The sequence below is a fragment of the Pelophylax lessonae genome (genome assembly GCF_965119305.1).
Source record: "Pelophylax lessonae genome assembly, chromosome: 1".
NCBI lineage: Eukaryota > Metazoa > Chordata > Amphibia > Anura > Ranidae > Pelophylax > Pelophylax lessonae.
The window spans coordinates 605,695,402-605,839,580 of record NC_138768.1 but is presented as its reverse complement, the minus strand read 5'-3'; the positions used below and the strand labels follow the sequence as shown (position 1 = coordinate 605,839,580).

The 144,179-nt window shown below is 44.6% G+C and overlaps 1 protein-coding gene across 1 annotated transcript; it reads left to right on the top strand.

The window, feature by feature from the left end:
• The first annotated feature begins 46,277 nt into the window (after positions 1-46,277).
• Positions 46,278-116,305, top strand: PPA2 (inorganic pyrophosphatase 2). The gene is made up of 12 exons (XM_082243335.1): positions 46,278-46,606; positions 67,887-67,951; positions 75,353-75,397; positions 75,575-75,628; positions 75,734-75,853; positions 85,106-85,192; positions 89,736-89,862; positions 93,150-93,277; positions 101,474-101,559; positions 113,008-113,077; positions 114,761-114,800; positions 116,153-116,305. Exons 1-12 carry the CDS (start codon positions 46,447-46,449, stop codon positions 116,179-116,181), a joined length of 1,011 nt encoding a protein of 336 aa, XP_082099461.1. The 5' UTR covers positions 46,278-46,446; the 3' UTR covers positions 116,182-116,305.
• The last annotated feature ends 27,874 nt before the right edge of the window (positions 116,306-144,179 follow it).

Here is a 144,179-nt window from a genome sequence, read left to right as displayed (position 1 = left end):
TGTTGTGCCCCCACCTATGCCAACCTGTATCTGGGGGAGTGGGAGCGGGCGGTCTTCTCAGACGAGGCCTTGTCTATGTACACCTGCCACATACTCATGTGGCAGAGGTACATAGACGACGTCTTTCTTGTCTGGGATGACTCCCTGGACCTCTTGAAGACGTTTTTGGATTTTTGAACCAGAATGCTTTCAATCTGTTTTTCACTATGGTGGCCAGCGAGAGACGGATTGATTTCCTGGATGTTACAATCTTCAAGGGGGAGGATGGTCTTTTGCATAGTAAGCTTTTTCGGAAAAAGACAGCTGGCAATGGCGTTCTGCATGCTGCCAGCTTCCACCCGGAGTCGCTCAAGAGGTCGATTCCCTACAGCCAATTCCTGAGGGCCCGACGGAATTGTTCGACCCTTGACGACTTCCGGGTGGAGGCTGATGGCCTGACCAAGCGTTTTTTAGCGAGAGGTTATAGTAAGTCGTGCTTGCGAAAATCCTTCGATAAGGTCAAGGACCTGGAACGCAAGGATTTAATTTTTAAATCCAAAAAGCAACAAGAAGATCACATAGTTCGCGTAATTACACGCTATTCGAAAGAACACGAGACCATACTCAAAGTTCTCGGTAGACATTGGGACATCTTAACAGATGATTCCTCATTGTCCAAATTTGTCTCCAGTAAACCGTCTGTCACATACAGTAGAGCTGGGTCCATTGGTCAAAAACTGGTCCAGAGCGAATACAAGGGGGATCGCAGACGTGACCCCTGTCGCATATGGGGCACCTTCCCCTGTGGCTCCTGCTCCTTCTGCCCCTTCGTGCAGAGGAGACGTTCCTTTACCCTCCCCAATGGTGACAGGTTCCACCTGCGCCATTTTGCGAATTGTAAGACCAAGGGGGTCGTCTACTTGGTGGAGTGTGGATGCGGTTCATTTTATGTTGGTAAGACCAAGCAGGAGTTTCAGGCTCGCTGCACCAAACACCTAGCGGGCATGCGTATTGGTGACCTATATCTGCCCTTGGGCAGACATGTGGCATGGGATCACCAGTATCGCATGCCTCAAGTCAACTTTACCATCTTGGACCGCGTCCACATTCCACCAAGGGGCGGCGATTGGAACAAACAGCTGCTCCAGAGGGAGGCACGCTGGATCCAGACTTTAAATGCTACTGTGCGTCCGGGTCTAAATGAGATAGAGAGCTACAGACCGTTTTTACAGGGGTTCAGTTCAGGTAAGACCGATTGAACCTCCTTCAGTTCATTTTAATTTTATTTATATTTATTTATTTATTTATTTTTTCTCCCTCTTCCCCCTTTTTCCCCCTTTTCACTATTTGATATGCTTCTTTAAACAACAGAGCGATAACTTTTATAGTTTGTATATTTTTGTGGTGCTTTAACAATTTTCTTGATGTTGTCAATAATTGTTATTTGCACGAGTATAATTGTAATATTTTGTTCTTTATGTATTGACACATTGCGGCATGCAAATTGTTGCGTGACCACCGGCATTTGGACACCATGATCTAGTGATGTTCATTATGGCGATGTGCGTGTTGATAGCCTGTCATGAAGGGATATTCACCTCCCCCTTTTCTCCTAGGGGGGGGGGGGTCTTTATCCCTCTTGCTTCCTCTTTATATCCTCCTTTTTGGTGGGATCCAAGCTTTATATGTATTTGCTTTATATTTTTATATTTTCTTTAAATATACTTTTTTGCCCTCTATATACTGTTATGCCTTCTTAGGATGTACAGTATAACAAAAAGGGTCTGGCTTCCCTTCTTTTGCTCCTCTGGTCCGGCACATGTGGGCCCCCATACTTGGATTGATTCCAGTAGGGGGCCTGAGTACGCTGCCTGGTGAGGTTGAGGTTTCCTCTGCCACCTTTAGCGGCGCTCTAACCTGTGTCGGTGGTGATTGAGTCCTTTGTTTTCTTGTTTCCATCTTCCTCTGGAACCGGATATTGACGATCGCGTCACTTCCGGTGCGCCGGATGCGTCATTTCCGGTCCAGGCGCGGGAACGCAGTTACTTCCGGGTAGCGCGAACCCGCGGGAATGCAAGGAGGGCGTGACCACGCCTCTCCTTCAAATAAAGGACGCCAAGGCTCACCACGGTGCCTTACCTCCCTGCTCCTCCATGCCGTAGGAGGTAGCGAGGGATCTGGGAGCTGCTCCATACTCATCACTTGTTGGCCTGTTTGGGACCTGTCCAGGGTGAACCTATATCCGTTTAGGATTGTTATTCCTGGATGCCTGTAAGTAATAATTTGGTGACCTCTATTGGGGCATCTGCTTGATTTCAGGCCAGATAGCATGATTTATCGGCTTAACTTATAGGCATATGTCCCCAGCTGTGTTCTTGCCCTCTTCCCCTTCTCTCCCCCATTTGCCTTTTACTGTAAGCTTCTCATTTGGGCTAATTGGGCTTTAGGCACTACTCCATTTTTTACCATCATTTTTGGTCCATTTTTTGGTTTGTTTTCGCTCCCAATAATATATATACTTTTTTGGTTTCAGGCACCATATGTTAAGGGGTATCTCTTTTTTGTTATATACCCCGTGAGTCTACCGGAGGGGCAGGTGAGGGGTGCCAGACCCTATATCCAGGACAATTTGTGAGCCACTTTGGTCTTTCTGTGGATCAACAGTGATATATTTATTTGCTGAAGCTCGGATCATCATTTTTAGCAACTATTAAATTCGTTGCCATGAGGAGGCAATGGTGGGTATTTATATCCATATATGCACATTGTTATATCTCTGTCCATCTATTACATCCGTGATCTTGGATTTCAGGTGTTGGGTGGGTAACGTATTCATGCCTCAAATGTAGTCTTACATTGTTTTCTTGTTTGTGTTTGTTGATATTTCTTCTCTAGGTAAGAAAATAAAGGGACTAGTATATATATCCCTGACGAAGACTGGAACTAAAAGTTAATTTAATCATTCGAAACGCGTTGGATTAATGCTCTCCTTCACCTAGGGTCGCACCCTGGTGCGGGAGGGGTACTACATCCCTTGCTTTCTTACATGTCTTCATAATTTCGATTTCCATTTCTGTACAACAAGATATATGTCACATGTTTTTGTGATCCATGGCCTGCTGTGGTTTTCCACATTTGGCCAGGGAATCTGTATATTTATGTATTCATGACATGATATGTCGTTTTTAATCAATAAATTTCATACATTTTATTTATTTTGTTTTTTTTTTATGTATTATTGCCTTAAAAATCCCCCCTTTTCTCTTAGAGGAGTTTAACACTTTTTAGTGTTAGTTCTATGTATCCTTTCGACTGAATAGCTTTTTTTCTATGCTGAGATCACCATTGAGATATTTATAAATTGCTATCATGTCCCCTCTCAGACGTCTCTTCTCCAGGGAGAATAAATCAACCTCATAATTAAGGTCCTCCAATCCCCTAGTTAGTTTAGTTGCCCTTCTCTGGACTCTATCCAGCTCCAACACATCCCTCCTGAGGACTGGCGACCAGAACTGGACAGAAAACTCCAGATGCGGTCGGACCAGAGTTTTATAAAGTGGAAGGATTATAGTTATTTCTCTGGAATACATCCCTTTTTTTTATGCACGCTAATATTCTGCCGGCTTTGGCAGCTGCCGCTTGACATTGCATGCTATTGCCTAGTCTATCATCAACCAAGACTCCCAGATCTTTCTCCATTTTTGATTCCCCCAAAGGTTCCCCCCCAACGTGTATTGTGCTTTTATGTTTTTAGTCCCCAAGTGCAAAGCCTTACACTTCTCCACATTAAACCCCATTTGCCATGTCGTTGCCCGCTCTGTTATTTGTCCAGGTCATTCTGTAGGATATCTGCTTCATGCTGTGCAGTTATTGCCCTGCCCAATTTTGTGTCATCTGTAAAAATTGATATAGAACTACTGATCCCGTCCTCAATGCTGTTTATGAATAAATTGAACAAGTTCTTATTCACATGTTCTTCCCTGCTCCTCCTTACTTGTCTGTGTTCTTCCCCGTCACCCTATAGGGAAACCAGGGAGAAAATAACTTGTTGTATACTCTGTTTTTATCGCCTAAACTACAGGCTACCCTTCCTTTTTTTAGCACTAGAGACGACTCTCTTTTACCTTAGCCTACGGTTAATGTTAACATCTTTATAAGTGACAATATTTCTGAGGCAGAAGTCCGATTGGCCCTAACAGACTAAGAAGTCCCCGGGACACAGATCACAGATTGAGCCCAAAAGGGGTGGTGGGGGGATGTGGACAAAACCATGCCTTGACATTCGTTTCGGACAGGCCAGGACTCCGCTATGTGTACATCTTTCAAACTTATTTAGTTTTTGTTTCTTGTTTTTTTTTTTCTCTTCCTCTATATATCTGTAACTGTAACAGTGACTGCTTAATATCTTTTTGGTATGTTGTATTTCTATTAATGAAAATCAATAAAAATGTTTGAACAAACAAAATACTGTGTCTTACTGTATGATTAAAAAGCTGTTGAGTTCTATGAGGTGGTTGTTGCAGAGAACAGGAAAAGATGATGTTTGGGGGGAAAATATTTATTGAGATAAAATGCTAATTTATAGGATATATAAGCTATCAATCGTTAAATGTCCATTTCATGTAGAAAAGGTATTCCCATTCCCACCAACGTGATATTTTTGTGAATTGAACATTTTGATGCAATAATTACCAGGATATAATATAACTCACGCTGCTTTGTTAATTGACACTTATGCATACAAATTACAGAGGTAAAGCTTTGTTAGTGATATTATACTACAAATGCTAATAATTTTTACAAAAATACTATTCTAGCAACTGAAGTCTCATATGAAGAAGCAAGTGGTTGGTTGACTAATAGTGTAGATTGTGGAAAAATGACAGAATTTTACAATATGTCAAATAGTGGAAAAATGGTATATAGGAGATACTGTAACTCTAAGCGCCCATTTAACCACTTCAATACTGGGCACTTTTCCCCCTTCCCGCCCAGGCCAATTTATCGCTTTTAACGCTGTTGCATTTTGAACGACAATTGCGCGGTCATGCAACACTGTACCTAAACCAAATCTATGTCATTTTTTCCCCACAAATAGAGCTTTCTTTTGGTGGTATTTGATCACCGCAAGGTTTTTTCTTTTTTGCTAAACAAATAAAAAAAGACCGAAAAGTTTGAAAAAAAAAAAAAGTTTTATGGTTTATGTTACTGCTGCACTGATGAGCACTGATGAGGCCGCACTGACAGGCACTGATGAGGAGGCACTGATGGGATGGCACTGATGGGGTGGCACTAATATGCGGCACTGATAGGCAGCACTGATATGCAGCACTGATAGGTAGCACTGATATGCAGAATTGGTGGGCACTGATAGGCGGCATTGATGGGCACTGATAGGCAGCACTGATGGGCACTGATAGGCGGCACTGATGGACTCTGATAGGCGGCACTGGTGGGCACTGATGGGTGGCACTGATGGGCACTGATAGGCGGCACTGGTGGGCAATAATGGGCACTGGTGGGCGGCACTGATAGATGGCAATGATGGAGCTGCTGATTTCATTTTCCAGCAGGACTTGTCCACACTGCCAAAAGTACCAATACCTGGTTTATTGATCATGGAATCACTGTGCTTGATTGGCCAGCAAACTTGCCTGACCTAAATCCCATAGAGCAGCTATGTCCAAACTATGGCCCGCCAGCTGTTCAGGAACAACAATTCCCACCATGTCTAGTTATGTCTGTGAATGTCAGAGATTTACAATGCCTCATGGGAATTGTAGTTCCTGAAGAACTGGAGGGCCGTAGTTTGGACACACATGCATGGCATAGAGAATCAGTGGGGTATTGTCAAGAGGAAGATTAGAGACACCAGACCTAGCTGCAGATAAGCTGAAAGCCACTATCAAAGCAATCTGGGATTCCATAACACCTCAGCAGTGCCACAGGCTGATCGCCTCCATGCCGAGCCGCAATGATGCAGTAATTCATGCAAAAGGAGCCCCGACCAAGTATTGAGTGCATACTGTACTGTACATGGACATACTTTTCAGTAAGCCAACATATCTGTATTAAAAATCATTTTTTTTATGGATCTTATGTAATATTCTAATTTTCTGAGATATTGAATTTTCGGTTTTCACTAGCTGTAAGCCATAATCATCAAAATTAAAAGAAAGAAATGTTTGAAATATATCATTCTGTGTGTAATACATTTATATAAAACATATGAGTTTCACTTTTTGAAATTAATTACTGAAATAAATTAACTTTTTGATGATACTCTTATTTTATGAGATGCACCTGTATGTCCCTAAATGAAAAGTATAGTGTATGCTAATGATAAAGTGATAGTGGAAAAAAATCAGGTCTATTTGTAGAGTTAAACGAACCAGTGAAAAATCTGAGAAAGTTTCATTGAAGCTAGAGAATACCCATTACATGATCATGATAAAGAAAAATAACAAATGTAAAAATGTGAAGCAAACATGTGGCAGAGAGAATAGATATCAAAGAGAAAAATCATTTTGCTGCTTTGGCTTCTTGATAAGGCAAAACTGTATAGCATGAAACAAAAGTAAGAGAAGCTGCCAGAGAAAGAGATCTTTTTATTCACTAAATGCAGAGGTCAAGTTAAAAAAAAAAAGGAACCAAAACTGAAGATGTTGCCAATAGCAGCCAATCATCTCTCTTTTACAGTGGGTACGGAAAGTATTCAGACCCCCTTAAATTTTTCACTCTTTGTTATATTGCAGCCATTTGCTAAAATCATTTACGTTCATTCTCCTTCCTCATGAATGTACACATAGCACCCCATACTGACAGAAAAACACAGAATTGTTGACATTGTTGCAGATTTATTAAAAAAGAAAAACTGAAATATCACATGGTCCTAAGTATTCAGACCCTTTGCTCAGTATTTAGTAGAAGCCCCCTTTTGATCTAATACAGCCAGGAGTCTTTTTGGGAAAGATGCAACAAGTCTTTCACACCTGGATTTGGGGATCCTCTGCCATTCCTCCTTGCAGATCCTCTCCAGTTTTGTCAGGTTGGATGGTAAATGTTAGTGGACAGCCATTTTTAGGTCTCTCCAGAGATGCTCAATTGGGTTTAAGTCAGGGCGTTGTTGTGAAGCCACTCCTTCGTTATTTTAGCTGTGTGCTTAGGGTCATTGTCTTGTTGAAAGGTAAACCTTCGGCCCAGTCTGAGGTCCAGAGCACTCTGGAGAAGGTGTTTGTCCAGGATATCCCTGAACTTGGCCACATTCATCTTTCCCTCGATTGCAAGTCGTCCTGTCCCTGCAGCTGAAAAACACCCCCACAGCATGATGCTGCCACCACCATGCTTCACTGTTGGGACTGTATTGGACAGGTGATGAGCAGTGCCTGGTTTTCTCCACACATACCGCTTAGAATTAAGGCCAAAAAGTTCTATTTTGGTCTCATCAGACCAGAGAATCTTATTTCTCACCATCTTGGAGTCCTTCAGGTGTTTTTTTAGCAAACTCCATGCGGGCTTTCATGTGTCTTACACTGAGGAGAGGCTTCCGTCGGGCCACTCTGCCATAAAGCCCCGACTGGTGGAGGGCTGCAGTGATGGTTGACTTTCTACAACTTTCTCCCATCTCCTGACTGCATCTCTGGAGCTCAGCCACAGTGATCGTTGGGTTCTTCTTTACCTCTCTCACCAAGGCTCTTCTCCCCCGATAGCTCAGTTTGGCCGGACGGCCAGCTCTAGGAAGGGTTCTGGTCATCCCAAACGTCTTCCATTTGAGGATTATGGAGGCCACTGTGCTCTTAGGAACCTTAAGTGCAGCAGAAATCTTTTTGTAACCTTGGCTAGATCTGTGCCTTGCCACAATTCTGTCTCTGAGCTCTTCAGGCAGTTCCTTTGACCTCATGATTCTCATTTGCTCTGACATGCATTGTGATCTGGAAGGTCTTATATAGACAGGTGTGTGGCTTTCCTAATCAAGTCCAATCAGTATAATCAAACACAGCTGGACTCAAATGAAGGTGTAGAACCATCTCAAGGATGATCAGAAGAAATGGAAAGCACCTGAGTTAAATATATGAGTGTCACAGCAAAGGGTCTGAATACTTAGGACCATGTGATATTTCAGTTTTTCTTTTTTAATAAATCTGCAACAATGTCAACAATTCTGTGTTTTTCTGTCAGTATGGGGTGCTATGTGTACATTCATGAGGAAGAAGAATGAACTTAAATGATTTTAGCAAATGGCTGCAATATAACAAAGAGTGAAAAATTTAAGGGGGTCTGAATACTTTCCGTACCCACTGTAGCTCCGGTTCACACTGCGACGACTTGCTGCGGAAATGGAACTGTTCTAATCGTTGCGAATCAAGTCACTCTGACTTAGAAAAATGTCCCTGCACTACTTTGGGGCGATTTCAACACGATTTGCATTGACTTCTGTTAAAGAAGTCGAATGCAAGCCATGATGTCGGCATTAAAGCCGCGCTAGTGTGAACGAAGCCTTATGGAGAAATTAACAAGAATTTTGATTGGTTGTTCTGTGCAACAACCTAATTTTCTCCTATTTTTTATTTTCTCCATTTTAAAAGAATCAACCCCTTTTGTCACAGTTAGCTATAATTATTGAGATTTAAAGAGCTATTCTTAAACCCGCTGTTATGTAAGCAATGGAGACCTGGGTATTAAAAAAGCAAAAGTACACAGACGAAACAAATAGGAAAGCATGATTTTAACTAGGATATTTTTAATAGAAGAAATTAAAAATGGAGTTAAATACAAAATGTATTAATCGAAGAATTACAAATACTCTAGTACAGTAGCAAATGTAAGAAGCAGCATCAGATGGCACGTCTATAGAATGGGGCTAGGAGAAATATTAGTAAAAATTCAAGAGGAAAGGCCAAGGAAAAGATTATCTGAGAAGTTGAGAATCTTCATATAATGATTGTGAATATTCGCCTTAATAATCATGTAAAAAGCAAATGATCTTCACGTAACTGGATAATTAAAGTGAATATTCACACAGTTTTCTTTGCGAAAATTCTCATTTCCTTTGGTAAATTAGCTCAAGTGCTTTGAAGATCAATATATGGTTTACCTATTTACAGTAATTTGTATGTTTATGAATGTACCCTATTATTAGATACATCCAATTTCCAAACAATGTGGTAATTCTAAAATGATTACAAATATTCAGATCTGTTTTATATAGGAGTAAGGACACATTCACACCATATTATAGTGCCAGCCATTGCAAGAATACAGAGGATTCCAGTGGCTGGATTAACAGGTGGATGCTTATAGTTGCAGACACTTAGCCTGCACAAGGCTTAAATTGGATGTAAACCCTCGCATATACCCAGTGAAATGAACAGCCTCAGATGATACACAGAGATTAAACCAATCTCCCTACATAACTTTTATTTGTAAATCCGCTGTCTTCAACTTTCTACACTGTTTAGAAAGTGCACATTGTGTAAGAATTTTTTCTTCCTGTTCCAGCACTGGGCGTTAAGTCTTGGCATACACAGTGTGACAGGTGATTGGAGGAAAGGCACCCCCCGCTCCACATAGGCAGAGGAATGAAGAAACATGCAGGGCTGTGCTGTGAATAGACCAGCTCTCCGCTAATCTATCTCTCTGCACCCACCCTGACACAAATTTCCAGCTGCTTTTATCTCCTGTGTCTGAAAACTTTTTAAAAGTTATCATGCAATTAACAGAGGAATGGAGCAGCAGAAAGACACAGGACTTTGGGCTTTGGGGAGATCAAATTTCATGAATGGGGTTTACATCCACTGTAGGCCTGGTACACAATAACTGACAGTGAACGATCTGACATTAGTAAGAGCAATCTCCCCTGCTGAGCTGTTGTGTTCTGAAAGGGGCCCCGCCCCCTCAGGAGGCCCCGTCCCCGCCAGAACACTCCGATCAGCGCCCCTCAGCCATTGGCTGAGAGCGATAATCAGGAGCCGGTCATCTACTGGTGTTTCAGCATGCTAGTTCGACAGAAGCTGGTCAAATGGCTGGCTTGAGGCAGACCAGCTGACATACATGCAACCGAATGTCAGCCTGATTTTATTGAACCGGTCTATGTCTTTTGACATTCGGCCCATGTGTACTAAGCATTACAGTGCCTGTAGCCGTCCACTGGTGTTGAGATGTAATCACACATGGAGTAGTTATCTGTGTTTAGGACCAGATGATCTCCCCTGGACATGAAGCCATTGCAGGGGCTATCATCTGTCCTTATATGTAGATAATCACTGTGCCATTACCTCCAAACATGGCAGACAGCTGCGACCGCTGTCAGCCTGTCATTGTACAGGATGAAGGGCTGTCATTCACATCCACCTATGATTCCAAATGAAAGAATCCACTGAATTTTTGCCACAGTTTGCAATAAATTACCCTGTGAATGAGGCCTTACTTTTTGCTAAAACATTAAGTTGGGGCAAATATATATTCAAGTCTGCTCATTACCATGTACTTATTGCCACCTTCCTTTATGTGAGATGCTATTCATACTAACTGAACTATTTTTTTGTTCTGAATTAAAGAGTATGTAATCCAATCACCAAAAGCTCATACCTGCTTTGACAAGTTACCTTAATTTTAAAAGTATTTCATTTTTATATCTGAATTTTTATATTACGTGGTGTAGACAATACTCTGTGTCTGTCTTCCAATTGTTCTCCTGTGTTATCATCTTGTCACATGAACTGCCAGTAAGCAAAATCTTTGTTTTTTTTTTTTAAATGCACTGGTATTTTGTTTATTAGGGTACCTATTAAATGATAACCGAATATCACGGAAACCTTTATGTTTGCTAAGCACAGCTGAAACATGTTATTCTGTTTTTAAAAATGCATGCAAATAGTTGTTTCCTTGGATTTCAAGGTATTGGAATTTCTAATTTAATTATTACATTCTAACATGGGCAAGCTAAATATGCCAGTCTATTTATGCTTTGTGAAATTAAAGTAAGTAAGTAAGTAAAAAGTAAGTCCAGGCAAAAACCTAACTAATGCAAAACCTGCTCTCTGCCACATTCCAAACCTAATCTATCTAACCCTGTAAAGCAAAAATTGTTGTACTTACCTATCCTGCAGCCAATCCGGTCCGGTCTCCAGCAGGGGAAGCTGTGTGCTGGAGAGGTCCGACAACGGCTGCGAAATGGCTGGGAAGTGACATCACCCATAGAGTTACTATGGGGCTTCCGTTGTAGGCTGCCTCTCCTGCATCCGCCCCCACAGTGAAGCCGCAGCTGACAGCTGATGCTGGGACCGGACCGAATCGGCTGCAAAATAGGTAAGTATAGCGATTTTTGCTTTACAGGGCTAGATAGATTAGGTTTAGAATTTGGCAGTAGATTTAGCGTTAGTTAGGTTTTGCCTGAACTTCTACTTTAGGGTTTTTCCTCATCAACAGATTTACAAGATATTTAAGATCTCATAAAAGGTGTGAACTACTGTCTTGAGAGAACAAGGCTTCAGATGCACAAGAAGAGAATTACATCACATTTTGCAGTTTGATAAATAGACATTTTACAATTCCTCAGCTGTTTTCTTAAAGCGGAACTCTTACCAGATTTTCAACTTTGCCTCTTTTCATTTCACTTTTTTTATTTTTTTCCCACCATTTTTTTGCTTCTAGTAAGATCTTGCCTCAATGCTGCTTGCCAGTGCAAGAGTGATGTAGCTTGTGTCCTCCCTCAGCCTCTTGGGATATTACATGTAGCCCTACCCCTGCTGGGGCTGCTGATTATTACTGGTTCTCCCCCAAACAGCACAGAGGTTACCTGTCACACAAGCAGTTCATTCACTCTGGCTATGGGTTGTCTTTTTGTGGTTTATTGCTGGTAAACTTGAGAACAGGATAGGGATTAGGACATGGGATACTCCAAAATGCTCCACAATGGTTGGTGAACCGAGGACAGACTTTCTGAGTAATAGTAGTAGTAGTTATTAGTGAACAGTCCAAGGCCCTACAGCTGAAGAACCTGAAGCAAGTTTTTGGGCCTCTGGTTACCCTGCACTAAGTCGGTAACCAGTGCAGCGTCCAGCATACAGTCCCAGGGATCAACTTAGGGTCTGTACTTACACATCCCCAGAACCTCCTTCAGCTTCCTCCAGACCCAAACCATTGAGTGAGGGAAGGAACCCTGCTTTCCAGTGTCTCAGACTATCTATCCACACTCCAGCCCCTACTGGACATCCAGGGATAGGCTGCTGCCCAATAAATATTCAAGCTGGTTGATTTGAATCTCCTGCCCTAAACTCAGGAAGTTTCTTTCAGATGCAGGGGGAAGCAATCATACTCCCAACCCGTGAGACCTTGAACAGGACAGAACAAACAACTACTGCTCCCTTGGTTACAGAAGGAGCCAACACTAAATTTGCCTAACAACCTATGCTTGGAAGGTGCTACATACACATCCTAAAATGCTGCAGGGCCATAAACGCCAAATTCTTGCAAGATTTCATGCCTGTGTAGATGAGAGCTGTTACATCATTAATGCAGGCACAAGATTCAAGTTTTATTACAGTGACAGCCTGCAATGAGGAAGTAGCAATTGGTGGAAAGTGGCAGGACAGATTCAATCAGTGAAGAACCATCTAGAAAAGAGATCTGTGGCAGACAGGGAGCCAAAATCTAGCTGAATTTCACAAGGTAGCCAGCTATGAAAACCAGAAAGTGACAACCAGCTCTTGAATCCAAGATGGCGGTGTGGAATAGCAATAATCCCTCTTATATTGTAAGCTCTAACGAGCAGGCCCCTTTGATTCCTACTGTATTAAATTGTTTTTTAATTGTAAGGTCTGCCTTTATGTTGTAAAGCACTGCGTAAACTGTTGGCGCTATATAAATCCTGTATAATAATACTAACCACATTAAGACCGCACATTTACTGCAACAAGCTGCTTCTCCTGTGTGAACCAACGTAGCCCTACGTCGGTCGTGCGCATGGTGCTGGAGGCGAGCGCGCACTGGCACGCTCCTGCCCCCACTAGGCAGCGGTGATGCCGATGCACGGGGCCGATGGCTGCAATTGCCACCGGGCACCCGTGATCGCTCCCCGATGAGAGAGGATGGTCCACTGTTGTAAACACAGCGAACCGTTCTTCTCTCTGAAATGATCACAGAGCGCTTGTGATCCTTCTATATAGGATCACAGGTCTCTGGGGTCATTTCACAAGGCCATCCCCCATACAGTTAGTAAACACTCTCCTAGGCTCATACTTAACCCTTTGATCACCCCTAGGTTAACCCTTTCCCTGCCAATGTCATTATTACAGTAACAGTGCATACTGTTCAGGATATACCTGATGTTCTTGCTCTAAAGGCTCCGACAGAAATAAAACCCCATGATTTGCAAAAATTCAAAAGCAGTAGTGTAGAAAAACGATGCAGACTCACTCGTTTGGTTGATCAGGACCAAACGATCAGCCGCTCCAGTAGACGTCCTTCTGACGAAACGCGTAGAGCGGAGTCTGAACGTCACTTCCGGGTACGGAGTTGAGGGCCGTGGAACGAGGAAGCTTCCCGACGTGAGGTATTCTAATCCTGATCAACCAAACGAGTGAGTCTGCATCGTTTTTCTACACTACTGCTTTGGAATTTTTGCAAATCATGGGGTTTTATTTCTGTTGGAGCCTTTAGAACAAGAACATCAGTTCTCAGTCCCTCAGAAGTGGAATATTAACCCCGAAGCTGTAAAATCCTAGTGGACCATATACAGGTCGTATTGCAAGTGTGCCACCTAGTGGTTACACGGAAGCACACAAGCATTTTTCTTTTTTTGGATTCACTTTATATTTATATTTCCATTGAAAACTGAGGTTTTGGTTTTTACTGACCCAGTTTTTGATATTTATGAGTTGATAAAGACACCGCTTATCACCTAAAGGCACTGTCATCACCATTTAGGCCTTTTTCGCTCATTTGCGGGAGGATATATCACGATCCTTTTTGGATTTGCCTTAAGGTTTCTCACAATATATGTACTTCTATTGTTTTCAATTTGCACTTTTCAATAAAACAAATTTTATTATTGCCCTTGGCATTTTTATTTCACCCACAATATTACACTTTTATTTTATTAATTTGGGTGGCACTGTGAGAAACACTCTTTAATTGCACTGTATACCAACTTTTGATTTATGAGTCACATTTATAGGTATCAACCCTCACACACTTTCACTTTATTCTCACCCTTGTACCCCAGGGGTCGGTTGGTGGCAGCTTACACCTATTTTTATGGTATCTAATATCGTCTATTTTACAGTAACTTCATAGCGCTGGTCACTTCTCTTTGTTATATGGATGAGCACTGATGTGACACGGATGAGACATGGATGAGCACTGATGTGGCATGGATGAGTACTGATGTGACACGAATGAAGCATGGATGAGCACTGATGTGGCACGGATGAGCACTGGTATGGCATGGATGAGCACTGGTGTGGCAGTAATGTAGTATGGATGAGCACTGATGTGGCGTGAATGAGACACGGATGAACACTGATGTGCCATGGAAGTGGCACGGATGAGTACTGATGTGGCATGGATGAGGCACAGATGAACACTATGGCACAGATTAGCACTGATGTGGCATGGATGAGCACTGATGTGGCATGGATGAGGTACAGATGAGCACTGATGTGGCATGGATGGGCATGGATGAGGCACAGATGAGCACTGATGTGGCATGGATGAGCATGAATTAGGCATTGATGAGTATGAATGAGGCATCAATGGGTACGGATATGACATAAATGAGGCATGGATGAGCAATGCTGAGAAGCAGATCTATTTCTTCTGTATTTGTGACATCTAGTTCACTGATTGTGGCTTGGAAAGTGGATATCCATCCTTCGCCGTTTTCAGGTTTGTCATCAAATGTAGTGAGACCTATCTTAGTGAGCTCTTTTTGAGGGATATATTTAACAAACTGTGACATGTGTAAGTTTTTAGACTTTGGATGCACAGCTGCATGTGACTAGGTGCGTATGTGCTGCAAGGCAAACAAGGCATTTGCCTTGGGCTGCATTTCTCAGGAGGGCGGCGCCCCTCCCTCCAGGGGCAGACTGTATCGGGCAGTCTCAGCTAGGCTGGGCTCGGGTGGGCGGGCGGTCGGCCTCGGCTGAGAATGACTGGCCTGCGTAGTCTCAGATGGGCTTGGGCAGGGGGGTGGTCTCAGGCTGGGCTGGGAACAGCTGGGCTGTGCAGTGGGGGCAGTCCTGGCTTGGCTGGGCTGCGCTCGGGCAGGGTGGATGATATTACTGTGACAAGTGAGCTGTATTTGTTGGTGCCTACATATGGTACAGTCCCATGTTAGTGCATGTTTTATACACGTTTTTCTCTAAATATTGAATAAAATCTTTTACACTATATACCAGATTCTGCTTCTCTCTGGCTTTTATCTATCTGGGGTATGAGAGGAATTGGTAAATATTAGGAAGAAGATTGCTCCAAGGGTCACCTTGGCTTGGATCTAACTGTTTGAGCGTTGTTTGGCTGCTTTGTTGGCAAAAGCTTTCTGGTGAGTGCGGTGAAATTTGTACATGGTGGAGCACTTGTTTGTGGAATTTGATGAAGATACAAATCACCTTATATTTTATAGACACCTGCTTTTGGGATACTATTGTTACTTAGATCACTGGACTGTATTGTTTGATTTCACTTTACATTTATTTCACATTCGTGTTGGTATGCATTGGTACACATTCTTTTACAGTATTTATGTTTAAAGGGCTAGCGCTTCCTTTTATATTTTCATATCTGTTGTATCATATCCGCAGTCTCTGACCTTCTCCTTTTATAATGTCCGCAGTCTCTGACCTGCTCTTGTATCATATCCGCACAGTCTCTGACCATTTCCTGTAGCATGTCTGCACAGTCTCTGAGCATCTCCTGTACCATGTCCGCAGTCTCTGACTATATCCTGTAGCATGTCTGCACACTCTCTGACCATCTCCTGTATCATGTCCGCACAGTCTCTGGCCATCTCCTGTATCATGTCCGCACAGTCTCTGGCCATCTCCTGTATCATGTCTGCACAGTGTCTGGCCGTCTTCTGTATCATGTCCGCACAGTCTCTGACCATCTCTTGTATCCTGTGCACAGTCTCTGACCATCTCCTGTATCCTGTCTGCAGTCTATGACCATCTCCTGTATCCTGTCCGCAGTCTCTGACCATCTCCTGTATCCTGTCCGCAGTCTCTGACCATTCCTTGTATCATGTCCGCAGTCTCTGACCATCTCCTGTATTATGTCTGCAGTCTCTGACCATCTCCTCCATCATGTCCGCACAGTCTCGGGCCATCTCATGTATCATGTCCGCACAGTCTCTGGCCGTCTCCTGAATCATGTCTGCACAGTCTCTGGCCATCTCCTGTATCATGTCTGCACAGTCTCTGGCCATCTCCTGTATCATGTCCGCACAGTCTCTGGCCGTCTTCTGTATCCTGACCGCAGTCTCTGACCATCTCCTGTATCCTGTCTGCAGTCTCTGACCATCTTCTGTATCATGTCCACAGTCTCTGGCCATCTCCTGTATCATGTCTGCACAGTCTCTGGCCATCTCCTGTATCATGCCCGCACAGTCTCTGGCCGTCTTCTGTATCATGTCCGCACAGTCTCTGACCATCTCTTGTATCCTGTCCGCAGTCTCTGACCATCTCCTGTATGCTGTCAGCAGTCTATGACAATCTCCTGCATCCTGTCCGCAGTCTCTGACCATCTCCTGTATCCTGTCCGCAGTCTATGACCATCTCCTGTATCCTGTTCGCAGTCTCTGGCCATCTCCTGTATCATGCCCGCAGTCTCTGACCATCTCCTGTATTATGTCTGCAGTCTCTGACCATCTCCTGCATCATGTCCACACAGTCTCTGGCCATCTCCTGCATCATGTCCGCACAGTCTCTGGCCATCTACTGTATCATGTCTGCACAGTCTCTGGCCGTCTCCTGTATCATGTCCCCACAGTCTCTGGCCATCTCCTGTATCCTGTCCGCAGTCTCTGACCATATCCTGTCCGCAGTCTCTGACCATCTTTTATATCATGTCCACAGTCTCTGACCATCTCCTGTATCGTGTCCGCAGTCTCTGACCATCTCCTGTATCATGTCCGCAGTCTCTGACCAAGTCCTGAGGTGGAGCTCTAATAGGAAGAGGCGAGGCCTAAAGAGCAAGGGGTGAAGTTTACAAATAAAGGGGTGGGGCAAATTTAGATGGGGTGCCACATTTGAATCTTGCCTAGGGCAGCACAAACCAAAATACACCACTGCATGTGACACATATTTAATTACACTGGCTGGTGTTCTGGAATTGGATGACACTGGCTTAGAGTTGATTGTCTTGTTGAATTGCAGCTGTGGAGCAGTATACTTGGTAGGAGGTAAGATAAAAAACCTTCTGACTTTACAATCCCTTTAAGAGCTATAAATGATCTTATGACTAGTCTGTCTCCCCAGATAAGCATTGACAGTGTGATCTCTTTAACATAAGTTGTGGCAAGATAGCAATAACTCATGATCTTAGCAGCGTTAGCAGACAACGACTTGTTCCAAATTACATCTTGCAGATTGTAGAGAAGTTTAAACCAAAACAGATGAATATCAGATAGGTCAATGTCAAAGTGTGACCAGCTACGGCAGTGTGCGTGTACATGAGGCCAGAATGGAAAATAAAGCATACCGAAGGAGGGTGAAGCTAGCTATACAGAGCAGTTCCTAACTATGGAATGAGGTAGGAACACAATTATTTAACCTTTTCCCAACTGCGCTATAGCTGAATGACGGCTACAGTGTGGTTGCACATTTCCGAGAGGGTATCTATTGAACTCCTCCCGTGATCGCACTTCTTGCACACCCCCTGCGGCACGCATCAGGAGTGCTCTTTGGACACAGCTAATCACAGATCAGGGTAAAGAGCCAACCATGGCGGCTCTTTACCATCTGACCAGCTGTGTCAAATAGCTGATCACACTGTAAACAGGATTATCGGCAGTCCTCTCCTCATGCGCGTGAGGAAAGGAGAGCCGGTAAACGACCAGTGTTAGAGGGGATATATACACTGATACTCAGGGTACTGATCATGTGTCCTGATTATCAGTGCAGCCCCACCAGTCTTGCCAATCAGTGCCCATCATTGTTGCCTATCAGGTCCCATCATTGCCACCTATCAGTGCCGTCTTGTCAGTGCAGCCTCACCAGGGCACATCAGTGAAGGAAAAAAAATACTTTTTACAAAATGTTATTACAGAAACTGAAATTTTTTTTTTTTTTTTAATTTTTCGGCTTTTTTTCGTTTGTTTAGAAAACAATAAAAAACCCAGTGGTGATTAAATATTACCAAAAAAAAGCTCTATTTAAAAAAAAAAAAACAATAAAAAATGTTGTTTGGGTGCAGTGTTGCATGACCGTGCTATTGTCATTTAAAGTGTGACAGCGCTGAAAGCTGAAAATTGGCCTGGGCAGGCAGGGGGTACAAGGGCCCACAAGGCAAGTGGTTAAAGGCAAAGAAACACACAATGCATGTGTAACATGATTGTGCTCCATTAGCTTCTTCCCCAGCCACAGCAGTCGGAAAAGGTGACAGCCACAACCAGAGGAGCTGTAATACACTCAGGGCCGGTTTTAGACAAAGTGTGGCCCTGGGCAAACCTAAAAGTGGGGCCCCAAATTTTTTTATATTCTACCAAAAATATAGGCGCATTTAATCAATTTAGCCAAATAAAACATACAACTACATGAAAATATGCTTTAATTAAATAACATTAAATAGAATAAATAAAATATAACAAAATCAATGCAACTATGAATTTTTCATCGAGAAAAAATCCAGTGTAGACAAGGCTTTAAGGCCACAGGCAGCACAGCGCTGCGCAGCACATTGTATCCGCCCGCCGGCACATAGCGCAGCATGGCAGCGTGACACTGACAGGGGGCGGCTGGGGGCCCTTTGGAAGATGAAGCCGGCTCCTGACAGTGATGGGGCCCCTTTGTAAAATGGAGCCCGCTGCTGACAGTGACACGGGGCCAGGGCCGGACTGGGTATGAAAACCAGCCCTGGAAAAAATTACATACCAGCCCCATAGCATTGCGTCATCATACCAGCACAACGTTAATTTCTTGTTCATAAAAGGTAAAATCATGCAGTGCATGCCCCTTTCAATGCAGACTGACCACAGCGTGCCCCCTTTCAATGCAGAGTGACCACAGCGTGCCCCCTTTCAATGCAGAGTGACCACAGCGTGCCCCATTTTAATGCAGACTGACCACAGCGTGCCCCCTTTCAATGCAGACTGACCACAGCGTGCCCCCTTTCAATGCAGACTGACCACAGCGTGCCCCCTTTCAATGCAGACTGACCACAGCGTGCCCCCTTTCAATGCAGACTGACCACAGCGTGCCCCCTTTCAATGCAGACTGACCACAGCGTGCCCCCTTTCAATTCAGAGAGACCACAGCATGCCCCCTTTCAATTCAGAGAGACCACAGCGTGCCTCCTTTCAATGCAGAGTGACCACAGCGTGCCCCATTTCAATGCAGAGTGACCACAGCGTGCCCCCTTTTAATGCAGAGAGACCACAGCATGCCCCCTTTCAATGCAGAGAGATCACAGCGTGCCCCTTTTTAATGCAGACTGACCACAGCGTGCCCCCTTTTAATGCAGAAAGCCAGTGCACTTATCTGCAGCGGTTCTCCTCGAGTCCTTCCGCCTCCTCCTCGACCAATGGCATGAGTTCGCCTTTCGGCCAATCAGGGAGCGGGTCTCGGACCCGCTTCCTGATTGGCCAGGAGGAGGATCCGTGTGACAATAGCGCCCCGTGGGCCGCAGGGAGAGAGGTCAGGAGTAGAGGAAAGGAGATGAGAACAGGGGGGTCAGGAGGAGAGGAGAGAACAGAGGAGCAGAGAGGAGAACATGGGGTCAGGAGGAGAGGAGAGAACAGAGGAGCAGAGAGGAGAACAGGGGGTCAGGAGGAGAGGAGAACAGGGGGTCAGGAGGAGAGGAGAACGGAGAGGACAGAACAGAGGAGAGGAGAACAGGGGGTCAGGAGGAGAGGAGAACAGGGGGTCAGGAGGAGAGGAGAACGGAGAGGAGAGAACAGAGGAGAGGAGAACAGGGGGTTAGGAGGAGAGGAGAGAGAGAACAGAGGAGAGGTGAGGTCAGACATGGGGTGGTACACCAATGAAGCACAGACCCTCCCAGTTTGACCCATAAAAGCAAAAAGGGGCTTGATAAAAAAAAGTAGTAAAAGAAATAAGTGTAAAAAAGGATAACCGCGCTATGTGAAAGAAAATGAAGCAGCAGCTTCAAGTGTGACAACACCAAACAATAAATAAAATAAACCAAGCTACGCTAAACGATATAACAGTGCTATGACCACACGTGTGTATGTGATGAAAAAAATATTTTTTTCATCACATACACACGTGTGGTCATAGCACTGTTATATCGTTTAGCGTAGCTTGGTTTATTTAAAGTAAAAGAAATAAGTAGAAGGGTGGGACCTGTCTTGGGGGGATCTGATTGGTCAGTAGAGAAGGAGGCTTCGTTCCTGAACTCCGTTATGTAAGCGCCTGACAGGAGAAGGGAGAGAGTGTGGTGAGGTCACAAGATGCAGGACGAAGAACCACCTCACAGGCTGAGGATATGAGATTGGTCCCACCCCCTGCCAGCTTCCTTCCTGACCAGAGGCTGTGACCCCCCATATATACAGCTAGAGACCCCCACCCCTCCATATACAGCCAGAGACACCCCCCCATATACAGACATATCCCCCCCCATATACAGACATATCCCCCCATATACAGACAGAGACACCCCCTCCCATTTACAGACATATCCCCCCATATACAGACAGAGACATCCCCCCCATATACAGACAGAGACACCCCCCTCCCATTTACAGACATATCCCCCCATATACAGACAGAGCCACCCCCCATATACAAACAGAGACACCCCCATTTACAGACATATCCCCCCCCATATACAGACAGAGCCACCCCCCATATACAGACAGAGACACCCCCCTCCCATTTACAGACATATCCCCCCATATATAGACAGAGCCACCCCCATATACAGACAGAGCCATCCCCCCCATATACAGACAGAGCCATCCCCCCCATATACAGACAGAGCCACCCCCCCCATATACAGACAGAGCCACCCCCCATATACAGACATATCCCCCCATATACAGAGCCCCCCCATATACAGACATATCCCCCCATATACAGACAGAGCCACCCCCCCCATATACAGAGACACCCCCCTATATACAGACAGAGACACCCCCCTATATACAGACAGAGACACCCCCCCATATACAGACAGAGACACCCCCCCATATACAGAGACACCCCCCATATACAGACAGAGACATCCCCCCATATACAGACAGAGACACCCCCCATATACAGACAGAGACACCCCCCCCATATACAGACAGAGACACCCCCCCTATATACAGACAGAGACACCCCCCATATACAGACAGAGACATCCCCCTATATACAGACAGAGACATCCCCCCCATATACAGACAGAGACACCCCCCTATATACAGACAGAGACACCCCCCTATATACAGAGACACCCCCCATATACAGACAGACACCCCCCCCCATATACAGACAGACACCCCCCCTCATATACAGAGACACCCCCCATATACAGAGACACCCCCCTATATACAGACAGAGACACCCCCCTATATACAGACAGAGACACCCCCCTATATACAGACAGAGACACCCCCCCATATACAGAGACACCCCCCATATACAGACAGAGACACCCCCCCCCATATACAACAGAGACACCCCCCTATATACAGACAGAGACATCCCCCCCATATACAGACAGAGACATCCCCCTATATACAGACAATGACATCCCCCCCATATACAGACAGAGACACACCCCCCCCCATATACAGACAGAGACACCCCCCTATATACAGACAGAGACATCCCCCCCATATACAGACAGAGACACCCCCCCCCCATATACAGACAGAGACACCCCCCTATATACAGACAGAGACACCCCCCTATATACAGACAGAGACACCCCCCCATATAAAGACAGAGACACCCCCCTATATACAGACAGAGCCACTACCCCCTATATACAGACAGAGCCACTACCCCCCATATACAGACAGAGCCACCCCTTGAGACAGTCCTAATCAGAGATTCCAAACCTTTAAGCAGATAAAAGCCAAGAACACACCTGTCTTGCAGAGCAGCTACATGGGATGTGACCACTTCCTGTCTACTTCCTGTACTTCTCTGTACGATGTGACTAAAGAGTCACATGGTCTGCTGACATCACCAGGGTCCTTCTACTGGGCAGTAACTAGCTGCTACCTCGGTCTATAAGGTAAATGGAAAAGGGGGCGGAGCCCCACATATCGGCCCCGCCCACCCCGACATCAGTTCTCCATTTTGACAGCTCCACTCTCTTACTTTGCAGCCGCCCCAACTAATCACTGTCGCTCTCCACCCACCTCCCTCCGCAGCTCTCCTACAGTGATCCCCTGTGATTCCTCCACTGCCATGCACCGGCCCAGGATCGGGGTGGCAACAGGGCAACCCTCTGGCTCCGCTACTGCTCCATCTGAAAGCGGCCCCAGGCATCCCGATTGGCCAGTCCAGCCCTGCACGGGGCCCGGGGCCCCTGGACATTCGGGGCCCTGGGCAGTTGCCCAGGTTGCCCCCCCCTAACGCCGGCCCTGAATACACACACTTCATTCCTGGGTTCTTACTAGGTAGTGGAAATCAGCAAATGGAAATTTGCTGGTCTTCCCCTCTACCCAGCAACACCCACTGTGAAAGCAATTAAGCCAGTGTACAGCTGTCGAATGCTCCATCTGAAAGCTAATAGTGGGCTTCTGAAATTTAACCTTCTTAGTGGTATTCCCAAGCGTGGCTCGGGGTTGAATTTCAGAGCCAAAAGCGGTAACCCCAAGCCACACTCGGGTACTGCCAGAAGATTCGCTGGATCCTGTAAGCAGGGTTACTTACCTTGTCACCGGGAACCAGCGATGTGTCCCGGCAATGTTTAGCGGCGGTTCTTCCTCCCGATCGTCTCCGTGCCCCGGCTTCCGTCTCCTGCGACGTGACGTTCGCAAGGGGGGTGGAACCGGCGGCAAATTCAAATGTAAAACACACTGATACAATTAAAAAAAAAAAAAAAAATCACATTAGTTTTCCCCTCAGTGCCCTTTTCTGCAGTTTTACTGTACTTTTTATGTGTATATATATATATATATAGATATATATATCTATATATATAGATATATATATAGATATAGATATATATATATATATATATACACATCAGGGCTGGCCCAAGACATTGTGCTGCCTGGGTCCAAAAATGAAATGATGCCCCCCCAAAAAAAAATTACGCCCACACAATTTTATTTTATATCATGATGGTTTAAAACTAAAATTAAATTTATCAGGAAGTCAGATTTATGTGCAACAGCACCTTGTCTACGTGCACAATTATATGACGTACAATTATATCCAATTCCAAAGCACAAACTCTGGTATTTTTTGTTTGTCCGAATGTCTGACATCATTACGCACACCCTCCGCCTCCTCATACTCATCAGTTTGCACTACGGTGGCAGTATGAGATGGGGAAATGCCGTCCGTAATGCGCTGCAAACTGATGACACACAAAACTGCTGAAAAAAAAATCTTGGTCATCAATTTGCTGCCCCTCTTAAAGTGCTGCCTGGGTCCAATGGACCCAGTGGGACCGGCCCTGATATACATATACATAAAAAGTACAGTAAAACTGCAGGAAAGGGCACTGGGGGGGGGGGGGGAACTATGTGTATATATATATATATATATATATATATATATATATATATATATATATATACACTGTATATATATATATATATATATATATATATACACACACATATATATATATGTATATATACGTATATATATATATTAATATATATTTATAATATATGTATACATATATATATATATAATAAATGTATACACTTGGTTTGGGCTGCTCATTCACAAGAGTTACATGCAAAATAATGGTACCGCTTTCAGCACCTAAAAGCCGAAAGAATCATACCGCCAGGGAGGTTAAGAGCTACATAGTGTGTGTGAAACCCCTCCACTGCTGTCGATATATTCAATAATGCAGTGATAGTAAAAGGGTTACAGTCCTAGGGCCCGTACACACCATAAGAAAATCTTAAGGGAAATTTGCAGATTTTCGGATTGTTAGTATGGTGTTTTCGACAGCCGACTCCGACTTTTCGGCTGACAAAATCCTGATGTGCAGGCTATAAAATTTTTGTTGTCCGTAATACAACGTCCGATTTTCGTCTCATTAGTACAGATTTCGACGGAAAAAAATCTTAAGAGCAAGACTAGGCATGCACAGAGACGAAAGAACACATACAAAGCAATCCAACACATGACATCACTTCTGAAGTACAATCAGTGGCGGAGCCAGAGGGCTAGCTGGGGTGGCAATTGACACCCCAGACGACATCCTTGCCACCCCTGTTGCCACCCCGCTCGTGTTCGCTTTTGCCCATAACATTAGCTGAACGAGAGGGAACCTGTGCAGCAAGTTCTCTGTGACTGTGTGCAGGGGCGGACTGACCATTCGTGCGGTGCGGCGTCAGAGGGGGGGCCCCATAAGAGGCTCAGCAGTCTGTCCCTGGAGGTGCCCACACAGCTCGCACTGCAGAATGGAGGACATCTGTGCTCCAATAATGCAGTGAAGAATGGATCCTTGCCGGCGGTGGATGCGGCTATAGGAGAGGAGTTAGGTGCTGGCCGGGATCATAGTGCTTTATTGGAGCTGTGGGGATGATGATAGTGACAGGCGCTCCGGCCACCTCTCCTCCCTGAAGAATTCAGCCGAGGGGCGGGGCCACACATCCCTGCCGTGGGGGACAGCCAGGAGATCGTCGGATGCTGCAGACTGAGGCAGAGTGCAGAGTGAAGAGAATGGAAGAGGACAAGAGGTCTCGGAGGAGCCAGCCAGCCACCCACCCATCCCCCAACCACCCTGACCTGTGTGCAGAGCCAGAGCAGCAGCAGGTCAGGCAGTGTAAAACATTTTTGTCACTGGCAGGAATTGTGGTGTTCGAAATTAATTTCTTGACTGAAAACAGAGATGTAAATGCATTTCTAATGCTTCCATGACTTCAACTTTTTTTTTTTACAGACACTTAGATTTACACTGGTGCAATGGAAGACATTGCATGTGATTCGCACCACACTGCTGTGCAAATCACATGCAATGTCTTTGCAATGCAAATTCAGCCATACAGATTGTACAGATTGCATGGCTAAATTTGCATTGCATTTGGACCAAAGTCATTCAAGACCCTTTTTTGGTCTGCCCCAGAATCCGATCGCGTGGGTGTTCACACCTATGCGATTCCATTCCTGCCTGAACTGACAGTTTGCACTGCAATATGTGAATTAATCTGGGGGTATCGTTACCTTTGTATTGACACTCCCAGCGATTCGCATATGGCAGTGTGAACTGCCTGCGAGTCGGGTGCAATGCGGGAACCCGCAGTGGATTTGCAGGGTTACCGCATCACACCAATGTGCAATGTGAACCGACACTTGGAAAGGAAACCATAACTCCTCCTGAAAATCCACTGCGGGTTCCCACATTCCACCCGACTCGCAGGCAGTTCACACTGCCATATGCGAATCGCTGGGAGTGTCAATACAAAGGTAACGATACCCCCAGATTAGTTTGCATATCGCAGTGTGAACTGTCAATTCTGACAGGAATCGGATCGCATTAGGTGTGAACACCCATGCAATCTGATGTTGGTGCAGACCAAAAAAAGGGTCCTGCATGACTTTGGTCCAAATGCCATGCAAATTCAGCCATACAGATTGTGTTGCAAGACATTGCATGTGATTTGCATAGCAGTGCACCCCGAATCACATGCAATGTCTTCCATCGCACCAGTGTGAACCAGCACTAAATGTTTCATTAACATGTACATAGCTGAGGTAATAAAGTCATTTTGTACAAAGTGCACTTACCCCCCTACAAAAACATAATCAATTAGTCTCGGTCCACACATATGCGATGCGGGAACCCTGCAAATCCACTGCGGGTTCCCACATCACATTCAACTCTAAGACAGTTCACACTGCCATATGCGAAACACTGGGGCTGTCAATACAAAGTTAATGACCCCCCAGATCAGTTGGCATATCGCAGTGCGAACTGTCAGTTTGGACATGAATCGGATCGCATAGGTGTGAACACCCATGAGATCTGATTCTGCTGCGGGCCCAAAAAAGGTTCCTGTGTGAGTTGTGTCCGAATGCGATGCGAATTCACTACATTGATGGGTTGGGATGCTGGTTACTACATCGTCAATTGATGGGGGGGGCATGCTGGTCCCTACATTGATGGGGGGCAATATTGTGCAGCCCTACTCATAGGCGTGCGCACGGGGTGTGCCGGGTGTGCCTAGGCACACCCTAATCACCCTCGTGCAGTGCTTCTGCCATGGCCGCCGCCGCTGTGTCTGCTGCTTTCTGCCCCTGGCTGCTCAGCTCCCGAACCCAATCCTGTCGGTGCGGAGACTGAGAGGGACTGTCTGGGGGAGGACCCTGGCCTGCTGTAAGGGGGGGATCTATATAGGGGACCTCACCTCACCCTGACCTGCTGTAAAGGAGGATCTATGGGCGACCTGCCCTAGCCTGCTGTGAAGGGGGATATATGCCATAGATCCCCCTTTAGAGCAGAGCCCTGTGATCGGTGTGCGGCCTTAAAAGAATAATGTTTACTTTGATAATTGTTTATTTAATTAAAAATGTTTTAATACCGCTTAGAATGTTTGTTTACATTTATTTATAAAAGTGTGTGTATATGTATATGTGTGTGTTTATGTATATATATATATATATATATATATATATATATATATATATATATATATACATATACACACACGCATGTATATTAACCCCCAAAATAATACCTTGCCACCCCTGTTTTAAAAGTCTAGCTCCGCCACTGAGTACAATTCTGTCGTACGGGAAAATTCGTATGAAAAAACCTCTTCACTTTCCACATCAGACTAGCATGCCACAAAAAACGGACGACAGATCTTTCGATAATCTGATTGTGTGTACGGGGCTTTAGGGTGTATCAGGTGCGCTAATCAATAAGGTGATGATTGAAATAAATCTTTTGCAAGGTGCAAACAAGGGAAATATTTTAAACAAACCAACTGTGGTACTGAAAACATCAAAAATAAAGGTACAACAAAATGTGCTAATGACATTAGAAGGGTTGCATAAAACACAAACATTAAACCACAGCAATCACAGTGAAAACATCAATGTGTGTCTCAGGTGTGCATGGTGATGTATAAAGTCCCAAGTGATATATAAAAATAGTCCAGTTAAATTTGTTGTGATGAAGCCTTAAACAGAAGAGGTGAAGATCACGTGACTAAATTCAATGTCCCACCACCAGCGTAGCTTCTTACCAAAAAGATGAGAATTTAGGGCATATATATAAGTGATTCCGCTCCAGAGATCAAACACCAAAAAGGTTGGGAAGATGTGACCCCCTAACACCATCCAAGAGGAGTGGGGATGTTGAGCCTCTTACCAAATCAATGAATGGGTAGAGCTGTAAATCAACAGACACTTCTCCCTTCCAACACGGTAGGTGATGGGTCGGTCTCTGGTGGGTATTCGCTGTTCTTAACCTCAATATAAGTGGGGAAAGAAAGGAACCGCCAATGGTGCATTATCTTTTAACATTTTATTAAATGTAAAGAATCACACTTACATTTAGATGAGAAAATGCTCGCATTGAAATCACCCTATGCGGAACACAGATGACGGCGGATGCCTGCAGTGCAAACCGCCGTGTGACGTTGTGTGTGATGACGCGGCGCCTCCTCTCTGACGCGTTTCCTCCCGATTGGGCATCAACTGAGATAGGAGGGGAGTTCGCGTCATCACTGCCGCCATTTTTATAGCCTGATGGGAAAGTGTTTCCGGTGTCTGCAAAGGAGGTACCTGTCATTACTGGTCGATGTGCCATCGCTCTCAAACCATTATAATGCCAGGAGATTCTTGCATATTATTAAAAGAAATGGAGCAATAAAGAAAAGTTTCTTATTAAAAGTTCCACGATCTTTATTTTGATGAAAACAAATTATGTGGGGCGTGTCCGGCCGGCGAGCGTGATGGCCGCATGAAGTGAGAGCTCCGGCATCCACCAGACCAAAGCAACTCACAGCGGCTGACGACTTCCACTACGGGCACAGTAAGTGACTGAGGAGTCTCCCTACATCACCGGGCAACGATGTCCAAGCGGAGGAAGGAGACGAAACCACCCCAACGGCTGACCGACTTCTTCCCAGCGGCGCCGGCTCGGGGTAAGCAAAATGGCGAAGGACCCGGCGCGGCTCCCGGCCCTCAGCGCTATAGCGGTGGAGGCGATCCCCTTATGGAGGACATAGCAGACATGGGGACGCTGGAAGAAAGCTCTCCTTCCTCCTCTCCCACAATGTCCAGCCCTGCTAAGTCAAAGCAACGCCGCAATAGTGGGGACACTTCCCCCTTCACACAGCGTGCCTCAGACAAGGCCCAGAGGCCTCACAGATCCTCAGACCTCTCCATTGATCTGTTCCCTGCCTCAGACCAGCCTATATCCGAAGCGACCATGAAGCGGATGCTTCTATCCTTCAGGAGCACACTCTATGCAGACTTTGACGACATGTTTAATGAAATTAAAGGCAAAGTAAAGACCAATGACCATAGAATTCATCATTTGGAGACTAAGATGGCGGATCTCTATAATGCACACAACGACCTTGTGGAAGCATACACTGACCAGGAGACAGAGTTACAGCGACTCCAAACTAAACTAGCCGAAGATCGCTCACGTCGGAATAACATTAAGTTTAGGGGGATCCCCGAAAAATGTTCCTCACAGTGAGCTGACCCGCTATGTACAACGCCTGATGAAGGCCCTCCTCCCAGCCTTGAGCGACATTGAGCTATGCGTGGACAGGGCCCACCGTATTCCAAAGCCTAAGTTCCTGCCTGACACAACTCCCAGAGACACCCTAGCTCGCATTCATTATTACCATGTGAAAGAGCGAGTTATGCTGGCGGCGAAACAGAGTCCAGCGGTACCTGAGGAATTCATGGGCATCTCCCTCTATACGGATATCTCGCAGCAAACTGCACTTAACCGCAAGAAGCTGGCACCCCTCACTAAGATGCTCCGCAATAATAAAGTGATCTACAAGTGGGGTTTCCCCACAAAGCTTCTGGTCACCTGGAATGGCAAGACCTACCCTATCTACAGTGTGGAGAAAGGAATACAGCTTTTCAAGCAGTGGCATCTTATACCTGATGAGACCCCTTTACCCACTGTCCCCCCGTTGGAACGCCTGCAGTCTAAATGGACATGATTCTCTACAATCCTCTTCTTCCTGCATAAGTCAGATTCTTCAACTATCTGGAGGAATGCCGTGAGCTCCACTGTTTGCTATTTTTGCTGTTTTATTTTTCCTATTATTTTTTTCCCCACTGCTTTCACACCAGGCTATTTTTTCTCCCTGGTGCGCTCTACAAATACTCTGTGACAGCTCAGCATGTTGCTGAGCGTTTGTAGACCCCCCTTGGTCGCAGTGGCCTTTTTGGCTGCCCATCAAGCCTACTTTTTTAGCCAGGCCTTTCTTATTTCTGTGTTGTCTGTCTTGTCGTCTCCCCTTTTTCTTACAGCCTCTTCAAACCCACCCACCACCAGCCTGAATCCGCATCATCCCTTTCGACATGTACAAATGTTCGGCCTAATGCCACAGGTATCTGCTGGATCCAAATATCCCTTCTGCACCTCATCCATCCTGCTGCACATCATCCCGATGCCTTCCTGGTTACAAAATCTTTCAGTAAGGTACTATGCACTACACACAGTGAGATCTACCCTTGGTAGGACCCTCACCACTCGTACATATCCTACCATGTCATCATGCCATTGAAAGTACTCTCGTTGAACACGAAAGGGCTCAATAGCCCTTATAAGAGATCAGCACTGATTAGAGAAGCCAAACTTCACAAAGCTGACGTTCTTTTTGTCCAGGAATCCCACTTTGCTGCCCACAAGTGTCCTATAGTGACTCTTCCCCATTTCCCCCATGTCTATATGGCCAACGCTCCGAAAAAAGCGTGTGGTGTTTTTTAGCGCTATCAGAGACTCAGTAACATTCAAGTATATTGACTCTATAGCCAATCCTGAAGGAAGGTTTATTGTGCTGGTATGCCAACTGAACAACACTGTCTTTACCCTACTTAACCTCTATGCCCCAAATACACGACAAAGGAAGTTCTTGACCCCATTGCTATCTGTGACGATGAAAATGTTGCAAGGCACCCTCCTGATTGGGGGTGAATTCAATACTGTCCTGGACCCTGCCATGGACTCCACCTCACAAACCAGAAGGCCAACACAATCTATTGTGTCTTTACTGCATTCTCATGATTTATATGATGTCTGGCGTTGTTTTAACGGTTCTGAAAGGGACTATACATTTATGTCTGCACCTCATTCCTCATACTCCCGCATAGACCTCTTTCTCACTACGAAGGGATCCTTGCAGAGTGTGACTAATGCTCGCATTGGCACAATTTCTTGTCTGATCACGCACCGATAGTTCTGGAGTTTGATGACAAGCTGCGCAACTCCCCTCCCCCAGTGTGGAGACTGAACTCTGCGTTGCTGGCGGATGAGAAGCTGCGCCAATCGATACTGCAGGAACATAACAATTTCTTTGAATGGAATGATGGCCCTGATGTTAACAGGTTCACCTTATGGAGCACATATAAGGCATACATGCGAGGAGTGCTGATCAAAATGTCTTCATATTTACGGAAGCAGAGGAGGAAACAGGTTGAGGACCTGTTGAAGTCCATTGATATTAAAGAGCAGGAAAACAAAATTAACCCCTTCCCTGGCCTCACACAACTTATCGTTTCTGAAAGACAGACCCTAAGGTCTCTCCTCTTATATAAATATGAAAATCACCTTAAGTACATGAAGGCTCAATTCTATGCACTTAATAACAGGGCGGGTGCTTGGCTGGCTCGGAAGGTCAAATCTAAGCGACTTAAACAGAAAACTCTATCCTTGACCTATCCGACCGCAGCTGATCTCCTGACCAACCCCAAAAACATAGCAGATGCATTCGCGTCTTACTACCAGAAACTGTATGACCTCCACACTGACAACTCTACACCTCAAACTACTCCTGAGGGTATTGCCAACTTTCTCTCCAAAACAAAATTGCCTACCCTCTCTCTGGAGCTGCTCCAATCTATCTCACAACCCATTACCTCACACGAAATCTGCTCTGTTATTTCTAAACTCCCTAACAATAAATCACCTGGGGAAGACGGCTTCTCCAAAGATTATTATAAATGCTTTGCTCCAGAAATTGCCCCTCGATTGCAGGACGTCTTCTCTTTTGCCTCCTCCACTGCTTCCTTCCCTCCTGATATGTTGCGTGCTGTTATAGTTACCATTCCGAAACCGAATAAGGACCCTTCCCTACCTGCGAATTATAGACCTATATCACTGCTAAATGTTGATATTAAAATATATGCCAAGATATAAGCTCTAAGGTTACAGAAGGTACTTCCTCTCCTGATACACCCGGACCAGGTGGGATTTGTCACTGGTCGCCAGGCCCCTGATGCCACCAGACGTCTTATTGACCTAATCTCCCACCTTGGGACCCCTCAAACGCCTTCTCTGCTCCTGTCCCTGGATGCGGAGAAGGCGTTTGACAGGGTCCATTGGGGCTATCTACAACAAGTCCTCGACAAGTTTGGCATTCAGGATTGGATGCAATCTGCCATTTTATCTCTCTATTCTAACCCTTCTGCGGTAGTCCTTACCTCGGGAATCAAATCCAAACCCCTGTATATTACCAATGGAACTAGGCAAGGATGCCCCCTTTCGCCCATCATATTTACACTACTTATGGAACCCCTAGCTCAAAGAATCCGTGACTCCCCTTTTATCACAGGCCCTAGGGTCGCTCACTCTGAGCACAAGATCAGTCTGTTCGCGGACGATGTTTTGCTCATTTTGACCAATCCAGCCAAATCTCTACCTGCAGTTTATGATCTATTACACAAATTTAGTGCAGTCTCCTATTATAAACTGAACGCTAGAAAATCCCAAATACTTGCTATACACATACCCCCTGCCCTTCGTGAGTCACTTTCGCACAATCTCCCCTTCACTTGGGTCACAGACTCCTTAGGTTTCCTAGGTATTCAACTCACCCCGAACCCCTCCAGACTTTATGCCCACAATTTTAAACCCTTACTGGACTCTTTACCACACACTTTGGCGTCCCTTAAAACACAGGAACTATCCGTCATGGGTAGAATAGCCACATTTAAAATGATAGTCCTACCTAAGCTCCTGTACTTCCTCCGCACATTAATAATCCCCCTCCCATGCTCTTTCTTTACAGCCCTTAAAAGTATAATTACCAAATTTATCTGGGACCGAAAACCCTCGAGATGCTCGCTGGCTATTATGTCCAGACACAGGTCCCTAGGGGGGATGGGAGTCCCCAACCTTTATTCATATTACAAAGCCTGTGTGCTTGACCAACTTAAGTACTGGTGGACACCCTCCTCCAATAAATCTTGGTCGCAGATGGAAGCTGCCTTAATACCACAGAAGAGCCTCCAACTGCTATTACTTGCTACTCAAATAGGAGCCAAACCCCCACCATCCACGATTCCTTCAGTCCTCTGTTCGTACCGCATTTGGAAAGAACTTCCTCTTACCCTATCGTCAACAGACTGCGGCCAAAAAATTATGCTCCCGCTGCAGGCTCTATCCTATCTCATTCCCAACCTGGATCTCAAATTGTGGCTGCCTAAGGGTGCCCCACCGAGATACATTAGGGACCTTTACCAAGGCACCTCACTTTCCTCATACACGGACTTGGTGAAAAAATTTAACCTCCCGCCGAAGGCTTTTCACACATATCTCCAAATAAGGTCCTTTTTACGCTCCGAGGTCATTCCACACTTTGTCACACTGCCTACCCCCATCCACGAATATCTTCAGGATCTCCCTGGCTCCTCCAAGGGCATAACCCTTTTCTACAAAACGCTCAACTAGGTCGCTTCTCCAAAACACACACCATGATTAAATGGGAACAGACTCTACAAAAAACATTTCCTTCCTCTCACTGGTTAAAGGCCTTCTCGTCCACGTACTCGGCCACTAAATGCGTTACACACTGGGAACAACATGTTAAACTGACACACCACTGGTACCTAACGCCATATCGGCTTTCCAAGATCTACCCTTCCCACCTGCCCTCGTGCTGGAGGGAATGTGGGGAGTGTGGCACCCTGTTTCACACTATGTGGGCCTGCCTATCTCTTAGGTCATTCTGGAATAAAATTTTCTGCCTAATATCTGAATTGTGTAACCAGCAGGTATCCCCTGAACCGGAGCTGGCCCTCTTACACATCCATATCCAGGAATTCCGGCTAGCCCTCAGGCCGGTGATAATTCACCTTCTCTTAGCAGCCAAACTCACCATCACTAGACTGTGGAAGTCCACCACAGCCCCTTTGATAGGGGACACCATTGACACCTTGAACCAACAGTGTGACATGGAACGCATCCTTTCCCGCATTTCCTTGAACACTAAAGCATTTCACAGGAAATGGGATGTTTGGCTCCAGCACCCTAAATGCACAGTTATCATCTAATGTAGTATTGATTGATTGTTGTTGTATACGGTGGATTCGTTGACCTTCTCCCCTCCACCACCCCCCTAACTTCTTAACCCGCTTTATGTTCACCCTTACCCTCCTTATGTGTCCTCCCCCTCCTCCCCCACATTCACCAACACCTTGCCCCTCACCATTGGCAGTTATTTCAGCGAGTTCATTGAAGCCCGCAGGTTGTTTACTATTGGTATGTACATCATGGTGGACATCCCCCCCTGTGTCACAGTTTGTTCCCATGGGGGTGCCAGGGGTGGGGAAGTCCTCCGTTATTCTAGGCAACTGTTACAATACCTTTCACATAAGTTTCTTGTGAATCATATACTGACAGCTGTATGTTATGCTTTCATATATGGATTATTGAAATTGTTCTGTACATCTTCTCTAGCATGAAGGAAATGTTTGTTAACTGCTTTTTTTTTTGAACGCTTATGTACTTGTTAAAACCAATAAAAATCTATTGAAACTGAAAACAAATTATGTACAGACCGGACCGAGTAAGTACTTCCGCCGGAAGTACTACCTCTGATCTGTTGTGTGTACTGGAGTAGGTGAACACTTCCACCGGAAGCACCACCTCTGATTGGATGTGTGACCCAGGTTAGGTGAACACTTTGGACACCGATTGGCTGATTGCAGTCCAACTCCGATTGGATGATACACTTATGGAGACCTGACAGTTCCGGTGTCTGTAAAGGAAGTCCATAGCCTTAAGTGTTAGAATATTGTCTTTCTTAGGCATTTGTTGTGTGACCTATCCCCAATGGTACGGTATTAAAATTTTAATATAAAATGAATTCTATTTTATTAAAAATTTAAAAACTAGGTGAAGTAAAATTGGGGAGTTTTAAACATATTGGACTAGGTGGGACTTTAGATGAGACCCAAGCTGGTGTTGCCCGGCGTCTCCATCCCTATAACAAGAAAAAAAGAGGTTGAAGGATTGTAAGAGGTGCATGAAAGTCAGCCAGCCCCCCAGTCTGATGTACTCACCCTCCAGTCTGTCACCAACCAAATAAAACCTGTCTCTTAGTACAAAGAACAGGGGTTTAGTTGACACACATTTGCAAACGCATGTGAAAGCTGCAGAGCCACTTCACGGCACCCTGTTTAAATCTGCAGTCCTACACTCTTAATTTAGTGTCCTCACACTGGAGGCACATGGCTGCTAATGGGTGGATGGGGGAACAGGTGAGAGGGAGACAGCCCAACCTCTCCCAACCCATCCCCAACCACGTGGTTGGGGATGGGTTGGGGGAGGTTGGGCTGTCTCCCTCTCACCTGTTCCCCCATCCACCCATTAGCAGCCATGTGCCTCCAGTGTGAGGACACTAAATTAAGAGTGTAGGACTGCAGATTTAAACAGGGTGCCGTGAAGTGGCTCTGCAGCTTTCACATGCGTTTGCAAATGTGTGTCAACTAAACCCCTGTTCTTTGTACCAAGAGACAGGTTTTATTTGGTTGGTGACAGACTGGAGGGTGAGTACATCAGACTGGGGGCTGGCTGACTTTCATGCACCTCTTACAATCCTTCAACCTCTTTTTTTCTTGTAATTGGGGAGTTTTAGGACCGGGACAAATGCAAATTTACCACTGGAAAAACTTTCTTACATCACATTAAATTAATACAATTCATCTTATAAAACAACATTAAAAACAGTAAATATATAATAAAAATATAATAAAAATAAATATATACTAAAAATATCATAAAAATGGATAGATAAGAATTAAGTTGAGAAATTTCATAATGATGGGGTGACAAGGAGGAAGGTATATTTCTTCAAGGAAATGGGGGAATGAAAGGGAAAATCAGCTGTTATTAATAAACGAGTTTATATCCCATTCAATGTTGTGTCCTGACGGTCGGAAACTCTTCTGTTCATAAATCCAGAAAGTTTCCCTTCTGGAAATGGACCTTTTCAAATTGCTTCCACGCCAATGAGGATTATATTTTTATATGGCAATTATTTCTAAATGTTTTGGATTTTTTTGGTGGCGTGTGGCAAAATGTTTAGATAGACTATGGCCTACAAATCCTTTCCTAATGTTGGCCAGATGTTCGCCTACCCTAATGTTGGCAGTTCTGATCGTCCTACCGACATATTGTTTTCCACAATTACAAGTGGCCAGATAGACTACGCCTTTCGTGTGGCAAGTGATAAAATCCTTGATGGCGTATTCTTTTCCTGTGGCGATTGACTTGAATTTGTTGGTTTTAATCGTGGTGGCGCCACAGATATTGCAGTTCCTACACGGAAAAAAACCTTTCAAATTGGGAAAAAAGGTGGAAGTAGGGGGTTTTTCCACTGGGTTGCGAGCTATGATTTCTTTTACATTTTTGGCTTTGCGATATATAATCTGAGGCTTCGAGGGGAGAAATGGACCTAGTAGCTGGTCTTGTTGCAGAATACTCCAATGCTTACGAAATATATAATTGAGCCATCTGTAATGGTTAGAAAATTGAGTAGTAAAGGCAAATTCTAATTTCCCTTTATCTACTTTTGGTTCAATTTTCTGAAGGATTAGCTCTTCTTGTTTCAATAGTTCAGCCTCTTGAATTTCTTTTTCCAAGGTTTCCTGATCATAACCTTTTTCTATGAAACGCTGTTTTAAAGTGTGAGCTTGTGTTTTAAAATCTCCATTATCAGTGCAATTACGTCTCACTCTTCTAAACTGTCCCTTATGCCCCATTTTACCAATTCCCGAATTCTTTCAGCAAAAATTTTCCTGTCTTCCCAGAGTGACATGAAGAGGTTGGCGAGGCTGGGGGCAAATTTGGCCCCCATAGCCACGCCAGTACGCTGCAGATAAAATTCTTTATCATTATAAAAATAGTTATGCTACATTCCAAACTTCAATAGGTGCAATATGAATCTTTTCTGTATGTATGGAATGTCATAATTTTGATCTAGATATGTACTCACAGCTTCATAGCCCAATTCATGGGGAATCACAGTATATAGTGAGGTTACGTCCGCTGTAACTATTAAAACGTCTCCACTGACTTTTAGTTCCATAATTTCTTTGATGCATTGGGTAGTGTCTTTCAGATAGGCGGGTGTTTCTTGAACTAGTGGCTGTAAGAAGTGGTCCACATACTTGCCTATTCTTGAGGTGACGGAGTCTATGCCGCTCACTATCGGCCTCCCAGGTGGCTTAATTAGACTCTTATGTACTTTAGGTAAATAATATATTGTTGGTATTCTGGGGGCCAGTGGTACCAAAAATTCTCTCTCCTTTTTATTGAGGATGCCATCTTCATAACCTTTTTTGACAATTCGCTCCAATTGTTTCTTGTAGGAGTACGTGGGATATTTCTTTAAAATCTCATAGGTTTCCCTATCTGATAAAAGGTTTTGCATTTCTTCCATGTAATCATCTTTCTTCAGTATTACCGTACCACCCCCCTTATCTGCTGGGCGTATAATAAGATCCTTTTTATCACACAAGGATTTAATTCCTTTCCAGAGATCTCTTTGGGGTTTAATGGAAATGTCTTTTTCTTCTAGCTCTTTGAGAACAACGTCTCTAAACACTTTTATATGGTGGCTAGATTTTCCCGGTGGGTTGAAGAGAGAGGCATTCCTCAAGTTTGCGGGGATACAGGTTGATTAGTTATAGGATACATAGTTCCTCTCATTAGCCTTATCCAAGAAATGTCTTTTTATATTTAGTTTCCTAATGTACTTGTGTACATTCAGAAATGTCTCGAATTTATTTAGTGTTTTTTTGGGGGCATATTTAAGTCCTTTGTTCAGTGTTTGTTTTTCAGAGTTAGTCAAGGGCACTCCACTCAGGTTAAAAATGCCTGGGTTATCTATTTTTTCTTTTTTCTTTGCACTTCCTCCCCTGCAGCCCCTGGCTGTTTTTTTCTTTTTCCTTTTGCTGGACCCCGGCCTAAAAAACCACGCGGATGGAGCTAATGGGTGTTTGTGGTTGTTCTATATAATTTCTATTCCATTCTTCCTCATCTTCTTGCTCGTCATAATAAAGAGGTTCATGTCTGTTCTCAACAGGTGGGTAGAAATTTCTCGGTGTACGAGAAGGTTCAGAATAATAACCTGAATAATCACCAGGCCCCCTCCTAGGTGATCTGGATCTTCTGTAGTCCCTCTCATAATCGGATTCTCGTCTATAATAATCTCCCCTGGGGGGTTGATAACCCCAATTATCGTTTTTATTTCTTGTTTCTTCATGTCTAGGTTTCCCTCTGGGTTGCTGATTAGTTTGTTGTTCTTTGAGAGGTTTATACTTCTTTTTGGCGGTGTTAGTTTTACTAGAGGTTGAAGGTTCAGTTTTCCTATTGGGGGGAACCGCTGGAGCAGAGTACTTTGTAGGAACCTCTCTAGGTTCAATGAAACGTATTTGCCTGGCAGCCTCTTCAGTTGTCGCAACTTCTGGGGGGCTATTAGTGTCCATATCAGATGGAGCTTCTTTGATCAGATTGAGTTCCCATTTGAAGACTTTAGATATTTTATAGTCTTCTAAATCTCGGAAATATTTTTTCCTCTTTTTTACTTTTTGCTCCTCTTCCTCCATTGCCATTATTTCTCTTAATTCTTGATTATACACTTTATATGCTTCCTCCTGCATTAAAGGGGTTCATTTTTCTTTTATCTCCAAAATTTCTTTGTTCAGTCTGATGACTTTTCTTCTTTTTTTATCAAAAATTGAGAAGACTCATCCCGGCTCCATTGAAAAATTGGAACCACTCAAGGAGCTCAGGGTCTCCCTGATCGGGGTTAACGTTCCACCTTAAGCTTCTGGGGACCATTTTCTCCTGGACATATTTCTCCAGGAAAACAATTTCCCAAGAAACGTGGAGTTCCGCCACCATTACATTTTTTAGGCGCATAAAGATGCCTCTTAAATCTGTATAATCAGAAATGGTCTTAACAAAGACATCTTCTACAGCTAGTTTTCTTGAACTATGGTATTCAAAAATATCCATCTTAAGTAATCTGCTGCACTTTGAGAATATAACGTGAAATGAGTGAAAAAATTAAAGTGCGCTGATTAGGTATTGAGAAGCTGCTACCTTAGAGCTTAATAGTGAACTTGATAGGGATGGGTGTATCAGGTGCGCTAATCAATAAGGTGATGATTGAAATAAATCTTTTGCAAGGTGCAAACAAGGGAAGGAATTTAAACAAACCAACCGTGTACTGAAAACATCAAAAATAAAGGTGTACAACAAAATATGCTAATGACATTAGAAGAGTTGCATAAAACACAAACATTAAACCACAGCAATCACAGTGAAAACATCAATGTGTGTCTCAGGTGTGCATGGTGATGTATAAAGTCCCAAGTGATATATAAAAATAGTCCAGTTAAATTTGTTGTGATGAAGTCTTAAACAGAAGAGGTGAAGATCACGTGACTAAATTCAATGTCCCACCACCAGCGTAGCTTCTTACCAAAAAGATGAGAATTTAGGGCATATATATAAGTGATTCCGCTCCAGAGATCAAACACCAAAAAGGTTGGGAAGATGTGACCCCTAACACCATCCAAGAGGAGTGGGGATGTTGAGCCTCTTACCAAATCAATGAATGGGTAGAGCTGTAAATCAACAGACACTTTTCCCTTCCAACACGGTAGGTGATGGGTCGGTCTCTGGTGGGTATTCGCTGTTCTTAACATCAATATAAGTGGGGAAAGAAAGGAACCGCCAATGGTGCATTATCTTTTAACATTTTATTAAATGTAAAGAATCACACTTACATTTAGATGAGAAAATGCTCGCATTGAAATCACCCTATGCGGAACACAGATGACGGCGGCTGCCTGCAGTGCAAACCGCCGTGTGACGTTGTGTGTGATGACGCGGCGCCTCCTCTCTGACGCATTTCCTCCCGATTGGGCATCAACTGAGATAGGAGGGGAGCCCGCGTCATCACTGCCGCCATTTTTATAGCCTGATGGGAAAGTGTTTCCGGTGTCTGCAAAGGAGGTACCTGTCATTACTGGTCGATGGGGCTTTAGTCCACCTTTTTGCAAAAATGACTAAGTGCAGCAACATCACTCAAGCACCATGCACACTTGTGTTTTTTTTTCTGCTCCTAGAAGCTATTAACATTTTTTTTTCTGCTCCTAGAAGTGTAATAGTGTTATCCTATGTGTCCATGCACACTACTTTAGGCTTTTAGCGTTTTTTGAGCTTCAGCATCTAGAATCAGAAAAGTATATATATATTTTTCCAGCAGAAAAAAAACGCTCATGAACGCTTCTAATGGGGTTTCTTTTTAAGGAACTGCAAAAAAATGATAACGCTCCTAAAAACAATTTTTTTCTACTCCTTACCACTGAAGCACAAACACTGCTAAAAGCCTAAAGTAGTGTGCAACTGTGCATGGACACATAGTAGGAGCAGAAAACAAATGCTAATGGCTTATATTAGCTTAAAAAAATGCTAGTGTACATGGAGCCTAATAGCATTTTTTTGTGGAGTTTTTTGGAGCGTTTTGCCAGCAAAAAAAAAAAAAAAAAGAAGCTAACCGCTACTAAACTGCTTTTTTTGAACAAACCCTAATGCTCCTAAAAGCTTCTAAAACTACTATTGCAAAAAAAAAAAAAAAAGCTATTATCAGCACATTTCTTCCAGCGTTTTTTGAGCTTATAAAAAAATGCTAGTGTGCACGGAGCCTTACCAGCGTTTTTTTCTTTTTTTTCGTAAAAAAAAAAACCCTTGTGTGTATTCACTAGTTTTTACGTCTGCAGAGAATTAGTGGGCTCGTTTTTGCGAAGCCTCAGGTCCATACAGAGGTACTGTACCTTCTGTTATGTGGCTTTTAGGATGTGCAGCTTGTCTTTGGAGAGTTGCACTGTATTGAAGGATCGCTGGTATACTCTGCACAGTCCCTCTGCTATGGTGGTGGATTAGACATGTAGGAATTTATTGTGAACAATCCCAGGCCCAAATGATGCAGTTTTCCTGCCACATATACGTTAAATTCAAATTATTATTCTGGCAGAGGAAACACCCCAGGATTCAGGTAAGGTGGGTAGTTTATGTTTTGCGGAATGTGTATGTAACAGGGCTCGACAAACCCCAGGTGCCAGGTCGCATTGGCGATTAGGATTAGCAGCCTGGCGCCTGGGCTACACTGCAGCAGGTGTTTTGTCCCAGACATCCCAAGTCTCCTGCGAGAGTCTCCCGCATGCGTGCTGCGGCTCCCTGACACCCGCAAGTGCCGCATGATATTCCGGCTGTCTGTGTCAGCTGTCATAACGGAGCGGATGCTTCCTGTATAGTTCCGGATCCGTCCTGTCACAGGCAGAATGACATCAAACGCACTCCGCCTGTGAGGAGACCGAGAGATACAGGAAGCATCGGCTCTGCATGCTTTCTCTAACGCCGCTCCTCTAACTCTCCACCAGCATTTCCTGCCAGCAGTAACCACCAGCAGTACTCGTCAGCAGTAACCACCAGCAGTACGTCACATGTGCTAGGGGTGCAACTAGCCCCCAGCACATAATTGTAAATATCTCAGCATGTGCAGTGTTTCTGACTTCTACCACCATGACCACTTCAAATCACTGAAGTGGTCATGGTGGTTAGAGTGTTCCTTTAATATCTCTCAGAAGTAAACCTCTGTATACTGATTGCATTTTATTTTATCATACTCAAGTTGTGTTAAATTGGTGGGGGGAGGGTGCGGAGTTCCACCTCCCTGAAATTCGTTTTTGCAGGTTGGGATGTCGGTTGCCCCATGCGGCCGGCGGGTGCGCAGACTAAGATGCTGCGCCCGCCAGTAATTGAGGCTGCGGCTTTGCGGCCTGCTGTACGGAGACGCTTACATCGGGAAACCGGCGCCCTCTTGTGGTGTCCGGGGCTGCAACAAGCAGTCACTGGCAGCGCTGAGGGTTTCCCCTGCCTCTTCTCACTGCTCGGAGAAGAGGTTGAGGGCTTGATCTGCTTCCAGGAATTGTGTACAGATCCTTGCAACATCAACATAGGGCTGTGCATTATCATGCTGCAACATGAGGTGATGGTCGTGGATGAATGGCACAACAATGGGCCTCAGGATCTTGTCACGGTATCTCTGTGTATTCAAAATGCCACCAATAAAATGCACCTGTGTTTATTGTCCATAACATACGCCTACCCATACCATAGCCCCACCACAAAGATCCACAATGTTGACATCAGCAAACCGCACACCCACATGATGCCATACATGCTGTCTGCCATCTGCCCTGCACAGTGAAAAACGGGATTCATCTGTAAAGAGAACACTTCTCCAAAGTGCCAGATGCCATTGAATGTGAGCATTTGCCCACTCAAGTCGGTTACAATGATGAACTGCAGTCGGGTCAAGAACCTGATGAGGACGACGTGCATGCAGATGAGCTTCTCTGAGACGGTTTCTGACAGTCTGTGCAGAAATTCTTTGGTTATGCAAACCGATTGTTGCAGCAGCTGTCCGGGTGGCTGGTCTCAGACGATCTTGGAGGTGAAGATGCTAGATGTGGAGGTCCTGGGCTGGTGTGGTTACATGTGGTCTGCAGTTGTAAGGCCAGTTGGATGTACTACCCAATTCTCTGAAATGCCCTTGGAGACGGCTTATGGTGGAGAAGTGAACATTCAATTAATGGGCAACAGCTCTGGTGGACATTCCTGCAGTCAGCATGCCAATTGCACGCTCCCTCAAAACTTGTGACATCTGTGATAAAATTGCACAATTTTGGGTCCTTTCACATGGGCTTTCCGCCCAGCGTACTCAGTTTTGCTCCGCTGAGCAGGCGGATGACAGGTCTGTCTTCGCTCTGTGTGCAGAGACAGACCGTCAGATCCCTGCTCTCCTCTATGGGGAGATCGGATGATAACGGACTGCCTGTCCGTTTTCATCTGATCCTATCCTCCAGACGGATGGAAAATAGGGTTTTCATCCATCTGGATTTCACAAACAGGATTGGATGGAATAGCAGCGGGTGTCAGCGGAGAGCTCACCGCTGACATCCACCCCTCCATAGGGAATGCATGGAGCATCCGATCAGGTCCGCCTGAAAAAACTGACAGGTGGACCTGATCGGAAAGCCCGTGTGAAAGGTTCCTAATGGGCCATACACACTATACAATTGTCTTTAGATTTTTTTCCCTTAGATTTACCTAAACCATATAATATGAGGTCAAATTATTATTATACAGTATTTATATAGTGCCAACAGTTTGCGCAGTGCTTCACAATGTGGGGTCAAATCTAAACACTTTCAATTTGTATGCAATCGGGCAGGTCCTTGCACTACATAGTTGAATGTAAATCTAGCCACAAAAGTTTTATAGTGTGTATGAAGCTTAAGTGCAAAAAAAAGTGAAAGTGTTTAGGTTTGACCTCATATTATATGGTTTTGGTAAATCTAAAGGAAAAAATCTAAAGCATGGGTGTCCAACCTTTTGGCTTCTCTGGGCCACATTGAGTGTAGAGAAATCTTCTCGGGCCGCATATAAAATATATACTATAGTTAAGGTATATAAGTAATAAAACGCTGCTGCGCCCTTCCCGCGCCCCCCAGCACTAATTTAACACAACTAGTGGATGATCCCCTCCGAAGCAGCCACTGCCTATAGTTAGTTGGAAACCTCTGTGGCCGTGCCCCTGACTCGACTTCCTTCCTCCCCAGCAAAAAAAATAAAACATTGTCAGGGGGCAGTGGGTCGCATTGCCTGTGGTTCTGGGCCGCATGCGGCCCCCGGGCCGCAGGTTGGACATGCCTGATCTAAAGAAAATTGTATAGTGTGTATCCAGCTTTAAGGGCCATACACACTATACAATTTTCTTTAGATTTTTTCCTTCAGACTTACCAAAACCATATAATAGGAGGTCAAACCTAAACACTTTCAATTTGTATGCAATCAGGCAGGCCCTTGCACTACATAGAAAAGGTAAATTTAAAGGAGATCTGACAACAAAAGTTGTATAGGGGGTATCCAGCTTTAGAGTGACCTTTATTGTGGCCAGCCTAAAGCCTCGTACACACGCGTCGAAATTCGGCCAGAAATTTTCGCCCGACGACCAATCTGCCGATTTTGACGGACGACCGGTCGGCGGAAATTCGTTGCGTGTGTACTAGGCTTAAGGCACACTTGTGCAGTAATTATGCTTGTCTAATCAGCATCTTGATATGCCACACCTCTGAGGTGGATGGATTATCTCCAGATTTAGACAGATTTTTGAACAATAGGCCTTTTGTGCACATAGAAAAAGGGTCCTTTCACACCTGTCCGTTCTGCCGATGGACTCCGTTCTTCTCAGCGGGGGTATCGATCCGTCAATCTGTGTGCGGAGATGGAGCGGTCAGATCCCTGTTGTTCTCTATGGGTGAATCGAATGTGAACGGACCGCCTGTCCGTTCTCATCCGATCCGATCCACCAGACGGTTGGAAAATAGGGTTTCCATCAGTCCAGATCTGACGGACAGGATCAAATCGGATAGCAGCGGGTGTCAGCGGAGATGTCTCCGCTGACATCCGCTGCCCCATAGGGATGCATGGGCATCCGATCAGGTCCGCCTGAAAAACTGACAGGCCGATCTGATCGGGCTGTATGTGTAAAAGGGGCCAAAGTCTTAGATCTGAGTTCAGCTCATGAAAAATGGGGGCAAAAACAAAAGTGTTGCGTTTATAATTTTGTTTAGTGTATATAGCAGAATACATATTGACCTAAATTGAAGAAATTCGATTTTTTTTACATTTTTTTTTTGGCTGTGTTTTATAGCAGAAAGTAAAAAATACAGTTTTTTTGCCACTCTTTTTGTTTATAGCGCAAAAAAAATAAAAACCGCACAGGTGATCAAATACCACTAAAAGAAAGCTCTATTTATGGGAAAAAAGGACATCAATTTAATTTGTGTACAGCATAGCATGACCGCACAATTATCAGTTAAAGTAACACAATGCCGTATCACAAAAAATGGCTTGATCGTTAAACGGTTGCCGACCGCCGCACGATTATATGCCCCGGCCAGGCAAAGTGACGTCACTTCCTTGTGAGCCAATAGCGGGCGAGCGTGCACCCGCGGAGGCGCGTGCCCGCCGCGGCTCATTCACAGGGAAGACAGTGCGTGTGACCGGCGCACCTGATGTCCGCCGGTCACTTGCCGATCGTCGGTGCAGAGGGAGAAAGTCAGGCGGCTGATGTAAACAAGCCGCCTGTCATTCTCCCCTGTGTAGAAACAGTGATCATATGGTTCTACTATGTAGGACCGTTGATCACTGTTCCTACAGTAGTAGCCACAGCCAATCACAGTAAAAAGCACGCCCCTAGGGACACACTTAACCCCTCCTTCCCCAATAAAGTTAACCCCTTCCCTGCCAGTGTCATTTTGCAGTAACAGTGCATATGTATAGCACTGATTACTGCAGTAATGTCACTGGTAACCCCAAAAGTGTCAAAAATGTCAGTCAAGGGTCCGATCTGTCCGCCGCAATGTCGCAGTACTGGAAAAAAAAAAAAATAAATAAATAAATAAAAATCGCAGATAGCCACCATTACACATTAAGAAAAAAAACACCAAAAATGACAGAAATCTTTAAATCTTTCCCTTAGTTAGTAAACGCAATAACTTTTGAGCAAACCAATCAAAATACGCTTTTTGCAATTTTTTTTTTTACCAAACATATGTAGCAGAAAACAAATTGGCCAAAAATGTTAAAAAATTTTGATTTTTACATTTTTTTTGGGGAATTTCATATAAAATAAAATGTGAAAAATATTATTTTTGCAAAATTGACGCTCTTTTTTTGTTTATAGCGCATGATCAAAAAAATCGCACAGGTGATCAAATACCACCAAAAGAAAGCTCTGTTTGTGGGAAAAAAAGGACGTCAAATTCGTTTATGTACAGCGTCGCACGACCGCGCAATTGTCCGTTAAAGTCACACAGTAAAAAAATTGCAAAAAAAACCCTGGTCAGGAAGGGGGTAACATCTTCCGGAGCTTAAGTGGTTAAAGGGGTAAAACCTTCCATGTACGTGTATTTTGCCTTGTGACAACCATGGCACTGCTTTTGTGGTGCCATTAAGAATAAGGGCGCCCAAAACATGCGTTGGGTGTTTTACCACAAGTTGGAATTGCAGTGATTCCAAATTGTGTAATGTGAATAGCACCTGACTAGATATATATATATATATATATATATATATATATATATATATATATATATACACACATATATATAATTGTCAACATTGATTCAGTTATGCCAATTTGAATACTAATAAAAACTTTTTGATGAATAAAATAAAAATAAATGTGGACTGTAAACTTTTGAACAGAAATATGTACATATCTATCGTTATCTACAGACAGAAGCAGGCCAATTCCTGTGTTGCTCTGTAGGGATATAGCGGTGTAGACGAGCAGAGGAAGGTAAAAGCTCCTCACATCGTCAGCTCTTGTCAGAGGTAGAAGAAAAGGCCGCCGGCTAATCAGCGACGAGCGGCCGGTCAGCCATTTTCTGTGGCTTGGCTTTTGTTTTCCCAGCGGCCATGTTCTGGACGCCTCAGCAGCAGCGTGCCGTGCCCTTGTCAGGCGTGTAGATGGCAGTGTCGGCTTGTCCTCCGGTGTCTGTAGGGGCCGCGCCTGACTGCCAGAGGAGGGGATAAAACATGAGCGCGCTATGGCGATACGGCTCGCTTAGGCTGTGCTCAACTGCCTGGATTCAGTGCCTTGGAAGGCCCGTGGCTCTCCTCCGCCGCCTCAGCATGCAACGTTATACCATTGAAGAGAGAGGGCGGCCCAACACCACAGAGTACCGGCTCTACTTCAGTAAGTAGACGCTGCCGCCTCCACACGGAGAGGGGCGTTAGGTTGTGGCACGGTCGCGCTGCGCTATGTATGAGCAGTACTCCTCACAGAATCCCCCCCTCCCCTCTTCTGTGCCCCACGTGGACTGTGCTGCAGCTACGGGTTAGTGTGTCGCTGTGTGCCAGTCTGACAAGCCTGCTATGGTCTCCTGTGCTCCCTTCACTGACCTCACTCACTGCAAGGACAGCAGGGACGTGACCTTCACTCCCAATTAGAAGGATGGCTACACAAGATAAATGGGACTTTCCCATTGCTGGTATACTCTCCATAGACATTGTCTTCTAAATGACAACCTAAACATGTGCTTTATCACCACAAGCTCCAGCTTTATCCCCTTTCTCTGATGTTGCAGTTGGTGAGCATGAGCTCTCTGCTAGCTGACAACTAGTGACTAGCTTCGTTTTGGTTCAAACCTGGAAGTTGCCAATAATTCTGGGCCAATGAGCTTGCAGGAGGGGAATTACGCGCCCTGCCGCCCATGTACACAAAGTGGCAATGACCTCCGATGGACACCTAGCCATGATAGGTCATTGGCTGTATGCAGGGTGTTCTATCAGATCAGCGAATGGAAGTGACCTTCCGTCCGCTGTGTATGTGTTCCACGGGTTCGCTAATCTGACAGAACGGCAACAGCTTACTACACCCAGCTATGTCTTGAATTTCAGAGTAATTTTAGCAATAAAGTGAGCAGATATAAATGAATATAGTCAGGGCCGGACTGGAAATAAAATTCAGCACTGGAAATAATTTCATACCAGCCCAACAGCATAACGTCATTATTTTCTTGTTCATAATTGGGAAAACCATGCATTTTAAAGCAAATTTGAAGAATATTATAGATAAGACAGATCTGAATACACATAGGGTTTTATAGATAAGCAAATTCCGATTAAAGGTGCAGATATGGTACAGGAGAGGTGGTCATAGGCTGTGTGGGCCTGGTACGAGAGATGTCAGAGGCTGCGGGCATGGTACAGGAGGACATGTCAGTGGCTGTGGGCATGGTACAGGATATGCAGGGGCTGTGGGCATGGTGCAGGGGCTGTGGGCATGGTGCAGGGGCTGCGGGGCTTCAGAAGAGTCCTACCCATCCGTGAGGCGCCTTGCATTTAAAAATGGCGCCATCACGTCACTGCGCATGGGCCGTCTGCCCGAGAATGGCCGAGCGCGTAGGGGCTTTCCAGAGCGGCGGCGCATGCGCAGTGTACATGTCGGGCCGGCTGCAGCCATTTTTTTTACAGGTGTCGTTCAGGCAGCCTCAGGACAGGGGGACTTGTCGGCCTACCGAGAAATTTCACGGTATCCTGGTATGCCAGTCCAGCCCTGAATATAGTATACAGACATTTTAAAAGAAGCTGGTCGCCAGTAGTGGGAAGGTGGCGGAGGCCATGTTGGTACAAACCCCGCATTACTCTGCCCTTAGGCTTTCAAAATTGAACATCGAACAGCATCACAGATGTCAATATACTAGATTTTATATGCGCTCACTTTATTTCTAAAATTACGTAGTAGTAAGATGTCCGATGCCGCAGTTCTGTTAGATAAGCGAACCCATGGAACTCATGCGCAGCTGACAGAAGGTCACTTCTATTCTCTAATATGATGGGTTAGCTAATCTGATAGAACACAGCCCCCCCCCCCCCTTGTTTCCACCCCCTACCCTCTGAACACCGTCCCTTGGTTGTACCCTCTACCCACTTCCCAGAAACGCCCCTTTTGGAGAATACAGAGCCGAGCGCACACACACACACACACACACACACACACTATCCCAACAAGCATAGACCCCACTCCAACTCCCACACAGCAACAATGGACTACCCTCAACAAAAGATCCCCCAGCAGCAACAACAGATCTCCCAGTAGCCAGCACCAATAGACCTTCCAGCAGCCAACAACAATAGACCTCCACCTAAACAGTAAATCGCTACCAGCAGCCTAAGCCCCCCCCCCCCACACAAAAACAGATCCCTGCCAGTAACCATCCAGCATCAGTAGACTCTCCAGCACACCCCTTGTCATTACAGAAATTCAGTGCTGGAGGTTCCTGGGACTGCCTTCCCGTCAAAAATAAGCCCTGGCTGTATGTCGCAAGCATTCCGACCCCCTTTGTCTACGTGTGGGGCAGGAAATATACTGCCTGCAACTCATTGGTCCAATAATGACAGCAAACTTCCAGGTTTGGACCACACACTGGCGCAATGGAAGCTGGTGGGTGATGTCGCTGCACTATGGGATTTACAATGTTGTTGGCTGGCAGTGACACATGGACCAGCAAGAGTTTGTAGTCACATGATGACATAGAAAAATGTTAAATATATACGTTTAGATGGCTATTTAGTAGAAAATGTCTGCAGGGAGTATAAAAGCAATAGAGACGCAGCATTTACTAGGTATGTTGTGTAGCCATTCCTTAAACTTAAACTGCTACCCGCCAGGCCTATAGTCAAATGATGGCTGAGCAGGAGCTCTCCCATCCTGGGTGGACATAATACAACCTTTCAGTCATGCGTGCCCTAGGGACCATACTGTAGCACGATCTGTCACCTGCTGTGTCCACCAGACAGTGGATGACCGATCATTGTACCAGGCTGGCCCCTCTCTGTGACCAATTGCAGTGATCACAAGACAAGTTGTACACAATGAATGGCTTTCATTCTTGGCCATTCATTGTGTATTGTGTTGATCTCTGATTGGTTACAGTGATCACTTGGTACAGACAGGCAAGTGTTTCTGTACCATGTGATGGCTGCGACCAATCACATATTTCACAAGAGTGCAAACGGAGTGAATGGATGCCATTTAAGTGAGAACACCCCTCGCACTTTTGTAAATATTTCCCTTATCGTCTTTCAGGACAGGCACTTCTGAGAGAACCCGGCTCCTCCCTCCTTAGGAAACACCGCCCCAATTTATTGGATTTAAGCCTCCCTCCAGCTGGCTGCCTCAGTTCTGGTGTTTCCTCCAGCGGGGAGACACCGTCCAAGAGGAGCCTTAGCTGAAGCCAGGAGGCTGAAGTTAGAGGGAGTCAGGTACTCTCAGAAGGCGGCCAAGAAAGACAGCACCGGGGGGGACCCGCTTACCTGTCGGCCGCAGAAAATTTTTTATCACCACAGCCTCGCTCAGCGGAGTTTCTTGGCTGGGGGGCCCGCTCACCACGCTCGGGGAGAGCGTCCGCCATGGTGCATTCCGCCCCCCGCTTGCGGCGGTGTGGAGCAGCCGGGCCGGATGACGGGGGACGTCACTTCCGGTAGGGGCGGGCACTTCCGGCGGCAAACTGCGACTTCCGGTTCCGGGTCGCGGCGGTGAGCACGCCAGATATGAAAGGCTGGTGCGTCCTGCAAGCTGGGGGACAGCTGCCAGGTTAAGAAGAGCCACTCCAGGAAGCATGTCGGAGGCACATACCTCAGTTACCGCTCCGGGAGATAACAGCACCAGCCACCATAAGGTAAGGAGGCCTGGGGTGGTTCTCCCTTACTTCTCCCACTAGCTCCATTTTCTGTTCCCTTAGAGTTAAGGGGAGTAGGGAGGCTGAGGGTCACACTGTGGGATCTTCTTGGTGATGGTCGTCCCTAGCAACACCCTCTGGTGGGGCAAGCTGTGCAGGCTGGGGAGCATTAGGTAGTGGATTTTAAACTATGCCTTTTATATTTGAAATTACAGAAAGCCTCAGAGAAAAAGCCAGCCCATGTTTCCAAGAAGAGATGCCCTTCCTGCAAAGAGAATATGGGGGAAACTTGGACTAAACCCTTATGCAAAGAATGTCTGGAGAGTTTAGTGAAGGAACACACGGAAAGTCAAATGCAGATTTAGCCACCTCTGTCAAGGAGCTTGCTAGCACTTTCCAATCCTTTAAGGAATTGTTTGCTAACACCCAGCTTCCACAGAGTTCCCCCCAGTCGGCACGGCAGGAAAATGCTCCAACACCGCAATTACTACCCTCTACAAGTGGGGAGGCACCTGCGGGTTCTGTACATCAAGGGGAAGAGTGCAATAGCACACCCCCCAATTCCCCAGGGGAATCTGAGGCAGAGGGGTCGGATGGGGAATCCAAAAGAACCTCTAGATACAAGCTGTCTCTGGAAGAGGTGGAAGGCCTGATAGCGGCTATCCACACCACTCTAGGAATCCAGGAAGAGAAGAAAACATTATCTTTGCATGATCAAATGTGCGCGAGTCTGGGCAAACCAAAGAAAAAGGTTTTTCCAGTACACAAAGTCCTAGTAGACACTATAAAAAGCGAGTGGCAGGATCCAGAAAGGAAACCCTTCTTTTCAGGAGCTCTGAAAAGAAGATTTCCTTTTTCTGAGGATGATTCGGCGGTCTGGAACAAATCACCTAAACTGGACGCAGCCTTTTTGCGAGTCTCCAGGCATACGGACTTGGCTTTCAAGGATATGGGGTCACTCCCTGATCCCATGGATAAGCGAGCAGACTCCCTCCTGAAGAAAGCCTGGGACTCAGCTCTAGGAAATCTTAAGCCTGCCATGGCAATTACGGTAGTAGCCAGAAACATGGAGTATTGGCTAACTCAGATAAAGGCACATATTGAGGCTGAGACTGGTAAGGAGACCATATTATCCTCATTTCCCATGTTACTACGGGGAGTAGCATACATAGCGGATGCCTCTGCGGAGTCGGTGCGCATGACGGCCAGGTCATCGGCCTTAACCAATTCGGCTAGGAGAGCCCTCTGGTTAAAAACTTGGCAAGGGGACGGGGGCTCTAAAGCCAAATTGTGTGGGATCCCATTTACAGGGGACCGCTTATTTGGTCCAGGATTAGAAACCGTCCTGGATCACACGGCAGACCGAAAGAAATCCTTCCCAATTAAACAGGGGAAAAAGACGGGATTCAATAGAAAGTCCTATCCCCAGAAAAATTTTTCGGCTCCAAAGAAATCTGAAGGACAGAAAAGATCCTGGAGTCAAAGAGGGAAGGGCCGCGGGGGGGCTATTTTTCGCCCTCCTGAACAGCCCAAGAAGTCTCAATGACAACCTCACCACTGTGGGAGGAAGACTGGGGACCTTTCTCCCTCGGTGGGAAGAGATCACCTCCAGCCCCTTTATCCTGCAGATAATAAGACAGGGTTATCAGCTGGAGTTCTCAAGCCCCCCTCCTGCCAGAATGTTAATCACCCATCTGCCAAAATGCGAACAGAAGTCCAGGGCCATACTCTCCTCTCTCAAGGAACTAAAAATACAAAACGTCATTCGGAGAGTTTCAGCAAGGGAAGTGGGAGAAGGTTTTTACTCCCACATCTTTGTGGTGATAAAGCCCTCAGGCAGTTACAGGTTAATCTTAAACTTAAAACCCCTGAATCGTTCAATCAGATACAGGAAGTTCAGGATGGACTCTATCTATTCGATAAGAACCATCCTTCCCCCACAGTGCTATATGGCCTCGATAGATCTCAAGGATGCATACCTGCACATTCCCATTGCAGAGAAAAGCCAAAAGTTCCTGAGGTTAGCCGTAAAAACAGGGGAGGACATTCAGCACTGGCAATTTCAGGCCCTCCCTTTTAGCCTCTCCTCGTCCCCCGAATATTCACGAAGGTAATGGCAGAGACCTTGGCATTTATGCGACTACAGGGTTTGTCAGTAATCGCATACCTAGACGACCTGCTGTTGTTCGCCCACTCCCAAGAACAATTGTCCAGGGATCTCCGGGATGCAACACGGATTCTGGAAGACCTGGGTTGGCTACTAAATTTAGAAAAATCCTCCTTAGTACCAACACAAAGGATATTGTTCTTGGGGTACGAGATAGACTCCAGGGTCCAAAAAATCTTCTTACCCCCGGACAAAAAGCAGAAAATAAACAAGGCAGTAGGACAGTTGCAAGCAAACCAAGCGATCTCAGTCAGACAATCCATGTCTATACTGGGGTTACTAACAGCAGCCATCCCAGCAGTTCAGTGGGCAGGCCTGCACTTTCGTCCCCTGCAACTATTCATCCTGGAAGCTTGGGACCGCAGCCAGGATTCCCTGGATACCTTCATACAGATCCCAACCGCAGTGAAAAGATCTCTGTGGTGGTGGAGAAAAGCCGAAAATCTATCACAAGGCCTCTGTTGGGTTCAGATAGCCTCCACCATCATCACCACAGATGCAAGCGGCATAGGCTGGGGGGCCCATCTGGGATCCAAGCTAGCCCAGGGGACCTGGGGACTGGAGGAAGCAAAACAATCCTCCAATTGGAGGGAATTGAGGGCGGTAGAGTTAGCCCTCAGAGCCTTCCAGGAGGACTTGCAGGGACACCGAATTCAGGTACGGTCAGACAATGCCACAGTGGTAGCATATCTAAACCGACAGGGGGGAACCAGAAGCAATCTCCTATGGGGTCTGGCAAAGAAGATCTTGCAATGGGCCGAGGTCCAAGTTCTCTCTCTTTCGGCAGTTCATCTCAAGGGAGAGTTAAATCAACTAGCTGACTTTCTCAGCAGAAAGACGGTAAGAGAAGGAGACTGGACGTTAAATCAGGAGGTGTTCAATGGAATTACCCAGAGATGGGGAATGCCAAACATCGACCTGTTTGCCTCACGGCAGAACACAAAGACACCTCAATATTTTTCCCTGAGCAGATGGGACGGAGCTCTAGGGGTGGATGCTCTAGCTCAACCCTGGGTGTTCCCCAAATCCTATGCCTTCCCCCCACCAGTGCTAATACCAGCGGTCTTGAGGAAGTTTCAGGAGGAAAGTACGACGCTAATACTTATAGCACCACATTGGCCGAGGAGACTGTGGTTCTCGACCCTAAATCGCTTAGCGGTAGAGCCCCCCTGGTTGCTACCAGTGAGAGAAGATCTCCTCTCCCAGGGCCCAGTACTCTGTCCTCAGACACAACATTGGAACCTTGCAGCTTGGCTACTGAAGAAGAACTGTTAAAGAGCAAGGGTTTCTCGGGCCAACTGGTGCAGACTCTGCTAGGAAGCAGGAAGAAAGAGACACAGAGCATCTACCTAAAAAACTTGGAAGTTTTTTAGAAACTGGTGCAAAGCAAGCTCTTTAGACGTAGGAAGTACAGTATCAGTACTCGAGTTCCTACAAGAGGGGGCTAACAAAGGGTTAGCCATCAGCACCCTAAAAGGCCAAATTTCAGCCATTAGCGTATTCCTCGAAATACCTTTAGCAAAAGATCCCTGGGTGATCCGTTTTTTCAAAGCCCTGAATAGGCAAAGACCAACAGGAAATCTCCCATTTCCAATGTGGGATTTGTCTTTAGTTTTGCAGGCTCTCATTAAAGAGCCATTTGAGCCATTGGAGTCTTGTTCGGTGAGAAATTTAACCCTCAAGACAGTTTTTTTAGTGGCAATCACGACCGCCAGGCGGGTTAGTGAGCTAGAGGCCCTTTCGGTTAAAGCACCTTTTTTACAAATTTTTGCAGATCGGGTTATCTTTAAAACCGATCCAGCGTTTCTACCCAAGGTAGTCTCAAGGTTCCATAGAGACCAGGAGATAGTGCTACCGACATTTTGTTCAGAGCCTGTGAGGGAACAGGAAATTCGTTTTCATAGTTTAGATGTCAGAAGATGCAATCTGCAATACCTAAACATCACGAAGGAGTTCAGGAAGTCAGACTCTTTTTTTGTTTTATTTAATAGTTCAAAGAAGGGTACTAAAGCGTCCAGGCGTTCAATAGCCAGATGGCTTAGATTAATCATCAGTGATGCTTATAGGCTTTCCGGTAAGGAGGTCCCTATGGGTATTAAGGCGCACTCCACAAGAGCAATGGCGGCCTCTCAGGCGGAAAGAGCTGGTGCTACCCCGGAGCAGATCTGTCGGGCAGCAACTTGGTCCAGCTACACAACTTTTTCCAAACACTATAGACTGGACCTGCTATCCGCTAAAGATCAGGCTTTTGGGCGAAAAGTCCTGCAAGCGGTAGTCCCACCCTGAAAGTAAGTACTCTCTTATCCTCTCAGAAGTGCCTGTCCTGAAAGACGATAAGGGAAAATTAAAGTTACTTACTGGTAACGTCTTTTCCAGTGGTCTTTCAGGACAGCACTAATACCCACCCGAAGAAGGTCTGAATATAAGATGATCAGAGGATGGAGGTTAGTATGATATATCTTTGTGTCTCCCCAGTGGCCGGAGGTACTCGTAAAGAACTGAGGCAGCCAGCTGGAGGGAGGCTTAAATCCAATAAATTGGGGCGGTGTTTCCTAAGAAGGGAGGAGCCAGGTTCTCTCAGAAGTGCCTGTCCTGAAAGACTACTGGAAAAGACGTTACCAGTAAGTAACTTTAATTTTTTTTATATCTTTTCATGTGACAACACTGAAGTAACAAACCTTTGCTACAATGTAAAGTAGGGAGTGTACAGCTTGTATAACAGTGTAAACCGCTGGCAACAAAAATGAGTACACCCCTAAGTGAAAATGTCCAAATTAGCCCTCTTCCATCCCCGGTGTCATGTGACTCGTTAGTGTTAAAAGGTCTCAGGTGTGAATGGGGAGCAGGTGTGTTAAATTTGGGGTTTTCGCTCTCACTCTAACTGGTCACTGGAAGTTCAACATGGCACCTCATGGCAAAGAACTCTGAGGATCTGAAAAAAAAATTGTTGCTGTATGTAAAGATGGCAAAGGCCAGTGATGAAGAACCTTGGAACTACACTTCCCATGATGCTCAACTACACTGCAAAGTGCATGAAAATCATGGGAAATGTAGTTCCATCCTGGGATTTCAAGGTTTGCCATCACTGGCCTAGGCTATAAGAAGATTGCCAAGACCCTGAAACTGAGTTGCAGCATGGTGGTCTACAGCGGTTTAACAGGACAGGTTCCACTCAGGACAGGCCTCGCCATGGTTGACCAAAGAAGTTGAGTGCAACTGCTTATCGTCGTATTCCAGAGGTTGTCTTTGGGAAATGGGCGTATGAGTGCTGCCAGCATTGCTGCAGAGGTTGAAGGGATGGGGGGTCAGCCTGTCAGTGCTCAGGCCATACGCCGCACACTGCATCAAATTGGTCTGCATGGCTGTCGTCCCAGAAGGAAGCCTCTTCTAAAGATGATGCACAAGAGAGCCTGCAAACAGTTTGCTGAAGACCAGCAGACTAAAGGCCCGTACACACGTGCAGATTGTCGGCCGAAAAGATTTGGCCGACGACCGATCGTCCGATTTTCGGCTTGTTAGTATGATGCTGCCGACAGCGCACTTTCGGCCGAACAGAATCTGTCGTGCAAGCATTAAAATTTTTGTATGCCGACACCAGAACGGCCGATTGTTCGCCAGTCAGTACAGAATTCGGCTGACAGACAGCAGATTTGCAAGACTGGGCATGCTCAGAAAAGAAAAAAACACAGGGAAAGTTAACCATCACATGACATCACTTCTGCAGTCGGCGGACAAAATTCGTGTGCAGTCTTTTGCACTTTTCAGCGGACACGACAGCCCGGGTACAAAAGACGGCCGATCGGTACGTGTGTACGGGGCTTTAGGACATGGATTACTGGAACCATGCCCTGTGGTCTGATGAGACCAATATAAACTTATTTAGTTCAGATGGTGTCAAGCGTGTGTGGCGGCAACCAGGTAAGGAGTAGAAAGACAAGTGTGCCTTGCTAAAGAAGCTAACGTTCACATTTGAATCAGGCTTGTAGCAGAGCTGTAAATAGGAGATCATCATTTAGGAATTACCAGGACCACCCGAACGCGAACGGATGGGACCCCGCTGGACATCTACTGCCAAGCTCTACTGATCCACTTGCCGTAAGGTATTGGGGGTCTACACCTTCTGGTGAGTTGGAATTACCTACACTATATTGCACCAGCACGGAGGGTGACGCCACCATTGCACCATTTGAATATTCCCTATCTGACCGTTTTTTGGACACTTTACCGCAGTTATTGCTTTAGACTAGTTGGACACATATCGCCATTTTCCACCAGATTTTTTCCCTGCCTTTATCTATGAACTTTAAGGAAATTTAGTAGTCTATCTTTCTATATTTTCCACAGTTGGTTTTAAATAATTTATTATACAACTAAATGTGTTATTGGTTGCACAGTTATGCATGCACTGTTTAAGCACTTTATATGTGTATATGCTGTAATGGTATATACAATCTAGGTAACAGGGATAGGTAGCTGAGAGGCTATCCAGCACGGATTTATGAGTTATTGTTTTTTTGCAACACATTATAGCATTAATCACTTTGCCTTTAATAAATCACTTACTACAGGGCATGCGCTGTGGGTAATATTAGTATTACATTCTCTTTCAAAGAAGCTAAGGGTAAGTGGACTGACCAAGCATGTCTCCAGACCTAAACCCTATTGAGCATCTGAGGGGCATCCTCAAACAGAAGGTGGAGGAGCGCAAGGTCTCTGACATCCACCAGCTCTGTGATGTTGTCACGGAGGAGTGGAAAAGGACTCCAGTGGCAACCTGTGAAGCTCTGGTGAACTCCATGCCCAAGAGGGTTAAGGCAGTGCTGAAAAATAATGTAGTCACACAAAATATTGACACTTTCCCTATCGTCTTTCAGGAGACCCTGGCTCCTCCTTTCTCAGGAAACACTGCCCTATTTACAGATTGAACACTGGACTGTGTTTCCTGAGGGAGCGAGCGCTAAGGCTCTCAAGGGCGGCTGAGAGCTGGGTAGTGACTCGGGTTACCTTAGCCGCCTGTCGCCACCAGCTCCTCTCAGTGGAGATCCAGGCTCCGCTCTCCATGCTTGGGGAGAGCAGGGCGGAAGTGCAGCCAGCCTCCCGCACTTGCAGCCAGCCTCCCGCACTTGCAGCCAGCCTCCCGCACTTGCAGCCAGCTTGGAGCTGCCGGGCCGGATGACGGGCAACATCCTATCCGGTAGAGGTGGGCACTTCTGCCGACAGCCACGGCTTCCGGTTCTGGCCACAGTATGGAAAGCGGGCCAGACAATCGGCTGGTGCATGTCAGCAAGCTGGGGGACAGCTACAGACACTCAGGCGAGATTACTTCAGGGATTTGTCGGAGGCACAGGCCTCAGGGACTGCTCTTACTGAAGCCGTACCAGCCAGCTTAAGTTAAGGAACTTTTGGGGTGGTGTTCCCTTACTTTTCCCACTTAGTCCACTGTGCTATTCCCCCTTAGTGGTCTAAAGGGGGGAAGAGGGAGGATTTGTGGGGTAACTGTGGGATCTTGGTGGCGGCGGCCCCAAGTATCACTCCCTATGGGGCATGCTGTGCTGTGGCCGGGGGGGGGGCCCTTTAGGTCCTTAGTCAGTATATGTTTCTTTTGTATTCCAGAATAAGGCCTCAGAAATCCAAATTGCCACATAGCTCTAAGAGAAAATGCCCATCATGCAAGGCTACTAGGGGAAATCCTGGACCAATACGCTTTGTAAAGACTGTTTGGATAGCCTAGTCAGGGTATGTGCGGTGGAACAAAGTACGGATCTGGCTGCATCTGTCAAGGAGCTTTCTAGCACCTTTCAGTCATTTTAAGGATTTATTTTCTAATTTACAGTTTCCTCAGCCCCAGAGCTCCCCTCAGCTGGTACAGCAAGAGAATGCTCCGCCCCTATCGGTGGTATCCTCTACAAGTGGGAAAACACCGGGGGGTACTGAAAAACAGGGTGAGGAATGTGATGGTACACTTTCAAGCTCCCAAGGGGAGTCAGAAGCAGAAGGGGTGGACGGTGAGTCCACCAAAGCTTCTAGATACAAATTAACCCTTGGAAGAGGTGGAAAATCTGTTGGGAGCCATCCACCCCACCATAGGATTTCAGGCGGAGAAGGCTTTCTCTTCATGACCAAATATAGTTTAAGCGAGCAAAGGATGGTCTGGCTGGCTGGCTGGCTGCTGTCTCCCAGGCTGCTCTGGCTGGCTGGCTGGCTGGCTGCTGTCTCCCAGGCTGCTCTGGCTGGCTGGCTGGCTGCTGTCTCCCAGGCTGCTCTGGCTGGCTGGCTGGCTGCTGTCTCCCAGGCTGCTCTGGCTGGCTGGCTGGCTGCTGTCTCCCAGGCTGCTCTGGCTGGCTGGCTGGCTGCTGTCTCCCAGGCTGCTCTGGCTGGCTGGCTGGCTGCTGTCTCCCAGGCTGCTCTGGCTGGCTGGCTGGCTGCTGTCTCCCAGGCTGCTCTGGCTGGCTGGCTGGCTGCTGTCTCCCAGGCTGCTCTGGCTGGCTGGCTGGCTGCTGTCTCCCAGGCTGCTCTGGCTGGCTGGCTGGCTGCTGTCTCCCAGGCTGCTCTGGCTGGCTGGCTGGCTGCTGTCTCCCAGGCTGCTCTGGCTGGCTGGCTGGCTGCTGTCTCCCAGGCTGCTCTGGCTGGCTGGCTGGCTGCTGTCTCCCAGGCTGCTCTGGCTGGCTGGCTGCTGCTGTCTCCCAGGCTGCTCTGGCTGGCTGGCTGCTGCTGTCTCCCAGGCTTCTCTGGCTGGCTGGCTGGCTGCTGCTGTCTCCCAGGCTTCTCTGGCTGGCTGGCTGGCTGCTGCTGTCTCCCAGGCTGCTCTGGCTGGCTGGCTGGCTGCTGCTGTCTCCCAGGCTGCTCTGGCTGGCTGCTGTCGTCTCCCAGGCTGCTCTGGCTGGCTGGCTGCTGCTGTCTCCCAGGCTGCTCTGGCTGGCTGCTGCTGTCTCCCAGGAGGGTATGTCTGGCTAAAGAATGGAAAGAGGACACCCTGACTTTGTGCATTACTCAAATGGAGTTTATTAAAAAGGAATGAGAAGAAATATACTCAAACATAAAATAAATTTGTTAAAAGCGTATCGATTCGCAATGGACCCAAAGCAACCAGGTCATCAGGACAGTGTCCAGCATTCCGGAGGACCTTCCAAATGGCTGACACATTTCGATCTTCAGAGCCAGTCTATCGTGATGCACTGACACATATAAAGGAAGGGGCTTGTCACATGGTCTCAAAGCCCCTCCCAAAAGTGGGTGAACATGTGAGTGGTGTCAAAGCAACACCACCTAAAATATATTGAAATGATACAAATCATCATAATACTTTTAACAGCAGCAAGAGTTAAAAGCAAATAATACCCCGATTTCATAATTGACAATTACACAGATGTAGGTACCTCTGCGAAAAAAAAAAAAAGAAATCCTTAAAAATTGGCTGGCTGGTACACGGGCTGTGGGTGGCTGGCTGGCAGGTGCAGGGGCTGTGGGTGGCTGGCTCGCTGGTACAGGGACTGTGGATGGCTGGCTGGCACCTTCCTCATTACTATACTACCTACTTCTTCCCTTTTTAAATGACTGTACACATTACAATTTGATTATATAATCTCCCTTCGATCTAGCATCACATGGTTTTCATATTCTATAGTTTTGGTAAATTTTAGTTAATCTAAATGAAATTTTGTAGCAGAGAATGTACAGATAGCCTAGTCTATGGGCATCTTTAAACAAGTACATGGGAGGGAGTGGTCAGTCCCCGTTCACATCTCTGTGTAGCAGAAACTCTAGTTCCTGAACGGTGTGTTTTTTTTTTTTTTTGGGAGCGTTTTCAATCGTCATGCATAGGGCACCCTATTTACTTAAGTGGACTGCCCTGCGTGCAGCAAACATACCAAAGAAGCTCCAGAACTTTCTTAGAGTGGAGCGTGGTGCATTTTTTTACTGCACATTTTGGTGCTCTTTCAGCACGTTTGTTGCATTGCAGACGCGCACCTGCTATCTGCATTTTGGGTGCCAATAACATTTAATGGCAATGCACATTTGCAGTGCCTTTTCTGTGCAGATTGTCTTGACTTCAGAAATGCGCCGTTGTGAGCCTCTCTGTTTTTTTGTGTAAACGCACCAATTTCGCTTTCGGGTCCTGTTCACTAGTGTAGTGGGAGGGTACATTTCTTGGCTTCTTTATCCTGTTTCACACATAAAGCAGCCCATTGATTTCAATAGGCTGCCCTACACATGGTAAAGTAGCTCATGGGACATTTTTGTGCATTGTGGCTTGCACATTTTTACTGTGAAATTTGCTGCGTTTGATCCTCCTTTTTCCACAAGACAAAATGTGTGTTTGTGTTTTTTGGGGTGCAGTTAACAATTAATGGCTCCAAAAGCATGACTAGTTAATTTTAGGTGTAAAAAGTGGCCATACACTCAGATTGTACAGTCACTGTACAATTTCCTTTAGATTTACCAGATGTATATAATAGGAGGACACCCCTATCTATCCAGTCACATTGTAGCCAATCAGGCAGGCCCTTGCACTACATTGCTGATGGTAGATTGTACAATCCGATTGTATAGTATGGTGAGCTTTAGTATGGTGAGCTTTAGAGACTTCTAGGGACACACTTCTCATGTTTTCAATACTACTGATCCACATTTGATGTTATGTGATCACCTAGCTCTTGCACATTGTGCTAAATGAACGATCTACTTAGGATGAAGGTAAAGTACAAAACTATCAATAGCTGTGTATTTAATGAGAACCGTGCAGACATTGCCTGTATTGGAAAATAATGTAACTGCAGAAGTGGGTGGAATTAATCTCCTGGAGAGGGAGGGCAGGTGCAGGGGGTGTGGTAATGAGGTCAGCTGGTGAACTACTTCCTTTAACGTTATTTCCATCAGAAATACCAGATTTTCAATCCTAGATACCAGATAACTGGACAGGTAATGGGAGTTTTCTACAGGAGGCTGAGGTAAATCCTGTCCTAAAAGACAAAGCTTTTTCTCTTCTGCAACAGAGGCCACAATACAGGGAAGCTGGAATTTAGAAAAATAAAAGGGTGAACTTGGCCTTAAAGTGTTGTCTCGTGTGTGTGTGTTTTTATTTTATATAATAACAAACATGTTATACTCACTCACCTACTCTGTGCAGTTGTTTTTGCACAGAGTGGCCCGGATCCGCCTCTTCTTGGGTCCCTCTTCTGTGCTTCTGGCCCTTCCCTTCTGTTGAGTTGCCCCCACAGCAAGCTGCACTCGAGCCGAGTCACTTTAGACACGGAACCGGGAACCAGCCCCCCCCCCCCCACCTCTCCTGATTAGCTATCTGACAGCAGCGGGAGCCAATCGCGCAGCACTACTGTCTTAGCCAATGAGGAGGGGAGTCCCAGGCAGTTGATCCAGCAGAGTACTGTGAGCATGGAGCTCCCAAAGATCCCAACACTGTTCAATTCGGGAACACCTGCAGGACAACCATGTCTGGCCTAAACAATACTCCCCAGATTCCTCTTGTATCGAGGGCTGGACAGGAATGGTATAGAGTGTGGATGTGCTCCCCCTACTAGATAAAATATCTGCTTAAATTAAATTTGTTTAGGAAGAGGAGACTTTGAAAGATCATTTTTTACTTTAAAAGGGATTTAAAGTTTTTTTTTTTCCATTTTTAAAGTCTTAACCGGTTTATTCTTGCCTGCCCTGTGCAATAAAATTGCAATCTTCTCGGATCCCCCACTGGCGCTACTGGCTCCCTTCTCTTCTCAGTTGGCCACCGTAGGAAGGCACTTTCTATTGTGGCACACCTGTGGGCTTGATCGTGAGCTGCCCTGCCTTTGTCCATATACACACACACACAGCATGGCTCGGCCCTGCCCCCCCCCCCCATTCTCTCCTCACAGAATGTGATTGACCGCAGGTGGAGCCAATGACTCCCGCTGCCTCAGCAAAGCCTGTCAGACTGGGAAGTTTGAGGGAAGAGCTGTTGCAGATGGGCACAACGCTGATACTAAACACATGTACTGTAGCTGCTGACTTTTAATATACAGACACTTACCTGTCCAGGGAGCCCACGTTGTTGGCACCCCGTCCTTTTTCGGATCGGCTGCCAGGTGCTGCTGCCGCCACCATTCGTTGTGCGCTTTCTAATTGGCGCGGCGGGGGAAGGAGGGGGGCCAAACTTCTGAGGGACGGCGCTGCCTCCTGGAAGTGGAGAAGGGTACCCCCCGAAAGGTGCCAAATGTGGCACCGGAGGGGGAAGGAATTAAATTGGCGGAAGTTCCACTTTTGGATGGAACTCCGCTTTACACAAGTCTGACATGTAATTTGCTGGCTTGTGACGGAAGAATGCCCATATTTTCTTGTAATGGCTCAGCAGCTTTAAAGGGTTCGATCGCCTTCTATATAATATAAATTTTAAAGCGCTGTCTAGTGCCCCAGTAGTTTCCAAATCATTAGGTACAAAAGTGACTACTGCGTATGTTTAATATTTTGGATTTAATTTGTGTGTTTGGATAGCAAGGAGCAAAATGGCTAAAAGAGAATCTGTAGGGCTTTTAGTTATTTAAAAAAATCCCAAATGCACAGTCCAGTGTGATTTTGTTGCTCTTGATTTATGTAATCCAAAACCTGGAACTGAGTACAGTTTCTAACCATGTTATTAGTGCGTCATCCACAACAAGTTGTTTTTCCTCACTTTGATTTTAGGTTCAAGAATGTTTTCAATTTGCATAGTTACATAGTTAGTCTGGTTGAAAAAAAGACACAAGTCCATCTAGTTCAACCAATAAATGTTTCATTTCTTCGGAGCTCCAGTTACATTCCCTCGTTTGGTTGTGGCAACCCCAAGAGGTATAAATACCCTCCGTCATGAAGCCCTATCTGAAAGAGAACAAGAAATGTGGGAGCTGTCTTCAAATGTATAGGTTACTTGGATATCACCCCAATTCCAGCAATCGCTACCTAGTGAACATTGGTTGACTCCCATACAGGATGGTACTTCAGATTATTTATACAGAACTGGCTGCATACATATTTATGGGCAGTGAATCCCAATTTATGGGCAGTGAATCCCAAGTAATAAAGGTTAGGATGACAACCCCCAGAGCCTATTACATCAGCAATGTAAACACCTTGTTTCAAATTTTGTTGGTTTATTTTCAAACCCCACACCGGGATCAATGTTCTGTCCCATTGAATACAAACTAGGAGGGGATTCTGTTATGCTCACCTAGTTATAATAAGACTCATTAATGGTACAAAATCTTCAGGAATTAGGCCTCCTGGTGCCTCCAAGAGCAAAAGCTCACATTCTATACCTTCTACATAACTGCTCTTTCCACACACAGAACCCCTATGCGGCTCTTCTCCCAACCTTGAATAACAAAGGGGAAAGACACAGAAGAATGCATGCCATAACAGTCTGGGACTGCATGTTAAAAGGACACCCCTGCTTTACAACCATCTTTTCTGCTTCTTAGTCTGTGTATAAGGAAAAATGCAATTTGGAAGATTTTCAGTCCCCCATCAGATCCTGTTTGGTTTTTAAATTTTAAATGTGATTGGTGATGATCGAGGGAGAAATATATGCTGCATGGATTTCGGGGTGTTGACCCCTACTGCCCTCCTACTGAACTAATTTTGTGACAGTCCTGATGTAGTGGAATAAAGAGAAATCAATATTCTTCATTTTCACTAGGGCTTTTTTTTTTTTTTTTTTTTTTTTTTTTTGTCATTTGTGCCAAGTTTCCATTTCTGTTTTTTTTGACTACCCCAATTTTTTTTTTATTTTTTTTAATCCTTTTGTTAATCCTTTTGTTTAAGGGTGAAATTTTGTAGGAAGAACCCTTCTTTTTAAAGAAGTATAGCCAAAAAAGCTTTTCTTCTATCGATCATAGAAGTGCAGTTTTGTTCTGCACATCTGTGACCCGTTTTCAGCTGACAGTGGGCTAAAGTCTGCTGTCGAGATGTTACTGAGCCGGTTCAGGCTCTGAAAAGATCCCAACTATATGGTTGGGATCCACCCAAATGCCTAGACCTGTACCTGGCACAGCTGGGTCCACCAAGAGGCTGAGCCAGCCCCTCCTGCCCCCTCTACAGCCCAGCGCTCAAGTGAGTGATTGGGGGGGGGGGGGCAGAGCAGAGAGCCCAAGCTGAAGCTTGGAGGCACAAAAAACTCCCCCTGCCAGAGCGTCCAGGAGCAGCTGCCTTTTTGGCAGAAAAAATGCTTGGCGTGTGTAACATGTCTAAACGCGTGGTACATTTAACACTTCAGCGTTAATTTAATTTTAATGGTCAGATATAATTCTAGCCAATGAAATGAAAACGCCCAATCGCTTAAGGTGTCTAAACACATTTGAAAGTGTCCAGAATATTTATGCCAAAATGCAGCTGCCAGGAGGAAAGGCGTGCAAAAGGCCAAATGGTTAGGATCTATTACTTTTTATCCAAAGAGGTGTTACTTTTTACCCAAAGAGGTGTGTGTGTGTCTGTGTGTGTGTGTGTGTGTGTGTGTGTGTGTGTGTGTTTTTTACATTTTTTTTTGTTGCATATTTCATGCTCTCCTTCTGAAGTCTGTGGGGTCTAAAGCACATTGTTTTGCACTAAAAGAAGCACCTGCATGGACGCGCATTGTATAGGTGTGACAATAGACAATATAGTTCCTCTAGTCATGTGACAGCTGAAGTGCAAATGCAGACAAAGTGCCCTTTCACACAGGCTTACCGATCAGGTCTGGTCAGTTTTCAGGCGGACTTGATCGGCCCCTCCATTCACCCCTATGCAATGGCGGATGTCAGCGGTGACATGTCCACTGACACCTGCCGCTAACCGATCTGATCCTGCCCGCCAAATCCAGACAGATGGTGACCCTATTTTCCATCCATCTGGAGGATCGGAAGAGATGGGATCAGGTGAAAACGGACAGGCAGTCCACTTTCATCCAATCTCCCATAGAGGAGAGCTTGGATCTGACAGCCCCGTTTCTGCACAGTGAGCGGAGACAGACCTGTCATCTGCCTGATCAGCGGATGATCCCCGCCGAGCAAGCAGATTCTGTCAAACTGAGGCGCTCATTGCTATCTTCTATCTCAGGGATTTGCAAACTGTGGCCCTCTAGCTGTTGCAAAACTACAAGTCCCTTCATGCCTCTGGGTGTCATGCTTGTGGCTGTCAGAGCCTTGCTATGGACTTTTAGTTCTGCAACATCTGAAGGGCCACAGTATTCATATCCCTGTTCTATCTGGTGCAGAAGATTCATTAAAATTAAAATCCCAGCTTGGATAGGAGTGATTAAAAAAATGTTCTAACCTTGCCCTATTCTATCCAAAACTAAGGAAAAAGTTCTACTTCGATAAACAACCTTTATAACAGGACAACAGATGCTAACAGACTCTGACTTCTTAAAATACAGCTTTATTGAGTCACAGGAGCATGCCAATGCCTTATGTATGGTCTGTGCCAGAGAGGCTTGGGCATTGTCACTTGGGACATGGGGATGTTTGTGCTTTCAAGTTTTACAAACTTGGTAATGGCCCAGAATGTGTACAGGCTGAATATACACTAAATGTTGCTTTAAATCTCACTAAGAAAAGCAAGATCTGATAAACTTTTTTTTTTTTTTTTTTTTTCTGGTTTGGAAATTTGGCGCTGTGATGAATTCATGGCTTTAACACACGGTCTTCATTTAACTTTGTAGTCGGTACTGCTGCAGAAATGTGACTTGAGATCTTGGATCTGTGCCTTTTTTTGGCAGTTTTCCTTTCCTACTGTATGCAGTACTTTGTTTGACACTGGATGAGATCATTTGACCGGGTAAAACTTGCTGTGGCACACTATAAGCATTGCTGTAGCCCAGCTTCGAATAGATCTCTCAGCTATACAACAGTGTTTGTTTTAGTGGAAGGGTTCTTTTCCTGCATTGAGTTCTTTGATTTAAATGCGTAAACAGGCTATTATATTATTTCAGAATTCCTGTGGGTAAACTTTGCTGTCACCGATCAGCATATAAACTGAATTGCAGCATAATAAAAGCCACCTGGAGCATATGTGGATTTTTTGCTAGCATTACAGTACTGGGAGCACATTATAGAAATGATATATTTTTAATCACCAGGAAAGAAATGTCACTGCAGAATGAGGATACTTCACTACCCCCCTACAAATAATCATAATAAAGAATAGTCAAATGTTTAATGAGATCTTTAACCACCTACAGATTTAACATTAAAAGCATATCACACAGAGAACTGAAAATTCAGCAAAGGTGGGTGGGTGATTTTTAAATCTAAATTCCAGGAAAAAATCTACCCTTTAATTCTGCTATGTATTCATTAAAATAGTAGTTTTTATTTATATCTCCCTTTTTTATATTTTCCCTTAATCCCCTGCATGCCAAGACTCAAACTCTGAGAACGGAGGGCAAGCAGCGTGAGCACATTATGGCTTTGTTGCATTTTACAGTACAAACGATCTAATGGTGGTGCATATGTATTGATAGGATGATCATTTAATACCATTTTTCTGATCAAATTGAAAAAAATACCCCCACCAATTTTGCAATGATAATCCATGTGTGCTGGAGAATCATTAAATGTTTTTTGATCTTGTATATCTAAGCACTTTGTGATCCATCAAGGGAGCTCTGTGTAAGGCTACCCTATAGCGAACACCAGACCAGAAACCAGTTTAAAATGGTGAGATTTCATCATTACAATTTCAGAAGACACTGTGTGGTGTGTGGGTTTTTGTTTTTTTTCTCGAACGTTACAGAAAAAGGGATCGGTTGCACTGGAACTTTGGTCTGTTTTTTTGTTTTACATATTCTCTTTTGGAATGGCTGTAGATAATCAGCCAGCTGTACAACCCCACCAACTGCTTATACTGTTCAATTGGGTTCAGTACACTCCACTGCATCCACCTTGTTAAGGATCTGCTTATCAGGGCTCAGCCCTACCTGGCAGGCACTTTTTTTTTTTTTTTTTTTTCCTTCAGCCTGTGAATACAGCCGAACATGGAAGGGAATTAAAAAAGCTGCCTCATTACTCATGAACAGGCTTCCTCCTCACTTATTTTGTAATCCGTAGCCTGGGGATGGGGAAGTGACCAAGCTCACTGATCTGTAATAGATAACCCAGCCATCCTTTTCTGTGTGGGATAGATGTATAAATGGTTGAGTCAAGGCCTCATGAATGGTGTCCAGTATGTGGCAATCAGCAAGCCATAATTAAAGAGCATAGAAGGTGCCACTCGCCAACCCAGTGAATAAGTATGTAGATAAATGTGGCCTCAGCTAGCACCGCTCCAACAACGCCCCCCTGAAGTGTTTCCACCTGCTCAATGGGGCTTGGTCAGGGCGTGGCTGGAGCGGCGCTGGCTGAGGTCACATTCATCTACATACTTAAGGCGCCGTTCACCAACCCAGTGCTTATCTCCTCTTTAATAATGTTTTCACACCTCTGTGCACTGATGCCAGCCCCCATCACTGCAACCTGCGGGGAGATCTGTTTCCACTTAGAGCGGCACTGCTAGTTTTTATAACCACTGCTTGTTATCAATGCTTTTCATTTATACTTTTTTTTTTTTTTTTTTTTCCCTAGTTGTACTTTTTAATTTCATGTTCATAATAATAATATTATTAACTTGTGGTGTTTTTTTCTTTACAGAGAATACTGATGGTAAATTCATCTCACCATTTCATGATATCCCACTATATGCAGGAACTGAAGAGGTATGTTCTTAAACTTCCTTAGATTCCATGACCACTCCAGTATACAACATGCTTGCCTTGTTCATTACTCTTAGATCTAATGCATTTGGCTAGATAGAACATTCAAAACACAGAATCCCTGGTTTTATGCAAAACTTTGCTAGAAATATGTAAGGGGTATAGCAATGTGCAGAGGCTTAACATAGGTGCATCTCAGAAAATTAGAATATCATCAAAAAGTTATTTTATTTCGGTAATTAATTTCAAAAAGTGCAACTCATATATTCAATAGATGCATTACACACAGAGTAATATATTTCAAGCATTTCTTTCTTTTTTAATTTTGATTATGACTTGTAGCTAGTGAAAACCCCAAATTCAGTATCTCAGAAAATTAGAATATTACATAGGACCAATAAAAAAAAAAAAAGATTTTTAATACAGAAATTGTTGGCTTACTGATGGCTTACTGAAAAGTATGTCCATGTACAGTGTAGTAATCACTCCACTCCGTACTTGGTCAGGGCTACTTTTGCATGGATTACTGCATCAATGCGGTGCGGCATGGAGGCGATCAGCCTGTGGCACCGCTGAGGTATTATGGAAGCCCAGATTGGTTTGATAGTGGCCTTCAGCTCATCTGCATTGTTGAGTCTGATGTCTCATCTTCCTCTTGACAATACTGCACAGAATCTCTATGGGGTTTAGGTCAGGCAAGTTTGCTGGCCAATCGAGCACTGTGATCCCATGATCATTAACCCAGGTATTGGTACTTTTGGCAGTGCCAAGTCCTGCTGGAAAATGAAATCCGCATCTCCATAAAGCTGGCCAGCAGAGGGAAGCATGACGTGTTCTAGAATTTCTTATTAGAGGCCTGTGCTGACTTTGGACTTGATAAAACACAGTGGATCAACACAGCAGATAACATGGCTCCCTAAATCATCACTGACTGTGGAAACTTCACACTGGACCTCATGCAACTTGGATTCTGTGCCTCTTCACTCTTTCACCAGACTTGGGGACCTTGACCTCCAAATGAAATGCAAAATTATCCACAGTCTTAGGAAGGTCGGACCCTGGGGGTTTCCCTCTGTCCTGTCATGCAACCCCCCCTTACCCCCCCCTCCTCCTCTCACCTACTGGGGATATGGGGCACACACAGTTAACCCTGGGGGCTGGGACTGGGCGTCATGCCTCTGATGGGGGCACCCCGCCCGTGATCAGGCGATTGATCGTGCAGGGGGGACTCGCCTGTCATTACCAGTGCCCCAATCCTGTTGATCCCATCCAGGAGGCTGGGGGGGCCCCAGAAGCTCTGCAGGCTGCTCGGGGCTGCCATTTTCTTGTAGCCCATGTGCTGCATAGGATCGGCGGCCATGTTTCTGTTGCCCCGCGGCCATTTAGCGGTGGGTCCCGATTGAAAATTAATGGTGGCCTCTCTCTCTTTTTTTCCTCTCTTTCTCTTTTTCTCTCTCTTTTTTTTCTCTTTTTTTTTCTCTTTTTCTCTTTTTCTCTCGTCCTGGAATCTTGTGTCCCGGGTGGAGGCGGCCTTTATGGGGTGCAGTACCAAAAAACGCCCCCCCTGCCTCAAATGATGGGTCTGAATCTGATTCAGCCACCGCAGACGTAGGTCTCCTTGCCGGGTCTACTGCCTCGCACCCTGTCTCCTCTAGTGAGGAAGACACCTCTCCCTCCGCCACTGTGCAAGAAAAGGCGCTGGTGGACGCACTGGTTGTATCTGTGTGTGAGACCCCAAAAATGGAGGACCCAACTGCGACTGAGGCGCAGGTTACTGTTGGCACTCACAAGCCATTCAGCGCAGCAAAGGTTTTCCTCTTTCCTTGTGTATTTTGACAACATGGTCAAAAAAGAGTGGGACCGCCCAAAGCATCCCCCTGAGGTGCCTAAGCAGGTTGCTAGATACTACTCTTGTGGAGTCCCTTCTAAAAAAGAAGTGGACTGTGCCACCTTCGGTTCTCCAGACTGAATAAAGCTACCATGATTCCAGTGGAGGATTTCTTGTCCTTTAAGGATCTGGCGGATATAAAGGTGGAGTCTGTGGCCCGCAAGATGTACTCCCTGGCGGGGTCTGCACTCAGACCGGTGTTTACTATTGCCCTTGTGTCACAAACCTTGACTGAATGGGCTAAGTTACTACGCTGTGACCTGGGGGGGACATCTCCCCCCTGCCTTTGCGGAGCTGGTGGACCAGTTGATTCAGGGGCTGCAATTCCTTTGCAATGCCTCGCTGGATGTGGCTCCACTATTGGTGTGACTTTCGGTGTGGGCAGTGGTTTTTCGGCGTATACTTTGGCTAACGTGCTGGTCTGTGGATCAGACCTCTAAGAAGGCCTTGTCTGATCTACCTTTTTCAAGGTGTTAGCCTGTTTGGGGCTACCCTTGATGACCTTATCAAAGGTCTTACAGGGGTTAAGAGTACCTTACTCCCACAGGCTAACAAGGGTAAGGAAGTTTTATTTTTTTTTTTTTCGTCCCTCAGGGTTCAGTGATAAGGGATCAAAGGAAATCCTTCTCAAATGGAACAAAGATCCAAATTCCCTGGACAACCAGATCCAGCTGAGCCAGGTGACCAGAGGGTCCCTGATATGGTGGCTTCGGTCCCCGGCGCTCCAAACAAGGAAAATGTTCCCTCCCCCCCCCCTATATTGGACAGTTGTCACCACAGATCCAGTCTGTCCGGGTGGGGAGGTTTTCTCAGCAAGCTTTCTGCTCAAGGAGTCTGGTCCCTGGAAGAATCCAGGTTACCGATCAATGTTCTGGAGCTGAGAGCGATCAGGCTTTGCCTAGTCCACAGGACGGAGTACCTTCAGGGCTGTCCAGTGTGCATTCAATTGGACAGTGCCACGGCCGTGGCTTATATCAATCACCAACGGCACCAGAAGTGTCCTTGCGGCCTTGGAGCTGGCGGGCATCCTTCAATGGCCAAAACGCTTTGTTTTACTGCTCTCTCTCTGCTATTCACATTTCAGGCATGGAAAATTGGCAGGTGGATTACCTCAGTCGACAGACTTAGGATCAAGGGGAATGGTATCTCCATTCAGAGGTGTTCCAGCAGTTGTGCCTTCGTTGGGCAGAAGTAGATTTTTTTTTTTTTTTTTTTTTAAATCTAGATTTAATTGTCTTCAGTAATTCCCCCCCACTCTGCTTAAAGCGAGAAAAGCGACTTCTAGAAAGATCTATAATCATACGTGGAAGTTGTATATTGTGTGGTGAGAGTCTCTCTTGGGGTTCCCCCTTGCTCTTACTCGGTGGCTCGGATCTTGGCCTTCCTTCAATGGGGAGTTGATCAAAAATTTGCCTTTGAGTACCATCAAGGGTTAGGTCCCGGCCTTTGGCAATTTTCTTCCAAAGGCCGTTGGCCACCCGTTCCCTGGTATGTAACTTTATCCAGGGGGTGCGACACTTGGCTCTTCGGGTGCGACCGCCGTTGCCACTTTGGGACCTTAATTTGGCGCTGTTGGTTCTCCAGAAAACTCCTTTTGAAAATATTGGGGAAATTATCCCAGAAGGTGGCCTTTTTGGTGGCTATTACTTCTGCACGCAGGGTGTCGGAACTGGCGGCGTTGTCCTGTCCTCCCTAAAACCAGTGGTTCATAGGGATAAAGTGGTGCTTCATCCGGATCCATCCTTCCTTCCGAAGGTGGTTTCCAGTTTCCACTTAAATTAAGATATTGTGCTACCCTCCTTGTGTCCTAAACCTAAACACCCTAAGGAATTTGCACTGCATACTTTGGATGTGGTTCGGCAATCAGGGTGTACTTGGCGATTATTGAGTCTTTTCGAAAGTCAGATTTGCTCTTTGTACTCACGGATGGACCAAAGAAAGGGCTTGCCTGCGTTTGCTGCAACTATTTCCAGATGGATTAGACAGACAGTTGTGCAGGCTTATTCAATTAAGGGTCAGGTTCCACCTTGCCCTGTTAGGGCGCATTCTACTTGGGCGCATAGTGCTTCCTGGGCCTTTCGCCTTTTAGGCATCTGTGGTTCAGGTTTGCAAGGCGGCTACCTGGTCGTCTGTTCATACCTTCACGAAGTTTTACAAGGTGGATGTGCTGGCATCTGCAGATGCCTCCTTTGGCCACAAAGTTTTGCAGGCTGCCATTTTTAAGGGTGTTTTTAGTCTCCCTTGAGTTGTGTGTGGTTTGTTTTTTTTATGTTGCCTGGTTGACTATGGCTCAGCCTTGGGGAATTATTTTCTGCTGTTTCCCACCCCTAATTTTTATGTCACTGCTTGGGGACGTCCCTACTGTTGTGAAGAACAGAGACTGCTTCCGTCAATGTACGATAGAGAAAATTTGGATTTTTGTCTTACTGTAAAATCTTTTTCTCTAAAAATCATTGAGACACAGTACCCGTCCCTCTGTTTGCGTTGGGTTGGTATGGTCTTCTCTGACACTGCTGTGTTACAAAACTGACATCTATAGCAGAGAGGGGGAGTATACCTCCTGGGACTGCCTATAGGTGTAGCCAGAACTTTTTTTTTTCTCCTGTAGGGGGCAGTATAACCCTACTATTATGTATTATGCGTCTGTCAATGAACTTCAGAGAAAAGGATTTTAGGGTAAGACAGAATCCAATTTTTTTCTTATGTAATCTCATTTTCTGAGATACTGAATCTTGGGTTTTTACTAGCTGTAAGCCATAATCCTCAAAAATAAGACAATGCTTTGAAATCTATTACTATGTGTAACACAGATATGTAAAATATATGATGAGTTTCACTTTTTGAATTGAATTACTGAAATATAACTGTTTGATATTCTAATTTTGAGATGCACCTCTAACTATAGCCAAAACGTGTTCCCCCCCCCCCTGGGTTTTTTCCTGTCAGTTTATTTTATGCCATCGGTGTCCCATTGCGGAGATCGCCCTTTACTTCCCAAAGTGGAAGTGAGAGGCAATTCCTGAATTAATGGATACCCTTGGGGACCCCCAGGTCACTAGAACTAGTGTCCCCATTGGAAGATTTCCTCTCTAACTCTTCTGAGGACAACCCAAAATATAAGATATATTATTTTTTTATCAATGATAATGGTACAGGACAAATAAAGAGGGGGAATCCCCCTAATGGGGGCACACACAGCAGTAAAAACCGACAGGTGTACTAATCCATCTCCACTCTGTCCATAACAAACACAAAATATTTTGCTTTAGTTGTACTTTATTTTAGAATCTTCACTATAATGATATTATCAAAGCGGGGGACATGTGCCATTGGTGGAACGTGACTTTATACTGGAGGTAGACCATTTAAGAGCTCTGGGTTTCTGAGTTTGTCTACTGTTGTCAGCTGTCAGTGATGGTGACCATTGTCCTAGGAAATATGGTGAAACATTTTAAGAACCAAGCATTCGTATTGGTTGCTTGCAGTTTGTCTTTCTTTTGGGTTTGTAGGAGCATTGGGGATCTACAAAAGTTATGACAGTGGTACGCAACTGAGCAAAGTGTGGGAACCAATACACCCTACACCAGAAAATTCCCTTTTAGTAAACACAGCTGTTGAAGCCACTGAAGGTTGTGGCACTACTGACCCTTGTTTCTGTAATGATTCCTTTCAAATCTACAGCTGCAAGAAAAAGTACAGCTGCAAGAAAAAGTATGTGAACCCTTTGGAATGATATGGATTTCTGCACCACAAATTTGGTCATAAAATGTGATCTGATCGTCATCATCTAAGTCACAACAATAGACCACTACAGTCTGCTTTAAACTAATAACATACAAAGAATGAAATGTTGCCATGTTTTTATTGAACACACCATGTAAACACTCAGTGATGGTGGAAAAAGTATGTGAACCCTTGGATTTAATAACTGGTTGAACCTCCTTTTGGCAGCAATAACTTCAACCAAACGTTTCCTGTAGTTGCAGAACAGACGTGCACAATGGTCAGGAGTAATTCTTGACCATTCCTCTTTACAGAACTGTTTCAGTTCAGCAATATTCTTGGGATGTCTGGTGTGAATCGCTTTCTTGAGGTCATGCCACAGCATCTCAATCAGGTTGAGGACAGGACTCTGACTGGGCCACTTCAGAAGGTGTATTTTCTTCTGTTTAAGCCATTCTGTTGTTTAACTTCTATGCTTTGGGTTGTTGTCCTGTTGCAACACCCATCTTCTGAGCTTCAGCTGGTAGACAGATGGCCTTAAGTTCTCCTGCAAAATGTCTTGATAAACTTGGGAATTCATTTTTCCTTCGCCGATAGCAATCCGTCCAAGCCCTGACGCAGCAAAGCAGCCCCAAACCATGATGACCCCCACCACCATACTTCACAGTTGGGAGGAGGTTTTGATGTTGGTGTGCTGTGCCTCTTTTTCGCCACACAGTGTTGTGTGTTTCTTCCAAACAACTCTGTCCACAGAATTTTTTGCCAGTACTGCTGTGGAACATCCAGGTGCTCTTGTGCAAACTGTAAACGTGCAGCAATGTTTTGTTTGGACAGCAGTGGCTTCCTCTGTGGTATCCTCCCATGAAATCCATTCTTGTTTAGTGTTTTACGTATTGTAGATTCGCTTTACATATCATAGATTCGCTAACAGGGATGTTAGCATTTGCCAGTGACTTTTGTAAGTCTTTAGCTGACACTCTAGGATTCTTCTTCACCTCATTGAGCAGTCTGCGCTGTGCTCTTGCAGTCATCTTTACAGGACGGCCACTCCTAGGGAGAGTAGCAGCAGTGCTGAACTTTCTCCATTTATAGACAATTTGTCTTACCGTGGACTGATGAACAGCAAGGCTTTTGGAGATACTTTTATAACCCTTTCCAGCTTCATGCAAGTCAACAATTCTTAATCGTAGGTCTTCTGAGAGCTCTTTAGTGTGAGGCATCATTCACATTAGGCAATGCTTCTTGTGAAAAGCAAACCCAGAACTGATGTGTGTTTTTTATAGGGCAGCTGTAACCAACACCTCCAATCTCCTCATTGATTGGACTCCATTTGGCTGACATCTCATTCCAATTAGCTCTTGGAGATGTCATTAGTCTAGGGGTTCACATACTTTTTCCACCTGCACTGTGAATGTTTACATGGTGTGTTCAATAAAAACATGGCAACATTTCATTCTCTGTTATTAGTTTAAGCAGACTGTGATTGTCTATTGTTGTGACCTTAGATGATGATCAGATCACATTTTATGACCAATGTGTGCAGAAATCCATATTCCAAAGGGTTCACATACTTTTTCTTGCAGCTGTATAATGGTTTGTAAATAAAATGTCCAGGGCATTCACGATCACCATGGTGCCTCTTCTTGGTATTGTACTCTAGAAACTGTTCTGACATGCCTTCATGCTGTAGTCTCTAATACAGAATATAAAGTCTACGTAACAAGTAGCTACTTTCTATGATGACTGGTTTGTTGATTGCTACATATGTGGATTTCTTTTTCCTTTAAATTTAGAACAATGATGTGCCAGCAAAGAAATCAAAATCTAACTGGGATAAGGTATGAATAAAGGAATATTGTGTCTAAATGGTGAAGGTAATAATAGACATTTTAAAGTTTAAATGGTTTTTGGTCCTTTACGCATTTTTATTTTCTACAAAAACCACTTGGCTTTTTACACCGCATACATACTGTCCCTGTCGGCTTACTTTTTTAATATCCATTTCTTTATTCCAGACTGTATTCAACATGGTAGTTGAAGTTCCACGATGGACAAATGCTAAAATGGAGGTAGTTGGCACTTTCAATATACAGTAGATTAGGTAGATGTCAAATTGCACGTAGTACTTTTGTAATACTAGGAATACCTACAGTTATTGATCCTTTTTTCTTTAGATTGCAACTAAGGAGTCCCTGAATCCAATTAAGCAAGATATAAAAAAAGGAAAACTTCGATATGTGTCAAACATCTTCCCTCACAAAGGATACATATGGAACTACGGGGCTCTTCCGCAGGTCTTAAATTCTGGGCTTTCTTCTAATTTTTTTTTTTTTTCTTCAGCATCTAGCCAGCTACTATGTTCTAAATGTTGTTTTTATATACACGATTTCCCAGAATTGGTATACCATCATTCTGTAATAAACTCAATACTTATCCAAAGCCTGTCTAAAGCTTGAGGTCAAATAAGCATCATCCCTAGCAATGCCCTGTTCTAGTGCTGGCAATACACTTGTGTGTTTTTTTTAGTGTTAATGTTTAAAAAAAAAAATCAGTTTGTCACTGCTCATTCAGTTTAGAATAAATCATTGGTTTAATGATTTTAAGCGGAACTGCACTCTTTTCCCCATTACAGACTTATGCTTTGTTCTGCACTGTCTCTATGTAGACTTGGCCATCTTGATAGAAGCAGGACTTTGCTTTCCTCGTCAGAGCCTCCAACAAGAACAACCATGAGAAGCACAGTAGTGACATTCCCAAATCTTCCTGAAAGTACAAGTTAAAGGCAGAAGTACTTAGATCTTCCATTGCACATACAGTGCCTGTATTGATGTTCATACCCCTTGAAATTTTGCCATGTTGCAACCAAAAACGTAAATGTATTTTATTGGGATTTTATGTGATGGACCAACACAAAGTGACACATAATTGTGAAGTGGAAGGAAAATGTTTTTTTTTTTTTTTTTTTTTTTTACAAATGTCTAAAGTGTGGCGTGCATTTGTATTCAGCCCCCTTACTCTGATACCCCTAACTAAAATCAAGTAAAACCAATTGCCTTCATAAGTCGCCTAATTGGTACATAGTGTCCACCTGTGTGTAATTTAATCTCTGTATAATTACACCTGTTCTGTGAAACCCTCAGAGGTTTGTTAGAGAACCTTAGGCTCCTTTCACACTGATACGTTTTTCCTGCATTTTTTTTTTTTTTTTAGTTTTTACGCAAGAAAATGTTTCCATTTTTAAATCCTATGGGACCTTTTCACACCACTGCGCTGTAGGTGTGGAGCGTTTTTAAAAATTCATGCGTGTTGAAAACCGCACCAAAATGTAGCTTTCTATTGAAATAAATAGACATTGTGGCAAAAACGCACTGCGGTTTGCATTTTTTGGTGCATTTTGAGTCAAGTCCATTTTTCACAGGTGCAGGCAAACCAAAAATGCATACGAAACAGTAAAATTACGGTAAAAACACATATGCGTTTTACCGTGATTTTGCTACAGAGCAGTGTGAAAGGGCCCCAAGCGAACAAACCAGATCATGAAGGCCAAGGAATAAACTAGACGGGTCAGGGATAAAGTTGGGGAGAAGTTAAAAGCAGGGTAAGGTTATATTTAAAAAAAAAAAAAATCCATCTAAAAATGGAAAGCATATAGCACAACTGCAAACCTACCAAGACATGGCCATCCACCTAAACTGACAGGGCGGGCAAGGAGCGCAGTAATCATAGAAGCAGCCAAGAGTCCAAGGGTAACTCGAAGAGATCCACAGCTCAGGTGGAAGAATCTGTCCATAGCACAACTATTAGTCATGCATTCCAAAAATTGTCCTTTATGGAAGAGTGGCAAGAAGAAAGCTATTGTTAAGCCATAAGAAGTTCCATTTGCAGCTTGCGGGAAGCCATGTAAGGGACACAGCAAACATGTGGAAGAAGGTGCTCTGGTCAGATGAGACCAAAACGGAACGTTTTGGCCTAAAAGCAAAACGCTATGTGTCACGGAAAACTAAGACTGCACATCACCCTGAATACCCCATCCACACTGTGAAACATGGTGGTGGCAGCATCATGTTGTAGGGATACTCTTCTTCAGCAGGGAGAGGAAAGCTGGTCAGAGTTGATGGGAAGATGGATGGAGCCAAATACAGGGCAATCTTAGAAGAAAACCTGTTGGGGTCTGCAAGAGACTTTACTGGGGAGGAGGTTCATCTTCTAGCAGGACAACGACCATAAACATACAGCCAGAGCTACAATGGAATGGTTTAGATTAAAGCATATTCATTCATGTGTTAGACTGGCCCAGTCAAAGTCAAGACCTACATCCAATAAGGAATCTGTGGTAAGACTTGAAAATTGCTGTTTAAAGAAGAATGAACAAAAATTTCACTCTCTAGATGTGCAAAGCTGATAGAAACCTACCCAAAAAGACTTGCAGCTGTAATTGCAGTGAAAGGTGATTCTACAAAGTATTGACTCATGAGGGCTGAATACAAATACATGCCACACTTTTTTCAGATATTTATTTATAAATAGTTTTGAAAACCATTTATCATTTTCCTTCCACTTCACAATTTTATGTGCCACTTTGTATTGGTCTATCACATAAGATCCAGATCACATAAATCATAACCTAACACAACATAGATCCACATAAGATCTTGTGCCTGCTTGCAGTGTTTTTACTGCCTATAAATAATTGTAAATTCACTTGCAAAATGCCTTTTGAGTTTGCTATAAAATGTGACTAATCTAGAAACCATTCCTTAGCACAGCCCCCTCCCTCCTTGCATGTCATAGTGCTCCCTTCTGGGAGTGTGATTATTTTCTGTGCTGGCCCAACATTGTATCTCCCCACCCCTCACCCCCCTCTTTTATTTAGCAGCCTCAGGAGTGAAAAGGAATACTATTGAGTGTCCCTTGAGAGACCAATTTGAGTCTACTAGGGCTTTTGACATGACATCCAAGATGGTAAAACCCAGTAGAAGTCTGTGTTTTTGGGTATCTGTACAAATTAGGCTTTTTTTTTGTATGTTTGTACATTTGTGTGTTTTTGTATAAATGATCTGGCAACAGCGTCTTTAATACATTTTGATTGTTCTCCTGGCTTAATTTGTTGAATTTGCTAGTGTTCGTTTTTGGTGGTAAATTGTTAGGTTTAGATCTCCTTTTTAAGGTTGATACAGTAGAGTAGACAAGGAAGAAAATTTTCATATAATGCAGGTTGCCAGCTCCTTTAGATATAACGACCAATCTTTTTCCTTTTCTTTTTAGTTCATTGACGAACACAGCTCCTGATTCTTCTTAACCATTGGGTTATACTGCCCCATACAGGAGTAGGACACTAGGCAGGAAAAAGCTTGCCTGCTTATGGGCAGTTGAAGGGGGTATACACACACTCTCAGCTACAGGCACCGTTTTTTTTTCTGCCAGGAGTCAGGAGTAAAGACCTAGTTCCTTGCTGGGATCTCTGGTCCTGGCAATTTTTACTTTTTGAATGGAATTTTTTTCCTCTCTTTATTTTGTTCCTGTGTGATCCACAGCCAAGTGTCGGACTGGGTGACAAACTGGATAATCTAGATCCCTAGGATCTGACCAGCGAGCGCGTGCAGACCGCAGCTCCGCGCTAGGTCGGCCGCGACATAGCCCCACTGGACGGGGGCTCGCCTGCGAGTTAAACCTCTCACGAAGTCGCATAGGAACTGGCTTTGGCCTGAGTCGCAGCGTTTCCTCCTGGCCGACAGCACCAACATTAAGATGGAGCGGTGGTCTGTCCGGAGCCGTGCCCACCCTGTTCTGGTATGGTAACTGTCCCCCCACCCTACTCCTGGAGGGTTTTGCGGTGAACTCGGGGCCCCTCCCTGGGACACTGGGACCCCCAGGGTTCCCCTCCATTCCCCCCAGCCCCTGTAAAATTTTGGTTGTTACTGTGTGGGTTGTTGTGTTTTTTTTTTTTTTGTTTTTTTTTTCTTTTTTGCGGGGTCCATTCGTGGGCCCTTGGGCAGTGTCCCCTTTATGGGATCACAGTTGGCGACCTCCCCTGATTGTGTTTTCCGGGTAAGCTTCGTATATAGCGACCCTACTGGGTCTACGTCCACGCACCCTGAGTGCTCAGATGAAAAGGCGCTGGTGGATGCACTGTTTGTGTCAGTGTGTGACACTTTTAAAAAGGAGGTTGTGTCTGATGCTGCGTCAGAGGTGCTGATCCCTTTTGGCACCCACAGGCCCTCCAAAGCGGCAAGGGTGTTGCCTTTCACACTTACTTTGACAAAATTTGTCATGAAACAGTGGGGTTGTCCAAAAATGCAGTGGTTCCTAAGCGCTTTTTTGCTTGCGGTAGCTCTGAGGATTAACGGTGAACGGTCCCACCTGTAGTGGACTCGTCTGTTTCCAGGTTAAATAAAGCTACCTTCATTCCGGTTGAGGAGCCCCCCCCCCCCCGGCCTTTAAATATTCAGCTGATAGGAGGGCAGACGCTCTGGCCCGCCATATGTTCACTGCGGCTGGTTTGGCACTTGGGCAGGTATTTTACTATTGTCCTGGGGTCGTAAGCTCTGACCAAGTGGGCTAAACTTTTACGCCGGGGCCTGTCTTTGTGGAGCTGGTGGGGCAGTTGGTCCAGGGGCTACAGTTTTATCTGTGATGCCTCTTGGATGTGGCTCCATTGATTTTTAGGCTGTCTGTAATTGTATCCGCAGTGGTCCTTTGGCATATTATCTGGCTGAAATACTGGTCTTTGGACCAGACTTATAGGAAGTAATTTAGAGTAGCCCCTTCGCTATCACTATTATCTGAAAGGAATATTGCAACAAAATGTAGGAAACAGGATCAGCTGCAGCTCTCAACTCAGCCTTTCAAATTAAACCGAATCAGTCACAATACGTAAAAATATTAAAGCCGCGCTTATCCTGACGTAAATCAATAAACAATTAATATGTATAATCTTAGGTAAATAAATATCATGCTAAATAGACAATAATAGTTAATAGATCCAAGGTGCTCGTAGTGCCATCGAAAGTGCAACAATATAGAACATATATAGGCGTAAATAGTCCGTGAAATGCAATCTGCTGTAAAAGTGCTATGCTAAGGGCAAAAATCAAAATCCAGGGACGTCAATGCAAACAAGCTATGGGACAAATAGCTTGTTTGCATTGACGTCCCTGGATTTTGATTTTTGCACTTAGCACTTTCTTTACAGCAGATTGCATTTCACGGACTATTTACGCCTATATATGTTCTATATTTTTGCACTTTTGATGGCACTACGAGCCTATATATGTTCTCTATTATTGCACTTTTGATGGTACTACGAGCACCTTGGATCTCTTAACTATTTATTATTGTCTATTTAGCACAATATTTATTTATTCACCTAAGATTATACATATTGTTGTTACCATTTACGTCAGGATAAGCGCGGCTTTAATATTTTTACGTATTGAGTCTTCTAGGAAGGCCTTATCTGATTTCCCCCCCCCCCCTCCCCTTTGCAGGGGATTGCCTGTTTGGAGCTTCCTTGGATGACCTCATTAGGGGTCTCTCAGGGCGGGAAGGGTACTCTTCTTCTTCCGCAGGCTACCAAGGGCTTGGAGCCCCGTTTTAGACGTGGACCATTCTCATCAGCTCAGAAGAGGTTTTTTTTATCTCTTAATGTCTCTAGACAAGGAATCAAAAGTCAGGGCCTCCACTGGAGGTTCCAAGAGGACCTGGTCTGGCATGCCACGAGCAGGCTCTTCCAGACATGCGGACAAGGCTGCCTCTGCATGAAGGGGCGCCCTCACCCGTATCTGGAGTGAGGGGGATGTCTTTGCTGGTTTCTGGATCCATGGACCTCCCTGGTATAGGATACGTGGGTACATGAAGTTATTAGGTCAGGCTACGAGATCAAGATCGGTCTTATCCTCTGGAAAGGTTCTTCCCTTCCAACCTCCACTTGTCCTCAGATCACTTACGGGTTTCTTTGGGGTAGTGCAAGACTTGTTCCTTTTAAGCGGTGGTTGTTTCCGATTTTGGAACGTTTTCAGGGGTTTTTACTGAAACATCTTTACAGTTGCCAGGAAGGAAGGCAAGGTACATCCAATTCTGGACCTCAAGGCACTAAACTGCTGGTGAGAGTACAGAAGATCTGCGTGGAGTCCATTCACACGATAGTGGCGCCCCTACGTCAGGGGGATTTCTTCTCGCTTCTATCAACATGTGCCGGTCACCAACCCTTCCTCCGTTTTGTCATGGGTGAGGAGCATTATCGGTATGTGGCGTGGACAAAAGTGTTGGCCCCAATGCTGGCATTTTTTGAGTCAGTGGGGGATCGCGGTATTGGGGTACCTAGACTATCTTCTGCCAGTGGAGTCTCCGACTGCTCTGATGGACAACTGGAGATTGCTGTGCAAACTCTGTGGGAGTTTGGTTGGATTCTGAACCTTCAGAAGTCTGATTTTGGTTCTGTCTATAAAAACTGGACTATCTGGGTCTGACTCTGGAGCCAGAGTGTTTCTTCCTCTGGGAAAAACTCCAGACATTGCAGGAGGCAATTCAGCTTCTGTTGTTCAGCAGGCGGTCATCCCTCCGGGCTTGCATGTGGGTACTGGGCCTGATGGTGTCTACCCCTGAGGCGGTTTGTTTGCACAGTTCAGAGATTCTGGTGAAATGGGACAAGGATCCACGGTCTCTAGAGGTGGCTTTGTTCTCTATACTGGACAGTTGTCACCGCGGATGTCAGCCTGTGTGGGTGGGGAGGCGTCCTCAACACAGACGTGATCAGGGAGTCTGAATTCTGGCAGAGTCCAGACTGCCGATTTAATGCTCTGGAACATCAGTCTTTGTCTGGCTCATTGGACTATTCGTCTTCAATAGTGTCCGGTACAAGTTCATTTGGACAATGCCACAGTCGTGGTCTGTCAATCACCAAGGGGGCACAAGTAGTGTCCTGGCGGCTCGGTAAGTAGCCAGCATTCTAAGGTAGGCTGACCGATTCTTTCCAGCCCTCTCAAATTTCTGCCATGACTCCTGTGCCAGATTAAAGCAGAAGGGATTCTGTCCAAACTGACCTCGCCGGTCTTGGTACGCAAATCAGGTACGGATGGTCGCCGATGCTCCTTGGGGGCTTTCTCTCAGGGAGGATCGTCTGTCCCACGGGCCGATCTTTTATCCTGCTTTACAGTCACTGGCTTTGCGGCTTGGCTGTTGAACGCCAGGTGCTGAAGGATGGAGGTTTGACTGAGTCGGTAATTCCTATGCTTTTGGTAGCTAGTAACTAGTAAATCTACTATTGTACGTACATTGCGTGGTGTGAGTCTCTTGGGATACATCCTCGCTCCTTCTTGGTGGATTGGATCTTAACCTTCCTTTTTAATGGGGGGTTGGACAGAAATTTGCCTTGAGTACGATCAAGGGCCAGGTGTCGGCATTGGGGATCTTTTTCCAATGACCTTTTGCCTCACACTCCCTGGTGCACACTTGTTTTGAGGGTGTCCAACATTTGGTTCCTTCAGTGTGGTCTCTGTTGCATCCCTGGGATCTTAAGTGCCATACACACTATAAGATTTTCTGAAGACTTTTTTTTTTTTTTTTTTTTTCCTTCAGATTTACCTTTTTTCTATGTAGTGCAAGGGCCTGCCAGATTGCATACAAATTGAAAGTGTTTAGGTTTGACCTCATATTATATGGTTTTGGTTAATCTAAAGGAAAAAGTCTTCAGAAAATCTTAGTGTGTATGGCCCATTAATGTGGTGCTTTCAGCTCTACAGAAGCCTCCCTTTGAAAATATTTGGGAGGTTTCCCTGCTTGCGTTGCCCCCTGTAAGTGGCTTTTTTTGGTGGCTATTACCTCTGCGCGCAGGGTATCGGAACAGGTGGCGTTTATACTGTCGTTCACCTTATTGGGGGATTCACAAGGATAAGGTGGTGCTTCGCCCCTGTCCATCATTCCTTCTTTAGGTGGTCTCTGACTGTCATTTAAATGAAGACATTGTGTAGCCTTCCCTGTGTCCCAGGCTAAACATCTGAAGGAAATTTACCTTTCATACCTTTTTTTTGATGTGGTCCGGGCAGACAGACGGTGGATCAGGCCCTATTGCATCAGGGGTCAGGTTCCTTCTTTCCCTGTCAAGGAGCAAACTACTGGGGCGCTTAGTGTCTCCTGGGCTTTCCATCATCAAGCATCAATGACCCATGTTTGCAAGGCGGCCACCTGGTCGTTGGTGCACACTTTTTTTTACAAAATATTTAAGTGGATGTGTTGGCGTCTGCGGATGTTTCTTTTGGCTGCAAGGTTTTGCAGGCTGCTGTTTAGAGGACCTGGTCTTCTTTTGAGGGTGTATTTTTTTTTTTTTTTTTTTCTTGTGAGCTCCAGTTGTTTATGGTTGAGCTTCATGTTACCTAGTTGGCTATGGTTAGCTTTGGGAATTTTTTTTCAGTTGTTTGTTTTTTTTTTTTTTTTTTTCTCCACCCCTCATGTTTAACACTCCTTTGGGATGTCCCAATGGTTAAGAAGAATCAGAAGCGGTGTCTTTCAATGAACGAAAGCGAAAATGGGATTTTTGACTTATTGTAAAATCCCATTTCTCTGATGTTCATTGACGGACACAGCACCCATCCCACTGTGGAGGTAGCTTTCTTCTGACACGGCTTGTAACAAAACTGAGTGCCTATATCCGAGAGTGGATGTATACCCCTGGGACTGCCCATAGGCATAGTCAAGCTTTTTCCTTCCTAGTGTCGTCCTCCTGTAGGGGGCAGTATAACCCAATGGTTAAGCAGAATCAGGAGCTGTCCGTCAATGAACATCAGAGAAATGGAGTTTACGGGAAGTCAGAAGAACATTCAAAAAACAATGTTAGCAAGTACAGAAATTTACTAATTGATCTTGCTAGAATTGTGTCCTTGTCACTTGTGAACAGATCTGAAATCTCAACAATGTTCTCGTACTTCACAGCCATCTTCTGTAACCCACAAACTCCCCTCATTCCCATAGAGTTGAAGAGACAAGGCCACATTTGTAGGCCGTACATATGGACTGGTAATCTGCAATATAATACATGTTTTGGAATTATTATTAGCTATGCTTTAAGCCCCCTAGCCGCACAGATCTTTGTAATGATGTTGGAAGTTGACAGGGGCAGAGGTGGTAAGTATGGACCCGGGAGAGTGCCTATTCAGAGGAAAAGAGATAAGAAGTTTTGTTTTAGTAAATGTCAGATTTAAAATCTTGTTTATTTTGGCCCTTAGAGCGGGACTACCCTTCATTACATGACTGATGGGTTTCAGTTGTTCTGGTCACCTGCATTCTCCCTAATGCCCTGTACACACTATCAGATTATCTGAAGACTTTTGTCTGCAGACTTACCAAAACCATATAATATGAGGTCAAACCTAAACACTTTCAATTTGTATGCAATCCGGCAGGCCCTTGCACTACATAGAAAAGGTAAATCTGAAGACAAAAGTCTTCAGATAATCTGATGGTGTGTACAGGGGATAAGTAAGCGTTGTGCAACATGTCCATCTTTGCTGATGTATTGTGCTTTTTATTTTTTATTTTTTTTCACTTAACAGACTTGGGAGGATCCTAGTCACAAAGACAAGGATACAAACTGCTGTGGAGATAATGATCCCATAGATGTCTGTGAAATCGGCACCAAGGTGTGGTTTAAATTGCGTTCTTTAATAAATTGCATTGTACAGTTTTTAATTTGTTTGGTTATCCTGAGGAGGGGGGGGGGGATTTGGTATGCTAAAAATATGGCATGTTTGTACATGAATGATGGTTCTAATCACTACTTGCAACTACCAGTCTATGAAGGGCTTAACTAGACAATGTTTGTTAGTGTTTCTAAGTGGTTAAAGCACTAGCTGTCAAATCCACCATTTCCATCCTGTTTCAAAATCTCTGACAGCGAAGTGATGTGTCCCCATAGGAAAAAGGGCAAAATCTTTAGTATTTAAGCTAGATTATAGTGTAGGGCACGTCTTTGGAAATGTGGCAGATTTCAATGTTCATTTTTAAAGCTGAACTCTAGGCAGTGACAATCCCAGTTACCCATGAATGGTTTCAATGGTTTCACCTGATAAATTATTTGTTCTGTTAAGTTAGTCTTGTGATCAGGCACCTCTGAAACCATAGCTTGGTTTGTGCACTCTTTCTTTTACCTGGGCTGCAGTTGGCGTTAAGCTTCAGTCAAACATTTTAGTATTGAGTGGGAAGACTTAAATCTTATGTCATCGTTATTGCTGCCTTTAGCCCTGATGTGGAGATTCACTTATTTTTTGTCTTTTTGACACACTAGATATCGCTGAATGTATGTCAGGCTTCTTCTCTCTGCAGTTTTATGGAGGAACTGTTGGAACCTAAAGTCTGGCAACAGCGTCCCTGACTCCAAGTACTTTATGGAGAATCAACTTTAGAGAGTGTAACAGAGAACCGAAATGTGTTGGATGTGATAAGGCAAGAAATGTAGGGACAATAAGTGTGCTGGAATATTCAATTCCACCTCTAAAAAAGAATGGTGTTCGCTGAAGTTATACTTGTTTAAAGTGGTTGTACACCTCAGACATGAGATATGAAAAAAGCATATCCCTTTTATAATGTGTACTTGTCTCCATTAGGAACACTAAGGATCGTTTTTGTCTGCTGCTTCATTCCTTTTATCAGCATGAATCCCTTCTAAAAAGTTTTCCTGACACCAAGAGAAAAATGGTGACAGGGGAAGCGAGCTCCAGCTGATTGACAGCCTCAGCTCTGTTCCTGTGTGGAGGAGGGTGTGTCCCTACCCTATAATCGGCTCACAGAGCTGCTCTTACTCTGCTCTGCAGAGAGTGAGTGCTCTCCACTCTCTCTTTTTTCTGATCTCAGACACGCAATAAATATTCAGCACTTTAACGGATGTAGAGAAGAAAAGTCTGCAGATTTACAAGTATAACTTATGTAGGAGGATTAAGTTGTTAACTCTTTAATTTTACTTCATAAAAAAGGAAGACTGGGGCTAGCTCACAAATTCTCCCATTTGGATAACCCCTTTAGGCCAGGGGTAGGCAAGCTTTCAGAGGCTGAGAGCTACCTGAATAACATGGAGAAAAGCAAAGATCATGGGGGTGGGGTCCTACTACGTGTTGCCTGTGTGTGTGTGTGTGTGTGTGTGTGTGTGTGTATATAATAAAAAAGCTCCCAATAAAAAGACAACATCACTGTAGTGTCCTCTGTCCCCTTTACATCACCCTCCCACTGTATTGTCTTCTGCCCCCCCCCCCCCACAGTAGTGTTCTTCAACCCACCCCCCCCCCCAGTGTCGTCCGATCCTCCTTTACATCCCCCCCCCCCCCATAGTGTCCTCTGTCCCTCCTCCCTCCAAGAGTGTACACCCGCCTCTCCCTCCCCTTAAACACAAGGCTGTGTAGGCCAGCATGTGCTCCTCCAGAGCAGAGATCATTAGATAGCATAGTGCTGGGTGGGCGGGAGCTGCTGGAGTTCATAATAGCAAGTAGGTGTTTGGTTGCTAAACCAGTACCACCCCCCCCCCCCCCCCATGTTGATCGGGATCAACAGCTTGCCGACCCCCGCCTTATCTCGAGGTACTAATCGTTCTGCTGTGACAGGAATGGAGAATTTTAAAGCTGGGACTGTACATGTGTAAATCTCTATGGAACTGTGCACTAACATCCAAATTTTCAGGACAAGCTTTCAGTGTGTAATCTCCTAAAGATCAGCTACAGTCACCTAATATTTAGGAGTATCTAGCTGGCCTAAATGGTAGGCTAGCATTTAATATCGTCTGCATGAAGTTGAAATTAGGAAGGTGTCCCCCGCCCCCCCCCCCCCCAACTTTGGATTCAATTTATTTAAGCACATCTCAAAACAAGGTCTTCGTTTTCCTATAGCTAGTAATATGAGCTGTGAACTGGAACTTCTAATTAGGGGTATCACTTAAGCGTTTACTCTTCAGGAAAAAGATGCAGATGTTTGCTTTCTTGTGCTGGGAGTCTCCTGGGCATTTTTATGAATGACATGCTTCATTGTATCTCTGAGTTTTTAATGAGCCACAGTTAATTTTCAATTATGAGGAGTTATTGCAGTGATTTCACTATATCTGAGAAAAGCTTTTTTTTTTTTTTTTTCTCTTTTGTCAGTGTGCTCCAGAAAAGATGCATTTTAAGATTAGTGTATTCCAACACTAAGAGAGGAGCTGTTCAGTAGTAGAGAGCCCATGAAGCATACTGACAAAATGTTAATGTCTGCAGCTATTATATACCTGCATGGGTGGCCTGTTTACATGAAATTCAGGCATTCTGCCTGAGCAGATGGATTACATCCAATGTCAGGAGGCTCCTTGTGTGGTCAAAATATGGCTGCACTAGTTTCGGTTGCAGTTATGAGCTTATTGAGCATTTCAGGCTAGATGGAGAATTCAGGCCTGCTTAGTAAGTACATGCATGAGTCCCTACATTCGAAGTTAAGGGGGATAACCTAGAAAGGAGAAAATGTGCAACTAAATTGTGCTAAATATTGGGCATGCTCTAAAGGAACATGGTTAAATATAGTCTAAGGCTGGCCATACACTATACAATTTTCTTGTTCAACTTTCCTTTAGATTTACCAAAACCATGTAATGTAGGGTCAAACCTAAACACTTTCAATTTGTATGCAATCAGGCAGGCCCTTGCACTACATAGTTTAAGGTAAATCTAAAGGAAATTGAATAAGAAAATTGTATAGTGTATGGCCAGCCTAAGCCTACTCACGGTACACATGCTGCAGTCCTTGTACCCAAAACTTACTATTGTAGCGTAAGTGCTTTTCACTGACACACCTAAACCGAAATGATCATCTTAAAAATCCTAATAAAACTGAATATGAACAAAGGCCTAACACTTTCTGAGTATACCCTAATGGACATTGTTGTTACTATGATCAGAAACTACTTGGCAACCAGCAATTGTTGAGACTATAAACACTTTGGTCAAGGGTATTTCATCTACAGCGGTAAGCGCTTTATGTACAACATAATGAGGGGAAAAAAAGGAAAACTGGAGCAGAGGTGTAAGGCAATCAGTCAGCTTCTTTCTTTCATTTTCAATCTGAAGATAGAAGTTGATTGGTTGATGTGTACAGCTGTAGGGAGAAAAAAATGCCCAGTGTTGATTAGGGGAGGAAAATACAGACTATCTTGAGGGAGGGAAAAAAATGACATTGGTGGCTAATGGGAGGTGCTCAGTTGGCAGAGAGGAGGGACATTGTGGCATGTGGGAAAATGTGGAATCTAGCACACTATTCAGGAAGGGGGGTTATAGAGCTGTTTCTTAAAGCTTGGAACCCCACTGCCCAGAACAGGAAGGTGTGTAGGTATTTATCCTATTTCTGTTGACACCGGAATGGGCCCACTAAGGATAAGTGCACTTTAAATGTGCTCTTGGTTTGTTATCTTTCACATAGTTACAGATTCTCCATAGTTTTTTCATTTTTTTTTCTATTTTCCTTGTCTGTGCATTCAGCGCAGCTCAGAAGAAGTGACAAGGTCTATGCAATATACTATATTTTTATCCTTGGGTTTAGATCTTCTTGAACAGCTTCCCTGTGTCCTCTTCTCAACCTGTTATAAGGCATTTTCATTGCAGTTTTATTAACAATCCTGTGCTTTGTGGGAGGTTACTGGCCACAATTGTGACTTGCTTCCTTGTGATGTGTCGGCAACTGCCAAAGCAGTATCTTTCAGGAGCATCAATGGCAGGAGTCGCTGGGGTTTGGGAGTAGTGCAGAGCGGCTCTTGAGTCTGTACTGTAGGTACAATCCAACTCTTAGATGGTGCTGTAAAGACTCTGCACAGTGAAAAAGCTGGCACATTCCAGCCAAAATTGGGCTGGTATGCTGCATTGTAGTTGTATATTGGTTGACTAATGGGTGAAAATATTGTAGGACTATTTTCAGGACTGGTTTGAGGCTTGTCACAGGAAAGTATCCCAGAAGTTCTCCTATGCTGCTATGTTGGGTATGATGTGGGAAAACTTGGCAAACTGATGGTTAAAGTTGTGCGGACCTTAGACATGCTTTTATTTCCTTTTTTCGATTTAGACTTGCACATTAAAGATCAGTGATGGAGTAACATTATGACAGTTGTTGAAAAAGATAGTGTTGCATGCTGTTCTTTAAAATATTTATAAGGAAACATTAACATAAGCTGTTGTGGTGTTGCAGGTTTGCTCCAGGGGAGATGTAATTCAAGTGAAAGTTCTGGGTGCTCTGGGACTCCTAGATGAAGGAGAGATGGACTGGAAAATAATCGCAATCAATATTGATGATCCTGACGCCGATAAGTTCAATGGTTGGTTGTTCTGCTCTAGCATAGATTGCAGAGATTAAATGTACCTGCCTTCTAGGGTTTTTAAACAGGACTTTTTATTTTATTTTTTTTTTTTTTTTACACCAGTGAGAAAATTAAAAATACTTTGGAGCTGATTGAGTAAATGAGAAATTTGTTTGTTAGCCTTTGGTCACTTCTAGTATACTATCAGGGTTAGGGAAGCCTGAAAAACAGAAATTCCCATAAACCTGCTCACACAATTAAAGTGAACTTGCATTGGGTTAAGCAATACCTTGTTTCACTAAAAAAGTATAGAGTTTTTATTTCAAATCGTTTCTATTTAAAATCTAAAATGCAATAAAAGAAAATAGAACCAGGCACCAAATGAGAAGGTGATGACAGTAGTACACATATGCAAACAGGTGCCTTGATACCATACAGCTGTTACAACCATCCCTGAGTTGAGTATTATTAAACATTTCTATGGAGAGTCATTTAGGAGCAGGGTATACCCTTGTTGGGCTCAAAATCTCCACGAGATCATTACGTCTGTTAACTGAATTCCTGTGCGGGATGGAATACACAGGGCGGCCCTCACATACCAAAAACTCCTCATGGTAGGTCAGAGGAACTAAGAAAGAGAAAAGGCGATCTAGAGAAGAGCAGAAAAATAAAGAGAGGTAAAGGTGGCTAGCCTCCTGACAGCCTCACTAAACCACAGGACATATTTCAGGTGGCGGTGCCTGTCGGATATTTAATCAAGGGGTCCCAGGTTTTTTCAAATATTGGCATCTTGTCCTGCAAAATTACAGTAAGGCATTTAATGATCATGATCGAAGACATTTTAGCCTTCAGGAGGTCAAAAGTTATTGTAGGTGATTTCCATGATCTAGCTATATAGATTATCGCTGCTATCAATGCAATCAGGCGTTATGTAGGCCTCAGAGCTCCCTGCATTGGGTGGGCAACTAACGCTTGATGTGGAGACTTGGTTTGGTGAATACCAGTAAGAAAATAAATGAAATTTTAGGTACTGATCCAGGTGTATTGTGTTTTTTGGTAATGAGCAGCATATGTTTACGCAGTGTATAACCACAAAAAGCACAATGAATACCCAGCCATTAGAACAAGGCGTGAATACAGTGGCAGGTTGCAGATATTGTCAGTCGGTGGCTCCGCAAGGTATAGAGAATGGCTTGGCATATAGGGTCAACAGGGACAATACCATTTTTATAAGTTCCCACAGGACAGGTCTCCTCCTTCCATTATAAGGGGCGGATTCTTACAATTTTAAAAGCTGCTTAGCTGGCAAGCAGCCAATTTTTGGTTATAGATTTCAATAAGCATTTCGCAATTCCCGTGCACAGACACCATTTAATTTAGCCCTACTATGTGTTGTGTTTTTTTTCCACATTGATTTCCCAATGCCGGCCCTACCATGGGTCCCGTTGGGTCCATTGGACCCAGGCAGAACTTTGAGAGGGGCAGCAAATTGACTCCCAAGATTTATTTTCCAGGAGTTTTGTGTGTCATCAGTTTGCGGTGGGTTACGGGTGGCATTTCCCCATCTCCTACTGCCACCCGTAAACTGATGAGGCGGAGTGTCTCCTCCGGGGAACGTCCCTCACATGATCGTGGTGTGCGCAATGATTTCAGACATCAGCGCACTCCATCTCACGCAGGGCAGGCTGGCTCTACTAGGGCAGTGGCCGCAGCAGACACAGGGAGTGGCAGAAGGACTGGGGATCGCTGGGAGGCTGAGCCAGGTGCTGGTCCATGCATCTGGGTGGATCCCAACTATGGTCGGGAACTTTCCCGAGTCTGGACTGGCTGAGTGACGTTTAGCCCGCTGTCGGATGAAACAGAGCACAGGAGTGCACTCCTGTGATCCATAAGAGAACTATGCCAAAAAAGCGCTTTGGGCATACTATACCCTTTTTCTCCCAAGTTAGGTAATGGTTTCCAAAATTTGTGCATGCTCTAGCCCCATTTTATCCTGTTCTTGGATCAACCTAATTTAAGACTTATTTAGTTAAGCATTTGTAGCCTACATCTACAGAATTCTCCTTTGCTCGAATCCTTTCCTGTAATAAGTCTATGTACAGTTATTTTGGAAATTTTGGGCTTTAATTAAGAGTTGTTTAAAAATGCAAGCTTTCAGAACTCATTGGGATCCTTCCTCAGGCTTTACACAATTCTGAACATGGTTTCTTTTAATTTGATTTATATACCGAATATCAAAGGGAAACGCAATACAATAGTTAATGACCATATAATTTTTTCTGAAACGCTTGAGAATAATTAAAGGCTATTGTAAAATTTTAGTTGTTCAATAAATATTTGGTTAATAGAATCCTTTTCGGAATTGTAACTAAACGGGTTGTAAAAGCTTGCTTATAAAGGCGGCCCATAAAGGCCATCACATAGACTCCAAACTTTCTTAACAGGTAGAACAAGAGTGTGCTACTGCATTCAATTTAAATACTCTGTCTATAGATGCATCATGGATTGTTTGCTGGATTTGATGGTGGTCCTACATGTTGGTCCACAGTTTGTGCCAATGGGCATTTAGAAGACTTGTGTTTTTCATGCATTATATAACTGGAAATGGGAAATGAAAGTAAATGAAAATTGGTGCAACTGTTAACCTATGGATTGCTCCAGTACGTAAAAGCAAAAAGTCTACTTTTAAAGTGTATGCAAAGCCGAACAAACAACTTCTATATGCTCCTTTTGTTGACTTTAAAGTGTTTTGTATATCTGTTCTATATGCAAAAACGGTTGATCCTGACACATTGCTGTCGTGTGTCCTGTGCACTTTGTAGGATTATTTTCCCCTGATCAGCACTGATTTGGCCAGTTCTCACAATGACTTATAAATAGTTGAATTAAACTCCGATCTATAACCAGAAGTATATGGTATTTGCTTTGGTTCTCTCTGCTGAACAGAGTGGCAATGGAGTGAAGGAAAGGTAAGTATTCAATGCAGGGGAAGGTTAAAGCAAATGCATAGAAATACTGTAGCTGCTGATCTTTAGTAAAAAGACACTTACCTGTCCAGGGGTCTAGTGCTGTCCTCATCAGAACCGGTTCTTTGCTCTCACCGTTTTTAAATTTGTACTCAAGTTGTTAATCAGTGAAATATGTTTTGGATTTTCTTTTTTGCAATTGTTTTATTTGCTGTTGGAGCATGGTGATCGAGAATGTAGTAAAGATGTTTTGTGCAGTAAATTTAAATTTGATTGTATAGCGTGCCATGCCTAGGCTTTTATGTATTCAGATCATCTTACTCTTTTTGCTTTTCACAGGTATTGAAGATGTAAGACAGCACAAGCCTGGTTATCTTGAGGCTACTGTTGAATGGCTGAAATCTTATAAAGTCCCAGATGGCAAACCAGAAAATCAGTTTGGCTTTAATGGGGAGTATAAAAACCAAGTAAGGCCAAAATGTATAAAAAAAATGTTAAATAGAACCAAAGGTTTGCTTATTCGCAAATATTGTATCTGTGCATCTATAATGGCTTTTAAGTATGATTGTAGAATGGTGGAAGCAGTTCCAGGCTAAAGCTGCTACTTTCCATTTGTCTGCAAAGTATTCTGCCAGCTGAGGCCCATGGGGTATGGGGGACATGTGTGGCCAATATTCTGTAGTGCAAAGTGAACTCAAAGTGAAATTTATGAAAGGCTGTGGCTGAGAACAGACTTGGATAACTGGAAGCATACATTAATTTATTTTCCATTGTTGGGCTTATCTTATTTCACACTCTGAATCATCTGGTCCTTATGAACTGCTGCTTTCTTGTTTCCAGATTGTTTGCTGCCGAGTATTGCTTTTGATGTCAAATGTGCTATACTGTATGGTAATTGATTGCATTGAAACTTTCAGGGGGCTTAGAATATAGATGCCATGAGTAATTGTGCGTGTGTTTAAAATTACAGTAAGAAGGTGTGGTAACTCTCATCAGCAACATGTAACCTTGGTTAATTATAACGCACATCTTACTTCCTGCTTTTCAGAAGTTCGAAGATAGATATAGGAAGCAACTAAATTTGTTTCTCGCTTCATAGTTTATGTATGAATTAAAAGAATAGTGCCTGAACAGATCTGATACATCCCCAATACTTTTTTTTTCTTTTGCTTGACTGCCACGGTTCTCTTGTGTTAAATACACTTGGAACTACTTGTTGGGTTCATTTCAAGCTAAGGTTACCCATATTGTGCAAGCATGTGGTCCCTAAAGTATCTCTGCTTGTCTTCAAATTCCTTCCTTTTATTCTGCAGTGGATTTATGATCCTAGGCTTTATATGGGGTTGTGACTTCTTTCAAAGGCAAGATTAAGACTTATTCCTTGTCCATACTATGTCAGAGTGCCTACTGACTACTGAGGTTCTGCTATTGCATGGTAGAAGGTAGTGTAAGTGGGATGGGTAATGTCCTCTTAGAGAGGAGGTCCTGTGTGCAGCCCAAGTTGATGTGGCTCCTCCCCAGGCACAAAAAGTTGACTTGAAGACCAGCACGGGTACTTGGGTTTTTCCAGTAATGAGGTTTTTTTTAAAGTTTGGTTGACCTTGGAACTTGAGGATAAAAGTATAAAAGCTGCCTTTTTCTTAACTGGTGTTAACTTAAGTGCAGAATTCAGGGCTGTCATTTGTAATCTTCATATTTAGGTCAAAGGACCAAGCACACAGCAGGCTAAGTCTTAGGAACCTACATTTCCATCCTTCATACTTGTAACTAGTAATTCATAATATAGGTAGAGAAGTCAGAATTGAGGATGACCTAGGAGCCAGCACCTTTTTAAAAAAACGCAACTGCAGTTTAAATACATTTTTCCTCAGTTTTTCTATCTGTATTGAGATGATGCTAACAAATCAAATTAATCCTCCATCCTTTTCTTGACTACTAGCACAATTACATGGTATAGGTATAGCAATATATACTGATAAAATTATAAATGCAACACCTTTTTTGTTTTTTCCCCCCTTTTTCATGAGCTGAACTCAAAGATCCAAGACTTTTTCTATGTACACAAAAGACCTATTTCTCTCAAATATTGTTGACAAATCTGTCTAAATCTGTGTTAGTGAGCACTTCTCCTTTGCCAAAATAATCCATCCACCTCACAGGTGTAGCAAATCAAGATGCTGATTAGACAGCAAGATTATGGCACAGGTGTGCCTTAGGCTGGCCACAATAAAAGGCCACTCTAAAAATGTGTATCACACAACACAATGCCACAGATGTCGCAAGTTTTGAGGGAGCGTGCAATTGGCATGCTGACTGCAGGAATGTCCACCAGAGCTGTTGAAAGCGTGAATTGAATGTTCATTTCTCTACCATAAGCTGTTTCCAAAGTTGATTCAGAGAATTTGGCAGTACATCGAACCAGTCTCACAACCGCAGACCACATGTAACCACACCAGCCCAGGACCTCCAAGATCGTCTGAGACCAGCCACCTGGACAGCTGCTGCAACAATCTGTTTGCATACCCAAAGAATTTTTGCACAAACTTTCAGAAACCTTCTCAGGGAAGCTCATCTTCATGCTTGTCGTCCTCATCGGGGTCTCAACCTGACTGCAGTTTGTCGTCGTAACCGACTAGTGGGAAGATGCTCACATTCAATGGCGTCTGGCACTTTGGAGAGGTGTTCTGTTCACGGCTGAATCCCAGTTTTCTTAGATCTTTGAGTTCAGCTCATGAAAAATAGGGGCTAGAACAAGTGTTGCGTTTTATAATTTTGTTCAGTATACATTGCTATAGGTCTCCTTTTTCTCTGTCGCTCATTGACAGACGTAGTCCTCGGTGATACAACACCCTCGGGTTATGCTGCCCTCCACAGGAGTAGGACTAGACAGGAAAGAAAATACTCGGGGCAGTCCCCGAGGGTATATCCTCTATCTCTAATCTCTATCTCGTCAGGAGTAAGGACCTAGATACCTTGCTGGGATCTTCGGTCCTGGCAGGATTTTTTTCTTAGAAAGATTTTTTGTTAGACAGCTTTTTTTTCTCCAGTGTTCCTGTGAGATCTTCAAGCAAGAAAGCTGAACTGGGCGACGGGCTGGATGTTGAGATCCAGTGGTCACCCCAGTTCAGCCTGCGAGTGCGTGCAGGCCATAGCTCCACGCTGGGTCGGCCGCGACATAGTTCCACTGGACGGGGACTGACCCTGCGAGTTAAACGTCTCGCTGAAACGCCAAAGACCATGAGTCACGGCGTCCGTATTGGTCGACATCCCTCCCACCCCGGTGGAGAGGGGTACTGTCAGGAGTTGGCGCCCGCCTGGTTCCGGTATGGTGAGTAGTATGTTCCCCCCTTTCCCCTGACGGGTCTTGTGGTGAACGCGGGCCCCTCTCTGTATGGTAAGGATGGGTTCCCCTCTATCCTATAACATGGCACAGATTCTCCTATTGAGGGTGATTTTTGTGTACAAAAAGCCAGGAGGCTTGGTTTGGGAGCTGACAATCTAATTGCAAGTATGTTTAAATGATTTTAATCAGTGGCAGTACTAGAATCTTACTGTGATGTATATGGTATCCTACCTGTCAGAAGCCACAGGACATGTATACTGCTTTCCAGGTCATTCCTCCAGCAAAAGCATGCCACGTGGTCCGCCAGGGTCCGGTACCGCCGGCCACGCGGATCACCATGTAGAGAGGGGTTTATTGATGCCGAGATACTCTGCAGTCACGCCGCTATCCTGTAAAAGGCCGCCGCCATTGTTTGGTAGATCGCACGAGGCCACCATTTTGGCGTAGCCTCGTGTCGCCAGCATGGGGGCGGCCATGTTTGAGGTGACTCAAACACCTCGTGGAGCTAGGGGAGGCTCTCTCTCTCTCTCTCTCTCTCTCTCTCTCTCTCTCTCTCTCTCTCTCTCTCTCTCTCTCTCTCTTTCTCTCTTTCTCTCTCTCTTTCTCTCTCTTTCTCTCTCTTTCTCTCTCTTTCTCTCTCTTTCTCTCTCTTTCTCTCTCTTTCTCTCTCTTTCTCTCTCTTTCTCTCTCTTTCTCTCTCTTTCTCTCTCTTTTTCTCTCTTTTTCTCTCTTTTTCTCTCTTTTTCTCTCTTTTTCTCTCTTTTTTTCTCTCTTTTCTTTTCCGGGTAGTAACTGGAATTATCATGGACCCTGCCACACAGGTAACCCCACCTGTTTCCCTCGAGGGGGCTGCGGGACCTGCCGGTGCACAGAGCATAGATGCAATTACAGCAGTTTTGGAGTCTTTGGTGGCTCGGATGGAGACGGCCTGTCAGGAACGGGGGTCAAGAAATCGACCCCCGCCTACCCCTATATCATCTGACACTTCAGACTCAGATTCTGAGATGGTCATTGCAGCTGCAGGTCCCTCTGCAAGGGCTGTTGTCTCAGGTAAAGTTCCTTCAGACAGTGAGGAGGACGTTCATGCTTCCGCCATAATTCGGGAAGAAGCATTGGTGGACGCACTAGTTGTGGCGGTTCGGGAAACCTTTAGACTTGAGGTTTTACCGGCAGAGGCAACTGAAACAGAGATTCCCTTTGATACGAACAAACCCACCAAAACGGTGAAGGTTTTTCCTGTACCCAAGTGTTTTAATAAAATTAAAGAAGAATGGGAGCATTCTAAACGTACCTTTACTATTTCCAAGCGTATTGCTAGACGCTATCCGTTTGAGGAATCCCTCATTAACCACTTGCCGACCGCCGCACGACTATCTACGGCGGCGGTCAGCCCCTCACAGGCAAAGTGACGTAGGTCTACGTCGCTCGCCTGTGAGGGTTTAGGGAGCGAGCGCGCGCCGCCGGAGGCGCGCTCCCGCGTGGTCACGGACCCCCCCCGCGCGTGTGACCGGCGGACCCGATCGCCGCCGGCCACTCTGCGATCGGCGGGGGAGAGGGAGAAAGTCAGGCAGCTTGTGTAAACAAGCTGCCTGTCATTCTCCTCTCTGTATGAGAGATGATCACATGGATCTACTATGTAGATCCGTTGATCACTCTGCATACAGTTGAAGCCACAGCCAATCAGTTAGAATCACGCCCCTAGGGACACACACAGCCCCTCCCTCTCAAATAAAGTTAACCCCTTCACTACCAGTGTATTTTTACAGTAACAGTGCATATATATAGCACTGATTACTGTAGAAATGTCACTGGTAACCCCAAAAGTGTCAAAAATGTCAGTCAAGGGTCCGATCTGTCCGCCGCAATGTCGCAGTACCGCAAAAAAAAAATCGCAGATCGCCGCCATTACGCGTTAAAAAAAAACAAAAATGACAATCTTTCCCTTTGTTAGTAAACGCAATAACTTTTGCGCAAACCAATCAAAATACGCTTTTTGCGATTTTTTTTTTTTTTTTTTTTTTTTTTTTTTTTTTTTTTTTTTTTTTTTTTTTAACCAAACATAGGTAGCATAAAACAAATTGGCCGAAAATATTAAAAAATTTTGATTTTTAAATTTTTTTTGGGGGGGGAATTTCATATAAAAAAAAAGGGAAAAATATTGCTATTTTTGCAAAATTTACGCTCTTTTTTTGTTTATAGCGCGTGATCAAAAAATCGCACAGGTGATCAAATACCGCCAAAAGAAAGCTCTGTTTGTGGGAAAAAAAGGACGCCAAATTCGTTTAGGTACAGCGTCGCACGACCGCGCAATTGTCCGTTAAAGTCACGCAGTGCCGAATCGCAAAATACCCTCTGGTCAGTTAGCAGCCAAATCCTCCGGGGCTTAAGTGGTTAAGAAATGGACGGTACCACCAGTGGTGGATCCACCTATTTCCAGACTGAATAAAGCCACGGTTATTCCAGTGGAGGACACTTCGTCCTTTAAGGACCCGGTGGATCGGAAGGTAGAAGCGGAGTCCCGCACTATCTTTTCCCTGATAGGGTCAGCCTTTAGACCAGTAATTGTCATTGGTCTAGTTTCCCAGACACTTACGGAATGGGCGAGATTGGTGCGCCAGGACCTGAAGGGGAAAGATATCCCCCAGGGAACATCTGAATTGATGGAACAGATCATACAAGGACTACAGTTCGTCTGTGACACAGCCTTGGATGCTACCCCCCTATTAGGGCATGCATCTATGTCAGCGGTAATCCTCAGACGTGTGCTGTGGTTAAAATGCTGGTCAGCAGACCTAGGTTCCAAAAAGACCTTGACGAATCTCCCCTTTCAGGGGAATCGCCTATTTGGGGCCACCCTAGATGAGATCATTAAGGATGCCACTGGGGGCAAGAGCACTTTCTTGCCACAGGCTGCTAAAGCTAAAGGACCTCTTAACAAGCGGGGACCTTTCTTTACCGCCCATAAAGGGTTTGTGCGCCCGACTGCTGCAAGCGGGAAGGGCAAGGCTCCTCCAGGAGGGTTCAAGAAGGGCTGGTCGGACAAACAAAAGACCTACTCAGCCCAAACCTGAAGCAAAGGATTACACAGCCTGAAGGTGCGCCCCCACCCGGCTTGAGGGTGGGGGGACGTTTTCACCGGTATTCAGGGCATTAGATCGAGCATCGACCACTGCTACCGGTGCGATTCTTCCCTTCCAACATTTAAGTACTACAGGGAGCGGTAGTTACCGTTCCCTGAACAGATCATTTTCTTTACCTTTTCCAAAGATTAGTCTCAGTTCCCCACAAGAATCGGATCCGGTTGAACAGACAGACCAAGAAGCCTCTAGCCGGGTGACTTCGGTCCCTGAGATTCAACCAGGAGAGATCACCGTTCCTGATAGGAATCAGGTGTCTGATAAATGTGTGGGAACGGAGAACGATCAGACTTTGTCGGATGGTCGGGACCAGATAGCTTTAGGGCCGCCTGGGTTCAGATCCAGTCAGCGCCAGTGGTCCTAGAAATTCTAGGCTAGCCTCGTCAAGCCGATCTACCCGACTTGGACTTGCGAGTCGCGGACGTTCCTTGGGAACTTCGTCTCAGGGAGAGTCTGCGGTCTCAAGGACCAATCTTCCATCGTGCTTTACAGTCGCTGGTTTTAATGGCCTGGCCATTGAGACCCAGGTACTGAAGGACAGAGGGTTGTCAGCTTCAGTTATTCCTACCCTTATTAAAGCAAGGAAAGCGACTTCCAGCAAGGTCTATTATCGCACATGGAAGACTTATATCGCGTGGTGCGAATCTTTAGGGATTCCTCCACGTACCTATTCGGTGACCCGAATATTGGCCTTTCTGCAAAAAGGGGTTGAGCAGAAACTAGCCTTGAGCACCATCAAGGGTCAAGTTTCAGCATTAGCAATCTTCTTTCAGAAGCCTTTAGCTACTAAGTCCTTGGTGCGGGATTTCATCTAGGGGGTGCGGCACCTGGCTCCACCAGTCTGCGCGCCCTTACCGCCCTGGGATCTTAATTTGGTTTTGTCTGTTCTACAGAAACCTCCCTTTGAAAACATCAGGGAGATTCCCTTGCTTACTTTATCCCAGAAGGTAGCCTTCTTGGTGGCTATCACGTCTGCACGCAGGGTGTCAGAACTGGCTGCATTATCATGCCAGTCCCCATACTTAGTGATTCATAGGGATAAGGTAGTGCTTCATCCTAAGCCATCCTTTCTTCCAAAGGTGGTTTCAGATTTTCATCTGAATGATGATATTGTACGACCTTCCTTGTGTCCTCAGCCCAATCATCATCGGGAACATGCGTTGCATTCCTTGGATGTGGTTCGGGCAATCAGGGTATACCTGAAGGCGACGGAATCGTTCCGTAAGACGGATTCACTTTTTGTGATCCCGGATGGCCCCAGAAAGGGGTTCCCTGCATCTGCCGCGACTATCTCCAAATGGATCAGACAGACGGTGGTACAGGCTTATTCTATTAAGGGTCGGAATCCTCCGTTCCGTTAGGGCTCACTCCACTCGAGCGCTCAGTACTTCCTGGGCCTTCCGCCATCAGGCGTCAGTAGTCCAGGTATGCAAGGCGGCCACTTGGTCGTCGGTACATACCTTTACAAAATTTTATAAGATTGATGTGATGGCATCGGCGGATGCCTCATTTGGCCGCAAGGTTTTGCAGGCCGCAATTTGAGGAGACCGGTGGTCTACCTCGAGGGTTTTTTTCTGTTGAAAAATTTCTGTTGAGTCTCATCACTGAGGATGAGCATTGTAAACTTCTAGTTGGCACCGGTTGGGCCTTCTAGATTGGATTTGATTTCCATTTTCCCACCCCTCATTTGTGGTACTGCTTTGGGACGTCCCGAGGGTGTTGTATCACCGAGGACTACGTCTGTCAATGAGCGACAGAGAAAAACGGATTTTTGTAAAATCTTACCGTAAAATCCTTTTCTCTTAGCTCATTGACAGACGTAGTACCCGCCCCTCTGTTTTTGAGTTGGGTTGGGTTAAATTCTCTAAACACTTCTTTGTGACATAACTGATTTGCTGTAGCAGAGAGAGAGAGGATATACCCTCGGGGACTGCCCCTAGGGTGTGGCCAGAGTATTTTCTTTCCTGTCTAGTCCTACTCCTGTGGAGGGCAGCATAACCCGAGGATGTTGTATCACCGAGGACTACGTCTGTCAATGAGCTAAGAGAAAAGGATTTTACGGTAAGATTTTACAAAAATCCGTTTTTATATTCTGGTTAGTTCTTAAACTGACTTTTTAAATTGCTGGCAATGGCAATAGTACTGATGCCTTTTGTGTTTTTCCCCCTTCACAATTCTGGTAGGAATTTGCAATGGAGGTCATCAAAGTTACTCATGACTTTTGGAAAGACATGGTCCATAAAAGATCAGAATGTGGTGAGATACAATGGTATGTGTCCTGCTGATATTCTTGAAAAAGTGTTACCCCCTCCCTTTTAATGGCCCAATTTCTATCTTTTTGGTAATGCACATTTTGGCTTCATGTACACTGGCCTATATTTACTGCTTGATTTTGCCACATTTTGTGGTTTCCTGCGGTCTAAACACTCCTATTCTGAATGCAATTCTTTCACATTTAGGAGAGGGAGGTTGAACGCAGCAGCTCCTGAACTCTGCTAAAAGCCTATGTGTGCATTGACACATATACTTTTTTGGAGTTGAGTTTAGGAGCTTTGGCAAAAAAGTTTAGGAGCTTCCAGTATGGGCTAGTCTAAATGAAGCCTTCTAGCCTGAACAAGAAAAAAAAAAAGTGTGCAATTGCAGACTGTAAGCATTTCTCAGCCAGCTCAGAGTTATCTATCACAAAAGCTGAGCTGGGGACTGGCTAAGTCCATTTCTCACTAAAATATAATGGTGAAGCTCCGCTCCCAATCCTTTAACCTTTTGTTCAACGGATACCGCTCCTGATTCTTCTTAACCGTTGGGTTAAACTGCCCCCTACAGGAGTAGGACACTAGACAGGCAAAAGCTTGACTATGCCTATGGGCAGTCCCGGAGGGTATACACCCACTCTCCGCTATAGGCACAGTTTATTTCTGCCTTGTCAGGAGTAAGTGCCTAGTTCCTTGCTGGGATCTCTGGTACTGGGGAAGTTTTTTTTTTTTTTCCTTTTTTAAATGGATTTTTCTCTATTGTTTGTTGGTGGACGCAGTCTCTGTTCTTCATAACAGTAGGGTTATACTGTCCCCTACATGAGTAGGACACTAGGCAGAAAAGTTCTGGCTACGCCTATGGGCAGTCCCAGAAGGTATACTCCACCCCCCCTCTCTGCTATAATATGTCAGTTTTCATCTGCCTAGTCAGGAGTAAGGGCCTAGTTCCTTGCTGGGATCTGTGGTCCTGGCAAAAAGTTTTTTTTCTAGTGTTAGTTTTTTTTGTCCGAACTTTTTCCCTGTGAGGTCTAAAAGCAACAAAGCTGGATCTGGGCGACGGGCTGGATATATAGATCCAGTGGTCTCCCCAGCCGGTCAGCGTGCGCGCGCAGACCCCAGCTCCACTCTAGATCGGCCGCGACCTAGTCCCACCGGACGGGGACTGGCCCTGCGAGCTTAAACGTCTTGCATGGTCGCATGACCGGGTCTAGGCTGGAGTCGCAGCGTTCCTATTGGCCGACAGCCCCCCCACTTTGGTGGAGAGGGGTTCTGTCAGGAGATGGGGCCTACCTGTTCCAGGTATGGTGAGTAATTGATCTCCCCCTGGCGGGTTTTGGGGTGGACGCTGGGCTCTTCCTAGGACGGTCGGACCCCCGGGATTCCCCTCTGTCCTGTCACGCACCCTCCCCCCTTACCTGTCCCCCTCACCTACCTCCTCCCTTCACCCACTGGGGATATGGGGCGCTTGCAGATAACCCTGGGGGCTGGGACCAGGCGTCATGGCAATGGTGGGGGGGTGCGCCGCCGGTGACAGGATGATCAATCGTGCAGGGGGGACTCGCCTGTCACTGCCAGGGTCCCCCATCCTGTCGATCCTGTCCAGGAGGCTGGGGGGTCCCCCAGAAGCTCCGCAGGGCTGCCATTTTCTTGTAGCCCATGTGCTGCATAGGATCGACTGCCATGTTTCTGTAGCTTGGCGGCCATTTTTTGGTGGATCCCCATTGAAAATCAATGGAGGCCATGTTTTTGTAGTCTCTAGAGTTGTTTTTTTGGCGGTGGCACCCCCTCCCTATTCCCTAGTGCTAACACTCTGGTTTTATTTTCTTCTTTTCTTCTGATCAAGATCACGGCAGACACGTGACCTCCTGGGCCTCCCTGGTGCATCTCTGCTGCGGGTGGTGAGTCTGGGGGGACGCTCTCTGCTGAGGGTCCTCAGTGCTTTGTGCCTGACCTCTTGGGGGCGCTTTTTTTTTCCTGCGGGTTCCCCTGGTGCGACATGGACCCTGTGGAACATGTTTCCACCACCTGACCCCCCTCTCAGAGGCTGCAGGGCCCTCTGAATCCCAGCCATCCATAGATGCACTGTCGACTGTCCTGGAATCTTTTGTGTCCTGGGTGGAGGACGCCTTTCAAGGGGTGAAGTGCCAAAAAACACCCCCCGCCTACCCCTGCCTCAACTGACGGGTCAGATTCTGAATCTGATTCAGCCACTGCAGACGTAGGTCCCCCTGCCGGGTCAACTTCCTTGCGCCCTGTCTCCTCTGATAGTGAGGATGACACCTCTCCCTCTGCTACCGTGCAAGAAAAGGCGCTGGTGGACACACTAGTTGTATCTGTGCGTGAGACCCTAAAAATAGAGGATGCGACTGAGGCACAGGTTACGTTTGGCACTCGCAAGCCATCCAGAGCGGCAAAGGTTTTCCCCTTTCCCACGTATTTTGACAACCTGGTCAAAAAAGAGTGAGACCACCCAAAGCTTCCCCCTGTGGTGCCTAAGCGGATTGCTAGGCACTACCCCTTTGAGTCCCTTTATAAAGAAGTGGACTGTGACACCTACGGTGAACCCTCCGGTCTCCAGACTGAATAATGCTACCATGATTCCAGTGGAGGATTCCACGTCCTTTAAGGATGTGGCGGATAGAAGGGTAGAGTCTGTGGCCCGCAATATGTACTCCCTGGTGGGGTCTGCACTCAGATCGGTGTTTACCATTGTCCTTGTCAAACCTTGACTGAATGGGCTAATATACTACGCCGTGGCCTGGAGGGGGAACATCTCCCCCCCTGCCTTTGTGGAGCTGGTGGAACAGTTGATCCAGGGGCTACAATTTCTTCGTGATGCCTCACTGGATGTGTCTCCACTATTGGCGTGACGTTCGGTGTCAGCAGTAGTCGTTCGGCGTATACTTTGGCTAAAATGCTGGTCTGTGGATCAGACCTGCAAGAAGGCCTTATCTGATCTACCTTTTCAAAGTGATCGCCTGTTTGGGGCTACCCTTGATGACCTCAAAGGTCTTACGGGGGGTAAGAGCACCTTTCTCCCACAGGCTAACAAGGGTAAGGACCCTCGTCGTAGACTGGGTCGCTCCTTTTCAGCACACACACTTTTTTTTTTTTTCGTCCTTCAGGGTCAAGGGATAAGGGATCAAAGGCCTTCAAGGCCCCCTCGGTCTGGCAAACCGAAAACGGCTTTCTCCAGACCTGCGGATAAGAAATTTGAGTGCCTATAGCTGAGTGTGGGTGTATACCCCCCTGGGACTGCCCATAGGCATAGTCAAGCTTTTTCCTGCCTAGTGTCCTACTTCTGTAGGGGGCAGTCTAACCCAATGTTGTTGTTGTTTTTTCTGATTTAAAAAAAAAAAGTTTTATTGGGTCAATTCAAAAGGCATACATTAAGAACAATTATATATAGATCAAACATTACGTGATAGGCCTATACAAGGCATTGCATGTGCAAACATTAGTACTTTCAAAGTAAATAATGCCATACGTTTGTCTTATAAGCGTATTCCTGCATACCCAACACAATGTTAGAAGACAATTCCCAGAACTCTGGGCATGTAAAATATTTCTTTGTTTCTAAAGGAAAAGTAAAAAAGTAAAAAAAAAAAAAAAGTGAAAACAATAGAACCCATCTTGCGATTAGCAATATACAATGGAGTAACCCCTTGACAGCAGCCTGCACAATAAACAACCCTACACCCCTTTTTATCCCTGAAGCAATCTGTCACCCACCAGTCTAAACTGTGCTAATCCTGGAACTTCCAGGAAAGGTTGCCACATAGAATAACATTTATTGGGGGATTTCCTATGTTGGTATGTCAGTTTTTTTCTTGTATGAGCATCTTATTAACTTTGTCCACCCATTGTCTCCTAGTGGGTACTCGCAGAGTAATCCAGTGTCTGGCAATCAGTTTTTGGGCTGCATACAACAGCCATAGAACCACCGTATGTGCATTAGGAGTCAGGGCCTCCTCCAGCGCACCCAACAGACAGACTATGGGGTCCCTTGGAAGCACAACCCCATAAACCAGGGAAATTGTATCCAGCAGGGAGATCGGTGTGCCCCCTTTCAATGCAGAGATATCGGTGTGCCCCCTTTCAATGCAGAGATATCGGTGTGCCCCCTTTCAATGCAGAGATATCGGTGTGCCCCCTTTCAATGCAGAGATATCGGTGTGCCCCCTTTCAATGCAGAGAAATCGGTGTGCCCCCATTCAATGCAGAGTGACCAGCGTAGCGTGCCGTGCCCCCCCCCCCCGAGACCAGTGCACTTACCTGCAGCTGCTCCTCAGTCCTCCCGCCTCCTCCTCGGCCAATGGTATGGTTTTGTCTTTCGGCCAATAAGGAAGCGGGTCTCGGACCCGCTTCCTGGTTGGCCAGGAGGAGGATCCGTGTGACAATAGCAAATTTTCATTCGCTATTGTCATACAATGGGTGGGCTCGGGGCGCACTGCTCTGCGCCCCGGGTCCACCCTTTTCTGAAGCCTATTGGAGCCTTTGGCTCTAATCCGGTGACTCAGGAAAAACAAAAACCTCATTGAGCTCCATGAGTCCGGCACCCCACATGCAGATTAGGGGGCCGGACGCATGGATAGGAGGGACGGCGCCCCTGCGCCCCCAACGCACCAGCCGCCACTGCTTGCAGGTCTGTGAAGGATTTTAAGGATTTTAATGTCGGACCTGTGTATAATTGGTGCATAAAGTGGATTCCCTTAACCTCCCAATCTTTAAATTCCTGCAGCTTTATATTGAGCATTGCGCCAGATGACGATCTGAGATAGGAAACCTCGAAAACCCAACATATGTTTAATGTAGGGTCATAATTTTCGGAACCTTGAGGGAGTGGGAGCTGGTTTGTTCAGATGGGGGCTAACCCAATGGTTAAGAATCAGGAGCGGTGTATGTCAATGAACATCAGAGAAATGGATTTTACGGTAAGTCAAAAATACAATTTCTGTTAAAACAGTGTTTAAACATAGTACAGTTATTGCGATATCTGTCCCTAGACAGAGTTCATTATGGTAGCCACAGCTTTACAGTTCCCCTCATAACAATGGGCACTAAATAGAATCTTTGCTTGTTGGAAGTTCCAGAAAAAAAAGCATCTAAAAGGGGTAAGCTGCAATTTTTAAAAAATATATTTCTCTTACGTCCTCCGACAGTCGCCGCCACCTCAAAGTCATCACTATTGGGTATTGACTTCCGCTCCGCAGGAGTAGCTAGGCATAAGACTTAGTCAAAAGAACAAAGACATTTGCATATACACACCCATGGGAGCTGTCCCACTGGTCAATACCCCCCTGCAGTGAACACTCCCAACTGAGTTTTTCTGCCTAGCGTCAGGAGTAGTTAGGCTTTCCCTGTGCTGGGGCTCCGGTCTCAGCCTTCTGATCTTTATTTGATTTTCTTTTAAAAATGTCAGTTTTTTTTCTTTGTTATACTAGCTGTTTCTTTTGTCGGCTTTAGTTTTTAGTCGACTCTTCGGATGAAGATGGATTCATGCGGAGCTGGGAATCGGACTGACCGCCCTGGTTCTCCAGGGCAGAGGGTCAGAGGGACCCCCAGCCCGCCATCGATCGGTCAGCCATGGTTCGTCCTGATATTATGAACGACCCATCCCTGCTCGCAGCTGTGAGGTGGCTACCTCACTGGACACATCTGCGATATTGCAGTGTAATGTCTTTGGCAAAACGGCATTCCCTGTCAGATGAGGACAGCGGCTTTCCGTTCTTAGAGGCACCCCATGCCATCTGGTACAGGTAAGTACTTCTGTGTGGGGCCTCTGTCTGGGGTGGCAGTCCTGTGTTGCTGTGTGTCCCCCATGTCTGTGCCGGTGTGGGGCTACCTGTTGCGATCCCTGTGGGGGTCTTCTTTATACCTGCGCTGCGGTATATATTTGGGGGCCCCTTCCCCTGTGTCACTTCGGTGTGTGTTTGAGGGTGCAGACGTGTGTGTGTGTGTGTGGCGGCCGCAGCGGGGAAAAACTGCTCGGTCTGCCATCTTTACTTTGGGCAAGCATGTTTTGGCTTCACTGTGGGCTGATTTACATGCTGTTTTGGCGCCACCTGGCACCATCTTGCGGCAGAACGATCGTTCCATGCACATGTTTGGTGGCCATTTTCCCGAAGCCTCCCATTCAGTTCTATGGGCAGCCATTTTCCCTGGGTTATTTGCAGCTTATAGTTCAGCCTCTCATGACCTCACTTCCTTTTCCTCTGAAGCAGCGATCTATGTGGTAACACTCTGTGGGGCTCTGCAGACCGTCTCTTCCATATCCTTCTGTTTTGTCATTTCTGGCTCAGTTTTCTTCTCCTTTTTGGGGTAGTTTGTCACTATACATATAGCGGTGGGCTGCGCACTCCGCAGCGGTTTTAAAGGGACAGTATCCTTTTATTGCACTGTTATTTTTTACCTTGGGCAATGGAATCTCAGGACAGCAAATTCCCTACAGATCTGGTGGGGGACCCCAGTCCTGCTGTGGCCCCTGTAATGCCTGATTTGGCCGCTGTAGTGGCGTCTTTAGTGTCCAAAATGGAGGTGCTGATGGCTGAACGTGCTGCTAGGAAGAGGCCCAGATTATCTCTCTCCTCTGATTCAGATGGTGATATGGCTGCTGTGGCGGGCGTGCCCTTTTCAGTGTCTCGCTCATCCTTGGACCCTCTGGGGTCTGAGGGGGAGGTGGAGGGGGTTGATGATTCTCCCCCGGGGTCGCCTGCAGAACGCACAACTATGGATGAGTTGATTTCCTCTGTAAAGGAAACTCTTCATTTGGAGGATGAGCCCAGTCCTCCGGGCATTGTGTCCTCTTTTGGTACTCGCAGGACCCGCAAGTCGGCGCAGGTTTTTCCCTGCCCCGCTGAGTTTCATTACACTGTTAATGAACTGTGGCGCACTTTAAAACGTCCATTCATGGTGCCTAGTCGGTTTAAGTTACTTTATCCCTTTGCACCGGCTACGGAATCGCGATGGTGTGTGCCTCCACAGGTGGATCACACTGTGGCCGTATTGAACAAGGCTACCTTGATTCCAACTGAGGAGACCCTGGTTTTTCGGGATCCCACGGACAGGAGGTTGGAGTCTCTGGCCGCCATTCCTACACGGTGGCGGGTTCCTTGCTCAAACCTGTTTTCGCGTCCATCCTGGTGGCTCAGGCGGTTGCTGATTGGACTAAGGTGCTTAGGCGCAACCTCGTGTCAGATTTTTCTGCCCCACCTGCCACGCTGGCTATGGTGGATCAAATTCACCAAGGAGTCATGTATTTGTGCGATGCGGCCTTAAATGAGGACCCTTTTGATAGCTCGCCTATCTAGTGTCGTGGTGCTTAACCGTCGACTGATCTGGCTGAAGAGCTGGTCGGCTGACCAGACATCACGGAAAACAGTTGCTGATTTTCCCTATGCTGGTTCTCGCCTTTTTGGCGAGGCGTTGGATACCTTGGTAAAAGGCATCACAGGGGGCAAGAGCACCATGCTGCCCCAGAACCCGAAGCACAAGTCCTTTCGTGGCGAGCGGGGTTCCGCCCCTCGATCCAATCAGGGGTCCTTTCGTGCCTTTCGGAATCAAACCAAGGGCAAGCCCTTCAAGGGCCAAGGTAGCCAGAAGAAGCCCTGGAGTGGCAAACAGAAGTCCGGCCGTGCCAGTGCGGCGGGTCAATCCGCCTCTGCCTAAAGGGGCGCTCTCACCCGTTTCAGGGGTGGGGAGATGTTTGCGCGGTTTCCTCCAACCTTGGCTGCTCCGAATTCCGGACAGGTGGGTTCAGGAAATCATTCGATCAGGGTACAAGATCGAATTCCTTTCCCGGCCGGCGGACAGATTTTTCCCCTCAAATCTTCATTTGACTCCAGGGCGCCTGCAGGACCTGCATCAAGCGGTGCAGGACCACCTTGCCCAGGGGGTGATTGTCCCGGTGCCTCATCGGGACAGGTTTCAGGGGTTTTATTCCAATCTGTTCACTGTGCCCAGAAAGGAGGGCAAGGTGTGTCCTATTCTGGACCTGAAAGCACTGAACTGATTTGTGCGCGTTCGAAAGTTCCGTATGGAATCTCTCTGTTCGGTGGTGGCCTTCCTGAGTCCGGGGGAATTCCTGGCCTCTATAGACCTGAAGGATGCGTACCTACACATCCCCATTTTCGAGGGTCACCAGAGGTATCTTCGGTTCGCAATAGCGGAGGACCACTATTAGTTTGTGGCATTACCTTTTTGGTCTCGCTTCGGCTCCAAGGGTCTTTACCAAAGTGTTGGCGCCTGCTAAGGGCACAGGGCATTGCGGTCTTGGGATATCTGGACGATCTCCTTTTTTAAGATAGTGTCAGCCAGGACCTATTGCGCGATCTGTCCACCAAGGTACAGACGCTTCAGGAGTTCAGATGGACCATCAATGTCCAGAATTCGACCTTGTTTTCTTCGGTTCGTCTTCCCTATCTGGGAATGGTTCTGGACTTTGCTCAAACAAAGGTGTTCTTGCCGGAGGACAAGCTTCGGACTTTACAGGACGAGATCGGGTCCCTCAGGGACAGGCCGTCCTCGTCACTCAGGACCTGCATGCGGTCCCTGGGGTTGATGGTGTCAGCCTTCGAAGCGATACCTTTTGCTCAGTTCCTCACACGGTCTCTTCAAGTGGAGATTCTGACCAGGTGGGACAGACTACCTCAGTCTTTGGATCTGAGTGTCTCAATTGAGTCGCCGGACCAGAACGGATCTTCTGTGGTGGCTTCAGTCCCCGGCTGTGTCAGAAGGAAAATCCTTCGGTCCGCTGCTGTGGACGGTGATTACCACGGATGCCAGCCTGTCGGGCTGGGGTGGAGTCCTGGGCAACCTGTCTGCCAAGGGCACTTGGTCGGGGGAGGAATCCTCCCATCCGATCAGCATATTGGAATTGAAAGCGATCAAACTCTGTCTCTTCCAGTGGTCGGATCGACTTCGGGGCCATCCTGTTTGGGTACAGACGGACATTGTTACCGCGGTGGCTTATATCAACCACCAAGGGGGCACCAGGAGTGCCCGGGCGGCCCGGGAGGTGACCGACATACTGTCTTGGGCCGAGACTCATGTCCCGGCGATTTCAGCGGTTCACATTCCGGGTGTGGAGAATTGGCAGGGCGACTATCTGAGCCGCCAGACCCTGGACCAGGGGGGTGGTCCCTACACCCGGAGGTCTTCAAAATGCTGTGTGCGAAGTGGGGATCCCCGGACGTGGATCTGTTCATGGCAACAACGCGCGACCCGGTGGGCGAACGCCTCGGCTGCGTTGGTGGCCCCTTGGCATCAGTATCGTCTGTTGTATGCCTTTCCTCCGATTCAGTTGTCCAGGTTCCTTCGCAGGTTAGCCTCGGAACCGCACCTGGTGATTCTGGTGGCGCCGGACTGGCCACACCGGTCCTGGTATGCCGACATTGTTCACCTGGCAGTGGCGCCTCCTTGGCGGCTGCCAATGCGGGAAGATCTACTGTCTCAGGGACCGATCTTCCATCCTGCTTTACGGTCGCTGGCTTTAACGGCCTGGCTGTTTAAACCCAGGTCCTGAGAGACAGGGGTCTCTCCCCTGAGGTCATTCCTACTCTGATCAAGGCTAGGAAGACCTCCTCTGGAAAAATCTATTACCGTACCTGGAAAGCTTATTTCGCCTGGTGTGAGTCCAGGGGGTTTTTCCCTCACTCGTACTCGGGTGTCGAGTGTTGGCTTTCCTCCAGTCTGGGGTGGACCAGCGCCTGGCGTTGGCCACGATTAAAGGGCCAGGTGTCTGCACTGGCTATTCTTTTCCAACACCCTGTGGCGTCTCATTCCTTAATTCGCACCTTCATTCAAGGTGTGCGACATTTGGCTGCTCCCAGGAGGGAGCCTTTACCTCCATGGGACTTGAACTTGGTTCTGTCCGTGTTACAGCGTTCTCTCTTTTGAAAACATTCGGGAGATATCGTTGCCTCTGCTTTCTAAGAAGGTTGCCTTTTTTAGTGGCGATCACTTCGGCTCGCAGAGTATCGGAACTGGCGGTGTTGTTTTGCCGCTCTCCTTACTTGGTAATTCACAAGGATAAGGTGGTCTTGCGGCCACATCTGTCTTTTCTTCCTAAGGTGGTCTCTGAGTTCCACCTTAATGAGGACATTGTTCTGCCTTCGCTTTGTACGAAGCCTAAGCATCCCAAGGAGGTTGCATTGCATTCCTTGGATGTTGTCAGGGCAATCAGGGTTTACCTGTCGTCCACTGAATCCTTTCGGAAGACTGATTTCCTCTTTGTCCTTCCTGAGGGACCTCGGAAGGGCATGGCTGCGTCTGCAGCGACCATTGCCAAATGGATCAGACAGACCATTGAACAGGCCTATGCTTTGAAAGAACGGGTTCCACACTTCCCTGTTAAGGCGCACTCTACCAAATCTTTGAGTGCGTCCTGGGCCTACTGGCATCGAGCCTCGGTGGCCCAGGTGTTCAAGGCTGCGACTTGGTCGTCGGTGCACACCTTTTCCAAATTCTATAAGGCCGCAAAGTTCTCAGGGCGGCAGTGCCCTGAGGGACCCTTGTTTTGTTGTGGGTCCCTGACTGTTGGGGTTGTTTATCCCCTGGGTTATTTGCTTTCCTGGGCTGTTGCTCCTGTTGAGCCTTTTCTGTTGTCCAGAAGGTTCTCTTACTGTGCGTGTAAGGTTCCTTTCTCTGATGTGGGTACTGCGTTGCTTTTTCTACAGTTGCGTCTCCCACCCCTCATGTCTACACTGCTTTGGGACATCCCAATAGTGATGACTTAGAGGTGGCGGCGACTGTCGGAGGATGTAAGAGAAAACCGAATTTTTGTAAAATCTTACCTGTAAAATTTTATTTTCTCTGAGTCCTCCGACAGTCGCCGGCCCCGCCCCTCTTTTGGGGTTTCTTCTTGTACACTTACTGCTATGCTACCAAACTGAGTTGGGAGTGTTCACTGCAGGGGGGTATTGACCAGTGGGACAGCCCCCATGGGTGTGTATATGCAAATGTCTTTGTTCTTTTAACTAAGTCTTATGCCTAGCTACTCCTGCGGAGCGGAAGTAAATACCCAATAGTGATGACTTTGAGGTGGCGGCGACTGTCAGAGGACTCAGAGAAAGGAATTTTACAGGTAAGATTTTACAAAAATTCAGTTTTTAAGTTTTAGTATGTGAATAGGGAAATGTACTGAATATAAAATGGCTATTGTCCAAATTGGCTGCAGGATTGGAAATGCCCTTTAGGGTTTTATTCACAAAACATTTTATCACAGTATTAGGCTTGAGTAAAGTCCCATATTTTTAGTACATTTGTTTAAATATTTAGACCAAGAAGTCTGAAACAAACTGCATTTCCTTTATAGTTGGTTAATGCTAACAAATGACAGGAAAAAAATGGTTTAAAGATTTTGGTTTACTTCAAACGCTTTGGGTTTGGTAATAGTATTTTTAGTCTAGTTTTTAGTAGAGGTTTTTTTTTTTAGAACTTACAAATTTTCTTTTTTTTTTCTCCAGTAAAAATGTTTTGATTAAAGAGAGCCCTTTCTGCTGCAATGAAAAAGAAGCTACAGCAATAGTGCATTCTGTAAGTGTTATATCAACTTTTATACTCTTCAAATCTTCAAGCAAAAAATTTGTAGTGAATTTGCGTATTGCTCTGATGCAGTCATTTATCAAAGTATTTGACTTATTGATCTAAAGTGAAACTCTAGCTCATTTGTTTCTGTTTTTAGATGGAGTAGATGGAGTAGAGAAGTTTACTTACGGTCTGTGTCCCCATAGTTGATATTTCTCCTTCTGTCCTAGTGACAATGTTTTATCTGGCATAGAAAGGTAGCAGAAATCTCTCTGAGACACAAAACCCGTAAAAGCTTTGTTTTTCCCATGGAAGAGGGCTGGGGCTTAGTCGGTTTTTTTTCTGTGTCCCGATTTACACAAAATTTTAGGAAAATTTCCCAAAGATGGGTGCAAACCTTTCAGAGAATCTGACTCCTACCCATGCCAGTAAATACTAAAAAAAAACATTTGGACAGGGTTATAACTTAAATAGGTATCATCACCCATCCAGCACAATATCATCACCCATTCATCCAAGGTATCATCACCCATTCATCCAAAGTGACAATGTGTAAGTAAGGACCATCCTTGACCTTCATATACAGTATCTTATCTCATCAGTGATCACTAACGTACCACCTTGCGTTAGAATTAGCAGTGCTGGCAACCCAGGAAGGACAGTAACCGGATGACTGGTTACAAGAGTGTATTGGTGGTCAGCATTGCCTTTTACGGTCTCCTTGCCCTGTACGGGCAAAGGTAACAGTGTCTCTTTAAAACCGCACTAAATGGCTAGTACGTTGTTGTTGGTGTGTGTGTGTGTGTGTGTGTGTGTGTGTGTGTGTGTGTGTGTGTTTTGTTTTTTTTTTTGTCCTTCCTAGAAAGATGGCGCCTGTTGACTCGCATTGGAAATATGGCGTTTATCGAGATGTGTATATAATCCTACAACTATAGACAAAATGTAAAAATCGTGTAAAACTAAAAGCTATTAAATATAATCTTTACCTTTTTTCTTTTACTTTTGCTTAACGTCAATAATTTATTAAATACATGGTGACCTGCCAATCCACTGCCCTCCCCTCTGTGATATCTTGCCTGCATTGAATTCACTGCTGCGTTGTCACTTTGCACAATAGTGTTTTGACAAAAACTAAGGAGGAGGGTTTTCAGCTTTGTCACCACTGATGACCCTCATTGAAATTCAGAGCAGTACACTAAACCTTCCCTTCTGTTGAAACTCTCTTCAATGCATTCCCCTACCACTCCCTTCACCTGTTGGTGTCCTTGGATATACTTGGTCCTATTGGACCTGGAAGAGTAAGTGACCTACTGCCCCCTTCTCCCTTGATGCATTGCTTTGCCAGTTGTCAGGCCCAACACTGTCACACTGGGGGTGGGGAAAAGGGGCAATAGCACTGTGCATAGATGGATCAAACTCTGACTGAGGGCTAAAGTGGGATAGTGAGAAGCACTTGGAAACCATTGTTGCCCAAGTGCAGTATGGACACGAAAAGCTAATTAAAAAAAAAAACATGGATGCAGTTCAAGAAAGCTAAGCAACTTGATGTTGTCCCCAGAGCCACTTGGTGGTTCTGATTAAAACACCTGATCTTTTTTTTTTTTTTTTTTTTTTTTTTTTTTCTTTTTTTACTCTTCACAAATCAAGCCTATATTCTTTGATTGATATTTTTTAATTTTATTATGTTTTCAGTCTCCATCTCCAGGAGAATCGATTCCAGTCTCTTCTGAAGGTAGATATATATTTACATATTCAAACCTGAAAATGACATTTCTATTGTAAATTTTAAATGTTTGAAAAGTCAGAACAGTAGCAACTGAACTTTATGAAACTGAGAGAATTACTGAGTTTGCACATCGTTTCCTTCCTATTAAAATTAGCCCAAGTATGCAAGCATGAATTAAAGCGGACTATAGATGAGCAAACATCCTCTTCAGGAATGAACGAAAGTTAAATATCTGCTTCTCCTTGATGGGACTAGTCACAATCCTTCACTATGCCCAGTCACATGCATAACTTTAAATCCTGCACTTGTTAGTTGGGAGATTCCAACAGGAAAATCTAGCAATTACCCGCAGCAATCCTCTCTATATTGCTTTGCAGAAACAGCTCCATAAATGCAAGCAATACTTGAACTTGGGAATTATGCTGATAATAGCTGGTCCTCTTGAACAATAAAATCAGTATAATCAGTAGAATTTTGTATTCTACTCCTCAAAAGTTATATTCGTGGAGCTGAGCTACATATCCCTGCTACTCCAGATGTTCTAGGGATAATGGTACCATAATCCATGAGCTTTGGAGGTGCCCCAAGTTATTTTGCTACTACTTTTTAAATTTTTCAAATCAATTTTCTGCTCTTTCCACCTACCCCTTGACCCCAGAATTGCTTATCTGAGTGTCCTCTCAGAGGATGTGGTACCTCTAATGTCTAAGCCGTTGGCATGCTATTTCTTGCTCACAAACTGATTGCTTAGTGATTGCTATCCCCTAACCCCCAACTTCTCTAAAATAGAAAAATTCTGTAAACACCTGTGAAAATCTTATCGACACAGGAGTTGATCAAAAAAAAAAAAAATGTCCCCAAGCTTTAGTAGCAAAGTCTCCCTGTTGTATTGTAATTTCCTCTGTTTTTGTGTTTTTGATCTACCTGGTAACTCCTGTTGTGTTATAATAGAACATATAAAACCTATTGTGGTACTATAAACCCTCATAGTGATTACAGCAGGTATACCCAAGTACACCCATAAACTTGAGGACCAAGATCTCACCATAATAATTTATCAGATTGTGTCTGGTAGATTAATACTTTAGGATCCACCAAAAATGAAAAAATCCACTCTGGGCATACTGACCCTTTTGAGGCCCATTTTATCCATCCGATTCAATAAAGTAGACTATTTTTTGAATATTTTTAATAATGAACATTATGTCCATGTTTTCTGATTGCAGTTGGTGTCATTATGCTAATCATTGTGGTGATTTCCATGTGTGGTATTGGTTTACGGTTTTGTTTTCTTTTGGGACAGGAGTAGTAAAGAAGTTTTTTCCCTTTTTATTAACGTGCATATTCTTCTCTTACAGTTGATGTCTGGCATTTCCTCAGGAAGTAATTCAAATAAAGGATTTAAACACTTTTGAAAAATAGATAGTATATCTTGTGTATATATATTATGTTTTACTACCACATAATGGAATTTGATGACCTTGTGTAAATAAACACATTTATTTCGGTTAGTATTTTGTTTATCTGCTTCTTTATTTAGTTTTATTATGCTCTCCTTTTTTTTTTTTTTTTGCATTTAGATGCAAAGTATAAAGTACCACAAACAATAGCAACAAATTTTAATTTTGGATTTTGGATTGGGGAAATATGAATTCTGGTGGGTTGCTATAGGTTATTGCACTTGGTATTTTTTTTTTTTTTTTTTTTTCCTTCTCGCAGAGAATAAAAAGGCAACCTAGCTTTTGCCTAAAGCTCATCTCTATTGGCATGCTCATTGACAGCTCCTTGTACTGCTTCTTCCTCTTACTCACGAGCCTTGCTGTATATAAGAGTGCAAGAGAGTTACTCCAAATCAAATTCGGAGTATTTATTTTCTTGTATTTTAGAAATTTATGAGTTCCTTATGGTTACAACGTTGCATTCATATGTCTTTAATATTTAGGCTTCAGCTTTAAACTTAATTATATATCATGCCTTTTCTTGTATTCCTTTATATTCCTTTATATCTGCAATACAGTATGTTGTACAGCATTTCATACTGAACATGAACGCATTCATTTTAGCCCCTTTTTCACTGTGGCTGGCCTCATAAAAGATCTCCTTTAGTAAGAGTTGTTTGCATTTCCATAGCAACTAATCAAATTAAAACTGGCATTTTTCTTCAGTTGCTTTAATAAATGAAAATATATGGCTGTCATGTTCTTAACAGTTTTAATTTCAGACCCTGATGTACAAGAATCATTGTATCTCATTTTGTGACGAATGCCAAAATTTGACCAGTTTACAGACTGGTATATGTGGTGTTTTTGCAGCCTATATCCCTGAAACTGTTGCTGACCTGCCCTCCTGATTAATTCTCATGGTGCCAAACCCTTCATGGTTCCAAAAGTCTTATCTGTAATGCCAAACAAGCCTGAACTGATTTGCAAAACACATTGAACTATTTACAGTAGATAGAATCTCCCTTGCAGAAGCTTGCAGTCTGTCAGAGATCCACTTTGCCAAACTCTTTAACAACAAAAGCCAAGTTAAATTATTTTAAGACTAATGCCCAACAAACAAAGTCCTCCCTTACAGTGGGGCACGACAAGGGTTACCTGCTTCTATGCCTTAGGGGACTGTGAAAAACAAGGTTTTTTCAATCCTTTGCTCGCTAGGCTAGACTATTCCCCACAGCCTCTTCTCCCCTCACTCCATCTGGTGGTCTAAAGTCCTCTGATGACATCAATTCAGCTATAGGGGCAAAAGCCCTGCATTGGACATGAGGATGCCAAGGGACAGTCCATTTCTGGAGTGGGAAGGAGCGCAGTTTGCCGGGGGAGCAGAGGATCAGAAAAGGGAAAATTTGTGTTTGTTTTTTCCACAGACTAAGCAGCTAACCCCTGCGCCCCCCTCCCCCTGCAAGGGAGGACTTTTTAGCTATCCAGAAATCCTCTTTAAAGTATATCTAATGCTCAATTCTTAGGGCCGGCATGAGCATGGTTTCTCACTGACTTCTCCATAATTGCTGTATAGGACATGTGGGTCGCTCCCTGAGGGAGAGTGAGGTGTTACCTGCATGTGCACCACCCCAGTTTCTTCCCAGACAGGAGGGGGAAGTTCTTGGATCCAGTCTCTGGTGACCAGAGAGGGTCTAGACTGGTGGGGTGTCCGCTTCCTTTAGGGGAGGATTTGTTCTCTACTGTGGCCAGTGCTTGGTGGGAATGCTCTGGTTTTCCAGTCCTGGTGGGCAGAAGATGTTATTTCTGGGAAGGGGGCAGGACTTCCACCAGATATAGCAGCTTCCAGTTCTGGATGCTGAGAGAGCAGATCAGGCTCTGGCTGCTGTGCACACGCAGCGGCATGGAGCATCCAATTAAAGTGACCACTGGCATTTTCCACTGGACATCTGGTGTTGTGTTGGAAGCAGAGACTCCAGTTGTAGCAGCAGCTGTGGCATCTGGCACCAGCCACTCTAAGGTAAGGGAACCTGTGACTTGACTCCTACCAGATATACAGTATCTCACAAAAGTGAGTACACCTCTCTCATTTTTGTAAATATTTTATTATCTTTTCATGTAACACTGAAGAAATTACACTTTTGCTACAATGTAAAGTAGTGAGTGTACAGCTTGTATAACAGTGTAAATCTGCTGTCCCCTCAAAATAATTCAACACACAGCCATTAATGTCTAAACCGCTGGCAACAAAAGTGAGTTAACCCTTAAGTGAAAATGTCCAAATTGGGCCCAATTAGCCATTTTCCCTCCGCGGTGTCATGTGACTCGTGAAAATAAATTAAATTGGCGCACCTAAATATAAAAACAATAAAGCTGCTGTGCACTCGGGGTCAATTTAACCAAATCCCAATGAAGCATATACAAATAAAATAGTGCAACGCTAACACATATGCATAATGAGAATAAAAGAAATGTCCCAAGGTGAAGATATGGTGATCATGCACTTGTATATAAGCTGTGCTCCACGCCGTGCTTATCCACCACCCAGTCAATCTATCTTCTCACCTTAGGATTAGCCCCTGTGTCACCAGACGGGCTAATAAAGCATGAAGCTCTTAAGGCACAAAGATCCCAGAAATGATGATCATGAATCGTGAAATACCACTAGAACTCCTCTTATAACAGGCTTCCGTTCATCAGAAAAGGGTCAGCACGTCCATAAAATACAATGGTCCAAACATAGTGCTTATATCCTTAAAAAATGACTTTATTGCTTCTAATATATAAAAATTAGCTTAACCGGCACTATCACATAGTGCACAGTAAAGAGTGATACATAGCGCTGGGTGACTTCACCGGCCCCTCCCCCCATTCGTACGGGTTGCGTCCCTATGAGCGGGACTTCAGTCCTGCCCATAGGGATGCAACGCGTACGAAGGGGGAGGGGCCGGTGACATCATCGCCATCCATCGCGGCCAGTGCCATTCTGTATCGCTCTTTACTGTGCACTATGTGATGGTGCCGGTTAAGGTAATTTTTTATATATTTTGGAGCAATAAAGTAATTTTCAAAGGATATAAGCATTGTTTTGGACCTTTATATTTTATGGACGTGCGGACCCTTTTCTGATGAACTGAAGCCTGTTATAAGAGAAGTTCTAGTCTGGAGATGGCGAGGGGTTCTGTCTGGAGCAGTGCCCCTCTGGTTCCTGGTATGGTGAGTAGCTGCCCCCCCCTCTATCCCTAGAGGGTTTAGGGGTGGACGTGGGCCCCTCCTTGGGATGGTCGAGTCCCCCTCCCCGTCAAGCATCCCCCTTTCATCTCTCCCCCACCCTCCCTTCATCTATGCTGGGGCTGTGTGGGTGGTCTGGTCTACCTTCTAGGGTGGGTTCAAGGACCAGGTGTCGGCTTTGGCGTTCTTCTTCCATGGACCCTTGGCCACACACTCCCTGGTGCGTACTTTTCTTCAGGGTGTCTGACATTTGGTTCCTCCAGCGTGGTCTCCATTGCCACCTTGTGACCTCAATTTTGTCCTTTCAGTCCTCCAGAAGCCTCCCTTGAGAGTCTTCGGGAGATTCCCTTACTTACGCTGTCTCAGAAGGTGGCCTTTTTTGGTGGCCATCACCTCTGCACTTGGGGTGTCAGAATTGGCGGCGTTATCCTGTTAACCTTACTTGGTGATTCACAGAGATCAGGTGGTTCTTTGCCCCTGTCTGTCATTCCTCCCAAAGGTTGTCTCTGATTCTCAATTGAATGAAGAAGACATTGTGTTGCCTTCCCTGTGTCCCAGGCCGACACATTCAAGGAAAATGCCTTGGATGTGGTCCGGGCAACTAGGGTGTACCTGGCACTTACTAAGTCTTTTAGGAAGTCAGACTCGCCATTTTGTTCTCACAGATGGGCCTCTGATGGGGTTGTCCGCTTCCTCTGCGACCATTTCCAGATGGCTCAGACAGATTCAGGTCTATTCCATCAAGTGTCTGGTTCCTCCTTTCCCTGTCAAGGCGCACTCTACTCGGGTGCTCACAACACAATGAATATACTGGCGCAAAGAAATGGAGGGATACCAACAATTACTACCATCTAGGGTCAAATGGTAAATCTATAATGCATATACATATAGAGTCCATAAGTATATGTGAAAAAAGTATATAGACACTTGAAGGCTACTCTGTCACAAGCGAGAAGAAAAACTTGCAGAGTACTGTAAGAAAAAGACAGGCGCCACTCTAAGTGCAGTAAGACACGTTGTAAATCAATAGCACTATGTACTCACAAAAGAGTAGGTATAAAACAGCAGTGGGTAATAAAAAGTTGTTCCGTCCAGGCGGTTGGTGCATCCGGATGCCTAAGAAGAGCTCGAACGGTCCGCTACAGTAGTCCGCTGTAGCCGATGGAAGTCGGCGTTTCCCGAACACTGGGGACACTGGAGGAGCTTCTGGTGGCGCACTTCTGGCTCAGACGTAGGAACGTGATGATGTAGGCAGGCGACACGTTGTTGGAGCATGCGCTCCTTCCTCAGGCCTCTATGGCGCCATCTTTAGGGAGGGAAATATATAGAGGGAAGCCCTCTAAACGTCCGCTGGGTCCTAAACAAAGGTAGTTACCCTACTAGTACACAGATAACAACCTATACGATTGTCATGACTGGGAACACAGGACGGACAAGTCCAATTTAAAACACACTTGTGGCATTAGAAAGTGCACGATAACATTAAACAATACAGAGTAAATACATACTAATGTGTAATTAGGATACCAAAACACCGATTTTTGGGCACACTTATAAAAACTAGTGTGACTTGAAATTATAAAATTAATATGAAAATCTGTGTAAAATTTATAAAATTAATATGAAATTACAAAAACATATAAAAAAATGTGATAAAAATGTAAAAAATAATAGAATTAAAATAAAATGTATATAATCTGTAAAATTGAGTATTCAGTACTAACATGTGTGTGTGTGTGTGTGTGTGTATATATATATATATATATATATATATATATATATATATATATATATATATATATATATTACAAAAGGCCAATTGTGACGTACGTGGGTGTGTGTGTGTGTATATGTATGTGTGTGTGTTATATATTATAGAAAACACGTAGAATATGTATATGTATGTGTGTGTGTTATATATTATAGAAAACACGTAGAATAAAAAATCACATAAATAGTTAACCACTTAAGCCCCGGAAGATTTTACCCCCTTCCTGACCAGGGGGTATTTTGCGATTCGGCACTGCGTGACTTTAACGGACAATTGCGCGGTCGTGCGACGCTGTACCTAAACGAATTTGGCGTCCTTTTTTTCCCACAAACAGAGCTTTCTTTTGGCGGTATTTGATCACCTGTGCGATTTTTTTTTTTTTTTTTTGATCACGCGCTATAAACAAAAAAAGAGCGTCAATTTTGCAAAAATAGCAATATTTTTCCCTTTTTTTTTTTATATGAAATTCCCCCAAAAATAAATGTAAAAATCAAAATTTTTTAATATTTTCGGCCAATTTGTTTTATGCTACCTATGTTTGGTAAAAAAAATCGCAAAAAGCGTATTTTGATTGGTTTGCGCAAAAGTTATTGCGTTTACTAACAAAGGGAAAGATTTTTGTCATTTTTGTTGTTTTTTTTTTTAACGCGTAATGGCGGCGATCTGCGATTTTTTTTTTTTTTTGCGGTACTGCGACAATGCGGCGGACAGATCGGACCCTTGACTGACATTTTTGACACTTTTGGGGTTACCAGTGACATTTCTACAGTAATCAGTGCTATATATATGCACTGTTACTGTAAAAATACACTGGTAGTGAAGGGGTTAACTTTATTTGAGAGGGAGGGGCTGTGTGTGTCCCTAGGGGCGTGATTCTAACTGTGATTGGCTGGGGCTTCAACTGTATGCAGAGTGATCAATGGATCTACATAGTAGATCCATGTGATCATCTCTCATACAGAGAGGAGAATGACAGGCAGCTTGTTTACACAAGCTGCCTGACTTTCTCCCTCTCCCCCGCCGATCGCAGAGTGGCCGGCGGCGATCGGGTCCGCCGGTCACACGCGCGGGGGGGTCCGTGACCACGCGGGAGCGCGCCTCCGGCGGCGCGCGCTCGCTCCCTAAACCCTCACAGGCGAGCGACGTAGCCCTACGTCACTTTGCCTGTGAGGGGCTGACCGCCCACGTAGATAGTCGTGCGGCGGTCGGCAAGTGGTTAATAAGTGTGTATATGTGTGTGTGTGTGTGTGTGTGTGTGTGTGTGTGTATATATATATATATATATATATATATATATATATATATATATATATATATAGTGTAAGTGTAAAAAACTACATTAAAAATCATTCCTATTTTTATATAAAAAGACACAAACCACGTATAAAAAAAAAAAAAGGGGGGGGGGGGCAAAAACAAATTTTTTTTCTCTTAAAAGATTATAATTGTGCATACACACATACATATATCTGGAGGAGTTGGAAAACGGCCTTAGACTAAAGAACTGGTTTCCACTTCCTCATTGAGCCCCCCAGGCACCAAAGTATCCAACGTATAGATCCAGAAAGCTTCTCTCTGGCATAGGTGTTTAAAACGTTGGGCTGCTGAGGGGGTGGCTGGTATAGATTCCAAGATCCAAACTCTAAGCCCAAGAGAGGAATGATCATGATGTGTCAAAGTGGCGGGGGACACTATGTTTGTCGTCCCCTGCTTCAACAAACCGACGATGCTCAAGGTACGAATGGTCCTCCCAACATAGAAAAGGCCGCATGGGCATTTCAAACAATATACAACAAATTCTGTGGAACAATTAAAAATTTTTTTAATGGGATAGGTTTTGCCTTTGATGGTATACTCTTTTTGACCATGAGTCACGTGCTTGCATGTAAGGCACAATTTCTTCCGGTATTGATACATGCCGACTAGAGGAATGAGACTTAATTGTGATGTGAGAGGTATACTTTTTAATTTACTAGGGGCCACCATGTTTTTTTATATTCCTGGCTCTCCTATACGTGATTTTTGGCTTAGGGGGTAAACTGTCCCTGAGGTGTGGGTCCTCCAAAAGGATGGACCAATGTTTGGTTAGTACTTGTTCCATTTTCCTGAATTTGTTGTGGAACTGTGTAACAAATCTCGGAAAGCTAGGCTGTGTATCAGATTTGGTGGTGTTCTTTCCTACAGTACCTTTCAAATACATATTGTGTGCAGTATGCACCAAAGGTTCAGGGAAGGATTTTTCAACAAATTTGGTCTTTAGGAGCACACTCTGTTCCAAGTAGTCCTCGTCATTGGTGCAGTTTCTCCGCAGCCTACAATACTGACTTTTGGGGATATTTTGGGTCCACCTAGGGTGATGACAACTTTGAAAATGGAGAAAGGAGTTGCCAGCCGTAGGCTTGGTATAATTTTTGGCCTCAATTTTCTCTCCTCTATGGTAAAGCAACAGATCCAAAAAATGCTAGTTCCACTGTGCTGGATACCGAAGTGAATGACAGGTTGTACGGGTTGGAATTACAATGATGGACAAATTCCAAAAATGTAGATTTTGGACCGTCCCAGATGACCACTATATCATCAATATATTTCCCATAAAAAAATGAGATGGGAGATAAAAGGATTGTTCTTCCAGATATAGTGAGACTCCCACATGCCCATGGTCAAAGTGGCATAGCTGGGGGCAAAATTTGCCCCCATCGCTGTGCCATTTGTTTGTAAATAGAAGGGCTCCTCGAACTCAATTATGAGTAAGGCAAAAAAAGGTTGCATCTACAACAAAATGAGCCTGTGCCGGATTTATGCTGCAAGAATTTGTTAAAAATTAGGTAACTGCCTGGAGACCAACGGAATGGGGGATACTCGTATATAAAGAGTTCACATCTAGGGATGCCCACATGTAAGCGCACCTTACAATTGGGAATCCACTTGCATAAGGGGCAGGCTGCATCTGCTGCGACCATTTCCAGATGTATCAGGCAGACGGTGGTGCAGGCCTATTTTATTAAGGGTCGGCTTCCTCCTTTCCCTGTCGAGGCGTATTATACGAGGGCGCTTAGTGCCTCCTGGGCTTTCCATCATCAGGCATTAGTGGTTCAGGTGTGCAAGGCGGCTACCTGGTCGTCTGTACACACATTCACAAAGTTTTATAAGATCGATGTACTTGCATCTTCGGATGCGGAGTTTAGCCACAAAGTTTTGCAGGCAGTGGTTGCAGAGGCTCCAGCCTCTTTAGGGTGTATTTTTTACCTGGTGGTGAGCTCCAGTTGTTCCTGGTTTAGCTCCTATTTTACCTAGTTGGCTATGTTTAGTTTAGCCCTTGTTGGGAAATATATGTATTGCTGTTTTCCCCACCCCTCATGTTCATACTGCTTTGGGACATCCCAAAGGTCTAAGAAGACATGGAGCTGTGTCCGTCAGTGAGCGAAAGAGAAAACTAGGGTTCGCTGACAGACACAGAACCCATCCCTCTGTTGGGTTGAGTTTTATGTATTCTTCTGACACTTTGTTACAAAATGAAGTACTATAGCAGGAAGTGATGGTATACCTCCTGGAACTGCCTCACGGGCATAGCCAAAATTATTTCCGCCTAGTCCTACTCCTTAAGAGAGAGCAGCATAAGCCTAAGGGTCTAAGAAGACCTGGAGTTGTGTCCGTCAGGGAACCTCAGAGAAAAGAATTGCACAGTAAGACAAAAATTCCGTTTTTTTTTTTAGCACTAACAATTTATATATACATATTGGACATTCACATCAGTCCCTGCCTACAAGAAGCTTACAATTGAAGGTCCCCACCTCGCATGCATACATACACATACTAGGTCTAATTTAGGTAGGCTACAGTTATTCTACCAGCATGTCTATGGAGTGTAGGCGCAAATAAAATCACCTAGTTAAAGCTCACACAAGCACAAGGAAAGTTCGCATGTTATTATGGTTGAGATAAAAACTGATGACCCTAGTGCTTCAAGGCAAACATGCTAGCCACCATGAAGAAAAGAAATCCGCGCTATGGAAAAACTAGCTTGGCTGCAGCCTACCTTCTACATATAACCCCCAAAATGGGGGTATATAGAGTGTAATAGAGAGGAGAGTAAAGGTATATATGGTGCTGCCTGAAATAAGGTGTATGCAAATTAACCAATAATAATATAACCTAAAAAGAAACAAATATATGTAAACAATAAATTGGGTATTTAAAATGACAAATGTGCAAATAAGTGCAATAGTGGTGATATACAATGTCACTTTAACATGAATAATATCCAAAAAAATCAAAAAAGTGACACAATGTGCATAAATAAATATACAGAAGTGAGTATGTCACTGTGAATGGTAGAATAATTAAGTAATCAATAAAAGTAATATCTGATCCAATATAAAACTGTGGTAAAGTGACTGTGCAAAATCACTAATTTGTTGATAATTAACGTGACTAGTGCAAAGGTGACCAGGTGGACATCCGGCAATAGTCCATAATGGTGGGTAGATCTAAATAAATTAAATGGAGTCCCAAAACTGTAGATCTTGAAGTGATCCAAAGGTGACTTGTGTAGGTGAGGAAACAATAGTGCTCCCCTCTCAATAAAGACCGCACTAATAAGCGTGGTAATACTCAAAGGTATAATCCCATCAGATCAAGGGCATTGGTATATCTGGGCATTCCCTAATATCCTCCCCCACGGATGGTGGGTATAGTAATGCTCCCAGGTATGTATCAAACTCACTCAAATGGCATCAGTAGGTAATAAACATACTTGGGGATCCAGCTTCTGATTAGGCTGTTCCAAAACAAGCGGTGCTCTACCATTTGGTGCTTTTGAATCACAGCCTGGAGATAAGGGTAGTTCTCACTACTGATAGCTTTACCAACTGACTCCACTCTTCCTGTAGCCTGGGAGCTGCCTGGTGATTGGAAACACAAGAGACAGATCATCTCTTTCCAATCACCAGGCAGCTTCTGTATATTTATTTATGCACATGGTGTCACTTTTTAATTTTTTGGATATTATTCATGTTTAAGTGACGTTGTATATCACCACTATTGCACTTATTTGCACATTTGTCACTTTAAATACCCAATTTATAGTTTACAATTTACATATATTTAGTTTCTTTTTATGTGATATTATTATTGGCTAATTTACATACCCCTTTTTTCAGGAAGCGCCATATACCTTTACTCTCCTCTCTATTATGCTAGCCACCATGTTGTTCTGTACTTCACGTTTCCTGTATGCACATGTACACAAGCCCTTAAACAAGTTGCTAATTAATGCATAGGACTTCTAAGGGTCCCTTTAAACCACATGCCTTGGGCTGCATTGTTCCCTGTAGGCCCAATGCAATACCAAGCTGAAATCCATTGTTTCCAATAGGCTCTGTTAACGCACATGGAGAAAAGAAAAATAGTTTAATTTTGGCTCCTGCTGTAAAAAACAAAAAACAAACCTGCTCTTCAATGCAATGGGTTAAAAATATTGTCAACACACATCAACTCAAATGCATTCACTGTGCATAAATGTGAACTGAGTGCAACGGGTGTGGTGTGAACCCAGCCTAAATGATGGGGAAGGCATGCAGTTAGTTCAGAGCTTCTTAGGTGAATAATTTTTATTTTCTACTTGCATACAGAATGTGTGTGTATGTATATACGTGTGTGTGTGTGTGTGTATATATATATATAATCTATATGTGTGTATATACATACATACACACACAAGCAAGCATCCATCTAACACTACTTTTTAACAATCATCTTAGCAGAATGTTGTTTTCAATGTGCTGCAAAATAAGAGGTCTGCCCAAAAATGGTTAAGGACCATGTGTGGTTGGCCTGTTATAACCTGCTAAATGCAAGAGAAGTGAATCCAGCCCTAATCTCTGGGTTGTAAGAGATTTGACTGCCTATGTATCCCTAGCCTTAAAGAACCAGAATTGAGATTCACTGATGCAGAAAACTAGTTCTGCTTTTTAAAATGTAACTTGTTCCCCATACTCTGTTTATCAATAGCAAAATGAATGAGTTTCAGAATTTTATTATGGTAGCATTGCATGCCTTTTTTTTTTTTTAAATGGATTTAGACACACTAAAATGAGATGGAGAATAATGCTGATATATAGGTTGTACCTATTAGGAGAATAGCTATTTCTACTGCCGAGATAAAAAGCCAAATTGTAGTTTGTCCTCGTCAAACCACATACCTTTTTTTCCTGAAGCATCGGTCATAGCATTGTTACCCCCCCCCCCCCCTTTGTGTGCCATGAATACATGTTTAAAAATACATGTTTAAAAAGAGGGCAAAGCAACAGGTATGCTTTAATACCTCCATCCTCAGCAGCCCATAGACCTTTTTCCTTTGCTCCCCCGTTGCTTTGTTCAGGCACAAGGGACAAAATTTCTGGGCAACCAGAAACATGTGATTTAATTTCCCTTCCTCTCCCCTGACAGCACTGGTAATTGTTCTATGGCTTTGACATTGGACTGGAAAAAGTTTCAGTGTAAGCTTCAACTAGAATAACTTACACAGCAGACATTAAAGTAAACCTGTTGCTTTGCTTTAAAGGGAAGCTGTCAGGAAAGGTAGATTATCTGGGGGTCTGTTATTCTTATCCTGCCCTCGCAATTAAATGAGTCACTGACCTGGACAAGAATGTGCACATTTGGTGTCGAAGGTACTAAGGTTCTAATGTGATGATATGGATATATGGCTGATCTGCTTACTATCAGACCTCCCTGCATAACGTGCTATATTGTGAGTGTACATAGTCCTTTCCTGTGGGCAAGATAACTTCCTGTAAGGATGAATTACCCTACTGCACATCATCAGATACTTTTAAAATTTGCTTTCAGCAAAGGACCTCTTGGCTAAATTTCACCTTATTTCAAGATACAGTGCAACCAGAAAGTATTCACAGCGCTTCACATTTTCCACATTTAAAGCGGTTGTAAACCTGAAAAAATAAAAAAAAAAAACCTGCAAGACAAAGGCATAATGAGCTAGTATGCATCGCATACTAGCCCATTATGTGTAACTTACCTTAGAACGAAGCCCCGACACGGACCCCCAGACATCGCTGCGGGTACTGCCATGATCCCTCGCCGTCTCTTCCGGGTTCGGCGGCTCCGGCGCGGTGATTGGCTGGAAGAGACTGCTCCGGCGCGATGATTGGCCGGAGCCGCGATGACGTCACTCCCGCGCATGCGGCGCGGGAGTGATTTTCCGGCAAGCTCCCAGCAAATAAATTGAAGGTCCCCCCGGACCTTCAGAGCGCATGCGCCGCTCGCGCGAGCGGCTGCATGCACTGTAAATATCTCCTAAACCATGCCGGTTTAGGAGATATTATTTGTACCTACAGGTAAGCCTTATTATAGGCTTACCTGTAGGTAAAAGTGTCAAAAAGCCGGATACTACCGCTTAATTGTTACAGCCCTATCCCAAAATGGATTTTCCTTCAACATTCTATAAACCATACCGCATATTGACAAAGTGAAAGAAGTTTGTTTGAAATATTTGCAAAATTATTAAAAATAATTTAAAAAATCACATGTACATAAGTATTCACAGCCTTTGCCATGACTCTCAAAATGAGCTCAGGTGCATCCTGTTTTTCACTAATCATCCTTGAGATGTTTCTACAACTTGATTGGAGTCCACCTGTGGTAAATTCAGTTGATTGGACATAATTTGAAAAGCACACACCTGTCTATATAAGGTCCCACAGTTACCAGTGCATGCCAGAGCACAAACCAAGCCATGAAGTCCAAGGAATTGTCTGTAGATCTCCAAGACAGGATTGTATTGTGGCACATATCTGGGGCAGGGTACAGAAAAATGACTGCAGCATTGAGGGTCCCAATGAGAACATTGGCCCCATTAACCATAAATGGAAGAAGTTTAGAACCACCAGGACTCTTCCTTGAGCGGGCCGCCCGGCCAAACTGAGCGATCGGGGGAGAAGAGCCTTAAAGAAATGGAGAAACTTCCAAAAGAACAACCATCTCTGAAGCACTCCACCAATCAGGCCTGTATGGTAGAGTGGCCAGACTGAAGCCACTCCTCAGTAAAAAGGCACATGACAGCTTGCCTGGAGTTTGCCAAAAGGCACCCGAAGGACTCTCAGACCATGAGAAACTAAATTCTCTGGTATGATGAAACAAAGACATTTCTGGAGGAAACCAGGCACAAGCATGGTGGTGGCAGTATCATGCTGTTTTTCAGCAGCAGGAACTAGGAGACTAGTCAGGATTGAGAGAAAGATGAATGCAGCAATGTATAGAGACATCCTTGATGAAAACCTATTCGAGAGTGCTCTGAACCTCAGACTGGGGCGAAGGTTCATCTTCCAACAGGACAACGACCCTAAGCACCCAGCCAAGATAACAAAAGAGTGGCTACGGGACAACTCTGTGAATGTCTTTGAGGGGCCCAGCCATAGCCCAGACTTGAACCTAATTGAACATCTCTGAAGAGATCTAAAAATGGCTGTGCACCAACGATCCCCATCCAACCTGATGGGGCTTGAGAGGTCCTGCAAAGAAGAATGGGAGAAACTGCCCAAAAATAGGTGTGCCAAGCTTGTAGCATCATACTCAAAAAGACTTGAGGCAGTAATTGGTGCCAAAGGTGCTTCAACACAGTATTGAGTAAAGGCTGTAAATGTAAATGTACATGTAATTTTATTTTTTGTTTTTAAATAAATTTGCAAAGATTTCAAACAAACGTCTTTCATGTTGTCATTATGGGGTATTGTTTGTAAAATTTTGAGGAAAATAATGAATTTAATCCATTTTGGAATAAGGCTGTAACATAACAAAATTTTAAAAAAGTGAAGCGCTGTGAATACTTTCCAGATGCACTGTACATTACTCAATCAGGAATTTGTGGAATAATATATCATAAAAAGTGCCCTAATCAAAGTAAAAAATGTCAGAGGAATACCTTTTTTTAAACAATTTTTCTTAATGTGGTTAAGGGACCTCAATATCTCCCATTTCATCTGTTTGCAAGGGCTGAGGGCGTGGTCCTAGCAGCGACTTCCAACCAGTGACAGTGTTGTAGCTGTTGGTTCAGAAACTACTGGAGCTCAGGTCAGTCCTGCTATGCAGACAACAGAATCACCAGTTATCAAGGGCCTATTCACATTGTTGCAGGGCATGTTACTGCAACACACATTGCATGCATTAGCGAGATACAGTAGCATTCAATAATAATAGCACCCAGATGCACCTCCAATGAACATGCCTTACAACATAAATGCATGTCAACATTTTTTCTGGTTTGGTGCATTGGCATGGCATCCCTTTCATTTGAATTGGCTAGTTTGTCAAAATGTGTTAAATCACACACCCGAACATACAGGTGAGAGTTCATTCTTATTCTTTGTTCTCAATTACAGTACAGCATGCAATATGAGTGTTAATTACGACAGAGAAATGCAACAAGTGCTTTTATGTAGGTTTATATACACTTAATACTATGTATATGGCCACTGGACGCCAAAGAATGAGCTCAATGCAATGTAAGTACATATGAAATGTGCTCTATATTAATAGCCAAATATAGGTCTGATAAGCACCTAAAACTTACATATACCTTTTGTCTTTACCTTTCCTATAGAAAGACATTTTAGAAAGGTCCCATTGCTGCTCCACTTTTTTTTTAAGAGTATTGCTGTGTCCCCATTGGAGAAATGTTAATGACATGATGAAAAGTTAGAACAAATCTCCCCATTGGCGACACACAGATAATAAAACTTCACAGAGATTCTTACCACTCCCTGTTCTATACAAACAAAAAACATTTTTTGGGGGAGCTCCCCTTTTGCTTCTTGAAAATAATTGATTTGTCTTGTGTACATGCATAATTGTATTACTTTGGATTGGTTTTGTGTGTTTCTTGCCGAACTGTAAAAAACGATTATCCAACCCTTTAACTTTCCTGAACCACATTGGAAGAAGAGAAATTGTCTTGGGCCACACTTAACATACACTAACAATAAGAATAGCTGATGAGCAGAAAAGGCCAGGTAGATCACAAGTTAATGAACACGGATCTAGAAAATGTACCTACAGTGCCTTAAAGTATTCATACCCCTTTGAAATTTTCCACATTTTGTCATGTTACAATCAAAAACGTAAATGTATTTTATTGGGATTTTATGTGATAGACCAACAAAAAGTGGCACATAAATGTGACGTGGAAGGAAAATGATAAATGGTTTTAAAAAATGTTTACAAATAAATATCTGAAAAGTGTTGCGTACATTTTCGCCCTCTTTACTCTGATACCCCTAACTAAAATCTAGTGGAATTAATTGCCTTCTGAAGTCACCTAATTAGTTAAGAGTCCACCTATGTGTAATTTAATCTTATTATAAATACAGCTGTTCTGTGAAGCCCTCAGAGGTTTGTTAAAGGGAACAAGTGAACAAACAGTATAACGAAGGTCAAAGAACACACCAGACAGGTTGGAATTAAAGTTGTGGAAAAGTTTAAGCAGGGATAGGTTTTAAAAAAATATCCCAAGCTTTGACCATCTCACGGAGCACTGTTCAAGCCATCTCCTGAAAATGGAAAGTGTATGGCACAACTGAAAACCTACCAAGACATGGCCATCCACCAAAACAGACAGGCCAGGCAAGGAGAGCATTAAGCAGAGAAGCAACCAAGAGGGCCATGGTAGCTCTGGAAGAGCTGCAGAGATCCATGGCTCAGCTGTGAGAATCTGTCTACAGGACAACTATCAGTTGTGCACTCCACAAATATTACCTTTATGGAAGAGTGGCAAAAAGGAAGCCATAAGAAGTCCCATTTACAGTTTACGAGAAGCCATGTGGGGGGACACAGCAAACGTGAAAGAAGGTGCTCTGGTCAGATGAAACCAAAACTTAACTTTTTGGCCTAAAAGCAAAACTGTGTGGCAAAAAACCAACACTGCACATCACCCTGAATTAACACACCATCCGCTCTGTAAAACTTGGTGATGGCAACATCATGTTGTGAGGATGCTTTCTTCAGCAGGGACAGAGAAGCTGGTCAGAGTTGATGGGAAGATGGATGGAGCCAAATACAGTCCAATCTTAGAAGAAAACCTGTAAGTCCCGGTTAACACATATGCAATGTCAGACATCGCATGTGATTCGCAGCGCACTGCTCTGCAAATCACATGCATTGTCTGTATGTTGCAAATTCAGCCATACAGATTGTATGGCTGAATGGGCATCACATTCGGACCAAAGTCGCACAGGACCCCTTTTGTGGTCCGCACCAGAATCGGATTGCATGGGTGTTTACACCTATGCAATCTGATTCATGTCTGAATTGACAGTTCACACTGCAGTATGGGAACTGATCCTGTGGTGTCGTTAACTCTGTATTGAAACCCCCAGCAATTCGCATATGGCAGTGTGAACTGCCTGCGAGTTCAGTGCGATGCGGGAACCTGCAGTGGATTCGCAGGGTTCCCACATCTCGTATGTGAACCAGCCCTTGAAGTCTGCAAATGACTTGAGAGTGGGAAGGAGGTTCACCTTCTAGCAGGACAACGACCCTGAACATACAGCCAGAGCTACAATGGAATGGTTTAGATCAAAGCATATTCATGTGTTTAGAATGGCCCAGTCACAGTCCAAACTTAAATACAATTGAGAATCTGTGGCAAGACTTGAAAATTGCTGTTCACAGATGCTCTCTATCTAATGTGACAGAACTTGAGCTATTTTGCTAAGAAGAATGGGCAAAAATTTCACTCTCTAGATGTACAAAGCTGGTAGAGACATACCCATAAAGAACTTGCAGCTATAATTGCAGCGAAAGGTGGTTCCACAAAGTATTGACTCTGGGGCTGAATACGAATGCACGTCACACTTTTTTATTTGTAAAAAATGTTTTGAAAACCATTTATCATTTTCCTTCCACTTCACAATTATGTGCCACTTTGTGTTGATCTATCACATAAAATCCCAATAAAATTTATTTACGTTTTTGGTTGTAACATGACAAAATGTTGAAAATTTCAAGGGTTATGAATACCTTTTCAAGGCACTGTATTATCTGAGTTAATATTTCATTTTTTTTTGTAATTTTTTTCATTTTAAAAGTAAAGAAGGGCAACATCAAACTAGTGCAATATTTGACACTGTTTTTGATAAACTAACTCATCAATATCTGGTTCAATGGATGTAGTAGCAATTCTCAATGAATTATCAAGGGAATCATTAGATATTTTAGTTCTAATTTTGCCCTTCATGTGCTTCATCCTTCAATAGTTGCTCGCAAATAAAGGTGGTGCTGAAAACTGATGACATAAATAATGCATGATTGTGAAGAGTGGGATATTTTTCTTTGAGTGGACTGGTGAGTGGACATACTGGAAGCCTTTGCTGTAATACTATCAGCTGGGCTTCCATTATGCCCCCAATTACCTTTCAGAGAAGGGATGGGCCACCTCCAGGCTCACCTGCCCCATATCTATCCATTCGCTTGCATGTGCTTCCACTGTGAAGGCTCTTATAAATTCATTAGAGCAGAGGCGTAACTAGAACCTTCAGGGCCCCAGTGCAAGAAACCATGAAGGGCCCCCTGGACCCCTTTACTCTAGTTGCGGGGCCCTTTATTACGGTCCCGCAGCGGGACCCTTTCACAGGTTCTGCAGTGGGCCCCCTTCCTGCCATCTTGGGGCCTACCCACGGTGGTGGAATGCCAGGGCCCTGTCGCAAGTGTGACCTTTGCGATCCTGGAGGTTCACCCACTGGTGTCAGTAGTTTTTTTTTTGGTATTTTAATTGTATTATTTTTATCATTTTATTTAATTTTTTTACAATGTGACTGACTATGACTCTGTCCATTCAGAAAAGGAAGGAGCTGGTAAATTACATATTTACCGACCCCTTCCTGGTTCTCTATTGTGACACCTCCCCTGCAGCAGCCGGCAGGAGAGGGAATGGAGCATTCTGAAGGGGGGGGGCAGCACAGAAGGGGGGGGACCAGGGGAGCACACAGGGGCCCAGAGACAGCAGAACACAAGTGAACTGGATAGGAGAAGTGGCGGGGGGCAGCATACAGAGGAACCAATCTCCTCCATTTTCCTCCTGCAGCTACAGAAGGAAAAAAAGGAGGACAGTGATTTCTCTACATGCTGCCCCCGCCGCCCCTCCTATTCAGGTGTACAGGGGAGCCACATGGGCCCCCTTGAGCATGGGGCCCGGTTGCGATTGCAACCCCTGTAGTTACGCCCCTGCATTAGAGTAGGACTGCAGGTAATACAGGGAGCCGTGGAGTGGCCCTGCAGCTTTCACATGCGTTTGCAAATGTGTGTTAACTAAACCCCTGTTTTGACGCAAACTGTTAGACAGGTTAATTTGGTTGGTAAGCAGACTGGCTAGCAGATTGAACTGGGAATTTTACCTTTGTTTGTTTCATGTGTGGAGCCCTTCCATGTGTTCTTTGCTATGAAGGCCATTACTAGGTGGGGGCAGTGGCCATTTTGTTGTTAATGTGTACTGGTTGAGTGGACATACTGGAAGCCTTTGCTGTAATACTATCAGCTGGGCTTCCATTATGCCCCCAATTACCTTTCAGAGGAGGGATGGGCCACCTCCAGGCTCACCTGCCCCATATCTATCCATTCGCTTGCATGTGCTTCCACTGTGAAGGCTCTTATAAATTCATTAGAGTAGGACTGCAGGTAATACAGGGAGCCGTGGAGTGGCCCTGCAGCTTTCACATGCGTTTGCAAATTTGTGTTAACTAAACCCCTGTTTTGACGCAAACTGTTAGACAGGTTAATTTGGTTGGTAAGCAGACTGGCTAGCAGATTGAACTGGGAATTTTACCTTTGTTTGTTTCATATACTTTAAGTACGTTTACGATTGTGTTGGACCTCTTTCATAGCCGTCTTGGGCTGCAGGTTGGACACCCTTGGTATAAAACATCTCTTTATAGAGAGTATGTTTATGGACAGCTTTTGTCCATACTTTGTGGTTATTTTACCTCCAGCTGTTGTATCCATGTCCCCCTTTGTCCACTATGCCTTGGGACAGGTGAGCAGCACAGAAAGCTTCCTAAGGAAGAGCTCATGCCTGTCTAACATCTATTGTATCTGTACATTCATATAAAAAAACTAGTGAATGATGGGTTAAGATGTAGTCTTGGAGACTGAAGAATAAGCAGGATTTATAGAGTTTTTATATATGGACAGCTTTTGTCCATACATTGTGGTTATTTTATCTCCAGCTGTCGTATCCATGTCCTCCTTTGTCCACTGTGCCTTGGGACAGGTGAGCAGTACAGAAATCTTCCTAAGGAAGAGCTCATCTCACGCCTGTCTAACATCTAATGTATCTTTACATTCATATAAGAAGCCAGTGAATTATGTGTTGAGGTGTAGTTGGGGAGACTGACGGATAAGAAAGGTTTAACGCGTTCTGAAACCTGAGCAAAACATAATGCAAACACAAGATCAGTATTTTCCTCTGCTTAAATGTTTCCTGTGAGTATTCTTAAAGAGCTCATTGATTCTTTGCAGATGTTCTTTGAATGCTAGTTATTTCAAATTCCATTCCCCAAGAACCTTTCAGAATATTGGCGTGGAGTCAAGTGCTTGGCGTTCACAGTTTCCACTGACAGCAGGCTATAGATTGGCAAACTGTTTGGCCCCACTTTTAAAGTATTTCTTGATTCATTTTATGTGTGAAGATATTAAGGTCTCCCTGTGGACTGAATCGCCTAGAGATTTATCCAAGAGGTTCTACACAGTCACATCGAGCTGTGTTGTTCACCAGTAAATCTCTGTGATTATTAGTCCCTCCAGCAGATTCGACTGTCTTTATCAATTGCTTTCCAGAAGCAATGTGGTGAAATAAGCACTTTGACTGAGGTCATTTTTAGTGTGGTAAATGATATCCTGGAGGGAATCCAGTATAAACTTCATCTTCTAGATAGTAAAGAGCTGCTGGAATGAGCAATGCAGCTTTTACCTTCATGTATACTGCCAAATAAAGAAGCGAGACATGATGACCTAATGGTAAGGTCACTGCATCTGTCCATAGTACACTTCAGGCATTCTGTGGCCATTCACTATTTACCAGAGCTGAGCAATATTATGCACAATGCAAGAGTCATTGATGCTTGGAACAGAGATCAGTGGTCTATTCCTTACCCATGGATTTGTTAGCCAGAGATATTTGTTCCCCAAAAAAAAAATATTGCACCACAACAATTACTATGCACTAAACTATCAACAGAGATAAGAATTACTCCCTCAGTAAAAACTGAAAATAAACCTACTGTATATAACAAAAAGTTATTTAAACTTGGAAGACATCTACCCATACCCATGTAAAGTCAAAGCCCAATGCTGTGTCTCATGGGACTCACTTGATAAACTAGCACCATAGCTCTGAACTATCCCTTAAAGTGGTAGTAATCCCAAAAACAAATATTTGTTATATTGCAGCTTACCAATTCTTACATGTGGTGGCTGCATTTGTAATGAGGTCTTTTTTTAGGCTTTCTTTCCTTTATTTTTACCTGGTAATCCTTCGAGTTTGTATGTTTTTCAACAGAACAAGCTGCCCTGCAGACATAGCAGTTATAGGGTTCAGACAAACCACGTATCACTGACAGGGGTGCATGATCAGCACTTATTTGATGTAAAACCATTATCCAAAAAACAAAATGCTGTACCGGTGCTTATAAAGTGTTAGCTGGAGTTTGTCTTCAGTTTGTTGAAGTTGTTGTAAACCCCATTCATGAAATCTGACCTAGGCACATATACTGTATCTGTAGTTATTATTATATAGGATTTACATAGCGCCGACAGTTTACGCAGTGCTTTAGTAGTGTTTACTTGTCTCTCTCCTAAGCTCTGAGAGCTGTTTGTCTCTGGTGCTTCGTTTCTCTGTTATTAGCAGGGTCACTTCTGACATGTTCCCCAACACATAACAGCCGTTGAAAAATTTGTCAGGGAGGGAGCTTAGAGGTAGATTAGCAGATAGCTTGTCTATTCAGACTACAGCTCTGCATGTTCCTTTGTTCCTCTGCCAATGTGGGGGGGGGGGATGCCTTTCCTCCAATAAGCTGACAGTGTGAGCCCAGACTCCCTAACCACTTTTGAATGAGGAAGAAAGATTTCTAAAATGATCTGCACTTTTCAAAGAGTAAAGAAAAGGGAAGACAGCAGATATACAAGTAAAACTTATGTAGGGAGATTTGTTTGTGTATCATCTGAGGCTATTCACTTCACTGTATATGCGAGTGTTTACAGCCACTTTAAGTGAATTTAAATTTGCTAGCTCCCCTAAACCCCTCTCCCTCAGATTAAGAGTGCTGATGTACTAAGGTATTTCTGTTGCTCCTTCTTTCATTGTGTAGGCACCCTAATACAGGAGTTGTGTTACTGGCCAGATCACCAGGTGAAAACAAGGGAAAAAGCTTAATTTAAAAGAAGACTGATGCAGCCACCACATCTAATGATTGGTAAGCTGCAATATATTATATTTTGGAAAACATCCCCTGCTAAATAAGAGATCAACAGGGCATCTGTGACATCTGTGCCTGTTGGTTTTTTCCACATTTTGACAGTGGACGGAGGCAGACCCGTGTTGGATCTATAGGCTGCCAGGCATTTATACATTTACACTAGGCTACCTTTTCATTAAAGATAGAAGGACCTGGAAAAAAAAGAAAAATTGGGAAAAACATTTTTTACCCGTGTTTTTTTTTCTTTTTAAAGATGTTTTTTAGACTTTATGTGAATTCTTAAATTATTGCTTATTCTCTAAGACGAAGACAAGAAAATCCTGGAACACAATTCAAGTAACACTATACTTCTCAATGCATTTCTCAAACGAGAAATTTGCATTTCTGCCACCTGGGGGCACTTCTAGGGAAAGGCTCAAGTTTAGTTTGCTTGATGGGCTCTATCTTGTACCTCCTACAGTTGGGTGATTGTTGGGATAAAGTAGATTGTAGTATATGTCCTCTCATGTCTTAATTCACAGGTAGGAGGATAAATTTGTCTGACAAAATAGTTTTTATCTATCGTCCATTGACAGACGCAGCCTCATCTTCATAAGCTGTATGGGGTTATGTTGCCACCTGCAGGAGTAGTGTAGGCAGTACGTTAGTACAAAGTTTTTACATATACACGCCCACGGGCTGTCCCTCCAGACATAACCCTCACAGACACAGCCCAGCACATCAGTTTGTTTCTGCCTAGAGAAGGAGTAGGACCTCGGTTTCCTGCTGGGACTCCAGTCTCAGTTTTTTGTATTCTTTTCAGAATATTTAATTTTATTTCTCTTTACTCACTTGCTAGCTAGTGTTCGGGGAAGAATTTCCTGGTGATCTACAAGCAACAATGCTGGCTGGGGCTTCGCACTGGATAATCTAGATCCTTATGGTTCCCCCAGCCTGGCCTACGAGCAGGAGCAGGTTATTGTCCCACACTAGGCCTAGCCACGACGGTGCCCCTTTTCCGGATGGACACAATGGGATGGATTTATGGGGGAACACAATGGGATGGATTTACTAACGGCAAGTGAACTGTGCACTTTGCGAGTGCAGTTGCACTCATTTTCCCAGAGCTTAGTAAATGTCATAAAACCCTGCTGATTTCCATCATCCAATCATGCGCAATCCAATGGTGTCACTAGGGGGGGGCATGGCCCCCCAACATTATACTGTGCTCCCCCCATCCGAATCCGGCACAACCTTCTGCTCTGGGATGGTGGGTCATTAAGCCCAGAGTGCGGGTTCCCGACCCGCCATCCCTGAGCATCACTGTGAAGAACTGAGCCAGCACTAGAGGAAGCAGAGCTGATGCTTCCTGTATAGTGCTGGCTCCTGTCACATGTGGAGTGATAACAAATGTACTCTGCTTGTGAGAAGTCACAGGAGCAATACAGGAAGCATTGGCTCTGCTCTCTACTGCAGCCGCATGCTTCCTACATTGCCAGCTCCTGTCACACTGAAGGTTGGGAATGGTGGATCAGGAACAAGCCAGCAATACCTACCAAGAGTACCCGTCAGCAGTACCAGCCAGGAGTACCAGCCCTGGAGGACAGCCAGCAGCAGCCACCAGCCATACCCACCTGGGGGACAGCAGCAGCACGCAATAGCTTTAGGAATCCTGATGAAGCAATGAAGATTGAGGTCAATTGAGGTGCAGGTAAATTGCAGTGCATCCATGTGAAAGCAGCCTTAGCCCTCTTTCACACAATTGGTCTGGTCTGATTGGATCAGCCATTCTGTTTTTCAGGTGGACTCAATTTGACCCTCCATTCACCTCTATATAGCAGCAGATGTAAATCTGATCCACCTAAAAAAAAACAGAAGGGGATCCCCTTCTGTCTGGGCGGATTGGATTGGAGGGCCCATAGAGTAGAGCGGGCTGTGTCCATGTCTGCACTGCATATGCAAAGTGGACATGGACCTGTCATCTGCCCTCTCTCCTCAAAAGGTTGGGCACCCCTGGTGTAGGGGCAGGAGTCCCAGATGGAGAGATGTGCTATAGCAGCCCTACCCCTTAGTTTTGCCACGGTGTGTGATGGAGAGGTGCACTGTACTGTAGCACATCTGGAGACCCGCAGGGAAATCTTAAAGATCTCCCATGAAGTTAATAAAAGTGATTGGACTGCCGCCACTGTCACGGCTTACCTTAACACTTTTATCACTCTGGTTGTCAGGTCTCACTATTCTTCCCTACCTCCTCCATGCTGAGAGCATGGCACCAATACTCAGATTTATTACTGTGTGAACTGACACCAATACTAGGGGTTATTACTGCATAAACTGGCATCAATACTAGGCTTTATTACTGCGTAAACTGGCATTAATACTAGCTTTATTACTGTGTAAACAGGCACCAATACTAGGCTTTATTACTGCATAAACTGCCACCAATACTAGGCTTTATTACTGTGCAAACTGACACCAATACTAGGGGTTATTAATGCATAAACGAGCACCAATACTAGGCTTTATTACTGCATAAACGAGCACCAATACTAGCCTTTATTACTGCGTAAACTGGCACAATAACAGGGGTTTTTACTGCATAAACTGTCACCAATACCAGGGGTTATTACTGCGTAAACTGGCACCAATACCAGGGGTTATTACTGCATAAACTGGCACCCATACTAGCGGTTATTACTGCGCAAACTGACATCAATACTAGGCTTTATTACTGCGTAAAATGGCACCAATACTAGGCTTTATTACTGTGTAAACTGGCACCAATACTAGGCTTTATTACTGCGTAAACTGGCACCAATACTAGGCTTTATTACTGTGTAAACTGGCACCAATACTAGGCTTTATTACTGTGTAAACTGGCACCAATACTAGAGGTTATTACTGCGTAAACTGGCACCAATACTTGGGGTTATTACTACGTAAACTGGCACCAATACTAGAGGTTATTACTGCATAAACTTGCACCAATACTAGGCTTTATTACTGTGTAAACTGGCAACAATACTAGGGGTTATTACTGCATAAACTGGCATCAATACTAGGCTTTATTACTGCGTAAACTGGCATTAATACTAGCTTTATTACTGTGTAAACAGGCACCAATACTAGGCTTTATTACTGCATAAACTGCCACCAATACTAGGCTTTATTACTGTGCAAACTGACACCAATACTAGGGGTTATTAATGCATAAACGAGCACCAATACTAGGCTTTATTACTGCATAAACGAGCACCAATACTAGCCTTTATTACTGCGTAAACTGGCACCAATACTAGAGGTTATTACTGCGTAAACTGGCACCAATACTTGGGGTTATTACTACATAAACTGGCACCAATACTAGAGGTTATTACTGCATAAACTTGCACCAATACTAGGCTTTATTACTGTGTAAACTGGCAACAATACTAGAGTTTATTACTGCGTAAACTGGCACAAATACTTGGGGTTATTACTGCGTAAACTGGCACCAATACTAGGCTTTATTACTGTGTAAACTGGCACCAATACTAGGCTTTATTACTGTTTAAACTGGCACCAATACTAGGCTTTATTACTGTGTAAACTGGCACCAATACTAGAAGTTATTACTGTGTAAACTGGCACCAATACTAGAGGTTATTACTGCATAAACTGGCACTAATACTTGGGGTTATTACTGTGTAAATTGGCACCAATATTAGGCTTTGTTACTGCATAAACTGGCACCAATACTATGGGTTATTGCGTAAACTGGCACTGATACTAGGGGCTATTACTGCATAAACTGGCACCAATACTAGGGGCTATTACTGCTTAAACTGGCACCAATACTAGGCTTTATTACTGCGTAAACTGGCACCAATACTAAGGGCTATTACTGAGTAAACTGGCACCATTATTAGGGGTTATTACTGCATAAAATGATTGCTGAAATTGCTTTAAACTATAAAGAAAAGCTTTTGAGAGTTTTCATCTTTCTCAGGTCTAAAGCAATTCCTGAGGAAGAAAGGAAAACTCTTGAAAGCTTGTCTTTTAAGTGTTAGGTTAGTACATTAAAAAGGTATCATTGCATACTGCATGACTCTCTCATATTTTGTAACCTTATTCATATATATATATTGTAACATTTGGGGGTTATTTTAGCTTAAATGTAGAGCTTACCAGTGAGCTGAGTCCACTCCAGTTGTGCCTTTCAAGGGCTTGTTGGCCCACTTTTATTAAAGAAAAGCAAAACAGTCCATCCAGGATTTCCCACGCAGGGGTTTCAACTTTAGGCCCCTTTCACACGGGCGGTCCGATCAGATCCGCCTGTCAGTTTTTTAGGCGGATCTGATCGGATCCTCCATGCAGCTCTATGGGGCAGCGGATGTCAGCGGAGGACACCTCCGCTGACACCCGCTGCCATCCGCATCCGATCCTGTGCTGAAATCTGGACGGATGGAAACCCTATTTTTCCATCCGTTCAGTAATCGGAGCGGAGCGGATCTGATGAGAGCGGACAAGCGGTCCGCTCTCATCCGATCCCCCATAGAGGGCAGCGGGTGCTGAGACACCTCCCTCTCCGCTCTGCAAGCGGAGACGGAGCTGTCATCCGCCCGGCTCAGCGGCGATCGCGGATCGATCCCCGCTGAGCAACACGGATCCGCCTGCGGAGGCGGACCGTGTGAAAGAGGCCTTTCACAGCAGTAAAGAAATAATAAGCGAATAATACCAAGCCACCTGGCTCTCTGGTCAGCACTGCTCCTCAGGCTTTGACCTCGGTCCTCTTGACCCGGTAACAGTGTCCCTGTATGGTACACACTCTGTACCCTTCCTGACACTCTCCTTTTACAGCTTCCTTGCTGCTCAGGCCCACAGGTTTTGGCCCTCCGTCTGCTCTGTCAGACTGCACCGTGCAGACATGCACACTTGTCCCTTGCTTGCCAGGACTCCTTGGGAGGGTGGAGCCCAGAACCCTGGTCCTGTCTCTACTAAAAGACCCAGGCACACCTGAACCATCAGTGTCCTGGCTAGTCTTAAACCCTGGTCCCAGGATTGGAGATTTCCTCCCACCCAGATCGCTGCGAAATCTCCAAGCTCCAGGTCCCCAACTGGACTTTACAAAACAGCAAGGAAACTTAAAAGCCAGTTTCCTGCAAATAAAAGAATCCTCCTGGAGCCTTTCAAACTGTCTGGTTGACAATCCTGGGCGACATACACCCTCACAGCTGACTGCACTGTCACAATATATATACATTTTTAGTTTTTTTTCAGTGGTATAATTTAGTGGTGAAAGGTATAAGTGTCCCCGCTAGTTTTGACTGTGGTATCTTATATGCCTCCCCTATATATTGTTCCTAGAGTCGCCACTGGCATAATCAAAAATGCTTCTTTTTGTATTTTCCTTGCACCTCATTAGGTATACTTTACTAATTGAAGCTTTACCACATTTACTAAGGAAAATTAATGCAACTGCACCTGCAAAGTGCCCAGTCTATTTTCCTTAAGTTAATCAACCCCAATGTCTTAGATAGTTTTATACTGCTGATATTCAACTATGATGCTCAAGGCATAGGAGCGCCTATGCACAAAACGTGCACTGCTACAGTATATTTCAGGAGGATTTTGTGACAAAATGAAAATCTTTTTCTTCTGTACTGTTTAGACCAAATTAAGTGCAGGGGAAACACGGAGATGTCAAACATAGCATTTTTTTCTTCACAGTCACGTTACAGGGTACTGCAAGCTCCATTCAAATCTTTGCTGAGATTATTCAAACAGAGAAATCTTTCCCCTACCACCAACAAAAACCAAAACCAAAAAACAAAAACAAAAGTACTAATTGCTGCTGTACATTGCCATGTGGTCCCACACCAACAAAACATATCTACAAAAAGTTGTGCAGCTCTCGTATAAACTTTCATACTCTGTTAAACAAATGAACTAATCACACTGCGTATACTGTTACATGCATGTGCCCAAATCTCCAAAATCAGCAAACAATTCATTCTATGCATGTTTATTCAATAAAGTGCTTAATATTAAAAAATACATTAACGTTCATAACATCCAAAGTCACATTAGTTTGTATATGACATATGTTAGTATTCATAATAATCGTGACCCCGTGTATTGTGTGAATTCATTAATCAATACACTCATTAATTAGGCACCTTGATAATTCATAATGCACCTGCCGAAAAGTTGGACCGGCTGTACTGCTTTAATGCAAACACTAATCCTCTTGTTTCTCCCCCTGCAGCACTCCCGGCTTCTCCTCTCACTCGCTCTGGCTGCACTGCATGAGGAACAGTTCTAGCATCTGCCCCCCCCCCCCCATCTCCCTGCTGTTTGGGCCCCCCTGTGTAAATATGTAGCCTGTGAGTGCTTCCTATTCATTCATCTGTGTAGTTGGGGCAGCAGAGAAAGGGACTGATAATTCTACTCTAATACCAAAAGTATTGGGACACCTGGCTTTACATGCACATGAACTTTAATGGCA

Coding starts and splice junctions, on each gene's coding strand:
- PPA2 (XM_082243335.1), top strand. CDS start 46,447: ATGAGCGCGCTATGGCGATACGGCTCGCTTAGGCTGTGCTCAACTGCC. Junction 75,398..75,574: donor CAAAATCTAACTGGGATAAG/GTATGAATAAAG, acceptor TCTTTATTCCAG/ACTGTATTCAACATGGTAGT. Junction 93,278..101,473: donor ATGGGGAGTATAAAAACCAA/GTAAGGCCAAAA, acceptor CAATTCTGGTAG/GAATTTGCAATGGAGGTCAT.